The sequence below is a fragment of the Pseudorca crassidens genome, chromosome 19, assembly GCF_039906515.1.
Source record: "Pseudorca crassidens isolate mPseCra1 chromosome 19, mPseCra1.hap1, whole genome shotgun sequence".
NCBI classification, from domain to species: domain Eukaryota; kingdom Metazoa; phylum Chordata; class Mammalia; order Artiodactyla; family Delphinidae; genus Pseudorca; species Pseudorca crassidens.
In genome coordinates, this window is record NC_090314.1 from 57,366,181 (window position 1) to 57,488,076 (window position 121,896).

General features: G+C 43.9%; 1 protein-coding gene and 1 pseudogene across 2 annotated transcripts; both read left to right on the top strand.

Moving 5' to 3' along the window:
* The first annotated feature begins 40,056 nt into the window (after positions 1-40,056).
* Positions 40,057-110,469, top strand: GRB2 (growth factor receptor bound protein 2). 2 transcript variants are annotated; one of them, XM_067717144.1, is made up of 6 exons: positions 40,057-40,256; positions 47,494-47,709; positions 97,952-98,049; positions 104,329-104,451; positions 107,437-107,605; positions 108,360-110,469. In XM_067717144.1, exons 2-6 carry the CDS (start codon positions 47,632-47,634, stop codon positions 108,543-108,545), a joined length of 654 nt encoding a protein of 217 aa, XP_067573245.1. In that variant the 5' UTR covers positions 40,057-40,256; positions 47,494-47,631; the 3' UTR covers positions 108,546-110,469. The 2 variants fall into 2 exon arrangements, with proteins under 2 accessions (XP_067573245.1, XP_067573246.1); XM_067717145.1 differs by having other exon boundaries at positions 47,521-47,709.
* A 590-nt stretch (positions 110,470-111,059) lies between these two features.
* On the top strand, positions 111,060-116,844 carry LOC137212009 (ATP synthase subunit g, mitochondrial pseudogene; annotated as a pseudogene).
* Positions 116,845-121,896: the final 5,052 nt, after the last annotated feature.

Genomic DNA, 121,896 nt, shown 5'->3' on the forward strand with positions numbered 1-121,896 from the left:
TTTCTGCCTCTGCACTATTCTTAAACACAATCACACTCTCATTCATAACACCTCTAATGACACTACAGTGGTTCCCCCAAACGGAGGAAGGGCTACCTTGTCCTGACTCTGCCCCTCCCTGCCTTTCCTGAGAACCACTAATTTACACCCACAAACAGAGACTACAATAAATATTAATACAAGAAATCAGCCAGTGAACTACCTGCTGGTTACTTAAAATTTAAAAATGCAAAAATATATTGAGAACCTAGTAAGTCCTAGACCCCATCCAAGGGATCCTTATATATAGACCACCTCATTTAATGTCCACAACCGCCCTGCAAAGGCTGAGAGAAGTTAGGGTACTTGGTTTTCTCAGATCACACCTAGGAAACAACTGGCTCTAGTGGATAAAGGACTCAAGAATCTGGACTTCAGAGTTCCAGTCCTGGGACCTTGATGACCCTGGCCCTTTGCCTCTCCCAACAGTTAGTCTCCACATCTGTAAAATAAAACGTTAAAATTCCCTCCTGACTTCCATCTTCTAAGAGTACCCAGGCTTAACTGAACTGTGTCACTACAGCTGAGGTGAGGGTCTTGGATAAAGCATGAGAAAACTATCATCGTCCCCAGTACACAAAATCACACACAAGAAGGAAAAGGGATTCGATACAGAGCTCCCTCCTTTTCTTCCCCAAGAGCCACACACACAAAAAAAGAGGGTGGGATGTAGCAGCACGTGACCAAATCAACGAACACGCCAAAGTGCAGCCCGTGGTCACACACCAATGAAAGAGCAGGGTTTCCCTCGTAACTGGCACCGGGCAGGGGCTCACACAGCAGCACACGAGGGACTTTAAGAACTGGCTTCAGCGGTGAGCAGCAGAGGAACGAGAGCACAGCAGAGAGATCAGTTTATAGGGTAGGAAGTAATGTTCCTCTGGTTGCTTCTAAGGACTCTTTAAACAACTTTTTGGAAAGGCGGAAGGGGGCGGGGGCTGGTGGGGGGGTGGCAGGCAGGGCATGCTCCAAACTGCAACGTCGCTGCTCAGGGTTGAAAAGCCCCTCCGGCTCCATCCACCTGGACACAGGGGACGTAGTCAGCACGAGGGCCCGGACGGCAGCTGAGAGCGCGCGCAGGGGAGGCAACCGTATGAACTGGGGGCGGGATGGGGACTCCCAGAGACCTATAAATAAACTGAACATCAGCGCTGGAAGCCTTCTGGGCCGGGGCCCAGGCACCGCAATCCTGGGGCAGGGAGTCTTTGTTGGCGGGAGGCTTCGATTTCCGACGCCGGACCCCCAGAGGGCCAAGCCAGGGCCGAGGGCAAGTGTGAGCACCTGGGGGAAGGAAATGGCCAAGAGCTGGAGGCAAGAGCCAGTCCCTTAACTCCTCCACCGAAGGGATTCCCCCGAGACCGTTACCTGGGTGCAGACCCCAGACTCCCTCCCCTCACCCAAGAATCACGAGGACGCGGAAGGCCGAGCCCCACGCCCCTTTGCTCCCCTTGCTTCGGGCCACGGGCCTTCTAGTACTTACCGGGGCCCGGGGACCAGTCTTCCTCGCCCGCGTCCTCTCCCCTCCCTGCCCCCTCCTCACTTCGCGTCCCCTCCTCCAGGGGCCGCAGCCATGTCCGTTACTGGCAACTCCAAGGGGGTTCGCCTCCTTTCTCGGACAACGGAGTCGCGGGCTCGCTAGCTAAAGTCCTGGGTGTCGATTGGTCGCAATCGAGACGGGCGGGGATTCTTGGCTTCTTATTGGCTGAGCGGAGCACTGGGCTGTAGCCACAACCTCCCCTCCGGGAGCCTGGCGGAAGTAAGTGCCAAGTGATGCCAGTGGGAGAGCGCGCAACCACTGTCCATCCTTTTTTTTTTTTTCTTTTCCGACTGTCCATCCTTGAACGTCATGCCGTAGCGTTTTCTGATCCAGAGTTCCTGACCAGAGGCGAGGGCACGGCTTTCACCTAGGTTAGTTTTCCTATGGAATTATCCTAAAAAGATCAACGGGCCGTCCCGCCCCCCCGCCTTTCTTTTTAAAATAAGCCCTTTGCAGAGCGCCTGTGTCTCCAAAGCTCCCTCCTTGTTGCTGGGAACAAATACCTCGAGACACCTCGCTCAGAGACCTTGGAGGGAGTCCCTCTGGGACCAATACTGCTTCCAAACCGAAGCTGGAGAATCTAAGGCAATACTGCAGTTTTTCTCCTCAGCTCGGCTGAACTCTAAAGGGAAAAACAAGTTTAAAAAAAAATTTTTTTCTAAATAATTAGAGAAGTCGCCTGGGAGACCTCTCTTGGGAAAACAAAGCAAGCCTGTGTCAGTATTTACTTCTGTTTTCCCAGAGATCTAAGTCTGGAGAGTTGTTTTTTTGCTTTTTAGGCTGTTTATAAAACTAGAAGAAGGTCATGGCTGGTCCTGGGAAGTAAGAGCCCCTTCTCCCTGTTAATGAATTTGATTGTGTAATTAAATCTCTCTTGCTTTTCAGCTGGACAAGAAGGTGCCTAATCTTGTATGCCTAATCAGTGCCTAATCTTGTATGTTTGAACTGTTTTAGCTGTTGTCTAAAACTGGTAGAATCATGTCCCTTTCCTGAATACAAAAATCTTCTGCCGTTTATCTTCGCCAATAGAAAAAGTCCGAATCTCTCTGCCTGACATCCAAAGCCCCTCATAAATCGACTTAGGCATACATTTCCAGGCTTAACTCCCCACAAACCAAACTACTCCTGCAGCCACATAGATTCACCACCATCCCCTAAATGCCTCTGGGACCCTCCCACCTCTGCTTCTTTGCCCAAGAGTTTCCCTGTGCTTTGTAGGCTCCTTCCTACCAATAAAATCAATGTTCAAATCCACACCCATCCTAAAAGTCTACCCCAAACACTACCTGCCCAAAAGCCTTCCCTGACTTTTAGTCATTGAAACTCTGTAGCACTGAGCTTTTCTTTGTGTCTCCACTGCTGCCTTTACAAAAGTATGCTTTGCACAGAATTATTTTTGTAAGACTTCAAGCAACCTGAAGGCAGCTGGCTTATTCTGGCAGTCCACACAGCACCTTATTTGGGGGCTGGTACCCAGTAAATGTTTGCTGAACTGAACTAGTCAATTGCCTGTATCTAATGTCTTTTCACTTCATCCCAGAAGGTTTATATGGCTGCATTTGGAAGGTTAGCAGGTGTAACATAGTCATTCTGCCCTGCTCCACTTTGTACCCCAGTCGCCTCTGGCCATCCTTTTTCTCTGTTCCGTTGGGTTTTATGAATATCACTCAACAAATTTGAACTGAGTGCCTACCAGTTTCAGGGGCTGTGCCACAGTCCTTCACTGTGCACTGACCATCCCCTCTGTCAATCCCCCCAGCTATAAAACTGCCTAAGATGGGACTTCCCTGGCATTCCAGTGGTTAAGACTCCTTGCTTCTACTGCAGGGGGCACAGATTCCATCCCTTGTTAGGGAACTAGGATCCAGCATGCTGCACAGCATGGCCTAAAAAATTAAAATTAAAAAAAAAAAAACTTTGCCTAAGAAGTAAATCAAATCACTCGATCCAGGGCTTCCCTGGTGGTGCAGTGGTTGAGAGTCTGCCTGCCAATGCAGGGGACGCCGGTTCATGCCCTGGTCTGGGAAGATCCCACATGCCGCAGAGCGGCTGGGCCTGTGAGCCATGGCCGCTGAGCCTGCGCATCTGGAGCCTGGGCTCTGCAACGGGAGAGGCCACAACAGTGAGAGGCCTGCGTACTGCCAAAAAAAAAAAAAAATCACTCGATCCAAAACATACTGATACACCCACTCTAAATTCACCCTGGCTAGACTTTTTGTGGCTTTGAGGTCTCTATGGCCATGTCTTCTTGGTTGTGTAGTAACCCCAGGCAGCTGTACCAATCCTTCTTCACTTTTCTGGAGCTTTCCCTATCTCTCCCTACCAAAATGACCTTGATGGGAAGACCAAGGGCTTCCAGTGGAGATGTCTCATCTACTTCATCTACTCCTATTCCCCTTTCAACATACTTCCAGGGAAGAGATACTCCTCTTCCTTTCCCCATCTGTATCCTCAATCCCTTGCCTCACCCCAGCCTATTTCCCATCTCTAGGCTTAGCTTATGCTGTTTGCGGTGCCTGAAATGCCCTTCTCCTTTCTTTCGAACTCCCGATCATCCTTTAAGATCAGATTGGCTTGTCCCTACTCTGTAGATAACTGTATCATTTCACTTACCACGTTGTTTTATATCTTCGACAGCAAAATAATATTAATAATACATTAGTATCCAAGGTCTCTTTCTCTCCTCCTGGATTCTGTCTGTGCCTGTTAGGTTGCCAGATCATTGCACAGTATCAGAAGGGTAGAGGAAAGGTAGGACTGAGAAAGGCAAGCCTTGAGTGATTGGGTTTACTTTGGATAGGATGCAGAGTTACTGGCAAGTGAGAGCAGTTGGTTTGAAAAGGGAGCAGGAGAAAGTGAAGAGAGAAGAGCCAGGATGGTACGGGGTTAGGGAAGAGCCGGAGGAAGTTTGGAGAGAGGAAAAAGAGAAGCTTTAGAGCAGAGTGAGAAATGCCTTAGGGGAGTAGGTGGAATACCTTTCCCCTGTTAGTCTGATACTGTACAGTGAATGACCTGGGAACCTAACAGGTAAAGACAGAATCCCCCTTAGCAGAGAGGAGGAGGGAAAGAGAAACGAAGAATAGGATTTTAGGAAGGTTTCTCGTAAATCATTTATGTAATTCCCCCTTTGACGTTTTTCCCAAGAGACTACAATGAGTTCTGAAGGGCTTCCCTGGTGGCGCAGTGGTTGAGAGTCTGCCTGCCGATGCGGGGGACACGGGTTCGTGCCCCGGTCCGGGAGGATCCCGCAGGCCGCGGAGTGGCTGGGCCCGTGAGCCATGACCGCTGGGCCTGCGAGTCCGGAGCCTGTGCTCCGCAGCGGGGGAGGCCACAGCAGTGAGAGACCTGCGTAACGCAAAAAAAAAAAAAAAAAAGATCTGAAGTTGCTTTGCAATTACTTTTGAATGCCAATTATCATTTCTTTGTATGATTCTGTATAGATACTGGATGTATCCATCCCTAGGCTTTATGTAGTTAATAACATTGTCTAATTATATGTCATTTCTCTTCCTGTGAGCCCCTTGTGTCCAAGGACAATGTCTTCTTCATCTTTGTGTCACTGTCGATTAACAGAGTGCCTGGCACACAGTAGGTGTCTGATAAATGTTTGTTGAATAAGTGAGCTGGTGCTCAATTATCCTCTCTAGCATCTTTAGTTGCTTCCTGTCCATTGGATCCTTTCCCCTAGCTATATAAACTTTCATAGTTCTCATCTCTCCTTAGAACAAAAGAGAGAGGGGGAACAGTAGAGGGAAAAGAGAAGGAGAAGGGGAGAAGAAAGAAAGAGAGAATGAAGGAGGAGGAGAAAGAGGCCTTCAATACTAAATGGTCTGGGCTGTGTGACGCTCCTCTGCCATATAGCTAGTGAATCAACGAGCAAGAAATTCCCTCTCTGTGAACCTAAAACTGCTGTAAAAATATGAAATCTTAATAAAAAATTAATTAGAAAAAAAGGGGACTTCCCTGCCAGTCCAGTGGTTAAGACTCCATGCTTCCACGGCAGGGGGCGCGGGTTCACAGCACAGCCAAAAGAAAAAAAAAAAAGCTCCCTCTCTGTCTGTGATGTTATGTCTCTGTTAGACTAGCCAGTGTAGTAACACCTGATGACTTCACCTTAGCTACTACAGTCAACAGAGAATCACTGCTTCCTTTATTATATTTTGTGGCCCTGGGGAATATTTAAGAGACGTAGCTGAAAAACTCAATGTCGTGTGACTCTAAGAACCATGTTTCAAATATTGTTAAATCAGCCTGGAATAAACTCCTTCAAGACTGACCAACGTGGGCTTCCCTATTGGCGCAGTGGTTAAGAATCCACCTGCCAATGCAGGGGACACGGGCTGGAGCCCTGGGCCGGGAAGATCCCACATGCCATGGAGCAACTAAGCCCATGCGCCACAACTACTGAGCCTGTGCTCTAGGGCCCATGTGCCACAGCTACTGAGCCCATGTGCCACAGCTACTGAAGCCCATGTGCCTAGAGCCCGTGCTCCGCAACAAGAGAAGCCACCGCAATGAGAAGCCCACAGACCGCAACGAAGAGTAATCCCTGCTCACCACAACTAGAGAAAGCCTGCACGCAGCAACGAAGACCCAATGCAGCCAAACAAAAAATACTGACCAACGACGTCATGCTGTGTTAGTCTACTTGCTAATCCGTCAGCAGCATTTACTGAGTTCCCTGCATGTGCCAGGCCTGGGGCTGGATGCTGGGCATAGGTGGAAAAAAAACCTGTCAGGATCACTGCCCTCAAGTGGTTATATTCTACTAGAGGAGACAAGACCTTAAGCAAGTAAATAGTTATGTCATCTCAAGTGTGCAAAGTGAAGCAAATGAGCATCTCTAATGGGATCCTGGTGACCACATCTTGGGTGGCTGGGGAAGGTGAGGGAGGAGGTGGCATGTGCAAAGGCCCTGAGGAAGGAGGGTATGAGACTGAGGAACTAAAGGGGATTCCTGCAGGAAAGGGGAAGAGTGGAGTGATGAGAGATGAAGCTGGAGAAGGAGGTGGCAACTCATTCGGGGTCTTCTGCACTACGTTAAGGGTTTTGACCTTTATTCTGAGAGCACCAAAAAGCCATTGGAGGGACTTCCCTGGTGGCGCAAGAATCTGCCTGCCAATGCAGGGAACATGGATTCGAGCCCTGGTCCAGGAAGATCCCACACACTGTGGAGCAACTAAGCCCGTGCACCACAACTACTGAGCCTGCACTCTAGAGCCCCCGAGCCACAACTACTGAAGCCCGCGTGCCACAACCACTGAAGCCCGCGTGCCTAGAGCCTGTGCTCCACCACAAGAGAAGCCACCACAATGAGAAGCCCACGCACAGCAACGAAGACCCAACGCAGCCATTAATTAATTAATTAATTAAAAAAGGAAAAGCCATTGGAGCGTTTTAAGCGAAAGAGTACCTGCGATCCGATTGGTGTTTATAAAATACTCAGGTTGGCTACTGAGTAGAGAATGGATCATAAGGAAGCAAGAACAGCTTTGAGAGGCCCAGAGAGGAAGCCTGGCAGTAGTGTGAGCAACACTGTCCCTGTGCTAAACTGGTGGCTGCCTGGGTGGTGAGTAGATGTCTTAAGAGATCTTTAGCAGGTGAACTACGCAAAACTTAGTGATTGATTGGACTTAAGGTCTGGGGAGAAAGAGGGAAGGGTGACTCCTAGGTTTCTACGCCCTTGACCTCATATAGTGTCAGTTATAACGACAAAGCACCTGTTCAGCTCCAGGTGCTTCAGAAAGGCTAACTTAGAGCAAAGGACTGAACACAACATCAGCCAGAAAACATCACTGTTTGTTTGTGACTTCACTTCACCTCGATGGAAACATGGGAGGTGAGTAAGAAAATGTGAGCAACTCAGCAGGGCTGATTCAGGTTCTTGAACAAGGAGTGACACGCTGAATCCCATCCATGCAGAAACACGCTCCTCTCCCCTCGCACTGGAGCATCCTTCATCTTGCACCATCCTTTCAGCCTAATCAGGTGTTTAAAAGTGACAGGGTGAAATGGTGATTGTTTAGATTCCTGGGCTGAAATTCTTTTAACTTGTCTGAGCTAAACGCCCCAATCAATTAGAGTCCCTTGCCAGAAATCATACTTTCGGGGTCGACATTCTGCAAATGGCTAAGTGTTGATTGTTGCTGCAGCCGAAGCTTCAGACCCACCTATGGACACTTCCAGGCTCTTTGAAAGGAGGGACCAAATGATCAAAGGACGTGAGCAGACAATTTACATAAGAAGAAACCAAATATTAGGAATTGTTATTTTGGAAGAAAGATTCAATCTCACTAATAAGCAAAGAACGTTAAATTAAAACAAATCCAAGGAACTCCCTGGTGGTCCAGTGGTTAGGATTCGGCACTTTCACTGCTGAGGGCCCAGGTTCGTTCCCTGATCAGGGAACTAAGATCCCGCAAGCTGCGCGGTGTGGGACAGCCCCACAAAAGAAGAAAAATGAAAACAAATCCAGAGGAGCCATTTCCCATTTGTTCAATTAAATAAAATAATAAAATTTAATAATGCTGAAACTGTAGTGAAACTGGTAGGTTTAAACATTACTTTTTGATTGCAATCTACATTCTTATAATATCTGTACTGGGCAATCTGACAGCAGGTGGTAAAGAACCATAAAATGATCAACTCTTGATTATCTCTTTTTATGGCAGTACAGCTTTAGGAAATAATTCCAAAGCTTTGTTTGGGTGGGTGGCAGATACAGCAACGAACAAGTAGATAAAAATCCCTCCCCTCACGGAGCTCCCATTGTAGTTGGAGACATGGGGGAGAGTTGCTGACAGGTGAGTGTGTCAGATGATGGTAAATGGTATACAGAAAAATAGTTGGGGAGGTGAATGGAGAACACCAAGGGTTGGGATAGTTGGAGATGCGGTGACAAGAGAAGGCTTCACTGAGGACATATATTTGAGCAAACACCTGATTTAATGCATTTTGCACTTACTCTCATCTATAAGTATCGTTGTGTATACAGCAGGGCTCTGAATGATGTTGGTCTGGACTTTGGGAATATAATTCAGCCCCTACCTGAATTCTCTGGATAACTTTTACAACCTTCTGGACTTTATTAGAAGTTATTTTGAACAGTGTGTATGTGTGTGTGTGTTTTAACATAGTCGTTTCTCTTGCAGGATCTGATGGCCAACACCTTGAATCTGTTAGCAGAGTGGGGTGGATATAAGGGGGGGGGGCTTGTGGTATAAGTGGGGGCTTGATATGTCTCAACTCCTAAATATATTTGGTTTTTTGTTTCTTTGTTTATTCAAATGATGACAAAGTCTGGGGTGCGGCATGGGAGTCAAGGGCTGAAATAACATGGATGTTAGGGATTCTTATCTAAGAGGGCAGGAAACTTAGTAGCTAACCTGCAACTACAAGATAGTTGAGTTCTAGATATCAAAAGCACAACACCATGATCATAGTCAGCAATACTGTGTCATATAATTCCAATTGCTAAGAGACGAGATTTTTTTTCTTTTGGCTGAGCTGCACAGCTTGCAGGATCCTAGTTCCCCAACCAGAGGTTGAACCCAGGCCCTGAGCAGTGAAAGCGAAGAGTCCTAACCACTGGACCGCCAGGGAATTCTCTAAGAGGCTAGATCTTAAATGTTCTCAACACAAAAAAAGAAATGATAATTATGTGAGTTGATAGAGGTATTCAGTAACGCTACTATGGTGATCATCATCGCAATATATAAATGTATTAAGTCAACATGTTGTACCCTTTAAACTTACACAATGTCATCTGTCAAGTATATCTCAATTAACAACAAAAAAAAACTTGACATCTAAGCTCTTGGATGGGTTGTCCATACAGGGTCATGGTAGAACTTGGAGCAGAGTATGAAATGTGGGGTCACAGATGATTGCCAGATGGCATGCACCTCGAGAGAGGGAGTTTTCATGAGGAAGGAACCAGAATGGCCTGGAAGGAGTCAGGAAAAAAAAGCAAGGAAAACCATGCATCTGCTTCCCTTCCCAACTTGAGTTTGGGAGAATTCCGCCTCCCCTCAAGAGCTGCAGGAAAAGTGCCCTCTTCATGGGAAAGCCACTCCGTGGGTGAAGGAGGGATTAGCACGAGCATCCTTTGAAGATGCTGAGGCTGTTAAAGATTTCCTCCTCAAAGAAACAAGGGCTTCAGATCACACAGGAGGAAGGTTTGGAGGGAGGTAGCAGTGGAGGAAATGGCTCAGACTGGTATTTGGGGTCGTGCCTGAGGATAACTGGTATGTGAGGCCAGGTAAAATTATCTGGGATGTTGATTTTTGAGTGGGCAGCTCCTGTGTTCCTTCCTCAGCTGCCAAGAGCCTTTTGCCTCTAAGTTGTGAGTGATATTTTTAGGAGAAGCTGCTCCTCTAATATCTGCAGAAAGCTGTGGTGACGTCTCACTGACGAGGACCTTCTCTCGAGCCCTTTGACTCACTCGAGAGATCCTCTGGGGAAACTTTGTTGTAAATACTGAGAATGAGGCAATTCTGACACTTGTTTGTCCTCCTGAAGAGCAATCCTGAAAGAGGGACACAACTTTACAACACAATATGAACATCTGGCTGCATTCCCTTCCCGAGACTTAAATCTCCGGATGACGGTGAATATCCACACAAAGACTTGGTTCATAATACAGCAAATCCCCTACATACGAACAAGTTCCGTTCCGAGAGTGCGTTCATAAATCCAATTTCTTCATAAGTCCAACAAAGCTAGCTTAGGTATCCAACTGACATAACCGGCTATATAGTACCGTACTGTAATAGGTTTATAATACTTTTCACACACATAATACATAAAAAACAAACAAAAAATAAAACATTTTTAATCTTACAGTACAGTACCTTGAAAAGTACAGTAGTACAGTACAACAGCTGGCATACAGGGGCACGTTCACATCTTTGAAAGTTGCATACAACTTGAAGGTTCGTAGGCAGGGGACTTACTGTAGCTCCAAATGGGAGACTACTCAAATGTCCATCAGCAGGAGAATGGATAAACAATGGTGGCATGTTCACAAAAGGGAACACCCTGCAGCAGTAAAATAAACAAACCACCGATACACAATATAAATGAATTTCACAGACATTATAGTGAAAGCAAGAAGTCAGACAGAGAAGATTACATACCATACAGTTCCATTTATGTGAACATCTAGGACAGGGATGGGGGTGTGGATGAGGACCGGCTTCAAAGGGGCATGAGGGAAATTTGGGGGGGATGAAGCAAATGTTCTATATCTAGATTAGAGTACAGAGTTACATAGGTTTATCTATCAAAACTCATCAAACTATACACTTAAAATCTGTATGTTTTAGTGTATCTAAATTACACCTCAGTAAGAAATACATATATATGTATATATTCTTATTGAGGTATAAGTTAATATATATAGATATATATGTATCTATAGATAAAGATACATTATAGATATATACATATATAGATATATATGTATCTATAGATAAAGACACATTACAGATATATACATATCTATATCTTTAAATACAAATATATCAATATAGCTAGAGGTATACGTATATATATATATATATATGCATATGTATAAGTATATATATATATATATATAAAACAATCTCCTCAGCTGGGTGCGATTGTTGCCCCCAGGGTCATTTAGCAATGTCTGGAGACATTTTTGGTTGTCACGATTGGGGACTGCTATTGGCATCTAACGTGTAGAGGCCAGAAATGTTGCTAAGCAAGCCACAAGGCACAGGACAGCCCCCAAAACAGAGGTATCTGGTCCAAAACGTCAGTGGTACGAAGGCTGAGAAATCCCGTGTAGGCTCAGGTGAAAAGCCATCACTGTATCATCTTACTGACCTCTGGGTTTCCACGTAGGAGAGGCCAGTACGTTGTTTGCTTTCCAGAAATAACAGCAGTTCACTGACGTCCAGGTCTTCTGTGTGCCGCAAAGCAGCCGTTTTAATCTTCCAGAGTGAAGGCCATATTTCACTGCTTAACGGTGGGAATTGAGACAGATCTACTCTGCCTGTTGTGGTCAGAGAGTCTGGTGCGTCTCGTGGAGGGGCTGCAGCAGAAAATCCTGTTAGAGGAGGTTGGGTCCGTTTTCTGAGGATCCATGAAAGTTATTATTACCTGAAGAAAAAGGAGAGTGCTCCCTCCCCTCAAGCTTTTAAACAGAGAAATGAGACGGTCAGGTTTGGGAGGAAGAAAGATGAATTTGTAGAAGATGAACTCGAAAGAGGAGCCAGTGGAGACAGGAAGCCATCGGAGGTGGTCCAGATGTCAGGTGACAGGGCAGCCACCATCCTTACCCCCCACCCCAACCCCAGGCACCATCACCAGCACTTTACTTCCCAAACACCAACTCCAGGCTTCTCTGTCTGGCATTCTAGACTCCTTTTTGCACTGCTTCTTAGCACTTTAGGTGTAAATATCATGTCATTAACTAACTTTTAAGCTCTCTGAGAGCATGGATAGCACCTTACTGCTTTATAATTCCTCACAGATTATCACAATGACTGTTTACATGTACATTCATGTCCTTACAGTGACACCAAAAGTCCTGAAAAGGAAGGAAACTGTCTTCGTTTAGGAAAATACTTGATAAATATTTTAAGGAAAGATGAGACCCATAAGGCCTAGGTCAGCAAGGCCAAACAATAAGAGAATGAACCTAAATGCTCTGCATGAAAAAAATGAACATCAAAATTGGAGCTGGATGAGAAAGAAAGAAAAGAGCAGAGAGGAAGGCTGAACGATGTGAAGGGAGGTTGGAGCCTGAGAGGGCTTTTAGGAAAAAAACATACCCTGGTATGGATTTAAAGTTGCTCGTGTTTCGGGACTTTCCTGGCGGTCCAGTGGTTAGGACTCCGCGCTCTCACTGCCGAGGGCCCAGTTCAATTCCTGGTCAGGGAACTAAGATCCTGCAAGCCTCATGGCGAGGCCAATAAATAAATAAATTAACTTAAATAAAGTTGCTTGTGTTTCTACAGTGTAAACCCCTGCATCTCCCCAGTCCGTCAACAGAGAGATCTACTCATACAGATGCCTGTGTGAGTTGTTTGGTTTAGTGAAAATGAAGGCGCAAGTGTATGGATAACAGGAAGTACACCAGTGGGATTGTGGGAGAATCCCTGAAGTAAACCAGTTCAGCTGGGAACAAGAAAAGCTCATGAGAACATAAGACCCTGCAGAGAATTCTTTCGAATGGGGTTCAGGTTAAAGTTGTCTAGATCTAAAAGGACCAAGGAAGCCCCCTGCTGATATCTGAACTACATTTCCATCGCTGTCACAGGGGTCCTCTACCCTGGTAGGTATGCTCACAGGAGAAGGCAGCCAGCTTCCACCCAGTCCAAGAGAACATTGGCTTACCAACAGAGGGGGCCATATTAGAGTGGAGCCCGTTAAAGAAACAGTAAAACATCTTGCAGAGGAGTGCTCTCTGTTAGTGAGCAGTCAGGACTGCAGAGGATAACAGACATGCTTCCTGGAACATAAACAGCTACTCCTGGCCCTCTCCTCTCTCTCGGAAGAATACATTTTTCTGCTGGCTTCTGGGTCACTCTGGTTTACCTCCTGCCTCACTTGTTACTCCTTCTGAATCCCCCTTACCAGCTCCTCCTCTGATCAGCCTCCAGATATTGGAGGGGAGGGCCTCCTCTCTTCTCTGCTAGAGTATCTCTCTAGGTGGCCAAATTCAGTCTTATGGTCCTAAATACCATGTACATGCTGATGAGTCCCACACTTATATCAGTCTTAATCTCTACTCTTAATCCCAGCTTCACTTACTTGACGCCTTCACTTGGATGTCTAACAGACATCTCAAATTTAAAGCATCCAGGGACTTCCCTGGTGGTGCAGTGGTTAAGAACCCGCCTGCCAATGCAGGGGACACGGGTTCAAGCCCTGGTTCGGGAAGATCCCACCTGCTGCGGAGCAACTAAGCCCGTGCGCTACAACTACTGAGCCTGCGCTCTAGAGCCTGCGAGCCACAACTACTGAAGCCCACACGCCTAGAGCCTGTGCTCTGCAACAAGAGAAGCCCGCGCACCCCAACAAAGAGTAGCACCCGCTCGCCGCAACTAGAGAAGCCTGCGCAGGAACGCAGGCCCAACGCAGCCAGAAATAAACAAATAAATAAATAAATTTATGGAAAAAGATAATAAAGCCTCCAAAGTCAAGTTCATAGCCTCTTCCCTATACCAGCTTCCTTCTTCCAGTCCCCCCCACCACCACCACGTGCAGTAAGTGGTACTAGCAAATAGCCAGCTGCTCCAGCCACAACCTATCATCTTTGATTCCTTCCCTTTCTTTGCTTCCTGTATTTGATTATCAGCAAGGTTTATGGGCTCTAACTCCAAACTACAACCCTAATCTGTCTACTTCTCACTTCCAACTTTACCACCCTGGTTCAGGCCGCTATCAACACCTGCTCTACTCCTGCAACAACTCCTAATTATTGATAGCACCCTGCTTCTTCTCCGGCTACCCCCACCAATCCAGTCTCTGCACAGTGGCTAGGGGGATCTTTTTTTTTCTTTTAATATTTATTTATTTAGGCTGCGCCGGGTCTTAGTTGTGGCACGCGGGATTTTCGTTGTGGCGTGAGGACTCTTTAGTTGTGGCATGCAGAATTCTTAGTTGCAGCATGCATGTGGGATCTAGTTCCCCGACCAGGGATCGAACCCAGACTCCCTGCATTGGGAGCGCAGAGTCTCATCCACTGGACCAAGAGGGAAGTCCCTAGAGGGATCTTTTTACAACATAAGTCACAACATGTTGCTCCCTTGCTTGAACTCCTTGAATGGCTTTCCATCATACTTAGACTAAAATCTCATGTCCTTACTATGATGTATTAGTTATCTATTGCTGTGTAACAAATTGCCCCCAAATTTGGTATTTTAAAAACAATAACCATCTATTATCTCAGACAGTTTCTATGAGTTGGGGATATGGGAGAATCTTGGCTGCATGATTCTGACTCTGGGGTCTCTCATGATGTTGCAGTCAAGATGCTGGCCGGTCATCTGAAGGCTTGATCGGGGCTACAAGACCCAAGGTGCCTGACTCATGTGTCTGGTAAGTTAATGCTGGTTGTTGGCAGGAGACCTCAGTTCCTCATCACATGGACCCTCCATAGGGCTGTATGAGTGGCCTCAGGACATGGCTGCTGGCTTCTCCCCAGAGCAAATGATCCAAGGCAGAACAAGGCAGAAGCTCCAATGTCTTTTGTGACCTCTCCTTGGAAGTCATGCTCCATCATTTCTACAATAGCCTACAGGTTACACAAGATAGCCCCACTCAATGTGGGGGGGACCACACAGGAAGTTAATACCAAGATGCAGGGATCACCGGGGACCACCTTGGAGGCTGCTGTCACACATGTCCTACAAGACCTTACATACTCTGATCCCTACTTCTATTTCCAATCTTATTTCCCACCACTGCCACCTTGCTGTTCAGCATGCTCCAGCTACACTGGCCTTCTTTCTTTTTCTCCGACACGCCTGGTATGTTCCTGCTTCAGGACCTTTGCACTTGCTGTTCCCAGAATGCCCTTCCCCAATAGGTTTTCTTTTATACATTTATTTATTTATATTTACTTTTGGCTACATTGTGTCTTCATTGCTGCACGCAGGCTTTTCTCTAGTTGCAGCGAGTGGGGGCCACTCTTTGTTGTGGTGTGCGGGCTTCTCATTGCGGTGGCCTCTCTTGTTGTGGAGCACAGGCTCTAGGCGCACAGACTTCAGTAGTCGGGGCACGTGGGCTCAGTAGTTGTGGCTCATGGGCTCCAGAGCACAGGCTCAGTAGTTGTGGCACACTGGCTTAGTTGCTCTGCAGCATGTGGGATCTTCCTGGACCAGGACTCGAACCTGTGTACCCTGCATTGGCAGGCGGATTCTTAACCACTGTGCCACCAGGGAAGTCCCCCAAGACGTTGTCATAACCAGAATGTCCCTTTCTCTGAGGGGACTCCCCTGACCCCCTATTTAACATGCCCCCAGTCACTATCCCACTAGCTTTTTATTTTTATTTTTTAGAGTACTGATCTCTATCTGCTATATTTTCTTGTTTATTTGTTCATTGTCAGTCTCCTCCACTAGGATACATGCCTCATCTGAACAGGAAATTGAATCTATTTTGGTCATCACTGCCTTCCCAGCACTTAGAACAGTGCCTGGCACATAGTCATGACTTTGACAAATGAGTGAATGAAGGGCTTTCCAAGGTCTGATGAAATATCCACAAGAATATCCACCTGCTTCTGACTTCATGCTTTCTAAGCATCCTTCTGACAGCTTCTTGAGTCTCAGAACCAGCTAGGGGATGTCCAGGGAGACACATGTGACTAATAATAATATTAGCAATAGTTAACCCTTGTGTAGGGTTTACTATGTACTATGCACTGTCTGAAGTTCTCTACATAACTCATAATAACCCTATGAGGATAGAAATACTATCATTCCCATTTCAGAGGTGAGAAAAGTGAGGCCCAGAGGGTCCAAGTAGCTTACCATCAGATCACCTAGCTAATAAGTGATAGAGCAGGATTCAAGCCAGGCAGTCTGTCTCCAGAGGCCAAGTTTTTTTTTTTTTTTCAAACAGCTTTATTGAGATATAATTCATATGTCATGCAATTCAACCATTTAAAGGGTATCATTCAGTGGCTTTTAGTATATTCACAGAGCTGTGCAACCATCACCACACCAATTAGAGAACATTTTCAGCACCTCAGAAAGAAACCCTGGGGCTTCCCTGGTGGCTCAGTGGTTAAGAATCTGCCTGCCAATGCAGGGGACACGTGTTCGAGCCCTGGTTTGGGAAGATCCCACATGCTGCAGAGCAGCTAAGCCCATGTGCCACAACTGCTGAGCCTGTGCTCTAGAGCCTGCGAACCACAACTACTGAGCCCGCATGGCACAACTACTGAAGCCTGTGTGCCTAGAGCCTGTGCTCCCAACAAGAGAGTCCACTGCAGTGGGAAGCCCATGCACCGCAACAAGGAGAGAGCAACTGGAGAGAGCCTGCACGCAGCAACGAAGACCCAACGCAGTCAAAAATAAATAAATAATTTTTTTTTTTTTTTTTTTTTTTTTTTTTTTTTGCGGTACGCGGGCCTCTCATTGTTGTGGCCTTTCCCGTTGCGGAGCACAGGCTCCGGATGCGCAGGCTCAGCAGCCATGGCTCACGGGCCCAGCCGCTCCGCGGCATGTGGGATCCTCCCCGACCGGGGCACGAACCCGTGTCCCCCACATCGGCAGGCGGACTCTCAACCACTGCGCCACCAGGGAAGCCCTAAATAATTTTTTTAAAAACTGATAAATAAAGAAACCCTGTTACCCCCTAGCACTCAATTCCACTTGTCCCCATCCTCCTCCCCCAGTCGTAGGCAGCCCCTAATCTACTTCCTATCTTTATGGGTATGTCTATTCTGGACATTTCACATAAATGGAATCACATAACCTGTGATATTTTGTGACTGACTTATTTCACTCAGCACAATGTTTTCAAGGTTCATCTGTGTTGTGATGTGTATCGGCACTCCATTCCTTTCTTTTCCTTTTTAAATATTTATTTATTTACTTGTTTGCGCCGGGTCTTAGTTGCGGTACGCGGGCTCCTTAGTTGTGGCATGCGAACTCTTAGTTGCGGCATGCATGTGGGATCTAGTTTCCTGGCCAGGGATCAAACCCAGGCCCCCTGCGCTGGGAGCATGGAGTCTTAATCACTGCGCCACCATTCCACCATTAAAAGTTCCTCCATTCATTTTAATTACTGAGTAATGTTCTAGTATGGATAGACCCCATTTTGTTTATCCATTCATCTGTTGGTGGCATTTGAGTTATTTCCACTCTTTGACTATTATGAATAATGTTGCTGTGAACATGTGTGTTCATTTTTGTGTGGATGTGTGTTTTCATTTCTTGAGTAGATAGACACCTAGGAGTGAAATTGCTGGGTCATGTGGATACGGAGACCAGGCTCTTAACTGCTTTGCTGTACAGCCTCCTGCAGCAAATGAATACCTCGAACCAGATGGTCAGTTTGGCTTAAACTCTATCAGTCTTGAGGGTCTTAGCACAACTGACACCTGCCAGACCCTAGGGCCTGATCGCTTCTGTGTAACCTAAAACCCAAGTGGTGAGGGGTTGGCCTGAGAATGACAGAAAATTCCCCCAGAGGAAAAACCATTGCCAGTCGCAGATTCCTATGTAAGGTCCTTCCCCCACTTCCTTTTCTAAGGGGAGAAATGGGTTTGTATCCATTCACCTGCCATCTTCTCATCCATGGCTCTTTATGATCAAAGGCAGAAGCTTGGGAGGTGTCGGGTTAGTGTCTGGAGGTGCTGTCAATACCTGGAAATAGAATATTCCTGTTCCAAAAAAATTGGTCATTTTAGGGATCAAGTTCAGCTGAGGTCTTTCCCAGCCCTTCAGCTCAGGCTCACACCACCTTTCAGCCCCTTAGGAGCGAGGCTGCGTCCACTCACAGTGATGGGTCTTTCTCCCCAGGGAGCTTGTTCCAGCTTCCAGCATCAGGATGTACAGATGAAAGGAAGCTAGCTATGCAATCCGCAGGACCCACCAGCCTTAAAGAAGGGGCAGGATGGATTTGCCTGAGGGCAACACCTGGGACTTCCCCTTCAGGTGTCCCTGCTGAGCTCTGCATAATCCCTTGCCAGGTTGGCGGTGTCACATGCTTCAGCTGTGACTGCCACCTTGCCCACCTGAGGGGGCCAGCCTCAGGGGCTTACTGGCACAGTGAGGACTGAGTGATCAATGTCAGCTCATAAACACAGGTGCCCTTCCTGGGGAGGCACTCCGGGGCTCAGGAAAAGACAGCCCCATGACTGAGCAGTTCATCTGGGGTGTAAAGGTCAACAAACACAGGCTGTTGCCTTGGTTTTGTTTTGATTTTATCGTGGGTGTGGTGAGCGTGCTGTTCAGAACCAAACGAACTTTAGTATTCCCTGAATGTCTTTATTGGACTGAAGTTCAGGTCTGTTTGCAGTTCTCATAATAAACCCTTGAACTCACTCGTCACCTTTCCTTTGGGTCCTCACAGAGCTTTTTACTGATGACCTAGGACATCCCTGTGAAATGGCCTGCAGAGTCAGTAACATCTTATCGTATACATAGACTAGAAGGCAGAAATGCAGGACAACCGCGCCAAGTGGTTTTGCTCAGGATCGCATAATAAATGCGCTGTGGGATGAAGCTGAAAACAAGCCCTAAGCTTGTCATTCATCACACCCTTCCCACAGCCGGAGAGCTTAAGCCGAGTTTGCAAGGGGAAGGGGCACGAGGTGTAGGAGCAGATGCCTGCTGCGTGCACCCGCACATGCCCCGGATCCCAGCTGATTCGAACGTGCCCTTCCAGCTTCTAGACCATAAGGGAAAATCCCAGCTTAACTTGAAGGTACAGTATGTAGCTGGGTTTTTTTGTCTTTATCCTCGATAAACAGCCAGGTGATTCCAGGCTATTCCAGGATCGCAGAGGAACAATTCGGTTCAAGCTATCGATGTGTAGTCCACAGATTTAAAAACTGAAAAGTGATGAAGACCAAATTTACCTGATGGGAAAAAAAGGGAAAAAGCTTTAAATAAGAAAAGATACCCATTTTTATATTTTTATATTCAGCATTGTAATATTAGTTGCTTGATATAACTCATAATTCCCAAGTTAAGAATGATGTTTAAGAGGCCATCTGGGGAGAAAAATTATGTTCCTAAATGGTAAACATGTGAATTTCCTCTATGAAATGCATTCTCAGTGGAGGCGGTATTGCCCCTAGAGGGGAAAAAAAAAATCGGTTCTTTTTTTCTTTTTTAGATTCCATATATATGTGTTAGCATATGGTATTTGTTTTTCTCTTTCTGACTTACTTTACTCTGTATGACAGACTCTATGTCCATCCACCTCACTACAATAACTCAATTTCGTTTCTTTTTATGACTGAGTAATATTCCATTGTGTATATGTACCACATCTTCTTTACCCATTCATCTGTCGATGGACACTTAGGTTGCTTCCATGTCCTGGCTATTACAAGGTTCTAAGGAACCTAGGGGCAGGACAGGAATAAAGATGCAGATGTAGAGAATGGACTTGAGGACACGGGGAGAGGGAAGGGTAAGCTGGGACGAAGTGAGAGAGTAGCATTGACATATATACACTACCAAATGTAAAACAGATGGCTAGTGGGAAGCAGCTGCATAGCACAGGGAGATCAGCTCGGTGCTCTGTGACCACCTAGAGGGGTGGGATAGAGAGGGTGGGAGGGAGACGCAAGAGGGAGGGGATATGGGGATATATGTATATGTACAGCTGATTCACTCTGTTATACAGCAGAAACTAACACACCATTGTAAAGCAATTATACTCCAATAAAGATGTTAAAAAAAAATTGGTTCTTGGAAGATGAAATAAATGAGATTTTGTAAGAGTTTGTGGTCTTCCAAAACTTAACTCTGCCCAACACAATCTTATTTCTTAGTATTTAATTTCCGTCATGAAGGAGAATTTCATTTACTTTTTCCCTTTTGGGGGAAATAGTGAAAATTTAAAAACATTTTCAAACACTGCTCCAAGAGAAGGTCCCCTTTCTCATGGAAAGATTCCGCCAGCCACAGCACATCTTTACCTCTGATTTTTTTCTACAAGTCAATTATTAATTGGGAGTCAGATTCCCAGGGTCAATCATTGGAATGAAGGCAGTCAGTCCTGCATAATCTGGAGGATGGCATCGTGCTGGGATTTGCCGGACAGAGATGGTGAACACTGGGAAAGAAGAGGGTCTCGGGGCTCAGGCTGTCTCCATCCCCTGTGCTTCCTGGCCACATGGTTCACTCCGGTGGTCACTCTCACTTGCAAGTGGTTAAATTCAAGAGTGTCATGGATGCAAACTTTGAGAAGGAAGGTAGGAGAATTTCTTTTTCTGCTGGTGCTAAAACTGAATCACTGTGACCCTCATTATTTAAAATCAAGTGTATGTCCCAAAATACTCGACCTTGGACAGAACCTGACCAGGACTAGAGGAAGACAAGGACCCTCGCTTGATCAAATGAGATAATATATGTGAAGATCATGATTAGATGACATAATGCATGTGAAGATGCTTTTTTGTGTAGGATCTTAGTTCCCCAACCAGGGATGGAACCCGTGCCCCCTGCAGTGGAAGCTCGGAGTCCTAACCACCAGACTGCAAAGTATATAAAGTATTTTGTAAATCCTCCCCGTAAAGATGTGAATAAGCTACATAAATAAAGGCAGGTTTATTTAAGGGCGATGAACAGATCCCTGCCTTGATTTCAACACAAAAACTTGGAATAATTGATGGATGTTTATGAAACTTCTCTATCTTTGGGTGACAGGGGCTCCGTGAGAGTGTGTGACATGTTATCAGCTGTTACTCCACCTGGTATCTGCGGCCTCGTCTCGAATTGCTGGATGCTTAGTTATTTTTCATTACAATCCTGTCCTTTCTTCTTGTGTCCATAGAAACTACCAGTAATGCGGGGACTTGTCCTTTCACGGGGCCTCTAAGATTCTCACAGCTTTGCTCTGAGCTCGAGAGCTTTGCCCCTTTAGCCAGAAATAGGGCTGGTGCATGTACTGGTGGTGCCTTCTAAGTCAAACCCAAAGTGTCCCTTTTTCCATTTGAATGCTGCCTAAGATGTGTCCCACGGAGAGCGTCCTGGCTCAGGATTTGGTCCTGGGGGATTAGAGGCTTCATACTTTGATAAGCCGGAGAGTCAGTCATTCTGCAGAATAATCAGTGCCTCCAACATAAAAAGGCACATGTACTCAGAACCCAGCTTTGCTCCCGTGCAAAGAATGTGCATTAAATATGTTGCATCACTTTTGTGCCTTTTAAGTGTTTGGTTGACAAAGGAATTTGTGAGGAAGTTCCTAATATGTTTGATACAGTTGACACATCAGTGTTCTTACAGTTACTGAGGCAGCAGGCTGTGAGGGTTACAAGTGGGGCCCAGTCAGATAAACTCAAGTTTGAATTGCAGATCTGATACTTACTGGCTCTCTCAAAGTGGGACCTCCTTGAAGCCTCACTTTCCTTACCTGTAGAATTTGGGTAATAAGAGAACCTTCTCACTGGCTTGTGGGATTTTGGGGGGTTTTGCTGTTGTTGTTGATTTTGGCAGCACTACACAGCTTGTGGGATCTTAGTTCCCCGACCAAGGATTGAACCCGGGCCCCCAGCAGTGAGAGTGCAGAGTCCTAACCACTGGACCGCCAAGGAGTTCCCTAGCTTGTTAAGTGAGATAATGAGATCATGAACAGAAGATGCTGAGCCCAGTGCCTAGGACATAATGAGTGTTCAGTCAGAGGTAGATGTGGTCCTTGTGATTGTTAGTGAAATGGGGAGGTGAGTAAGACAGGGGGGAAAACGTGATTTGGAAGAAAAGGAGCTAAGTGAAATTCCACACAGATTTTTACAAATCTTATGTTTAAAAAAAAATTACTGTATTTATTTTGGAATAGGTAATCCGTGCACATAAATAATGCAAAAGAAACAAAGAGAGATGAAAAATAGGTCTCCCTCCTACCCCTTACCTCCCAGTTCCCCTCCCCTAGGCAACTAATATACCAATTTCCTGAGAATCCTCCCAGAAATTTTCAGTATTGAAAAAATTACTTTGAAATAGACTCACAGACATAGAAAACAACCTTATGGTTACCAAAGGGGGGAAGGGGGTGTGTGTGGATAAATTAGGAGTTTGGAATTAACAGACACACACTACTGTATCTAAAATAGATAACCAACAAGGACCTACCGTGTAGCACAGGGAACTATATTCAAGATCTTGTAATAACGTACAATGGAAAAGAGGCTGAAAAAGAATATGTGTGTGTGTGTGTGTGTGTGTGTGTGTGTGTGTGTCTATCTATCTATCTATATCTGAATCACTTTGCTCTATACCTGAAACTAACACAACATTGTAAATCAACTATACCTCAATTAAAAAAAATTACTTTGGAGGGAAATGAGTTTTGGAGGGCAGAAGACTTTGATATAATAAAGACAGCTGCCTGTGTGTCGTGTTGGACCCCAAGTGGAGGGAGTATTTTGAAAGCATGTTTAGTTCTCTGCAGCCTGAGCCAGACTGGGTGAAGTCTTTCTAGCTATAATAAGACACATGGGCTCAGAAAAGCAATATGATTCAGAAGCGGGATTCACAGCTCCCGAAGCAGAGCCCCTCATGTTTGGTGAAGGATGTCAGGGCAGAGCAAAGCCATACTGTGAGATCTGAACTCTGGACTGTGGATTCATTCCCGACATTCCCCATGTGCCAAGCCCGCATTGTCGACATTCCCCTTGGGCTTAGGTCCTCTGCTCTCCTCTCGGACAGGGATCCTCGGGGTCACATAGTTTTGCCTTCAGCTGCTGGAGGGGCCAGAGGACAGGTTAGAGGAGACAATGATCAGAAACCAAGGATCCTTTCTTGCATTCTCCCCCTGGCCTGCTGGAGTCCAGTTTCCATTCTGTAAAATGCACAGATCTTATATTTATCCAGGATCCACTGGGGAAATTTAAACATGCGCAAGTCCCCAAATGCACCTGTTTAGTGGATAAACGGGGCTATTTGTTAACGGGGTATCTGTGCGTATATATGGAATCGAGGTATATATATGTCTCCAATCTTCTGTCAAGCAAATGGGTATTGAATCACCCAACTGAACGAGATTCTGTGACCTCGGTAACACATTCCGGTACGTAAGTCTACGTCAAAAAGTTCCCACTTGGATCTAACCTGAATTCACTAAGCTGAAATTTGTCTGGTATCCAGTCATTAAGGAAAATGGCAGTGATCATCTTCCATGTACTGGAAGACATTCATTAGCCTTTGTCCCTTTAATACTAAAGGAAAGTCCATCCAGGTTCTTTCATCTTCCATTTACATTCAATTTCTAACCTCTCAGTTACTGCTGTGACTGTCTGTATGCTCTCCTTTCTTGGCCTCCAAACCAGGCCAGAACTTTCCCTGTTCAGAATATCAGGAAAGACCCCTGACATAGCATCTTTGACTCCATTTTTTGCTTCCCCTGCAACCTCCAAGCCTTTGGAGCTGCTTGTCTGGTTCATCTTCAGTCTGCGTGTGTATAAGCTCAGCTATATAAAGCCGATTTTCCCCATCTGACATTCCTAAATATCAGAGTGAGTGAATAAATGACACTCCCTTCTGGTCTGTAGGCAGTTCTGGTATTTATATTGATCTGAACCCATGATGATGCTTGTAGAGTGTTAATTTTCCTAAAGCCCAAACACTCAGGTTAATTTGGGAGAGGGTGGAGGTTTGAGTTCTTGAGTTGAGCCGAAGACTGAGGGACGGAGTTGATTCCTAGACCCAGAAAGCCTGCTGCAACACTGTGAAACAAGTTGCTTTATGATTTTGGAGCTCAGAGCAGAAGAACAGAGATTGCCTTAGTAAACTTCCAGGGATTTTGTGACCAAGTAAAGTCTCATAAAACACTCAGCTGGACAAAAAAGAAGTACAACAAGCGGGGCAAGGTGGGGGGATGAGGCAGAATTGGGAAAGCAAAAAGCATTAGAATTGATTTACAAGCAATCCTATCATGTTTTCGAATAAAGTGAGCCTTAAGGAAGCAGGTAAATGTACATTACTATTTCTCACAGCACCCTACTGTTATTATGGCTGAGGACCCTGAAGCTTAGTTAGATGAGATCAATTGTACCAAGTGCCCCATACAGCGCCCTGAAACATAGTTGGAAGTCAGGACAAGTTCGTTCTCTTCCTAATTGTATTGCTATTAACAAGAAGGGTTAAAGGAGTAATGGAGTTGACGTTCTGTTAGTTGCCAATTAAACCCTCAGCTATATTGCCGTATAAAACACAGGCAGTAAATTGCGTCTGTAGCCAAACTGCCCAGGGAGGGTTGTTCCCGGTGACAATCTGGTTTAAGTTGTCTGGCCACCTTGGGAGGGGCCTTGGGATGCCATTGAATCCCTGAAACCAGTCTTGTTTCTCTCAGTCCTGACAGTTTTCTTAGTGTCATAGTCCAGACGCCATAATAACAGTAATAATAACAGTGAACATTTCTTAAGAGTTTACTGAGGGCCAGGCTCTGACTTAAACACACTCCGTGCATTATTTCATTGAGGCGCCTAAGACAAAATGTTCAGACACGGAGGATCCTTGCCAGAAGGGAGGACACCAGAAACCTGGCCGCTAAGCTATCAAAATCTGAAAAAGTTTGAGAAAGAGAGAATAAATTCCATAACGCTCTGCCCTTGGGTCATAAAACCAAGAGAATAGACTAGCAGAGACGAAAGATATTTCACACGAGAAGGCAGGGAAAATGCAGCTTTGTGGTTTATTCAATAAATGGGGAAATATGACTTCTGTTCGCTGGTAACCACAAAGAATTGAAACGAGCGGTTAAAGATTGAGGGGTTAAGGAGGGCGAGAGGGGAGGGTAGTCTTGTTTCTTCCTGATTTGTGTCTGATTCCAGGGAACTGGGGTTTCCATTGCGTAGGGTGCAACTGGATATTTCCTCCATGTTTCGTTGCTGGGACCTGGCAAACGGCATTTCCTGGCACTCGGAAGCAGCGAGTCCCGACAGCAGCGAGGTCGAATCCATTTTTGGAGCCAAACACCAGCATTCTTTTGCAGTGAGTTCTGCAACCTCAAGGTAGCGCTTCCCTAGAGTGACCTCTAGTGATGACCACAGGAGTTGCCCGATTTTCCAGCCTATGGAAGAATCCCCCTAAAAATATTGGACTCCTTGCGACAACAGAAGCCTCTGCCTTCTTTCCCTCACTAATTGCCCCGTGGAGGTGATGACAAGCAGGGCTGGCAACATGAGCAAGTTGAAGTCATTCCACTTGCTAATCAAAACCATGAAGTATGCTTTCATGTGAAACACAAAAGCCCTGAATGTTTGAACGTTCCCAGCCTTCCGACCGCAGCAGTGATCACCCTGCATTGGAATGAAACACTTGTCCACCTGCCAGGGGTGCAGCCTGCCTGGTCACAGGGTGGCAGTGAGCGTTTTCTCTCTAGAGAGGCCTTAAGACTTTGTAGGAAAAATAATGGTGATAATCTACAAACTGTTTTGAGATCGTTGGATGGTTGGTAGTATAGGTGTGTCTACTCAGGAGCCAACAGCTAAAAGATACGGCCTGATGCATTTTTGTTTTAATCAATTATTTACTTATTTTGAAAATTTATTTATTTTTGGCTGCGTTGGGTCTTCGTTGCTGATGCACTTTTTTTTGTTTGTTTGTTTGTTTTTTGTTTTTGCGGTACGCGGGCCTCTCACTGTTGTGGCCTCTCCCGCTGCGGAGCACAGACTCCGGACGCGCAGGCTCAGCGGCCATGGCTCACGGGCCCAGCCGCTCCGCGGCATGCGGGATCTTCGCGGACCGGGGCACGAACCCATGTCCCCTGCATCGGCAGGCGGACTCTCAACCACTGCGCCACCAGGGAAGCCCGCTGATGCACTTTTAATAACTATGGGAAATGGATCCATGTGGGATAGGTCAAATGAACACGGGGAAAACTGAGAGGTGTGTCTAAAAGGTTATGGCTCGAATATTTTGCAACACTTTTACAATGCGTTATCTTATTTTGCTTATTTGCTATTTTCACAACCACTCTGTTTGGAGATGTATTATTTTCCCCATTTTTTCCCTGGTAAGGAAATTAAGTCACAAACAGATGATACCACATAACAGAGATTACAGTGACAGAAAGGCTAGCACTGGAACTGCCTCTCTCGCCTTCAATCCTATGTTTATTTATACGCTGTGTCTCCTGGGTCAGTCCTCCCAACCTCAAACTGGAAACTGGGGTGTCATCCTTCGTTCCTCGCTCTCACTCACCTCTCACTTTCAACCCAACAGCAAGATGCAACCACGTGTCTCCACAATCCGCTGCTGCAACCTGAGGTTTCTCCCTGCAGTGAAGGTCTCAGGTCTGTCCATCCCCACAGCCCTTCTGTCCATCTCCAACACATCGTCCTAGTCCAAGCTCACTTAGATGGTTGAAACACGCTTCTGAAATTGTTGTTACATATTTATTTGTTGGCTGATTTGTTGTCCACCTTTCCCCACGGATTATAAGCTCCATGAGAGCAGGAACCTTGTCCTTTTAAATTCACCAAAGCACCCCTAGGGCCAACCTCATAACGTGGATTCAATGTGTTTGTGGCATGAATGAGTGAAAGAAAACATGCTAATTCAGCAATTCCACAGCCTATTAAAATACTCATGTCTAGAGCCCAAACCCCAGAGAATTTTTTTTCTTTTCTTTTTTTAAGATTTAATGTAATTAATTAAGTTTTTGGCTGCGTTGGGTCTTTGTTGCTGCCTGCAGGCTTTCTCTAGTTGTGGCGAGCAGGGGGCTACTCTTTGTTGCGGTGCACGGGCTTCTCCTTGCAATGGCTTCTCTTGTTGCGGAGCACGGGCTCTAGGCGCGTGGGCTTCAGTAATTGCGGCACGCAGGCTCAGTAGTTGTGGTGTGCAGGCTCAGTAGTTGTGGCTCACGGGCTCTAGAGCGCAGGCTCAGTAGTTGTGGTGCATGGGCTTGGTTGCTCCGCGGCATGTGAGATCTTCCCGGACCAGGGCTCGAACCCGTGTCCGCTGCACTGGCAGGCAGATTCTTAACCACTGCACCACCAGGGAAGTCCCAACCCCAGAGATTTTAATTTATCTGGGTTGGGGACAGGAATCAAGATAGTATTTTTTAGGACTTCCCTGGTAGTCCAGTGGGTAAGACTCCTCGCTCCCTGTGCAGGGGGCCTGGGTTCCATCCCTGGTCGGGGAACTAGATCCCGAATACCGCGACTAAAGATCCCGCATGCAGCAATGAAGATCCCTTGTGCTGCAACGAAGACCCGGCGCAGCCAAATAAATAAATAATTTTTAAAAAGTGTACAGTTCAGTAGCATTAAGTACATTCACGTCACGGTGCAACCGTCACCACCATCCATCTCCAGAACATTTTTCATCTTCCCAAACGGAAACTCTCCCCTCCCCCTCCCCTCAGTCTCTGGTAACCACTAGTCAATATTTTTAAATATTCATATTTGTAAATGTTTATAACTATTCGTTATATTTTTTCACAGCTCCCTAGCAGAGTCTTTTTTTTTTTTTTTCTTTTGGCGGCTCTGTGTGAGGCTGGCAGGATCTTAGGGACCAGGGATTGAGCCTGGGCCACGGAAGGGAAGGTGCTGAGTTAACCACTGGACCATCAGGGAACTCCCCGCTAGCAGATTCTAACGTAAGGTCACAACTGAGAAACGTGCACAGACAGTCCATCCAGTCCCATCTTTCAGGCCCTTGGCTTCCCTCCTGATTTCCAGCCATCTTTCCCTCCGCCCCACCTCAGCCACCCATTGCCGTGGTCAGACCCTACAGCCTGTCATCACTACCAGCCAGGGCTGACCATCCCCATTTCGAGGGTCCCATTGTCTAAGCCCCATCTTCTATCTTCCCAGCTCCTTTTTACTCTCGTTTCCCCACCCCAACAATCCTTTGGCCCCAGGGAAGCTTTAATCTATTCACCCTACTGCTTTCACACACACGCACACACACACAAACACACTCTCACACTTATTTCTCCCTTCTCTTTTTTTTTTCTTTTTTCATTATGGTTAAATATACATACATAACATAAATTTACTGTTTTAACCATTTTTTTTTTTTTTTTTTTTTTTTTTTTTTTGCTGTGTTGGGTCTTCGTTTCTGTGCAAGGGCTTTCTCTAGTTGTGGCAAGTGTTTTAACCATTTTTAAGTGTACAACGCAGTGTGCAACCATCATCGCCACCCATAAGGTAAGATAAGAACTTTCTTCTCTCTCCAAACTGAAACTCAGTCCCCAACAAATACTCACTTCCCTTCCCCCTTTCTTTCTTGCCTGGCTTAGACACCAAGACCCATCCCTGTATCTGGTGCCTTGCATGCACCCTCCACACCCCGACCCCTCCCCTCTTTGGTGGTATTGGCCTGGCAAATCCCAAACAGGCAAAACCAAGCTCTTCACCTGCCCTGTGTCTGCAACCAGGCAGCTGAATGTAACTTGTTAAAAACAGGCAATCAGGCTGAGTGGCCTCATTTAAATTTACACTCACAAATCTGAGTGGGACCCTAGCACCACCTGCAGTGTTACCTAAATCGACTTGATCCCCCCAGTCCAAAAGTTCAGTTTCATACCTTCTGATCAAAACAAACCTCCTGGGCTTCCCTGGTGGCACAGTGGTTAAGAATCTGCCTGCCAAGGCAGGGGACACGGGTTCAAGCCCTGGTCCGGGAAGATCCCACATGCTGTGGAGCAACTAAGCCCGTGCACCACAACTACTGAAGCCCACGCGCCTAGAGCCCGTGCTCTGCAACAAGAGGAGCCACCGCAATGAGAAGCCCGCACACCTCAACGAAGAGTAGCCCCTGCTCACAGCAACTAGAGAAAGCCCACGGGCAGCAACGAAGACCCAACGTAGCCAAAAAAACCTCCTGCACTCTTTTCCCCCTCCCCCACCTCAGGTGTCAACCCCTTGCATTTAACTGAGAGAACAGAAGCCGTCAGTATAGAAAGACTGCATCTGCCCACCACCACTGCCATCCACCCACCTACATCTGTTTTCACTTATGCCACTACTTGTCCATGAAAATGGACGAATTGCAAGGACTTTGCTTCTCAATTCCCGTCTCTCTCCTGTATCCTAAAGTCTCCCTCTCTACTAGATAATTCCCTTCAGCACACAAAGCATGCCCTAATAGGTCCTATATCTAAAATCTCTTTCTTGGCCATCCAAATCCCACTCTTTTTTTAAAATTGTATTTTATCGAAGTATACTTGATTTACAATGTTGTGTTAATTTCTGCTGTACAGCAAAGTGATTCAGTTATACATATATATACATTCTTTTTCATATTCTTTTCTTTTCCTTTTTTTTTTTTTTGTCTGCGTTGGGTCTTCGTTGCTGTGCGCGGGCTTTCTCTAGCTGCAGCGAGCAGGGGCTACTCTACGTTGCAGTGTGCAGGCTTCTCATTGCAGTGGCTTCTCTTGTTGCGGAACATGGGCTCTAGGCGAGTGGGCTTCAGTAGTTGTGGCAAGCAGGCTCAGTAGTTGTAGCGCACGGGCTTAGTTGCTCCAGGGCATGTGGGGTCTTCGTGGACCAAGGATTGAACCCATGTGCCCTGCATTGGCAGGTGGATTCTTAACCACTGCACCACCAGGGAAGTCCCCATATTCTTTTCCATAATGGTTTATCACAGGATATTGAATATAGTTCCCTGTGCTAGACAGTAGGACCTTGTTGTTTATCCACCCTATATATAATAGTTTGCATCTGCTAACCCCAAGCTCCCAATCCTTCCCTCCCCCTTGGCAACCACAAATCTGTTCTTTATGTCTGTGAGTCTGTTTCTGTTTCATAGATAAGTTCACTTATGTCCTATTTTAGATTCCACATATAAGTGATATGGTATTTGTCTTTCTCTGACTTACTTCACTTAGTATAATAATCTCTAGGTCCATTTTTTTTGGACTAATATCTACTATTTATTGGACAATTTGCAAAGCACTGTGCTACACATCACATACATTATTTCAACTGTTTCTCATGGAAGCCCTATGAGGTAGGTATTGTATCCACATCTTACAAAGAACTCAACACAAATGCAAATGGCATTATTTCATTCCTTTCTATGGCTAAGTAGTATTCCATTGTATATATGTACCACATCTTCTTTATCTGTTCATCTGTCAATGGACATTTATGTTGTTTCCATGTCCTGGCTATTGTGAATAGTGCTGCTGTGAACATAGGGGTGCGTGTGTCTTTTTGAATTATATTGTTTTGTCTGGATATGTAATCCCATAAGTGGAATTGCTGGATCATATGGCAACTCTATTTTTAGGGTTTTTTTTTTTTTCTGGCCGTGCCCTGCAGCATGTGGGATCTTAGTTCCCTGACCAGGAATCGAACCCGGGCCCCCTGCATTGGAAGTGGGGAGTCTTAACTACTGGGCCTCCAGCGAAGTTCCTATTTTTAGTCTTTTGAGGAACCTCCATACTGTTCTCATAGTGGCTGCACCAATTTACATTCCCACCAACAGTGCAGGAGGGCTCCCCAAATCCTACTCTTTGCTCTGTTTTATAGCAAAACTCTTACAAAGAATTATCTGTACTTACTGCCTGCACTTGCTTACATTCCTTATTCTCTTTTCCCCCAATTCTTTCTCTAATCTCTTCCATCAGACTCTCACCCCACCAGCTATTGAGACTGTCCTTGTCAATATCACCCACAACCTCCATCTCTCTAAATTCAGTGGTTGACTCAGTTTTCACCTTGCCCATCCTCTAGCAACATTGGACACAGCTGCCTATCCCCTCCTTATGGAAACACTGAATTTCGCCATCCAGACATAGTCATAATATCTACCACGTATTGTTATTGTAGGGACTAAATGAAATAATGTACATAAAGCCCGTAGACTTTTCCTGGCCCCAAATTAGTGCTCAATCCCTGCCAGCTAGTCTTAAATATAATATTTTCATCTTTCATGGGAGGATGGGTTCATTTAATACTTGTCTAATTAAGACTTAGTTTGTAAAAAAAAGAAAAAAAAATTAGGGAGTTCACTGGTGGTCCAGTGGTTAAGAATCAGCCTTCCAATGCAGGGGAGGTGGCTTCGATCCCTGGTCAGGGAATTAAGATCCCACATGCCACAGGGTAACTAAGCCTGCACGTCACAACAAAGAGCCCACGTGCCACAATGAAAAATCCCACGTGTCACAACTAAGACTCGACACAACCAAAAATAAATAAATAAAATTTTTTAAAAAAGCCAAAGGACATCAGAGACTCAAATAAATTTTTTTTTAATGGGAAATTTTAAGGGAGAAGGAGAGGGAGAGTCTCATATGCAGAATATCTAATTTTAATAAAATGTATAATAGAACCAATACTGGAGAAACTTCCTAGTATTAAAATCGCTAATGCTTCTTTCTCGCAGGCATAGGAACAGTGGGGACATTTCCACCCTTTGGATACATCACTTGCAATTTAGCTCAGGCCGAAATGGAATTGACTTCATCTCCTTAATGAACAGAACATATTCTAATGAAAGAGCCACATGGAAACTGAAACAGAAGGAATAGAGAAGGGCCACCCTCCTTGAACTTGACTCTGACATTGCTCCAGAGAGCTGTCAGGATCAGAGTCCATTTGCTTATCTGGACTTTTATTTTTTAATTTATTTACAATGTGGTGCTAAGAAGTACCACCCGCCCAGACCTCGACCACGCCAATGGGCTTTACTGGCATTTCTCAGCCACAGGCAGCTTAAGACCCAGGGGAGTGCACTGGGGAAAGAGTCCCAAGTTCTCTCCTGCCCATAGCAACTCACATCCTGATTCCTGTAATCAAGGATACATTGGGAAGATCCCAGAATCCCCACGACTCAATTATTCAGTAAGTATTGTCTCTCAAAGCCTGGTCCAAAGATGACCAGGCTAAGAATTACCTGCAGCTGCTTATTTAAAATGCATATTTCTGAGCCCTTCCCAGACCTAATGAGTTGAATATCTCTGGGTCACTGGAGCTCGCATTTTAAACAGGTCTCCAGGCAATTCTCTTGTGCATTAAAATGTGAGCACTGCTACATTAGGGAAGAATTGTTGGCCCTTTTCTCCATTTTAAAAACTTGCTATTTGGTCTAGAGGGGCCTCAACTTGGTTCTACCTATTAGAATGCCAGCTACTCTTCAAGACAACTCAGATACCACATCCTCTGTGAAGCCTTCCTGGACTCCCTATCCCCAGGTTCTCTCTCCTGGACTCCTTTCACCCTGAGTCCAGTGCTCCAAAAGCACTTGTTATGCGGTATTGCATTATTTGGAGTCAGGCTTTATCACCACGGGAGTTTATAAAGTTCTTAGCGACACTGACTTGTAAAAATTCATTTTTCTACCCATCCACCCTTGTCCCTAGTTCCCAATCTTGCACACAGTGTTCAATAAAAATTAGTCACATAAATGAATATCGTTTGGTAAAACTGATTTGGCGAATGACCTAAGAGAAAAGAGGAGTGACGGCCGAGAATGTGGAAGGAAGGAGACAGATAAGAAAGAAATTACAGAATTATAGCTGGTTACTATACTATGACTGTCAATGCCTAAGAAAAGTGGCGAGTGAGCAATATTTTAAGAAAAGATAGGATGTTTTGGCATAAATGTCTCTTAGCGATAACCGAGGAAGTAAGTGCTCCCCAACAGGCATGCCTCTTCGTTTATCTTTTCTCTTTCCTTCCTCTTTCCTTCTTTCCCTTCCCCTGTTCCTTTCCAGCATTTCTCATCTACTTCCTCTCCCTTGTTTCCATTTACCTTCTTTTAAAAAAAACTTTTTTATGAGAACGTAATTGATTTTCAATGTTATGTTAGTTTCAGGTGTCTCCATTTACCTTCCTTAAAACTCCTTCTATCCTCCTACCATACCTTAAGCCAGCCTGTCATTTGGTTGTTAAACATTAATTACAAGGTGTCGACTGAAAAAAATGCACAACCTAAAGTGAAAAATTATGTTTTATTCAGCGGACATTCTGAGGACTTCAAGCCCAGGAGATAGGACTCTCAGATCACTCTGAGGGAAGGGGGGGTGGGCCAGAATATATAGGAGTTTTTGCAACAAAGACCAGGTTGTCAGAACATCAAAAGATTACTGTTAATTAAAGAAAACCAGATATCTGCAAGTTAAGGAATTTAGCACTTTTCTGTGTATGGGAAGAGGCAAGAGTCTGGGCTCACTGAAATCATTCCTTTGAAATGCACCTCGGCTATCTGGGGCCAGTCTCCAGCTTTTCTCCATCCTGAACCCCCTCAGGGTGCACAGTTGGGGATGACGGCAGTACCTGAGGGCTTGGCAGTGGGCAGCCTGTTTGGCTCCAACGTGAGTTCCCTCAGGGCTCACCACGGGGGCAGCTGTAATGTGATGGCTTGATGGCTGCAACATCCTTTGTTTACTGATATGGCAGGCAATCTATTTCATCCACACAGGCATTAGATTAGGTGTGAGGAGCCAGGAAAACAAAACATGGTCCCTGTCCTTGAGGAACTTGCGGTCTAAAGGGGAGAAGGACAAGCAAGCAGATGGCTCACATATGGTCTTACGAAAACAGGAATGATGGAGTTGCCAAGGGTGCTATGAGAACACATTGGAGGGACCAGAGCATCATGGGAGGCTTCCTGGTGGAGGTGGCACTGCGTTGACATTTGGAGGACAGACAGGAGCCAGGCGATGGCAGGGAAGGCAGGGAGAGGAGGCATTCTAGCCCGAAGGGGCAGTATGCACAAAAACTTGGAGGTAAGAGAATTGTACAGTCATTCAGGAAGCTGCAACTCATCCAGAAGACTAGCTGAGGGCTTGGCAGTAGAAGAGTTGAAAGGGCTGAGGCTGGAGTTGCTGGCAGCGGCCAGCCACGAGGGCCATATGGGGCATGCTAAGGGCCTCCTCTGTGACCCCCTGATTTGACTTGTATTTCAGAGAGCCCTGCAACTCTGGCTGCATTGTAGTGACTTAGAAGGGGGCAGGATGATCGGTGAGCCCCCCAGGAAGGATGGTGGTGTGTGGACCAGGTGATGGAAACGGAGTCAGGAGGTAGAGGAAGGGAAGTCACAGGACTTGGTGTCCCAGTGGTAGGCTCAGCATCAGAGGCCACCCTCAAAGCTTGAGAGGTATGCTAGAGCAGAGGAGATTCTAAGATAAGAACTTCCAAGATCAATTAAACAGGTGGGAGTAGAATTTCAATGACCAATTTTGGTTGTCACTGGCTGCCTGGTTCCTTCCCACTAAAGAAAAACTCAGAACAGTGGTCTCAGAGGAGGTGCCTGAGATGGGCTTTCAAGGTTCAGTCAATGTCAGGGCAGTGTCCAGTTCTGACCGGCAGGTGGCACCACCACAGCTCACAGAAAGCAAAGTGAGAAACCCTTTCCGGCGACTCAAAAAAACCGCAAACCCCAACCGAAAGGAGAGCCGTTTGGTGATTAATTTCTGCATTCCAAAGCGACTGATGTGGCCAATTTGTAATTAGCAAGTTTTGCTACAGTTGCAACAGCGTTTCATACCAGGGAGTGGCTTGTACCTCACAATTTGCCTCTTGCTCCCATTTCTTTTTGCTATTTAACACACATTCTAAATATTACTGCTTCTAGTGTGGATTTTTTCTCTGCATGCAATGATCTTGGGCAGCATTCTCTCAAGTTTCTGAGTCTGTGTCTGCATAGAGGAGTTTTTAATCGAAGAGGCAATGTAACAGATGTTGAAGGGTTTTTTTTTTTTTTAAGTCATCCCCAATTGCTTCATTTCAACACGATTATTTTTACTTTTAAATGTTCCCTTCCAAATCTGGTCCATAGGCATATATTTTCACATAGACATACTCAGAGTCTGTTTTATCAATTTTAAAAGGAAGCGCATCATTTTTTTTCTTTTCCCTTAGGTATCTAGTCTCTTCTGAGATCTCACCCACTTCCTTAGCTTCAAATAACACATTCGCACAGAAAGGCAGCCACATCTTTATCTCTAGTCAACTTCCGGTATTTATTCATCCATCCCTCCCTCCATCCATTAATTCAGTCCAGGCACTGTGCTGGGGGCTGGGAATACACATGTGAGAAGGTGTGGTCCTGTTTGGGAGCTTGTAGAGCATTTGGTGGTGGATGGGGGAGGGGGGAGAGTGAAGAAACCATTATGCAGCAGTGAGATTGGAGGTCCAGTGGGAATTTTGAGGAAGAAACCTTAAAACTGACTTGGGGGCCTAAAGAAGGGGGAGAAGACCAACTGAGCAGAGGAAACTGAACGTGCAAAGATACAGACCCTCAAAAGATCATGACACCTTCCGGAAACCACAGTGGTTTAGAATTGGTAGAGTGTGTGTTGGCCAGAGACCGAGAGAGTGGGGCTGGCAGGCAGCGGCCAGATCCATGAGGGTCTTGCCCAGATCTTAGGACATTATCTTGTAGATGATAAAAGCTTAGTTCCAATTGATTTTTCACTCTGCAGCTAGAGTGTGAATGTATTTTGTAGATGAAAAGCTGACCACAGCCCACCCCGGCTTCAGTATCTCATAGAATCAAGTAGCAAGCGGGATCTTAGTTCCCCGACCAGGGATCAAGCCTGTGGAAGCGCGGAGTCCTAACCACTGGACGCCAGGGAAGTACTTCACGTCCCTAGTTTTTAGCAGCACTGGAAAGGCCCAGCATGCCCCTCTCCAAATGCTTCACCCGTGTGCCACATTCTTCATCCCAGCTGTAAATGGCTTCCTGGAGTACTCTCTTACTGTCTGGCCTTTGCACATGCTGTACACTCTCCTGGAATACTCTTTTCCTCTCAGGCTAACAGAGTCTCAGTTGGTCTTCCCTGATCCTGGACTAGGTCAGGTCCCCTGCTGTGTGCTCCCAAAGCTGCCAGTCCTGAGAGTGTTATATTCTCAGCGGTATGTCTTCCCCTTCAGACTGCGAGCTCTGTGACAGGTTATCCTGCTGTTTCCAGAGTAGATGCTCAGCTAATATTGTGGAGAGGAAGAATGAATGCACTGAGCTTTTGGACAGTGTACTGGATATTTCTACCTGCATGTCTCCCAGAATGATGAACCCTACATTTCCCAGACTGCGGCATCATCATCTTCTTGCCTGTCCCTTCCCTGTACATGCCCTGCCCCACCACTTCCTGCCCAGTCAGCTCCTCCTCCCTTTTAAAAAAATATTTATTTATTTATTTGGCTGCACTGGGTCTTAGTTGCGATATGCAGGATCTTTAGCTGCGGCATGCGAACTCTTAGTTGCAGCATGTGGGATCTAATTCCCTGTTGAGGGATTGAACTGGGCCCCCTGCGCTGGGAGCATGGAGTCTTAGCCACTGGACCACCAGGGAAGTCCCAGCTCCTCCTCTTTATTTTTTATAACAACTTTATTGGAGTATAATTGCTTTACAATGGTGTGTTAGTTTCTGCTGTATAACAAAGTGAATCAGCTGTACATAAAGATACATCCCCATATCTCCTCCCTCTTGCGTCTCCTTCCCACCCTCCCTATCCCACCCCTCTGGGTGGACACAAAGCACCGATCTGTCCTGTTTTAGAAGTAAGGAAGCTGAGATCCAGACTAACTGGCGACATGGCTGGTGAGTGGCAGTCAGGATTGGAACCCAGTTTTCTAGGCTTTAATCCATCCTTCCTCTATGGGGTGGATTAATCTGGGCCCCTGTGCCGTGGAACCTGGCACAGTGCCTCTGTCTGCTTTTCCCCATGCTGCCATCTGCCTGCCTATGGGGTTGCCTCTGACAGCCCAGCATTGTTGGGCAGTATTCTGGAAAGCCCCCCCCTCACTCATCCTTTACAAACATTTTGACCACATCTGCAAAGTTCCAGCTGTCTGGCTCCGCCCTGAATTCTGGCGTTTATGCTGATTTGGAAATTGGAATCAGTAGGCTAACTGTGGCTCTGCTGGTGGACTTTCACTTGGCAGGAACTGGCTCTTCATCCTGGGTGGTTTCCAGCAGGAATCCCCCTCTGCACTTCCTACCTGTGGAACCTAATCTCCATTTTTAACACGAGGCCTCTCGGATGCTGTGCAAACCGACTTTGACACTAGTGTGCAGTTAACCAGTGTTTACTGGAGGAGAGGCTCAGCAATGGAAAGGATCAGAGCTCCCCAGTCCTCACTCAGTGTTTTTCAGTTGATTAATGAAATGTGACTTGTGTTCTTCCTATTATCCAGCTCTAAAATGATATAATAATGTGTTAACGTTTGTGAGGTACCATATATACGTGTTGCTACAGTATCGACATTCCTTACAGGAAAGCTGTAGTAAAAGTCCAGCGTCCAAAAGTAGAGAAGACGTTGCCTGGATGTTAGCAAATTTCAAGAACTTAACTTCTAGGCAGCACACTTTAAAAGGGATTTTTCTCTTCTGTCTCAGGAAATATGGCCACAACGTTTTCTTAAGAGAATCTGGCATTCGGGGAGTTTTTAATCTCAGAGAGACCAGTGTAGTTGGGGAAGGTTGCTGGGCTGTGAATGGGGACGAAGCACAGGGAAATGGGCAGTTTTCCAGCCTTGGTTTCATATCAACAAGCAGGAGTCCTTACTGCCCTACAGGGTGGGAGTCCTGGCAGAAATCCTCTGCAACTGCAAAAAGACAAAATCCACTTGGAAGGTAAAGCAGCAACAAAAGGGCTTCGGTTCTAATTACAGTGTTGTCAGGTTGAAGAAAAATGGTTGTGGGATAACAGGGAGATGAAAAACTTGGTTCTTAGTACAGTGGGTTTTCCTTGGGAAGCTTTAGTTCTTGATTCAACTTCTTACGCAGGTGTGGATCAACCGTGTCTTCCGTTGTGCTCTTTCTCCAGCTGTTTTGTAGATCAGCTGATGAACCATTTCCTGGTTTTTCAGAGGTTGGTAGAGGTCCTTGCTGTTCTTGTGCTTACTTGCTCGTTTGTTCCTTTATACATTTATTTATTCACTACATATTTTTAAAGTGTTTTTGCATTGACAGAAAATACAGGGACAAGCCCTGTTTTGTCACTCAGACCTGTTGGTTTGGATTCCTTTCACCTCTCTTCTCTGCTGATAGTGAGGGGAAGGGTCCTGCTAGTGTTGGAGGGTCTCCTGCAGAGGCGGGGTGTGGCTGTGTGTCACCGTGAGGGCAAGGACACTGGCCCCAGCTCCTCCTCTTGACTGGCAAATTTGTCTGCTGTTCTTCCCACTCAAAACGAAGAACTGCAACTTTTCCCTCACTTCCTTCTCCTCTGTGCTCAGCAGCTAAGTCCTTCCCTTTCATTTCTTTTTTTTTTTTTTTTCTGGCCACCATTCTAAAACAAAGTATCAAAGTGGGGGAAAAATATGGGTTTCAGAATAAGACAGGCCTAGGCTCAAATCTCAGATCTACTATATTTGGGTTTCCTTGGGTAAGTTTCTAACCTCTTTAAGTCTCAGTTTCCCAGTCTGTAAAATGGGGATATTATCCACCGTAGAAACTCTATGACTTTAGTATACATCGGGTGGTGAATAGATGGTCCTCTTGTTATTTTCACCTCATGTCAGGCATCTCTTGCTCAAAAACCTTCAGAGGTTGTTACTTGTCAATGAAGCCTAAACTGTACATCTTGGCCTTGCCTTTCATTATTCCTCCCCCTAAATCCTAAACTCTGGCCAATCTGAAATATTGGCTGACTCCATCCCTCTTTCCTCTCTGCTTTCATGTTGCAATTCAAACACCAAGTCCTCCCTGATTACCTGAGCACCAAGTAACTGGCTCCCTCCTCTGCAGTCCTGTATGTAGTTCAATGGCACTTAGGGCCAACTCTTTTCCCTGCAGACTAGGCAACTCTCCTCCAGATGACAAATTGCTGAAAGCAGAGACTTGGTTGGGTTCATCTATCACCCTGCATAGTGCCTTACATGCCGCTGATGTGAAAGAACAATTCATTCTCCTTATTTCAATGGGCTTGTTTTCTCTATAGAATCAGATGTTTGGTTATTCTCACCTCTAACTATTTTGTTGGCTTCCAGGAAGCACCTTACCATTAGATGCTCTGTTCTCTCTTTTAACTGGAAAGAGCTTTTGGAACTGAAAAATAAAGAGTTACTCCTACAAGCCTCATCTTCTGCCACTCCCCGGTTACGAATCGAACTACTTAGCATTGCACAGAACACGACTCTCACACCTCCGTTCCTTTGTACGTGCGTGACGTTCTCTTCACCTGGAATGCTATTGCCCGTGCTTCTCTGGCGAACTCCTACACATCCTCCAAGACTCGGCTCAGACGTCACCACAATCACCTTCTCTGGGTAGGCTTTTCTGAGATGGGCAGAGTAGCCCCCCCCCCCCCCGCAACTTTTTAGCTTCCTCAGCACTCTCCAAATAATTCTAACAGGACTTAGGTATAATTTGTTTACTTTTCTTCCACTCTTCTAGAGTATAGAATCTAGACCCTGAATTCCTTGAGGGCCAGGATTTCTGTTCGTCGTTGTACCTTCTACGCTTAGCATGTATTAGGCGCTTGATTCAATCTATGAGCGACTGTGTTAATTCATCTAATACTGCAGAGTTTGTTCGGACCAGATTCTCAAATATTTCAAGACCTGGTCCTCTATTTGGAGTGCTTCACGCTGGAGGGAGATTCTCCCTCCAACCCCCCAGCCAAATTGCCTTGGTTTGGTGGAAGGGGAAAGGGCGTGGATAAGAGTTACTCCTTCAAGGGTGAGCTCTATTTACCCGCTCTGGCACCGAGAGGGTTACAGCAACCCCGGGGGTGGAGCCCTGCCGGTGCCACCTGCTGAGGGGCGGCCCGGCGCCTGCGCCCTGGCCTATAGCTGGTCTACCTGCGGGGGCCTGGCCGAGGAGGAGCGCTTGCGCTCTGGGCCTTTTCCGCTGGGGGAAGTCTCGCGGGGGCGGGGCGGGGCGGGGCGGGGCGGGGCCGCGCCGGGAAGTTCTCGCGGGACCGCGACGAGGAGCGGAAGCGAGGCGGCAGTACCGCTTCAGCGACCGGACGACGACGACGGCGGCGGCGGCGACGGAGACTGTGGCGGTGACGGCGGCGAGAACAGTCGCTGCCCTCGGGGAGCAGCAGCGGGGTCGGCGGCCGCTCGCACCGTTGCGGAGGGGCCGGCCGGGCGCGGAGCGGAGCAGCTGCGCCACGGTGAGTACGGCCGGCGGCGGCGGCGCTGCTCCCGTACCCCTTCCTCCCCTTTCCGCAGCGGGAGTCGGCCCGGGGGGCCCGGGCCTGGAGGTCGGGACAGTGAGGAACGGGGCGGGGAGCGGAATCCCTGGGCTCCCCGGGAGCCCAGTTTCCCCTTCTGGGGCGCTTCCTTCTTGGGGACCTTTCCTCCCCTGTCCCTTGGCTCGGGACAGAGCTTCGGACCCCGGGGCAAGAGGCTGGGGGGCTCCTAATTAAATTTCGTGCCGTTTTCGTGGGGGTTTGCCCAGAAGGGGCCCAGGAGAAGCCCGAGAGCACGGGGTACTCATTCTGTGAGTCAGTCTGACTTGGTTCGGGAGGCGGGGGATTCGCAGAGGGCTGCAAATGTGATTGATGCTCCTTCGACCTGCACGGTCACCAAGTCACCGTCTCCTGGTGTTTCGGGGCCGAATTTTGGGAGGAAACCCACCAACCTTATTAATACTGTGAGTGAGGACGTTTGCTACTGGAGCCAGTCAAGATGCCTTTGCTTCTGTAGCGCCTTTTTTTTTTTTTTCTTTTTTGACTAGTCTCTGAAAAACATTGGTCAAGAAAAATAAGCAGCAGTTGATTGGAATGCTGCGAGGAAAGATTTCAGTAAGAGACGGGAGGGAATCACTGGTATTTTTCATTTGCAGCGCTCTCCGTGTCTATGATTTACATGTGAGTTACAGCTTATTTAGGGAGTTAAACTAGGCTGGCTTCAGATGCAGTAAGAATATAATTTGCAGAGGAGCCAAGTGCCTCGCGGTCTGACTTTTGGTACTGTGGGTTATCAGAAAAAAGTGGGAAAGACACGAGAGTAATTAGCATTAGTTTCTTTGGCTTTCTAGTGCCTCTTTCGCTTTGTGCTGCCCAGTTGCCTTCCCTTTCTATTTCTCTCCATTCCACTGCGGACACTAAATGTTTACTCCTATAATGCAAGTCACTTGCCCCCTCCCCCCCCCTTTTTTCTAATCTACTTCCCCTTCCTCCTTTTTGTCCCCTCTCTGGCATAATTTTTCGAGGTTTCGGCTCTTTGGCACAATTCGTTTTTTCCCTCATATAAAGATCCCGTTTCTCTCCCGGGAAGATGCCCTCTTTCCTGCTTTATTCTTCATTTTTGAGCGTCCACTGTGTTCCTTCAGTCTGCCAGAAGGGTTGCTAGAGAGCCATGCGAGACTTAACGTTCTCCCCCTGGGAACTGGGAGGCGCAAAGGATTGAATTCAGCTCTAAGTAATCAATACTGCCACTCGGTCACAGGTGTAGCTTGTGTTTTTGCGTTTTAATTGTTTTCTTCACTTTTAGATCATGTTGTTGTGCCTGCTCATGCTTTTCTTCTTATGTCTCTTTTATGTTAGTAAGGGAGATTGGGTCATTTTGGGGCTTGTGTGACTTCTTTTTGGCTTTTAGTGGGGGTGGTGAATGTTAAAAGCGAAAACCAACCATAGTCCTATATTACAATAGAATTAAGATAGCTTGAAACATTTAAGGGAATAGAATTTATTTAGACCATTGATGAATTAATTAAAGCTTGCCCATTGTAATAGTACTAATTTATTCTTTACCAGCCTTCTAAGATAAGGTGTCTTTTCCTGCATCTGTTACAATCAGCCTTCTTTGTTGTTGGGTTTGGTTTTTGTTTTTTTTTGACAGAAAGAAAGAAATTTGTTCTCTTGCTCCTTCCTTTGTTCAGAATTTTCTGAATCCCAAAATTAAAAGTTAATTCTTGTAATCAGCTCTCTTTGATACTAAAAGAAAGCATTTAAATGTTTGAGGCAGTTTCCTTAGCCAGTGTATTCAGATTGGAGGGACTACTATTAGATTTTAAATACTAAGTTGGTGGTACTTAGAGATTTTTCTCAATAATTCCTGTTATGTTGCACGTTATGCCGCAACAATTCTAATTGTTACTTAGAACAGAAGAGTAATAGATTTTGGAGAAATGAAGTAATACAGAGTAGAGACCCGCCATGGTCTCCTGAGAGAAACTAGTATTGATAGTTACTTGATTAATTCAGAAGAACTTTCCAGCACTCCTGAACGGCCATTGAGAGCCTTTCATTTTATTTGTCAAAGTTGGGTTTTTCCCAGTTATGCCAAGTGAATATGAATTATTGTCATTTTATGCAAAGACTTTGTAGTGCATTGTCTGAGATGCAAAGTTTAAAATCTAGTCAAGGCACCCTTACAGCACAGCAGTGATTTTTTAAATTTAGCATGCATAAGAATTACCTGTGAATCTTACTTAAAATTAGGTTCCGGGCTAAGGCCACTACCTTGCCGAACTCCAGAAAGCACCTCACAGTGAAATCAGTCCCTGAATGGGGTGAGTTTGATGTAGCTGATCCAAGAACCAAAACTGTTGGTACAGGATGCACCCGTAAATTAATGAGACTGAAATGTGGCTTTAAATTACTCGAAGGTACACTTTCTGTATATACACAGTAAATGTTTAAAAGCCCAGTAGAATAAGTGACTATAGATGTGATTAGTTTTATATATGTGAATATTTGAGCATTGTTAGGACTTGATTTGGAGGTATTTAATTTTAGTTCATACTTAATAGACTGTTAATTTGCCTATCAGAGCGTTCCTCTGAGTCCATATGTAAATGGAAGTTCTAGATTTACTGAGAACATGTGGACCGATATTTGAAGAGGTATACTGGTGATGCTGGTTTAATACCTCTTAGCACTTTATGCCAGGGACTCAGCATTTACAGGTGCTGTCTCTTTTAATTAGCAAAATGACCTTATAAGCTGTAGATGCTATTATTTTCCCCATTTTCTAGCTGAGGGACACTAGGGATTAGAAAATGTAAGTTATTTCTCCAGTGTTGCCCACCTAGTTAGTAAGTGGTACAGTGACAGTTGAATCCAGGTCTAACTCCAGAGCGCCAGTAAGATTTGTTTTTGTTTTTTCTGACTTACAAAAGCAATACATGCTTATAGTAAAGACAATGAAAATACAATTGAGGTGTATGGTACAGAAAGTAAAAATATTCTGTGAACTCGCTTCCAGAGGTAATCATTGTTAACCTTTTGAATTTTTTTTTTTTTAGCACACACTGATGTATTATTTTATGGAAGTATGATAAACTAATTTTTCTGCAGTTTTAAAAAAAACTTGATAATAATGTATCTTGATATATAGAAAGATATTTCTTGTTATGCTCAGGGATACATGTATTTTGCACATGGTATTTGTGTCACTATTTTAGTGAGATAAATCTGGGACATGGCATTGCTTGTCCAAGGGTATGTATTTTATTTTATTTTTTATTTTTATTTTTTTGTGTGGTACGCGGGCCTCTCACTGTTGTGGCCTCGCCTGTTGCGGAGCACAGGCTCCAGACGCGCAGGCTCAGCGGCCGTGGCTCACAGGCCCAGCCGCTCCGCGGCTTGTGGGCTCTTCCCGGACCGGGGCATGAACCCGTGTCCCCTGCATCGGCAGGCAGACTCTCAACCACTGCGCCACCAGGGAAGCCCAAGGGTATATATTTTAAATTTGTCAATAGATGCTGTAAAATTACTCTCCAAAAAGATGGAACTAATTAATTCCCTGACAGAGTGTGAGCTCTGTGGTGATTTTATTTTTATAATCCAGTACTAAGCCTATTGTTAGGCATATAGTAGCTGTTCAAAATGTTAATTTAGTCTGAGAATCTCTTTATCCATAGTATCGCAGAGACTGGATGTTATAAATCTTTAAAAAATTTGACAATTAGTAGGTGAAAGAAATCTCATTGTTTTAATTTGCCGATTTTTGTTTGTTTCGGTTTTTTTGGCTGCGCCATGAAGCTTGGGGGATTTCAGTTCCCCAACCAGGGACTGAACCCGGGCCATGGCAGTGTAAGCCTTAATTTTCCATTTTTAATAATGAAGACAAACATCTAATATGTTTTAAGTAGAGTCACGTTTTAACTTAGAGTGACTTAATGTCAGGCTCTGTCTGTAGCGCTTCATGTATGTCTATTATCTGTATTACCTAATTCAATGCTCAGTGAATTTTATAAAGTTGGTGATATTATACCCATTTTACAGATGAGAAAACTGAGGCTTGTTTAAAAGCCTTGCCCAAAATTATAGCTGGTAAGCATCAAGGTCATTACTTGAACTTGGGGTCAGCCTGCCTTTACAAATGATGCAGGGTTAACACTAAGCTATACTGGCCCAGTGAAGTGTCGTGTATTTTATTTTCTGTGAATTTTGGGAAGAAGAGAGTTGAACGGAAGACAGAAAATAAAATCCTACAAATACCTTTAGGAGACTGCAGTTTACGATACAGTGCGTATTGCTTTAAATGAACAGTTCAAGCTGCTCTTGCCTTGTTAAAATTCTCTGCTTGTGATGGGCTGCAGGATGTGTGCTGGTAACAGTTCAGACATACTCTGTCATCAGGCTTCAGGGTTAAATGTACTCCCAGCCCATTTTCTTGAGAAATTTACAGCAACATATACTCTGTTAAAAACATTATACATTGTGTCCACTTTCAGATTTCTTTCTTCCTTTTAAAGTAATTAATGTGGTGTATGTGATAGAATTTTTTTGTCTTTAATGAAACACACCCTTTTGAATTTCTTGAGCCTGCATGTTTTTCAGTGGATAGCTTAAAACCTGGCCTTCTCAAGTTTTCTCTGTGAAACGCTAATTTTTACTTGGCATCACCGCAAAAGTATTGATTGGTTGGTTTTCATTCCTATTAAACTGTATCTTACAAAGCAATTGTTACTTGAAACACGATTTTCAAGAGTGTTGTCTGTTTAAGTTTTCTCTAGGAAACCTGTGGTAGATAAGTTGAGTAACAGCAGGAGAGCAAATGTTGAAAACTCTTGGTTTTTATGGTCTGGCTGTTCAGTCACACTGCAGCTGTCTGGAATCATGAATGACATAGAAGTTTATGCCCTGTACTGCATAGTACCTTGACAGTGACAGTGCTTTAGGTTTCTGTCTGATTTCTGTTTTTCAAAAATGAAACTTCTGAAGTTTTTTGGATCTGCGCAATTATTCTTCAACTTCCCATCATTGATACATAGTCCCAACAATCAGACCTGAAGACCAGTGAAAATAAATGGTCAGGTCAGGGTTTGGAAAATAGCGGAGATTCTGGAGCAGCTGTAAAAAGTTTCAATAGGTGCACACTGGAAAGTAGGCAAAAAAGGAGAAGCAGTTATTATTTCCGGGAAAAATTGAAGGAGTGTACTAGAAAGGAGGGTTGGTTACCATACATTATTTAAATCACCAGTGAACGATGTTTCGTAATGTAATAACTACTGCTTGAACCGGAATATGTGGCATTACTGGGATGGGGCAAGGCAGAATTGGCAGGGGCGGAACAGCTTAGTCCTCATCTTTCAGGTGATAGGTGATGGCTGGAATAAATTAAGAAACAGCAGTAGAAGGGTGTTATTTAGAAATACTGGGAGTAAACATAAAGAGAAAGCTAAAATCAAAATTGAGGGTGATTGCTTGTGAGTGTTGGGATAGGGAATTGCTCTTTTTCATAAGCCTTTTAATGCTCTGACTTTTAAAATTATATGGATTCATTTGATAAATAAGTAACTGTGGTGAGTATAAGTAAAGGGTGTTTAAGGTCACACGAAAGTACTGAGACTAATCTTTTTTTTTTAAATTTGCTGGGACTCTTTTTGCTTTCCTGTTTTAGAGCCAGCACAACATAGGATATCCTAGGTATGGCCTGATAGAATGAATAAACGTTGGTTTAGTTTATTAGTTTACCTGCAGTGGAATGTTTGGCCTTCAGAATTCGGCTGAAGGACTTTTTATTACGGGGTGATTCTTTCCTCCTTGGTAATACTCATTTCCCTCTAACCTTAGTATTCCCAACTGGTTTACTCCTTAGTCCTTTTGTAGCTATGCTTGATTAATGCCCCAGTTGTTAACTTTAGAACAAAAGAATAATAATCACTCGTGCCCCTCAAATGAGGTCTCTGCTAGGTGGTAATTATCCACCAAAGGGTGTCACTATAAATAATCTGTCCCCGTTCTGCCAGTGTCAGTGTTGTTTTCTGCTTTTATTTAGCCTGTATGAAAACAGTGACTGACAAAAGAAGAATGGGGCTTCGTTTTCCTTTAGTTACGGGAAGGTCTAGGTTGTGTCCCATATTCAGGGCTCGAGACTCCTCACTTCCTCAGTGATTGTACTGCCCAGCTTCACCATCACCTGGTACACTACCTAAGGGTTATTACAGAATCTTTGCCTGCGAAATGCAGTTTGGATCAGTCTAGTGCTCCCCTGGCTCTGAGAAAAGCACCTGTTCTCAGGGGTAACTGTGAGAGGCTTCTGTTTGGCTTTTGGGCGGTAGCTAAGATTCTGAAAAAGGGATTGCTTTCAAGTGTAGATTAGGACTTCAACCTTGCTCCGTAGGCTAGTTAGGAATAATGCAGAGGCTGCTTTTGGAATGCTGAACCTTGGACGTCTATTTTCAAGGGCTGTTGGGGCCCCCAAAGTGTTGGGGGTCTTCGAGGGATAGGGAGCCTTGTGCACGAGCGGGTCTCCACCCACCAAAGGCTCTGAGCTGGATTTCCTTTCTCTGGTCACCTGAGCTTGCCGATCACAGTTGGCAAGTGGAGAGGGAGAGTTGCCTATGCTGAGAGTAGCAAACTGAATAAGAAAGTAGTTCCTAGGGTCAGTTTCTTCCACTTTCCTAGGGGCAGACCAAGGTTTAGTTTCTGAGAACAGTTAAAGCAGCTCAGGACCACAGCCCACATTGCTGGCTTTTGACTGTGGATAGGGGACCCAACATTTTCAAAGCACCAGAAAGGTTGGCAGGGAGAAAGGAGGGAGAGAGGCCTCTATAACTGAGAAAAGTAGGGTGCCATCCCGAGGGCGAGGCCTTTCTTTGCGTGGATTGCATTTCGTGCCTGGAGAAGAGCGTGAGGGGCGAGGGAGGAAAGGCGGAGACCGTTCGGACTCCAGCCGGTTCCTGCACACCGAACACACCCAGCGGGAGGGAAGAGGAAGTGTGTTCTGGAATAGCTTGAGCAGCTGCCGCCATTGGCCGGCAGGCCTGTCAGTTGCCTGGGGACCGAGGCTGGAAAGAGGAAGGAGGAGCTCAGGGCTCCTGCCTGGAAGGGAGGGAGGAGGGCTGAGCCAGGCCGAGCCGGGGGGCGTGGGGGCTGGGACGGCAGGCCGACTGGCAGGGCGGGGCTGCCTTCGATCCGGCCACTTCTCTCAATCATTGCTCTTCTGATTCAGGGTGGCATTGTGTGTCCCGCCGTGCAGGAGCGAGTCCCAGCTGAGAGGCGAGGCTGAGCCCAGAGCACTGGGTTGCTTCAGCAGGGAAGACTCCCTTCCCCCCTGCTTCAGGCTGCTGAGCCCTGAGCCCCGCTCAGAATGGAAGCCATCGCCAAATATGACTTCAAAGCCACCGCAGACGACGAGCTGAGCTTCAAAAGGGGGGACATCCTCAAGGTAAGTGTTGATGCCCAGCAAACGCTCAGATGGCTTCTCCTTGTACTCACCTGCCTTCTTGTGCCCTGATAACACACAAAGAAGCTGTGCTTGTTCTTTTTTCATTGCCCACTTTTAACATTTACCATCCTGTGTGATTTGGAGAGCTAGATGCTGAGTAGAATATCAAACATGACTTCAGAGGGTTGGTGTGATGTGTGGTCTTTAACTGCCTTTGTGTGAATGCCTTGAGCATTTCTGTGCTTCTTGATATTGGTAATTCAAGTAAAGTCAGAGCAATATGGTTATAGTAAGGAAGCGTATGAGTAGATTGGGTTACCTGATCTACTAGAGTTATATAAAAAAAAGTGAGAGGATTTTTTTAAAAGACCCAAATTTGAAGTATTTTTGTAAAAGCACTCAATTAGTCTTATCTTACATAGTCAAAAGATTTTTGCTTCTGGAATGTGATCCTAGTAGGTTAGAAATTAATTTCCCCTAGTTTAGAGAGGTGGTTAGAAGTACATGCCAAAACTCGTTAAAGAACCTCAGTGTATTCTTATTCTTTGTGAAGCAACTAATGGAGTTCTAAATGACAAGGTTCAGCTTGCTGTTGTACCAGTCAGATTTCGATTTTCTTGAACTTGAGGGGCAGTTACCCCATATTAAACTCTGATTGCACCAATGAAACCTGCTGACAGTTTAAAAATAAGCTTCCTTACAGTTTGCAGCTCATTTTGAGCCCCACTATTTACATGAGGTTCGCCTTCCACCTGGCACGTGTTAATTATGTTGTTTACCCAGTTGACTCGAGCAGCTTGCTCTTTTGGATATGTAATTTATTTTTACGTGGGTGGGTGTTATCAAATAGTGTATCAACTCTGAGAAAAACCTAACATTTAATGTTTGAGTCTTCACTGTGTCTCAAGTTTTGACTTTTTTCCTCTAAACCTGATTATTGGAATTTGCCATCCATTTGTTTACTACTGTTGAATGAAATTATTAGGATTTTATAAAGAAGAAAGTGGAAATACAGAAATATGATTCTTTATAAAAGGACTAGTGACTTTTGTTTTTAAGTTTTGCAGACCTATGGAGAGTTGTTATTTTGTTCACTGCCCAAGGTGTAGAGTTCTGCTCTGAAGTTAGTTTTTGTAAACTACTACTGTACAGTAGTTTTTGTAATGTTAGAAATGTAGGTTGCACTTCATAGAAGGTGATAAAGAGCCCTTTAAGGAGAAGGAAACTGTGAGCTTTTTTTTTTAACATCTTTATTGGAGTATAATTGCTTTACAATGGTGTGTTAGTTTCTGCTTTGTAACCAAGTGAATCAGTTATACATATACATATGTTCCCATATCTCTTCCCTCTTGCGTCTCCCTCCCTCCCACCCTCCCTATCCCACCCCTCTAGGTGGTCACAAAGCACTGAGCTGATCTCCCTGTGCTATGTGGCTGCTTCCCACTAGCTATCTATTTTACATTTGGTAGTGTATATATGTCCATGCCACTCTCTCACCTTGTCACAGCTTACCCTTCCCCCTCCCCATATCCTCAAGTCCATTCTCTAGTAGGTCTGTGTCTTTATTCCTGTCTTGCCCCTAGGTTCTTCATGACCTTTTTTTTTTTCCTTAGATTCCATATATATGTGTTAGCATATGGTATTTGTTTTTCTCTTTCTGACTTGCTTCACTCTGTATGACAGTATCTGGGTCCATCCACCTCACTACAAATAACTCAATTTCGTTTCTTTTTATGGCAGAGTAATATTCTATTGTATATATGTACCACATCTTCTTTATCCATTCATCTGTTGATGGACACTTAGGTTGCTTTCATGTCCTGGCTATTGTTAATAGCTGCAGTGAACATTTTGGTACATGACTCTTTTTGAATTATGGTTTTCTCAGGGTATATGCCCAGTAGTGGGATTGCTGGGTCGTATGGTAGTTCTATTTTAGTTTTTTAAGGAACCTCCATACTGTTCTCCATAGTGGCTGTGTCAATTTACATTCCCACCAACAGTGCAAGAGTGTTCCCTTTTCTCCACCCTCTCCAGCATTTATTGTTTCTAGATTTTTTGATGATGGCCGTTCTGACCGGTGTAAGATGATACCTCATTGTAGTTTTGATTTGCATTTCTCTAATGATTAATGATGTTGAGCATTCTTTCATGTGTTTGTTGGCAATCTGTATATCTTCTTTGGAGAAATGTCTATTTAGATCTTCTGCCCATTTTTGGATTGGGTTGTTTGTTTTCTTTGATATTGAGCTGCATGAGCTGCTTGTAAATTTTGGAGATTAATCCTTTGTCAGTTGCTTCATTTGCAAATATTTTCTCGCATTCTGAGGTGTGTGTGAGCTTTTTGACTGTATTCTCAAAGTCAGCACTAAATTAATCAGAAAGCAGACAGAACCAGCTATAGGTTTTAGAGAGAAATACATCATCTGTTTCTATTTCTTTAGCTAGAAATCGGCAATCATAACTTAGACTACTAAATTACTCTGTATCATTGATGTACTGAGGAGATAATTTGGTGTTTTCTTAGGTGATTACTATTTTCAGCAGATAACCTGCTCCTGATATCATAATAAGATTGGCTACTCAGATAAAGGGAAAAAAGATTGGCTCCTCAAGTAGCCACGTTTGTCACTTGTACAAAAATGCTTTGGGGCCAAGCTTGGGGGTTTTTTTGGTTTGTTTGTTTACTGAAATACAAATTAGATTTCTCCATTAAGTAGAAACTTGAAACTTGAGCCTGGAAGTTCATATTTTTTCTCTTAGTCTATCCAGTTGCACATTTAGCACTAAAGCAACAAATCAAAACAAAACTGTGAACTTTGAGGTCTGTTTTAAAGAATTTTTAGACAAGAACTTTCCCTGTTTACTGCCACTAAATTTAGTCTTGGACCATGAACATTTTATAAGTTCTCCACCTTAAATTGGTAAACTTCGTGAACAAGTGTAATGTCCTTCTTTCCCATCCTACAATTAGGATGGTGCTGTTTAATATTCCCCCAGAAATTTTTATGATGGGAGAGAAAGTGAATCAGAGTGCTCACATTTACTTTCAGATTTTCTTTGGGGAGAGAGAAACATACATATATTTGGTTCTTTCCAGTTTGGCAGATAACTGGCATATGAAGTCATAATGCCATTATTGCTTTTGAATGGTGGCCGTTAGCTGTTTGTTAGTAATCTTGTGGCTTTACTCCAAAAAATAAGTGACGATACAGTAGTTGCCCTTTGTCTCATAATTCTGTGAAACAGCTGAGTGAAGAGGAGGGACATTGCTTTGTCTTAAGCACTATTCGTTTTTTTTAAAAAAAAAAAGGCAGCGTTTTCTTCTTTGATTATTCAGGGAGTAACTGGCTTCATTTGAGTGGCTCTGATTTGATTTGTTCACTCTTTAGGATGCTAGTTGTGAGCCAGATCATGTTTTGAAGTGTCTGGAAAGCATTGACCAGTTTCCCTCGATTGAAATATGGATCTATTTACCCTCTGTTGATAAAAGGGACATGTGCACGTGGGTACTGAGTACATTTTACTTGAAGATAATGAAATAGAAAGGGGCTCAGCCCTCTTCCTATGACCAGGTTCAGGATTACACCCTCTCACTGTCTTGGAGTTCCTGGTTAACTTTTGCTGAATGTTGACTCGTGTCTCCCAGCAGACCACTTCCTTACTCTCTGTCCACATGTTGACTTGTACTGCCCTGAGAAGAGAGAGCAAATTAAAAACATCTTACTGGAAGCCGTAAATAGAACTTAATGCTTGGATATATCTGCCTTTGTTAATTTCCCTCTTATAAAAGCTTGTGTTTTTCTTGGGGAGGGGTGGGGAGGGCACTGGGGCTATGTATGGAAGAAATTGCTCTTCGTTCCTGGATGAAGTGAACCTAAATTTCCCCACCGTTGTAGGGCAGCCTTGAGATAGCCCCAGGGGTTCTCCACTGAAAATGAGGCCCCTGAATACTCTGCCCTAGGCACACAAAATGCCTGAGCTTACCTAAAAGTTGCGTTTGCCATCTAGAGGCTTCTGTACATGTATTGATACTTCAGACAGTGCTGCATAGGAATGAAGAGACTGTTCTGAGCTCTCAAACCTGTGCTCATTGCATTCTGTAGCTGGGTGGTTATTTTCTATCAAGACAGACCTTAGACTCTAGAAGAGAACCAACAGTAGATCATCTCAATATCTTCTTCTCTGCCTGGCACGAACTTCCTTTACCAGTTTCCTAAGCCGCTTTAGAATTAGGTCTTGGGTTCAGGGCTGATGACACTATTTTACTGTTACATTTACAGAGCGTCTCCTTGAGCCACATCCTGGGGCAAGTTGCTTTGAGAGTTGGGGGAGAAATAGAAGATGTACTTTCTCCCTTCAGGAACTCTAAAATCAAATAAGAGAAGTGAGGTTAGTATGTGAAACAGTATGTGACAGTGTGTAAAATTAGAGGATCTGTATTTTTTAAAGATAAATTTATTTATTTATTTTTGGCTGCATTGTGTCTTCGTTGCTGCACATGGGCTTTCTCTAGTTGCAGCAAGGGGGGGGCTACTCTTCGTTGCACTTCGCAGGCTTCTCATTGCGGTGGCTTCTCTTGTTGCAGAGCACGGGCTCTAGACGCGCGGGCTTCAGTAGTTGTAGCACATGGGCTCAGTGGTTGTGGCTTGCGGGCTCTAGAGCACAGGCTCAGTAGTTGTGCCACATAGGCTTAGTTGCTCTGCGGCATGTGGGATCTTCCCGGACCAGGGCTTGAACCCGTGACCCCTGCAGTGGCAGGCGGATTCTTAACCACTGCGCCACCAGGGAAGCCCTAGAGGATCTTTAGAACAGGAAAAGACTTTCTTATTTTAAGGTGAGGAAATGGTGGCCCATGGAGGTGAATGATCTATCCAAGATCACAGCTATTAGTACTTAGTGCTGAACTGGTATTTAGCAGAATGCTGAAGTTGTGTTACACACTGTAACTGCCAGTGTAATTTTGAAGAGAAGAGATTGGTGAGAGCCGAAGTCCAAGAAAGCTGTGTGGAAGAGGCATGACTTGGACTGGACCTTGTGAAGACCAGGACAGGGCTAGGTGAGGACAAGGGAGGGGCGGGGGCTGTGCTTGTTGTGTTTAAGACAGGAATGCTAGAATAAGGTTATAGGCTGTGACGGAGTGGAAAATAAGGTAGAACTGGAGCCAGATAAGAAAAACCCAATGAGAGTTTGATCTTGTCCTTAAGGCTCTGAAGGTTATCAGCTGATGACGAAAGTGTCCTGTGTGTATAGTGGAAGTGTCCTGTGTGTATAGTGGATTGCAAGGAGGGAAGCCTGGAGTCCCAGCCTGGCAGGTTCCAGTAATCAGGTTGTGAGATAAGTGCCTGTACAGGTATAGGAGACTAGGAATGAAGGACAGGGGGTGCTTTGAGGAAAAGAAAAAATAACGGGATTTCTGCCTGTCAGCTGGGAGTATTTGAATAAGTCTCCTGTGTAACTGAGAAAAGAACGTCCATTGAGTATGCTCCTGAGAGCCAGGAATGTGAACTAGAGTGTGATTGGTTCCAGTTTTCACAACAGCTCTAAGTCCTGAATTTCAGTACATGAGTCTCATTTCAGGTGTTTGAACTATCAAACCTAAAAAATAAGAGGTTGGGATGGGGTTTTTTCTTCACTATTTCAAAGTACTGGTATCAGTATACTTTTTGAAGTATTTCTTTGCCTATTGATAAGAATTGTTATCAATCTTGTTAACTAAACTCAGAATATTGCATTTAATCTTTAAGAATGAGGACAGTTTGAGTTCTCTTACAACATAATTTGTTTGCCTTTCATCATATTCGTTTCCCCCCTGTCATCTGAATGGACTGTTTCCAAACAGGTGCTAAGAATGAACTTTCAGTTCCTGTACAAGACTCCTTTGGGGGTGGAGGGGGTTGCTGGCTGAAGACCAGTCGTCCCTGTTTGGAGAAAGAAATGGCTAAGGAAATGCACCGTTCCTTTGGGGTCTTCAGTTTTCACCTCTGTGAGCCATTATAGTTAAGTCATCATTGAATAGCTACTACTTATGAAGCATTTAATATGTGCCACAAAGTTATACGTGATTTCTAATTTTGGACATCAGAAGGTTGGCATTATTAGCCCCATCTTATGGGTGCAGAAGTTAAGTAACAGGCTCAGGTTCACACATCTAGTAAGAGGCAAAGCTGGGATTTGATCTTAGGCCTGGCTGCAGTGCTCCCCCTACAGTACATTAATTCCCCTGTTAACTGTCAGGTATGAGTAAACCAGAAATATAAGCTTATCTGCAGTCCTGAGTTACTCACCTGCCAGGCATGGACAGCTGTCTTACGGCACTGCTTCTACATAGTGACGTATTGGATATCCTATCTAAGTAAGCTGAGGTTAATAATAAAAGAAATGAAGGGGGAAAAAAAGGGTCATTTCACCTTTCGGATTAGCAAAGATGATAAAGACTGACCCCACCCTCTTTTGGCCAGGGTGTGGGGAAATGGGTACTGTCACCTCCTGCCAGTGGAGGTTTGTACGAATACAGTTGGTCTTTTTGAACATGGCTTGGTGATACATATTAGACCATAAAATGACCCAGCAGTTGCACTTTCAAGAATTCAATCTAAGGAAATTCACAAACAAGTCTTTTTTAAATGTAGACATGGGGGGGGATGTTTATTTCAGTGAATCTGTGTGCCACCTGGAAATTTCTGCAATTAAATTATGAAATATCATTTCCAAGATATTAAAAGGTGTAAAAATAGGCATCTTCGAATACATGGAATTACCATATTATAAAAAAAAACCTTAAGTAGCCCATCAGTGGGAGGCTACATAAACAGATTATGGTGCTTGTAAAGTGGGATACTGTGAAGATGTTAATGTTGATGTAAAACTATATGAATACAGTATATGTGTTGCTCAGACAAGTGTTTATGGATCCTCTTTTAAAAAGTGAAAATATATCTAATTTATTGAGTTCTTAGTATATGTCTGTGCACTAAGCTAAGTATTTTACTTGTATTTTCTTTTAATCCTCACAATAATCCTATTAAGACAGATGCTATTATCCCCAATTTACTGATCAGGAACCTGAGGCTTATGTTAAGTAACTTGCCCAAGTTCACATTCAAATCCAGGCCGGTTAAGTCCAGATTCCATGTTCTTAACCACTACCCCGTGGGGCTTTTTTGTACCCAAATGAGGTCAGATGAGGGAGGGAGGGAGGGGGCGCGAGCCCATTTAGGGAAAATTGCTATCTATTTCTATTTGCTTATTAAATACATAGACTTCTTTCTGAATGATCCCCTAAAAGGTAACAGTTATCTCCAAGGAGCTGGATTTCAGGTGATTCTTACTTCTTTCTTGTGCTTTTTTTTTTACATTACTTTAATTAATTTATCAGTTTTATTAAGTCAATACAGCTTTATTCAAATGGTAAGTAGTTAACATTTTGCATGTTTTACCTTGATGGTTATTCTAGGAAGTTAAAGTGCTCCGGTCAGGGCTTGGTTGGTTGTGTATTTTTAATGACTGAGATTTAACCTGCTGTTAGGCTAAAGTTCACTGTGCCTATCTATGTTCAGAGTCATAAAACTTAGACACCTTTTAAAAAGTGACTCACAACACCTTTTGGAGGAAAATCTTGGTCTTTTTGGCAGATACTTCCTCTGTTTTACCTCCTAGTGTACGTGGAATGAGAGACACCTGTGGTATTGTGCTAAAGAACTGCTCCAGGGCTAGACCCACCTTCTTCTTCTGGCAGATCTGGCCTTTTGGTCTTGGGAAGCTGACTCTCCTTTGGTTCTCCCATCCTCAAAATGGGAACAATAGCGTCTACTTTCCTAGAGTCACAGTGAGGATTAAAAGAATTAATATGTTAGTGTGCTTAAAGCAGTGACGCGTAAAGTAGATAGTAATGCTACCTGCTATTAGTTTTATTAATGTTATTCAGACGCACAACTTTGATTAAGAGGATGTCAGTCCTACTGCTGGCTCAGGTAACTGTTAAGTCACATGACTCGACACATAAAACTGGCTGGGTGCTTGTCCTGATACTACCTCAAACTCAGAATTGTGCAAACTTTGTCCCAGAACTTAGCAGAAAGCATGGTATTGATGGAGGATTTTGTGAAAGACAAGTAGTTTCTCCATTCTTAAAAGTCTTTGGCCCTCTCTCAGGGTTAAACCTGAAAGCAAAGAGGTGGGTAACTGCACAGTGTCCTGTTGGGGACCTCACTTTTGTATATTTCTTGGGCTGAATAGAGCTTTGGGATTATGCTGTTGGCAAATATTAAGAAGTGATAGAAGAAACAGTCTTGGGAAAAATTCGTTGCTGTATTTACTCTAAGGATACTAAGGAATCTTTCATTATTATATGTCCTCAGGGAGGACATGTGGGAGAACATTCTCTCTGGTCTCCATACCTAGAATAGGCGTATTTCCCCCTCAAACAACTTTTTTAAATCTTAAGGATGCTATAAATAATGCTTTGATATGTTTCCTTCTTTATCTTCTAGGAAAGCTTAGAGCCTACTATGGTCCCATTTCTAGCAGTCGCTCTTATACTTTCTGTCCTAATATTTTTGTTGAAACAGGTAGTAATTATTAGTGGTAAATATTTAAAGTTTTTCTCACCCTAACAATGGCTTTGATTTTTAACTAATTTATTTATTCTTCAGTTTAACAGCAGACTTTTAAAATCTAGATTTAGCAAAATGGCAAAGCCTTTTGTAGTACTTTGCTTTTGAAAAAATACAAAAAGCATCAGTTTAGTTTTAAAGTGAGAGGAAATGCATTTTGGACCTTAAAACTGTAGACTTCACAGAGAACAAGAAATCAGTGTGTAGGCTTCCCTGGTGGCGCAGTGGTTGAGAGTCCGCCTGCCGATGGGGGGGACGTGGGTTCGTGCCCCCGGTCCGGGAGGATCCCACATGCCGCGGAGCGGCTGCGCCCGTGAGCCATGGCCGCTGAGCCTGCGCGTCTGGAGCCTGTGCTCTGCAACGACGGGAGAGGCCACAACAGTGAGAGGCCCACGTACTGCAAAAAAAAAAAAAAAAAAAAAAAGAAAGAAAGAAAGCAGTGTGTGTTTTCAGTCAGAATATTGATCATGCAATGTCTTTGTGTCATTTTGTAGATCTTTTATTTTCCTAGATAAATATGTATGGTTTGAAATGGATTGCTAGAGGAAAGAGAATAAATTTACAGCATTTTATTTTTTTGGTTTCATTGGGTCTTTGTTGCTGTGTGCGGGCTTTCTCTAGTTGCGGCGAGCGGGGGCTACTCTTCTTTGTGGTGCGTGGGCTTCTCATTGCGGTGGCTTCTCTGTGGCGGAGCACGGTCTCTAGGCGCACGGGCTTCAGTAGTTGTGACTCGCGGGCTCTAGAGTGCAGGCTCAGTAGCTGTGGCATGTAGGCTTAGTTGCTCCGCGACACGTGGGATCTTCCCAGACCAGGGCTCGAACCTGTGTCCCCTGCATTGGCAGGTGGATTCTTAACCATTGTGCCACCAGGGAAGTCCCTACAACATTTTATTGTCAATATTTCCATTTTTCCTTAACATTTAAAATTACTTTAATATACATTAATAGAAAAAAAGAGGAAATTCAAAATTCTGCATGAACTCCCCACTCCAGTATTTTTACTGTTGCAGATCTCTTCTAGGCTTTGTTATTGTATAAACATTTTTATACTGCTGTAATTATAGTGGCCTTAAAATACAACATATGTTACCATTTTCCTGTGTTTGTTTTACTAATTATTTTTAATGGTTTAATGTTTTAAAATATTTTTAAAGTTAATGTTCTATAATTGACTTAGCTATTTCCCCATTGCTGGATACTTAGCTTGTTTCTATTAAAAGTTTAGTTTATCATCTCAAAGGAGGCTTTTGATTATGTATGATGTTCTATTGTCCAAAAGGATTGAACAGATTACCTACTTGAGGTCAAGTTGAATGAGAATGGCCCATAATCTTAGTCAGAATACATAATAGTAGTGCAGCTAATGTTGGCTTCATTTTCTGACCTCCTTTAACAATAGAATATTATTTCACAGTTTGACAGTGTTTTATAGGACTGTGAAATGATTTGTGAAATGATTAAACCTCTTCACTCAGCATCTAAGATACTTGACAACAGCATGTAGTTTTTCTGAAGCACGTTTTATTTTGTGCTGTTCCTTCAGGTGATTAATTTGCTTTTTTATAGCTGTGTCAAGTTAAGTTAATAAGTAATTTTGATAGCTGAGAAATTTGATGTGTACTCATAGATGTAGTTTTAATTCAGTTTTACTTCTCTGGTTGAATTAATCCCTTCTGGAGGGAGATAATCCATCCTCACTCATGTTTGGAAAAAGATGGAAAGACAGACAAACCAGCTTTGTTTAGTTGATGCTGCAAATGTTTAGCTTTAGAGCCAGAAGGCTCTGCTGAGAGCTTTTGAGAAAAAAGTGGAGTGATTTATTGAAACATCCTCATGCTCTTAACATGTACTGAGATATAAAGAAAAAACAAAACTATCTTGTTGGTTCTCTCTGGATGTTGGGATTATGGAGAACTGTCACTTTCTACAGCATGCATTTCTATAATGGATGTTTTTACAGGCATATATTAGTTTCATAATCAGAAAAGCAGTAAAAACCAAAAACACCACAGTAGTTTTCTAGATGTAAATTTACAAGTCAACAAACATTTTAGGGTCTATTTTGATTTCTTAAAAGGAAAAAAAAAAATCAGCGTACAGCTTCATGGAGTAAATTTGTTCATTTCTTCTTGGTGAAGACAGCACAAGCATCTCCAAGTTATCTAGGACTGTTACATAGACTTTATGTAAAATAGAGAATACACAACAATAAACTAGAAGCGGGCTCGGCTCTTTTGCTTATGAACAAGTAAGATTGGCCCTAAAACTGGTCTTGCTGCCCAGATTTCTAGTTATATCTAGCTTATCTTTTCCCTGCACCTTATATGAAACTAACGTTATGTGCTTTCTTACTTACGTAATTTTGACTTAGGTCAGTCTCCAAACTGGATTATGGCTAGTAATGCAGCCAAATTGCAGTTCTTCCTAGGTTTAATGATCCATGTTGCCTTCCTTGTCTCCTGTCCATATTTAGTCATTTACATTTTATTTATCAACTCTATAAAAATGTTTGGCTCTGAAAGGTAAAATTAAGAGACAAAATAAAGATTTGCAGTTATTTGTGGGTTTTAGTTATCTGTTGTGCATTGAAAAATATCAGGTGTCTTCATTTCATGCTTTTAAAATGTTTATTAGAGTTATTGAAAAGTGTAAAAGAAAGGCCATAATCCCTCCTGTCACCCAGATAACTTTTTTTTTTTTTTTTTTTTTTTTTTTTTTTTTTTTTTTTTTTTTGCGGTACGCAGGCCTCTCACTGCTGTGGCCTCTCCCGTTGTGGAGCACAGGCTCCGGATGCGCAGGCTCGGTGGCCATGGCTCACGGGCCCAGCCGCTCCGCGGCACGTGGGATCTTCCCGGGCCGGGGCACGAACCCGTGTCCCCTGCATCAGCAGGCAGATTCTCAACCACTGCGCCACCAGGAAAGCCCAAGATAACTTTTTGAAATAAAATAAAACAAATGTCGAACTCATTAGAAAATGTAAAAGGCAAATACTCTTACCAAAGAAAATAACTATTCTGTTTTTCTGTAACCTTTCAGGGAGAAAGACATTTAATGAGTATAGCTATAGTTACTTTTACTGTACTTTCTGGGTACGATGAGAAGCACACAGAAACCATATTCAAAATTGTAATAATGAAAATAAGCAGGTACTTCATCTTTGGAAGGAAGGATGGGGTTTCTGTTTAAATGTACTGTACCTCTTTAGAAAAAAAGCAGTAGCTAGAAAGGTCACTTTGCCAGGCTATTAGAGAAGATCATAATGATTAAGACTTTAAAAGTCACATGTTAAAGCTGAGTCAGAGTAGATTTCGAACCTGAAATTGGTGTGAATTTTCCCAAAAGTTGTGCTGATATTGTCTACATCAGATATTCAGATGAATTTGTGACTAATGGCCTCACTTAGTGCTAGAAGTGGAAACTTGTAGCCCTGCAGGTCTTTCCTTGAGATTAATTACTTCATTGGTCTCCTAAATTTAGGTTACTGGTTGAGAAAGAACCAGTACTTTACTTGGAAAGTCATTCTCTTTGTGTTCAGATGCCCTTTATTTGCCTTCTTGGAGCACCTAATATAACTACATACATCTGAACAGCTGTTGTCCTTAAAGACTGTAGAAGTAATTTTCAAATTCAGTTATTAGTTTGTTGGTATTGTGTATCAAAGTGTAAGCTTTCTGCATGTTCTTTCCCTCCTCTTCTTTCTTATTAGATATTAAGGGCCTCGCAAAAGGGGCATGCTTCTCATTTGCATATTCTCAGATAACCTGATGAAAAATTATTGATCACCTGCTTTTGGGGGTGTTGGGTTTTATAAATAAAAGAATAGCAGCCTCAATTTGAAGTGAACTATGGCATGTTTTTCCTTTTAATATAAATGTTTATCTTGTACTGTTGGTAGGAATGTAAATTGATAGAGCCACTATGGAGAACAGTACGGAGGTTCCTTAAAAAACTAAAAATAGAACTACCATATGACCCAGCAATCCCACTACTGGGCATATACCCTGAGAAAACCGTAATTCAAAAAGAGTCATGTTCCACAATGTTCATTGCAGCCCTATTTACAGTAGCCAGGACATGGAAGCAACCTAAGTGTCCATCGACAGATGAATGGATAAAGAAGATGTGGCACATATATATAATGGAATATTACTCAGCCATAAAAAGAAACAAAATTGAGTTATTTGTAGTGAGGTGGATGGACCTAGATACTGTCATACAGAGTTAAGTAAGTCAGAAAGAGAAAAATAAATACCATATGCTAACACATATCTCCATATATATATGGAATGTAAAAAAAAAAATTGTTTCTGAAGAACCTAGAGGCAGCACAGGAATAGAGACACAGAAGTAGAGAATGGACTTGAGGACACGGGAAGGGGGAAGGGTAAGCTGGGATGAAGTGAGAGAGTGGCATGGACTTATACATACTGCCGAATGTAAAATAGATAGCTAGTGGGAAGCAGCCGCATAGCACAGGGAGATCAGCTCGGTGCTTTGTGACCACCTAGAGGGGTGGGATAGGGAGGGTGGGAGAGAGACGCAAGAGGGAGGAGATATGGGGATATATGTATATGTATACCTGATTCAGTGTTATACAGCAGAAACTAACACACTGTTGTAAAGCAATTATACTCCAATAAAGATGTTAAAGATAAAGTGATAGGAACTGAAAAAAAAATATATATATAAATCTTTATAAATACCTAGGCTGTAGCCTTAAATTTCCCTCTAAATGCTGCTTTAGTTGCTTCCCATAAATCTGGGTATGCAGTTGTTTTTGTTTTCATTAATTTCAAAATATTTTCTAATTTGTTGTTTTTTTCTTTGACCCATTGGTTATTTAGGAGTGTGTTGTTTAATTTCCACATATTTGTGAATTTCCCAGAATTTCTTCTGTTGTTGATTTCTATTTTAATTCCATTGTGCTTATAGAACATACTCTGATTTCAATCCTTTTAAATTTTTGAGGCTTGTTTTATGGCCTGGCATTTGGTCTATCCTGGAGAATGTTCTGCTGTGTGCTTGAGATGAATGTGTATTCTGCTTTTGTTGGTTGGAGTGTTCTCTAGATATCTGTTAGGTCTAGTCAGTTAATTATTTTTTCCTAGAGTATGTCATGATAGTTGTAGAATTTTGATGAATTCTTAAGAATACTTACCTAGTATCTTGGTGAATCATAGCAACAAATTGAGTATCTCCTAGGTTAAGGGTATTATGCTTAGTGCAAAGGGTTGGAGGTATAGATAATATTTAGTAATACACTGTTTTAAGAGCTATGCTAGAGGTATGCACTGGGTGTTCTGAATGAAAACAGACTTGGTAAGACATGAGTATTGAAAAGTTTTCTGAGCTAACTTAGAAACACTCATGACTGCTTTGTCCATCCAGATATGCCTGACTTACTGAGGCCTTCTGTTTCTAACATTAGCGAAGCTTACTGTCAAACTCTCAAGAGTTGTTGGAGTTGTCCTAGAACACTTAAACTTGGAAGGTTAATTGCCTTTCATTGTATTTGGCAGTTAAAAAGTAGATATGAGCCATATTGATACCAACGTGGCAGACGCAGATAGCATCAAAGTAATTATGACACTTCCTTCACGTTTTGTGAAAAACTTTAGATGAGTGCCATCAATCTCAAATTTTATGCCCATGACGCTACCACCCCACTTTTTAAGAAAATATTTTTATGGAAATAGGTTTCTATTACACATTTGCATGTAGAACATACTGAATAGTGTTTTTAAGTGGGGTTACTTTAAACTAGAACTTTCCAGGTATTGAAAATAGCATGAACTTTACACTAGTATTATGGTAACATCAGAAATGGAAAGGATTAAACATTTTATTTTCTCCAACACCATATGAATATGAATTATATTTAACAAGTTTGTGTATAGTCCAGAGTAATAGACACCTGAAATCTGCTATCTAGATGTTAGTTTCTAAAGTTTAAAAAGTCTGTGGTCAAAGAAGTGGAAAATGGAATACATTTTCATGAAGCTTTTGAAAGAAAATTGCTCAAGTAAATAAAGAAGTTCAAGATGCCTCCTCGTAGACCTGAAAACATTTACTCAGTCGTTTATCAAATGTAGGTATGGAAGCCCCCAAATTCAGCATTCTGTTTACAGGGAGGATAGAATAAGATGTCAGTGCTACTTGTGCTCTCAGCCAGGGTCCCTCAACAGGATCTTCTCATTAAGATAAAAGTAAAACTGCTACAGCATCTTTACTGAACATATATATTTTTTAAACTTTTTTATATTGGAGTATAGTTGACTAACAATGTTGTGTTAGTTTCAGGTGCACAGCAAAGTGGTCCAGTTATACATATATCTGTATCTATCATTTTTCAAATTCTTTTCCTATTTAGGTTGTTACATAATATTGAGCAGAGTTCCCTTTGTGAACATAGTTTTTCTTAACATAGATTTTTAAATTTTAGAACATTTTTAGATTTACCAAAAAAAAATTGCAAAAGTAGCACAAAAAGATCCCATATATCTCACACCCAATTTCTCATTATTAACATTTTATATTAGTATAGTACATTTGTTACAATTAATGAGCCATTATTGATACATTATTATTAACTAAGGTCCTTATATTATTCAGATTTCGTTCATTTTTCCTAATGTCCTTTTTTCTGTTCCATGATCCCATCCAGGATGCCGCATTGTTTAGCTGTGTCTTCCTAAGCTCATCTTGGCTGTGTTGGCTGAACATAGATTTAAAAAAATATATATATATATATATATACACACACACACACACACACACACACGCTTAAAGTTTAATATTCTTTTGATTCTTTGATAGTCCCTACTTAATGAAGAATTATTTTCTAAAAGCTTATAAATTGGTGTTTCTGTGGAAGATGTTATTTCTCATGTAACGCTTATTGACATTTTAAGGTTGGACCACATAAGTATTTGGCTTCCATATGCCGAATATTTACCACACTCTTCTGTACTATAGCCACTGGCCTTATATGACTTATTTAAATTTAAATTAGCTAAAACATTCAGTTCTTCACTTGCGTTGGCCATGTTTCAAGATCTTAATAGCTACACGTGGCTAGTGGCTGCTGTATTGGACAGTGCGGATACAGGATATTTACGTCATTGTAGAAAGTTTTCTTGGACAGTGCTGCTGTAGAACGTCACCACCCAAATAACAGTGTTTTTGTGTTCAAAGTATTTTGGGTTTCACTTGGAAATGCTAGGAATCATATCCTCCCTCTTGTTGCAGACCATTAGTGGTTACTCTGGTCTTTGGAGGTGAGGCCCTTGGGTAGTACTGGGACGGGGGTGGGAAAGTAGGATGCTGCTGTGGACTAGCAGTAGAACTGGGGTAAGATTTTCTCTTTCTCGTGAGTTCTTCCCTGTCTGCACTACTCCCTCTCTTGGGAACCTTTGACTTCCCAAACCCTTTTCTCCACAGCCCTGCACCTTGTCTCCCCCAGCCCGTGCAGACAGAGGCAGATACTGGGAACCTGTTGTCATCTAGTGAAACCAGAGGAGTGCTCATAGAATGGCTCCACTGGGGTGACATGTAACGTGTTGTTGAGTCCAGTGCTGGCTCTTCTAATTTGGGTTCCTTGTGTCATTGGATGTGTAATGTGGTCTTGAGCTGAATGTGCAGACAGCAGCATCTGAGGCACATCGAGAGAGCGGAGGCAGCATTTCTTTGAATTCAGCAAAACCATAATTATTGTGTTTTCAGAACTGTGTTTTACATAAATATCTTAGGCAAAGTCTTACTCTTGTTGTAGAGTCATTTTGTTTCTTTGGTTTAAACTGCACCAAAATTTTGCACAATTAAATATCCTCACCCCAAAAGCTCTACAGTGTTTCATTAGTGAACATATTTGCCAGTAATGTCAAAAAATGGGTTGATTAATCTTTGACTATATTTAAACAATACTAGGTCAATTTTCAATTAGTTCCATCATTTCTCTGAACACTGAGCTATTTCACACCTTGTGGTCTTCAGACTTGGCGTTCCTTTTGTCTAGTGTAACCTTGGCCACCTTCCATTCTTTGTGACTTAGAGCAAGCCCACCCGAGCTCCAGAAGTCTTTCTCAACACTCTTCTCTCCCTCCGGTGCCCCAGCACTGCCCCTTAGTTGTGTACCTCTGGCCGTTGGCATATTTGTTTTCCCAGGCCTCAGATTCCTGTATGTCAGCATCTTGCACAGTGCCCAGCAACATGGTCATTTAGTTTGTTGGAACAGAAGAAACGTTGAAACCCACACCAGGTTCATTCCACTCAGTATGAATTGAGTCCAAGTTGGTATTGTCTTTGTTACCCGGTATTGCCCTGTCAGAGGTCAGACTTGGTTCTTATGTTGCCTCAGCTGTTTTTGCATTTATTTAGGTGACATAAACCAGAGATAGAAACTCTGGAATTTCTGCTGTAATTTTTTATTCTCTTATTTTTTCACCACCTTAGGCTTCTTAGCTACTTTTCCTTTAAATCTCTGTAAGGTATAATTACACTTTACTCTGCATGTGATCTAAAGAATATTCAATCAGCTTTATTTTTGTTACTGTCCAAAAAACATTCCCGGTTTCCACGAATTTTTGTTTTTGGACACTTATTTCATCTATAGTCGTGGCATTTTATTTCAGCAGATGGTTCATACACATGTAAGAAATATTGCTGTAGAAGGAGATTCTAAACATTTTGGCTTTCTCTCCTGAATTTGTTCTTTATTCTTTAAGTGTATAAGAAAAATGAGAAAAAAATTTACAGGAATAGTTTGAAGTAAGCCTGTTGATTTGTTCTAATTTACATAGTTTACACAACTCCCAGCCTTAGAGAGGAAGAACACTCTCAGGGGCTGGATCTCGGGAAGAAGAATCTTATCGGATGTTCTCCTGAGTTTACTTCACTGCTAACAATGAGGTGGGTTGGGGGAAGAATTTCTTCTTGTTTTTCAAGCTTTGCCAGAACACTTTGCTTACAAGCAACTGTGCGAACTCTTACTGGTGTCCCTGTATTTCCAGGGACGCTTTCTGACCTCCTGTTAGCGACACAGCTAGGACTAGCCATGTGCTTTGTGGTGCCAAACATAGCTGAAGCAAACCTGGAAGGCGTCCAACCTGAACAAGATCCTGAAGTCAGAACGAGCAAGTGGTGCAAATGCTCTTAGTCAGAGTCTGGAAAGTCTTCAGAAGAAATGAATGCAGGCGGATCTGACAGGCTGATGAAAATTTGTTCATAGACTGACATTTCAGTTCTTCTAGGTCCTGAGTAGTTGGCTTCAGTCAGCAAGGCACCAGTATCTCCTTTTAAATTTGCTCATAGAAACCAGCTCTTGGAATGTATGCATCCTGGTGATAAACCTGGAGCTTGAATGTTGTTAAGATATTCAGAAAATAATGAATTTGCAGCTCTAGTAGGACCTGGCTTTAACTTTGACTCTGTAAGTCAATCTAAGCCTCAGCTTTAAGCATTCATTAATTTTAAGTGTTTGTGCCTTTTCGTTGGTAATATGATGGTTCATGTTTTGAGTAAATACTGCTATCCTTAAAGGAAAGGAGTACATATGTTTTGAGTTGTTTTTCTAATTGTGGTAAGTATACTAGAGGGTCAGTAAGTTCTTTTTTTCGGGGGGGGGGCTGCGTTGGGTCTTCATTGCTGCACGCAGGCTTTCTCTGGTTGTGGCGAGTGGGGGCTACTCTTTGTTGCGGTGCGCGGGCTTCTCGTTGCAGTGGCTTCTCTTGTTGCAGAGCACAGGCTCTAGGCGCGCAGGCTTCAGTAATTGTGGCTCACAGACTAGAGCGCAGGCTCAGTAGTTGTGGCTCATGGGCTTAGTTGCTCCGTGGCACGTGGGATCTTCCTGGACCAGGGATCAAACCTGCGTCCCCTGCATTGGCAGGCAGATTCTTAACCACTGCGCCACCACAGAAGTCCCAGGGTCAGTAAGTTCCTAAACACCATCGCTGTCTTGAGTGGTGCCATCTTAAATAGGCTGGTTGGCTAGAGTGAGAAAGTGAGCCTTTGACCAGCCCAGCCCATACCAGCCCACAGTCCTTGTCTCAAGAGTCTTACATTGTGACTCTCTGGATGAGCGCAGAAGAAGCAAAGGAATAAACTGGCATTTTTCTCAATACCAGGGTAGATCAGCATCTTTCAGCTGAGTAAAGCAACATATGGTTGTTTATGCCTTCTTAAAGTTTTATATCTTTTGGTTGTGGCCTTATAGTGTAAAGAAACCTTCAGTTTTGCTAGAACTTTAAGCTGCTACTCCTTGTTCCAGCTTAAAATCATTTAAATAAGATAGTTTTGATATATCCCATTTTGAACTCTGAGGAATATCTAGTGGCACATTGACACAAAATGTAGAAAATCATAACATATTATATTGCTTTTTTTTTTCAGGTTCAACTAATATTTATTGCATACTTAACCCACACCAAGAACTGTGCCAGCACTCCCTTTATAATATCTCATCCAATCCTCTAAATAACCCTACAAAGAATATATTAGTATCCTCCATTTCTACAGCTGAGAAAACTTGACTAAAAAAAGTTAACTAATCTATGCAAGGTCACACAGCCAGTAACTAGAGACCCAGAAATGAAGTACAGGTAGCCTGACTTAAATTCTAGCATGCTTTCCACTGTTGATTAGACTGTCTCCTAAATTTCATCAATTCTTTAAAGTCAGATAATCTGTTACCATGTCCAAGGTACGTTTAAAAAAATCTCTAACACAGTTCAGGGAGATGGTGCTCTGACTGGGTGAGCTGAATATCTGGATTCATGTGGTAGTTCTGTATTTCATTATAAATTAATATATAGGTATTGTAGCTAACTGGCAAGTCTCTTGTGAGTTCCTGCTACACCTCTGGGGAAACTGACAAAATGGAGTTCCTGAAAAAGCAGAGAACCAGTGTTATCCAGATATGGTTTATTTTAAGGACTTTCCTTTACAGCAATATGGCTTCTTCTGCTTTGCTCTTTAGGCAGAGAAGGCTTTTAATTCAATGTCTGACTGATTTAAACTATGACACATTTCCTCCCTGACATATTACATTTCTCTCTTTTTATATACTACATTTAGGTTGGTCTGGAAGCTTTTGAGTGTGTGCCAAGTAGACAGTCTCAGTCTAGCGGGGACTTAGAGTTGAGCTGGTGAGGCTCTGTATACATATTTGTGAAACAGTTTGTAAAGAAGACAGTTATAGGAAGTATGTCTTCTGATTAAACGATGATTTAGAGGATTTATAGCAAGATAGAATCAGATGTAGTGATTGTGTACTATAACTAAATAATTTTGGACTCAAGGTACTAGAAAATGGTAGCTTCCATCCGAGTAATCAGAGCCTTCTAGGTGGGAGGAACATGAGAACAGAGATGGACTTGAACATAGAGGTACCTTACTGAAGGTAAAGTTTTCATATGGGCCCAGAAAATTAGCTCTTATTGAGCTCAGACAGACTTGGGAGCCAGGCAGGCTCTGTACCAGGTACTTTGCTCTTTAATCCTCTCAACAGTTCAGTGAAAGAATTTTTTCCAGTGTGTTGACAGACGGGTTGAGTAACTTGTGTAAAATTGCACAGCTAATCGGTGGGAGAGTAGACTTTTGAGCAAAATCTGATCTCGTTCACATTTTGAACGGTGGACTGATCAGAAGGCAGGCATTTATGTTGATGAAACAGCAGCGTTTTCTAACAGGTCCTGGAACAGTGAGTTTACCCAAATGGTGTTTTAGAAAGACTGTTTTGAGTAGTACAGGATTAAAGAGGAGAAAGATTAGAAGCAAGATGGAGCGTAGGGATGAAGAGCCCAGGCGGGAGCCAGACCATTTGGATTCAGACTTCAGCTTTGCTGTTTGCCATGGTTGTCATGATGTGCAAGTTTTTAAACTTCTTTGTGCCAAAATTTCCTCATTGGGAAAATGGGGATAATAATAGTACTTACCTCATCAGATTGTTGTGAGGATTAAATTAATTGAAACATGTAAGCAGTTAAAATGGCAAATATACAGTTAGTTATTATCAAATAGAAAGCAGTGGGGTGTTTTTGTTTTTTTGGGGGGCCGCACCTCAAGGCTTGTGGGATCTTAGTTCCCCGACCAGGGATCGAACCCAGGCCCTAGGCAGTGAGAACACAGAATCCTAACCACTGGACTGCCAGGGAATTCTCAGAATGCAGTTTTGTTTCAGGCAAGCTGCTGAAATAAGTTAGTGGGAAGTCCAAATCTAGAGGGTGTTATAAGGGAAGAAATCACAGGACTGGGCAGGAGATGCAGTCGAGCCAGAGGATTCTGCAGCTTTGAGACTGGGGAGAGTATTGGTATCATCAACAGGATGGGAACTTGAGGAATTACCTAATTGGGGAAGATAAAGGATTGAATGCTAAACCATAGGAAGAGGTTGGACTAAAAATCTTGTGGACAGTGTAGGCCCTCCCCACTGCAGAATAGAGTGAGCAAGCAAGAAGCAGCCTTTATGTTGAGGAATAGGAGTCACCCCCGAGACCGACTGCTCCGGGCAATTCCTGTTTCACTAGCTGTCTTGAAACAGAGTAATAGATGGGAGTATGACCCTTTGTGGCAAATGCTGCATTCCATTGCTGTAGATTTTCTAAATTGGTTACAGTACAACTTTTTATTTGTGGCTAATAGTAAGAATAGTGTGGCCCTATTCATTTAGAAAAATTCAAGTGAGAATTCTCAGTTATAAGACCCTGAAGTACTGAAACCTTGGTTAATTTTATGCTCATTGTTAGCCCCATTATGCTGCTGTGCTTATTATGGCAGGCTTAGGAAAAGCGCCCTGCCGGGGTAAAAAGATCACAGGTTCAACAGCTCATTCATATAAACACAGGCACTCCTCCCCAGGTCCGGCAGAGAGGGACCTTTAACAGTGCTGTCCGTTGTCAAGGGAAAGTTCTGTGTTTGCCTCCATTTCATCAGAGTACTATCCATGTGCGATTCCCAAAACCTTGTTATACACTCAAAATGTGACTAGAAATAAGTTTCTCCACTTGTGCCGACTGACATGTATCAGGAGCTGTTTTACCTGGGAATCTTTGGCTTATTGGTGGTCTGTTTAGTTATGATTTAAGAACTATTGGTTGAATCTCTAGTGCAATAGTTCTTAACCTGTTTGGGGGCCATACCCCTTGGGACTCTATTAAAAGCTATTTCCCCTCTTCCAAATGTATATAAATAATCTGTATTTAGAACCTCTGCTTTATTTTATAATAGAATATGCTAGGCGTTGAGACAATTCAACATAAATGTAAAACAGTTCCTGCCCTCCAGTAATTTCGTATTTGGTTGAGTAGAAATGACTAATACAGAAGCAGTTATGTTTAAATGTAATAACATAAAGTGCCCAGGATTGTAGCATTATAGTAGGTTTTCAGTAAATGAGGTGGTTATTGTAATGGTTGCTAACTGTTGAAGGCATCAAGCATTCAGAGAAAGAAGTTGTTGGGGATTATAGGTAGGAAAGAAGAGAAGCACTGATCCTAAATGGCTAAGATTTGGACAGGAGATTTGGAAAAAGGAGAGTGGCATTTCAGGTGTCAGGATTCACAGAGAGTTGGCATGTCAATGGAATGAGTTTCAAAGACAGTGATCAATCTGACAGTCTCTTTTTTAATAATTAATATATATATGATAGTTAATGGTCAGTACCCAAGTCTAGCCCAATCCATTGCCCAGAAATAATCAGTTTATTATCTTTCCTAATAATCATTTTTTTCTGGACGTTTTTAAAATTAAAGGTCATACTGTATATGAAATTGCCTTTTTAAAAGATAAATATTTTCCCATTGTGTTAAGCCACTCTTGTTTGCAAATAACAGGATACATTACTCATACTAGTCTAAACAATAAAAAGTATGTATTAGTTTATATAATCAAAAAGTTCAAAAGTAGAATAGAGATCAGATATAGTTTGATCAGGGTTCAGCTCTGTATTTCCATGAGTTTTTGTAGCTATACCCTGTTCCACGTTAGCTTTGTTCTGAGGCTGGTTCCCCTTGTGACCAGTATGTCTATCGCCAGGGACCTTGACTAGAAGACATGTTGTTAACATCAGAGGGAGGGAGAAGTTTGCCCTTCCCACCTCCAGCAGGTGTTTTGAGATTTGGGTTGATTGGTATAGGTAACCAAGGACTGAGCTGGTCATTGTGGGTTAGGGGAGATAGACTTGCCCTGGGAGATTTGGTTGGGGGGTCAGTCCCACCCAAGCTTCATGGCTGCTTCATAGAGGCAGAATAGAGGTTGAGGAGACCACCCATTGTCTACCCGACCCGTCCTATTATAAACTCCTAGTAAATAACATTTGTGGGACTTCCCTGGTGGCACAGGGGTTAAGAATCCACCTGCCAATGCAGCAGACACGGGTTTGAGCCCTGGTCTGAAAAGATCCCATATGCCGCGGAGCAACAGTCTGTGAGCCACAACTACTGAGCCCGTGTGCCTAGAGCCCATTCTCTTGCTCTGCAACAGGAGAAGTCACCGCAGTGAGAAGCCCATGCGTCGCACCGAAGAGTAGCCCCCACTCGCTGTAACTAGAGAAAGCCTGGGCGCAGCAACAAAAGACCCAAAGCAGCCAAAAATAAATAAATAAATAAATTTGTTTTTTAAAAAAGTAACAGTTGTAACAGCTGCAGAGTATCTCATCGTATGTACCGTAATTTAACCATTTCACTACTGCTGTTGGACATTTTAGAGTGTTTCCTCCCCCATCGCCCCACTATTTTATTTTCTTATTTTTAAAAAGTTCTTTATTTATTTATTTATTTTGGCCACGTTGGGTGTTTGTTGTCGCACGCAGGCTTTCTCTAGTTGCGGCAAGCAGGGGCTACTCTTTGTTGCGGTGCGCGGGCTTCTCATTGCAGTGGCTTCTCTTATGGAGCATGGGCTCTAGGCGTGCGGGCTTCAGTAGTTGTGGCCAGTGGGCTCAGTAGTCGTGGCTCGCGGGCTCTAGAGCGTAGGCTCAGTAGTTATGGCGCACGGGCTTAGTTGCTCTGCGGCATGTGAGATCTTCCCGGACCACGGCTTGAACCCGTGTCCCCTGCATTGGCAGGCAGATTCTCAACCACTGTGCCACCAGGGAAGTCCCCCCCGCCACTATTTTAAAAAATGCTTAGGTGAACATCCTTATTATATTTAGAGGTATTTTAAAGAAGAGTAAAATTTAATACTTGATTAGACTTGGATATGAAAGAAAAGGAGAAATAATTGTGCAAATGGTAGTTTCATAGACAGACCTGATGAGTTGGATAGTAGGGAGACTTGGGAGGACGATTGGTTTTGGTTTTGGCATGTTGAGTGAGATCCATTCCTTGGGTGGTTCTGTTCATGCTCTTGGGCAACCCCTGGGTACCCACTGGTTATTAATTATTCCCTCTTACGTTCTTGTTTTACCTTTTAAAAACTCTAAATGTACTGATGGTGCTTTTTTTTTTCTTTTGCTCATCATTTTCTATCCCCCACTGTCTTGTTTCACTTTGATTTCAGCTTTTCACCGTGGTATAGATGGTACCAGGTGTTCATTTCACCTGAAGCCAGTCACTCCTAGCACAGTTGCAAAGGCAATATCTTGCCAGAATAGCCTGTACCTGCTACTCTCTTCCAGTTTTACTGTGTTTAGCTTCTATTAAAAACGCATAACTGATTTACTCTGAGTAAAAGGACAGCTTAATTTAATTCATTAAAGTAGGAGTTAGAATTTCTTTGATATAAGATTCTGTCCAGGAAGGTTTAAATGATTCTAATTTAGAGGGTTTTTGGTTTTGTTTTTTTTTGAGACAGCTGAAAGTAGGAGATCTGGTGTAAGATGAGCCATTAGCTTCTGCCCCCTTCCTGGACTTTTTCCCAGTTTAAATGTAAGCATCTGGGTGGGCAGCAGATGGAGCTACTGTAGGATTGGTATCTGACACCTGCCAGCTTGTGAAGCTCACATATTCTCAGTATCACAATCATTTGATACTAGAACTGCTAGAGAATGTCCTAAAAATAAAGATAGCCAAGAGCAGAGGAGAGACTTAACAAGATTAGTTTGATCTTACTTTTTCTTCATGGTCTGCCATTAGATGTTTGGGTATATGGCTCAAAACTACCAAATAAAAAGAATTTTCATATTTGCAGACTGCACTGCCTTCCCAAAAAATGGGAGGAGTTATTCCGTTTGAAGATTGACCTGAGTAAATAAGTAGTTGGTAGATATCTTTTTCCTGTGTGGACCTCAAAAAACTTTTTGGGTTGGCTGAATTTCTCTGTCTGGATATTATGGGAAGATTAGATTGGGTACCAGATGCTTGTATGTGAGACAGTTTAGAGTCATCGTACTATTCTGAGCTCATTGTCCATAGCATTCTTAATCCGAAATAACTCTGTTCCCTCAGCTGCAGAAAGTATAAAACCCTAATAGAAACCTAGCTAGATAATTGATTCTGTGACGTTTTAGACAGAAATAGTGCAGACAACACTCTTCGGGAGGCCTGTTAAGGACGGTGTAAAATAACGCGTAGTGAGAAGTATGCACAGAGGTTACAAGCATGACTTCAGAATTGGTCAGACCTCAGTTCCAGTCCTACCTCTTCCATTAACAAGCTATCACTCCTTGGGCAAGTTCTCTGGCCTCTTTGAATGGGCCTTAGATTCCTCATCTGTAAAGCAGAATAATACCTACCGACCTTATGGAGTTGTGAGGATGAAATGGCCTAATATGTCATGAATTCTGGCACATGATAAATGCTTAATAGATGTAAGCTGTGTTATTTTAGTAATTTATTAAAGGAGATAAACTCATTCACCAAACAGGCATCGAGTGTTTATATAGGTATGTGATAAAACTAGATACTACTTTGTGGTTGTACAGTTAGTTTCAGTTCACTAGTGGAGATGTGTACAAGGAGAGTGGTGGTGATAGATTTCACAAAGGATGGACATTACAGCTAAGATTTGGAGAGTAAGATAAGACTAGGTGAACAAATATGGAGGGAAGGGCATTCCAGGCAAAGGGGGCAGAGGCATGAAAACACAGAAGGTGAGGGGGAACAGCAGATGTTTGGCTATAGACAGGACGTGGGGTCTTCATGGGGGAAATGGCAGAGGTCGTTGGAGAGTTGGGCAGAAACTGGAGTTTGTATGCTGAACTAAGTACTGGACTTGATTCTCTGAGGGTAGGAAGTAATTGAAGGATGTTAAGCATGGAAGTAACATCAGTTGCATTTTAAGAGAGAAATTGTTATACCAGAGTGCTAAAGAAAGGGAAGTTAGGATATTGCACTGTGTAGAAGTGATAGACATTTTAATTGAAGATGACATCTATTTACATGATAGAAGGAACCAGACTTGGGGATGGATAAGGAAGAAGTCTGACTAAAGCAACTTGGTGGCTCTGGGTGCTATTAACTGGGAAAGGTAATATGGGAGATGGAATACTTTTTGGAACATCCTGAGTTCTATCTGGTTGTGGTTAAGTTTGAGGTGCTTGTGAGACATCCAAGGAAAGAGATTAGGTTGTTGAAGAGGTTGATTTGGGCTAGAGAAATTTGCGTATATCCAAGTAGAATATAGGCAGTAATGGAAGTTTGTGTGGAGGTGAGTTTTTTCTGAAGTGAAAATGTAGGCTTAGAACAATACCAAAAAGAGAACCTTGAGAAATGTCAAACATTTGAAGAGGAACTAGCAGTGATCAGTGCCATCCATGGAGGCATTCCTGCTGTCCCTGAAACAGAAAGAGGCCATTGTAAAACTTTACTAGGAATATCTTAGGTTGACTTTTTGGAATGCAGTCATTATATTGACTTTCTGGTACATAGGTCAGCTGTGTCTTTGTGTTCTTTGGCTGATTTGCTCTTAGGACAAAAATTCAGAGTTGTGATTTCATAAGAATGAGACTCAGTAAAACATTTTGCAGGTATAATATTCTTTGCATTTGTACTTTTGGGTTCCTGAAATAATGATCAAACAGTATATCTATCACTGCCCTCTAGATAATCCACATAGTTTTCCAAGGTGGGAAAGGTTTTCCAGAGAGAAAGCTTAAAAGCAGAAGGTGCTTTTGTGAGTGGAAATGATAGGATCCCCCTTAGCTGATTTTAGAGGTCAGGAGTATAAGACCTGACAGTCACTTCTTAGTGGGTGGGGATTGGCGCATAAAGAAGATAAGTTAGGTGTTCAAAACCTTTGAAGAAGGGTCTCTTGATTGTTAATTTTAGAATCCAGGGGATCTGTGTGATGGAAAATAATCTCCCTTTCCCCCCAAAACAGACACATACCCTTTGTGACAGGAATGGATTATGAAGTATGGCATGCAGAACAAACTCTCCACTCCTCACCTTTATTTTTGCTTCTGTTTCCTTCAAATACCCAACTCAAACAAACAGTTCTAAATTTTTTTTTTTTATCCTCTAGACTTACTTTTCTTCCTTCCTCTACTCCCCAAATGAGAAAGCCTTTAGCTTTTAACTGTAGTACTTCATTTGGCTGTCAGTGTTTATCACATTAGTAATTGGGTGATCTTGGCTGGAGGTGGGGGGCTGTAATGCCCTTTTGAAGATTGGCCCACACATCATTGTACTTAGGTGCCCACACAGAAGCAGAGGCAAAATGGCTGGATTTTGAATGCAAAAGCATGATACTGTGGGTGGGAGCATATATAGTTTTAGAATTTTTAAAGGCAAGACAAAGCCATGCACCTAATGGGCCGGTGGAATAACCTTTACAAAAGAGAATTTTTGTTTCTGTTTTTCTTGTCCTGCATCTGGCAATTTAAAATATTGAGAACAGGAATAAAGTGACAGTTGTTCAGCACCTGTATCTATCTCTTATTATTTTTAATATAATATTTTAAAAATAAATTTATTTATTTATTTTTGGCTGCCCTGGGTCTTCGTTGCTGCACATGGGCTTTCTCTAGTTGCAGCAAGCGGGGGCTACTCTTCGTTGCGGTGCATGGGCTTCTCATTGCAGTGGTTTCTCTTGTGGAGCACGGGCTCTAGGCATATGGGCTTAAGTAGTTGTGGCATGTGGGCTCGGTAGTTGTGGTGCACGGGCTTAGTTGGTCCGTGGCATGTGGGATCTTCCTGGACCAGGGCTCGAACCCCTGTCCCCTGCATTGGCAGGCGGACTCCCAACCACGGTGCCACCAGGGAAGTCTTCTATCTCTTATTGATAAAGATCAACACATTAAAAAAAAATCCGCTGGCTCCCAGATTGTTAATACTTCCTGACTTTTGTGTGTTCTGAGTAGTTTGGTGGAGGAGATGAGCTGGATCTTACCTTCTCAGCGGGAGTGATTTCTCCTCTCCCCCAAGGGGGAGAAATTTGGTGGTTGGAGGGTGAAAAAAACCTTACTCTTTTTATGCATACAGTACATAAATAGATATTCATGTATCTGTGAATCAAAATTTCATGGTGGGGGTGGTGGTGATGTTGGGTTTTTTTGTTTGTTTGTTTCGTTTTTTTAAAGGCTGAGAAATGTTGGGCCTTTTCATTCTGGTACCTGCAGTGCCTTGAGCCCCTGTGTCTCAGGATGTTAGTGTACCTTCTTTATTGTTCTCATCTCTAAACTGGCCTGAGGGTGACTAGCTCTGTCACTAATCTGAAGCGCTTCAGGAATGCTTATGGGTATTTTTAGGATTATGGCAAAACGTGATTCTAACACTTACCAAGAGTATGTATATAATGCTTCCAAAAATATATTTATACAGTTCATTGGGGAACTTTGAGATGGTTTAAACATCTGAAAATAAGCTGAGAAAAATACTAGGAGTGAGAAGACATGAATCCTAGGATATTTGCAACATTATAATTTACAATATTAATTTAATAGTCTGTATGAATGGAGTTGCTCAGTTAGTAACAGGCATGTAATGAGTGTAATATATTTTGCTCATGGAATCATGTTGTTTTCAGAGATGTTAAAACCTACTAAATTGGGAAGGTTTTTCCCCCTAATTTGGTGAAGAGTTTATTGTCCCGCGTGCCTGCTCCCCACCCCACCCCAAACCATGGTTTTTAGGATGGTTCCTCAAACTGCCTCAACATACCTTAGGATGGTTCCTCAAACTGCCTCAAACATACCTTCATTCAAGATGTTTGGTATTTTGCAAGTAGATATATGAGAAGTAGTATGACGGTATGTCCTGGTAGATTAAGCAGTTGGTAAAGAAGTGATAACATTTATGATGACAATATTAAAGAGCCAAGTGTTTGGGCCCATTTGTCTTAGGATTTCTGTATCCCTACTCATGGCATAGTGGATTGTCTTGACCTATTTTTCTGTTCTTTTGCTGCCTGCAGGAAAAATACTTATCTTTGCCAGTCTGTAGTTTCCTCCCTCCCTTCCTTCCTTTTTTCCTTTTTCCCTTTTCCTTTTCCAGGAGGCAGATTAGCACGTTTTTAAGAACAAGCAGACCTGAATTTGAATTGAATTACAGTTTGTTTTTATTAACTGTGCAATCATCTATAAAATAAAAATACTCTCTCTGTGAAGGGTTGGCCTTAATATACATATAAAGGTCACATAACAGGTGCACAATACATTGTGCCTTTTTAAGTTCTAAGTTTAAAAAAGAACCTAGCATTCCAGCCCAGCACTCTTATTTCACAGGGGGTTTATATGAGGCCCAGACAAGCCAAGGGACCAGAGCAAGGTTAAAGGGAGGGGCAGCACTGATGCTACTAGATCTCAGTGTTCTTTTCACTCCAGTCCACTTTCCTTTTGTGTCACATCATTCCTTATTGTGCAGACACACGTGCTAATGGTGGTATTTTGTTTCCTGTGTGAACTAATGCTGAGTTTGACCTAAATTGCATGGGTAGAGATTACATTTGTGTAAATTCTTAAGGATAGTTCTGTGGAAGCCTTCTAAAATAGGATAGTTATCTTGCCTGTATTTGTGACTTCATTTACTAGGTTTTATAATAGGAAAATGAATTGGAAAATCTCCTAAAATCCCATCTGGTCCCTTGATTTTTATGTGAAGGACTGACAATTACCAGGAATTGTTCCAAACACATAAAACTGGTCCCTGTTGTCCAGAATAGTCTTTCTAAGATGTGTGTGTATAAGTGTGTGGGTGGGTGAGAGAGAAAACGAGAGAGAGAGAGACACACACACACTAAGTGCTTGAAATCTGTTGGAACCATACTTTTGAGATTTAAGCTACTGAAACATTTGCTTATTATGAATAAAAAGAAAACCAGGCATAAAAATTCATTATGTAATAATCACATTTCCTGATTTACATTTGGGAGATAGTTTATCATTTTTTCCCTGGTGGCGCAGTGGTTAAGAATCTGCCTGCCAGTTCAGGGGACACAGGTTCGATCCCTGGTCCAGGAAGATCCCACATGCCGAGGAGCAACTAAGCCCGTGCACCACAACTACTGAAGCCTCCATGCCTAGAGCCCGTGCTCCGCAACAAGAGAAGCCACCGCAATGAGAAGCCTGCGCACCGCAATGAAGAGTAGCCCCCGCTCAACACAACTAGAGAAAGCCTGGATGCAGCAAGGAAGACCCAACGCAGCCAAAAATAAATAAATAAATTGATTTAAAAAAAAAAAAGAAGAGAGAAAGATCTAGAATATTTTTGTGACATACTATTTTGCCAACAAAGGTTTTTCTTGCAAGACATGCCCTTGAGGATACCAAGGTTAATAGATTGAGGCACCTGCCCTCAGCTCAATCTAGTAGAAAAGACAAGTAATTACAGTGCATTGAGACTAGTATGATGGTAGAACTGTGATAATAATACAAAGATCCGTGATTGCAGAGAGGAAGTGATCCTTAAATCTTGAGCTTGCCATCTTAGCCAGAGGAAACACATATACGAAGTCTGAAAATCATAAAACATCTTGGCAGTTGGGAAGCAGCTTGCAGTAGCTTTAGTATTGTTGGAATTTGGAGTTCAAGGAAAGAAATAGCAGGAAGACTGGAGAGTTAGGTGAGGGCCAGGTAATTGAAAGCTTCGTGTTCGGTGCTGTGCTACCTCACACCAGTCAGGAAATGCTGTGGACTTGGAGCAAACGATTGATGAGTTTTGCCATATTAGTCAAAGGTGAGCTCTCTGGAATTGATCATCTCTGTCCTTTCACTTAAGTTAGTTATTAGAATCACTGTCCACACAGATGAGTATAGAGTAAGAAAAATAGCTCTTGTTGGTAAGTAAATATTTAAACTAAAAATGTAGCCATTAGGCCTGTTAAGATGAATTGATTCCAAATTGCATTTTACCTAAATTGTTTTTTAAAATGCTTATATTTAACATTTGATTAGAGTTTTAAAGACCTAATTCATTTTACTAAGTATCTTCTACATTGTGGGTGGTTTGCTGCTGTTGGTGGTGGTGATGGTTGTTTTAGTCCCAATTCAAGTTGCATTATAGGCTCTCTCTACAGACATACTCATTCCCCACTCCCTTCCAGTGTTGGTGAGTGTTCAGTGTGTTACACAATACAAAGAACAGTAAACAAAGGTCACAATATGATCGGAGAATTTGTTGTCAACAAAGGTAGAACCGTCATTGAGAATAACAGACAATGAACACTTCCGCATTGTCCCAAAAAAGCTTGTGGCATTGGAAATGGTGTTCAGCTACTCTTCCTAAAGATACCTGCATCTAGAGCTCTGTTCACTCACTCTAAAGCAGAGTCTCTGTTGTCAAGCCTCACCCACTTCCAGTAGAGTTCCTAGGCTGCTTTCGTTTTGCCTCAATTTTAAATATGAATGCACAACCAAGGAGCACCAGATGTTAGAGGAATGGGAAACCATTGAAGCATTTTAAGCACACTGACAGTCCAGCTTTTTTTTTTTTTTAACATAAGCTTTACTTTTAAGAACAGTTTTAGATTTACAGAAAAGTTGTACAAAGTGTTCAAGTATACCCCACACAAAATTTCCCCTATTCTTAGTGTCTTATGTTAGTACGGTGTATTTTTTTTTTCTTACAATTAGTGAACCGATACTGATACATTATTATTAACTAAAGTCCATACTTTATCCAGATTTCCTTAGCTTTTCCCTAATGTCCTTTTTCTGTTACAGAATCCCAACTAGGATACCGCATTACACTTAGTTGTCGTGTTTGCTTAGATGACTCCTGGCTGTGACAGATCTGGTTTATATTTTTTTCTTTTTATTTATAAATTTATTTACTTTATATATTTTTGGCTGCATTGGGTCTTCATTGCTGCGCATGGACTTTCTCTAGTTGAGGCGAGTGGGGGCTACTCTTGGTTGCGGTGCGCGGGCTTCTCATTGCAGTGGCTTCTCTTGTTGCGGAGCACAGGCTCTAGGCGTGTGCGCTTCAGTAGTTGCAGCACGCAGGCTCAGTACTTGTGGCATGCAGGCTCAGTAGTTGTGGCCCTCGGGCTCTAGAACACAGGCTCAGTAGTTGTGGTACACAGGCTTAATTGCTCTGTGGCATGTAGGATCTTCCCAGACCAGGAATTAAACCTGTGTCCCCTGCATTGGCAGGCAGATTCTCAACCACTGCACCACCAGGGAAGCCCCTGGTTTACATTTTATTTGTTTGTTTATTATTTTTAAAACTTTTATTTATTATTTATGGCTGTGTTGGGTCTTCGTTGCTGCTCACGGGCTTCCTCTAGTTGCGGAGAGCTGGGGCTACTCTTTGATGCAGTGTGCAGGCTTCTCATTGCGGTGGCTTCTCTTGTTGTGGAGCACGGGCTCTAGGTGCTCAGGCTCAGTAGTTGCGGCATGTGGGCTCAGTAGTTGTGGCTCGCGGGCTCTAGAGCGCAGGCTCGGTAGTTGTGGAGCACGGGCTTAGTTACTCCGTGGCATGTGGGATCTTCCCAGACCAGGGCTCGAAGCCGTGTCCCCTGCATTGGCAGGCGGATTCTTAACCACTGCACCACCAGGGAAGTCCTGGTTTACATTTTAATGATGTTATTCGGGTTTGCAGAATTGAGTACATTCTGAAGGGGACAAAGTGAAAGCAGTGAGACCAGTTAGGAAGCCACTATGTAATAATTCAAGCAAGAGATAATAGCAGCTTGGACTAGAGTTGTAGCAGTAGAAGTGGAGAGAAGGGTTTTTTTTGCTTTTTAAAAAACTTTTATTTTATTCATTCATTATTTATTTAGGCTGAGCCAAGTCTTAGTTGCCACACTTGGGATCTTCGTTGCAGCACGTGGGCTTCTTAGTTGCAGCATGCATGTGGGATCTAGTTTTCCCACGGGTTCAAACCCAGGCCCCATGCAGCGAGAGTGCAGAGTCTTACCCACTAGACCACCAGGGAAGTCCCTGGAGAGAAGGGTTTTGATTTAGGGTATGTAAAAGCCATTAGACTATATGAGAAAATTAAGGGGAATGAGAGTAGATAGAGAAGAAAATAGGTTCTGGGTTGGAGCCCTTGGGATCCTTTAAAAGTTAATGAGATAAGAAAGGCACTAAAGGGATTTCCCTGGTGGCACAGTGGTTAAGAATCCGCCTGCCAATGCAAGGGACACGGGTTTGATCCCTAGTCTGGGAAGATCCCACTTGCTGCGGAGCTACTAAGCCCCTGTGCCACTAGTGAAGCCCGCGTGCCACAGCTACTGAAGCCCGTGTGCCTACAGCCCGTGCTCCACAACGAGAGAAGCCACTGCAATGAGAAGCACGTGCACCTCAACGAAGAGTAGCCCCCACTCACCACAACTAGAGAAAGAAAGCCCGCATGCAACGAAGACCCAACGCAGCAAAAATAAATTAAAAAAAAAGACACTAGCAAAGGAGACCAAACAAGAGCGGCCAGTTAGATAGGAAGAAAACCTAGGATGTGTTGTGTCATAGAAGCCAAGAAAGTGTTTCAAGGCAGAGTAAATGATCACTGTATTATGTGCTTCTGATAGGCCAAGTCAAGTAAGGGTAGGGAATTGACCTTTGGATTCAGCAACAGGCCATCACTAGTGACCTCTGTGAGGAGTTTCCATGGAGTGGTGAGAGCAGAAGCATGCTTGGAGTGGGTTCAGCGAGAATGGGTTGGGACAGGGAAGGGGACATGGGGAAACTTGCCAGGGGGGTGGCGGTGGTTATGTAAATTTTACAGCAAAAGAAAACACTGCAAAGTAATATTTAACTGTTGTTAATAATATGTATGCAGAAGTATGTAGGAGAAAGCACTGATGTCTGCAACTTTGAGATACATTAAAAAATAAAATGGATTAATGGAAGGTTGCATAGATAGATATGTGATAAAACACATAATGGCATAATTTAGGTTGTGGGTAAATACGTGTTCATTGGAAAATTCTTTTAACTTTGCTCTACGTTTGAAAACTTTCATAATAAAATGTTGGGGATGGGGGAGAGAACAGGAGGAAAGAAATTGGAGACAGAATGTGAACAGCTATTCCGAGGAGTTTTTATGTAAAGGCAGTAGAAGCAAAAGAAATCTGCTTTCATCCCGATCTCAAGAGTTGGGAGAAATAACAGCATGTTTATTTACTGATAGGAAAGATCCAGTAGAGACAAAAAATTGATGATGCAAAAAAAAAGAAAGGAAAAGTACTTCAGTGAAATGTCCTTGAGCAGGCAAAAAGGTGGGGTCTAGCACAGAAGTAGAATTTTCTTTTGTTAGGAGCATGGACAAAAGTAACAGAAGGCAGAGGGTAAGGATATAGGTATAAGCAGTTGTATACACGTGGTGGGAGCTTTTAAGGATCTCTTCTGTTTTTTCCGTGAAGTAGAAAGTAAGATCATCTGCTGGGAAGGATGGTGGAGGAGCTGTTGAAGCTCAAGGAGATAGGAAAATGAGATAGTCATCTAGGAGCGAGTGAATGGACTCAGGAGATACAGTGCGAGCCCACTTGAGGTCTTTCGTGAGGTCTAATAATTAATATTTAAAGTTTCAGAAGGAGAACAGTGCAAATGAAAGACACTATCAGTTTTTTTAAAAAGAAAGAAAAGATAACTTCTCATAGCTGATGGATGTGGATTTTTGGATGGGAAAGGACCACCAAGTCTACCCAGCAATATGTACAAAAATAGATCCATGCTCAGATAGGTTATGGTTAAGTTTCAAAATGACAAGAAGAAAGAAAAGGTTCTAAGAGCATCTAGAAAAAAGAAGCAAGTCTCTATAAAGAAATGATAATCAGATTGCCAGTGAACTTTGTACAAACAACTTCAAATACCAGAAAGCAGTGTCTTCCAAATGCTGAGGGAAAATGCTGTTCGGCCTAGAATTCCGTTGAATTCTACACCTCATTGAACTGGCGTTCAAGTATAAGCAAAGAATCAAGGCAATTTCAGACATGCCAGGACTGAAAACATTTGCTTCCTAAGCACCCTTTCTTGGGAAAGTATTAATATTAATGGTGCACTACCATAAAAACCAAGAATGAGGAAGACATGAATTCTAGGAATCAACACATCCAACCAAGGAAAGTATTGGAGGAAAATCCCAGAATGGTAGATCGATTGAAGAGTTAAATGGGTATTCCAGGCATTTTTATACACATACCATCCTTGAAAAGTTGTAATAATTTAAAAATATAATAAAGCCAGAAAAATTGTTTTAAGGCCATTAGAGCTCTAGGGAAAGCAGAAGGCCATCCAATAAAGGGAGTACAATTTTTAAAACCAGCTTAATTTTTATCTGCCAGAGCTGCAAACTGTAACTTCAACAATGAGAATTCACCTGTAGAAAGCAGGGCATTTTGGGGACTTCCCTGGTGGTCTAGTGGGTAAGACTCCGCGCTCCCATTGCAGGGGGCCCGGGTTCGATCCCTGGTCAGAGAACTAGATCCCACATGCCGCAACTAAAGATCCCGCATGCAGCAACGAAGACCCAGCGCAGCACCCCCCCCCCAAAAAAAGCAGGGCATTTTGGTTCTAGTCAGTTCAGATTTGATAACTTAATCATTATAGATCTATTATGCATAGCCATTCATAGCCTTTGACTTCGCTGGGTGGGGGGTTATAAAGGCCTAATAATACTATTCCGTAGTGGCAAACAGTAGTCATACCTGAGTTGATCATAATATGGCTGATGATTTTTGTAATTTGGGGAAGCTAGTTGTTATTGTGGGCAAGAGAGCGAACCTCATATGCCTGGTTTCCCCTTGCATTTACCAGGCAGCACGGACGTTGTTCTGTTGGCTGACCCAGAATTGTGGAATGGGACACAAGTCTCCCAGTTTAAATACTACGTGAAATCAGGAAGTTGTCCTTGTAGTCTGGAATTGAGGGTCTGACAAGCCCATTGTTTGCATTAATACACCTATTATTTAGTCCTCTTAGTCCCTCTGTTCTCTGCAGGTTGTGACGTTTTGTGGGACGACAGTGCTGATTTTGTACATGGAACAGTCTGTAGGTGCTCAGATAAAACTACTAGGCGGAGCAAGGCTGGGCTTGTCTGCTTTTGATGGTACAGGCCGGGAACACAGCAGCCTGGTTGTTCTCCGGCTGCCCCCACCCCCCCCCCGCCCTCCCCCCAGGCCTCCCTGCGAACCTGCCCTCTGAGCCCAGCAGCTGCCTGAAGGAGGCCATGAAAGCTGGTTAATTACTAGACAGGCCTCCCTTGCAGCGGTAAAAGGAGGGGTAGTTAGTTTAGCCTGTCTGTTAACAACAGCTATGTTTGTCTCCAGTTCCGTTAGAGAGGTGCCTAGAAAAAGTTGTCACATCCTGAATTCTGATGTCTGTTTTCCTGATGAAAATGTCCATATTTGGGGTCACGTTTGGAAGTAGATAAAGTTTAATATGGGAGTAAGCATATGTCAGGGTATACTAGTTCAAATTGAGTATTTTCATAGATTCTAAACATTGCAAATTATAGTTATTTGAATTGGTTGTTTGAAAAAGTAATGTCAGTTTTGTGTAGATTTTTAATTATATAGCAATTAAAACATAACCTCAGCACAACTGAGGGATTATCACTTTTATAAATTTATTTTTTAGTTTTATTTATTTTTGGCTGCATTGGGTCTTCATTGCTGCACACCAGCTTTCTCTAGCTGTAGCAAGTGGGGACTACTCTTCGTTGCGGTGCGCAGGCTTCTCATTACGGTGGCTTCTCTTGTTGCGGAGCATGGGCTCTAGGCGCGCGGGCTCAGTAGTTGTGGCTCATGGGCTCTAGAGCGCAGGCTCAGTAGTTGTGGCACACGGGCTTAGTTGCTCTGCGGTATGTGGGATCTTCCTGGACCAGGGCTCGAACCCATGTCCCCCGCATTGGCAGGCGGATTCTTAACCCCTGCGCCACCAGGGAAGCTTCGGGATTATCTCTTTTATACACTTTCTTTTTATTTATGGTGGAGAGTAAACTTTAAGTTTTAAATTATGTGACCTTGAGAAGCTAGTGATATGGCTTGAAATTTGATATCTGTTCCCTGTTCCTGGCAGAGGATGGAGGGGTAAATTTAGAGTCTTTAATGTGTATGGGTTTTTTAATGTTCATTTTAGGGTCTTTTCAAAACAGTCAGAATCCCCCCACCCTAGTCCAAATGTCCATCTGCTCTGGCCTGGCTTACTGCAGTAGCCCCGTAATTAAGTGGTCTTCCTGCTGCCACTTTCATCCCTCTCAGATCTTTGTATCACACAGAAACCAGAATCGTCATATTAAAGAGCAAATTCAGTCCATGGTTTCCCAGAATCCTTATTCTACCCTTCAGGGCCAGAGCCCTGCACAGTCTGGCCCAGTTCCCTTTCTCTCTAGCCTCCAAGGCTCTGCTTTTCACAAAACTCCCTTGGATTTGTCATTTCAGTTCTACACTGTGCTAAACTCCTTCTCACCCAAGAGCCTCTACTTACGCTCTTCTCTCTGCTTGGAATATTTCTCCTTGCTCTCATTTGTGTCCTCCATTCCCACCCCCAAACCTGGCTAAGACCTACTCATACTCAGGGTTTCTGGTTGAAATGTTACTGCCCAGGTGAGCTTTCCTTGACACACCTCTGCATAGTTCGATTAGGTCTCCCCAAGGTGTGCCCTCATACAGAGCACTCTGAACTTTTCATCGTAACTTATTATACCTGAAGTTATAATTACAATCCCTTCCCTACTATCTGCTCCTTGTAAGTAAGGATCATTTCCTTATTGTGGTATCCCCAGGACCTAGCACAGACGTTGACCCAAAATGGACACTCATACTTGTCTACTCCCTGAGTCTTAATATAGTACATCTTTGATTACTTTATTAGGATAGAGTCCTAAGAATGGCTGGGTTTTACTGGGTTAATAGGTATGAAAATTCATATCTTTGATACGTATGGCCAAATTGCTTTCAGTAAAACCATACACCTTTTTATACTCCCACCAGTACCATCCAGCCACCATCACTGAATATTAACTTATTTTTATCTTTGCCACTGTGATCATCCAAAAAGAAGAGGAAGGGGGGAGGTCTGTGAGATCTCTGAGTGATAGAAACAGAAGACTCGAGTAGGCCACTTGATCTAGTTATTCCAGTCATGACCACGTGATATCCCGTCCTTGAAGATTTCTGGGCTGTAAGACTTTAGCCTTCCTGGTGGCACTTGAGCACAGTGGAGGAGACAGCGAGGAGGGTGACTCGTCTTACGTGTTAGGCAGTAGTTTTCGTGCAGTGGAGTAGCATTGCCATGGTGATTACCTGTAGGAAGTGACTCTGCTTGACTGAGCCACATCCAGCCATCCACAGTGTCTGTAATTAGTTTGTCACTTAAACATGTGACAGCTCCATATCGCAGAAGGGCAGTGTGTAGCCTGGAGGAGGACAGCAAGTAAAGTGTGACTTAACAGCAACTCTCTTTTTTTGAACCCCATTTTAAAATATAAAAGGGAAGATGGCCTTGTTTACCACATACTCTTACACACTCTGTGTTGCTCTGCCTTTAGGTTCTTGCTCTACTCCTGCACTCTTGGAAGTTGCCCCTTTTCTCGTTTCTCCAGACATGAATTGAGTTTTCTGTATTAACTAAGCAGCTCACTTGGAAACATGTAGCTGTGAATTCCATATTCAACTCAAAATCAGCAGTTTCCCTTATCCCACTTCTTACTTCTTCCCTCATTATTTACATACATAACTCCCTTATCTGTAGGGCAGGGATTGTGTCTTTCTGCCCCCACCCCCCCTTTAAATCCCGTTGCGGCTTCCTAGCAGAAAGCTTTCAGTGGAGTAGACACTCGAACATTAACTGAAGTGCAATTCGAAGAGGACAGCGACGGTAACTCATCAGGACAGCCTAGTAATGACCAGATTACAGATCCTAGATTTTCATACTTCCACCACCTTTCTCAATTCCCTGTAACTGTTTTAATAGTAAACAGAATTATTTAGCTGCGTAAGATGGTGGACCTCAAGGCTGTTTTACAGTTTTCTTCTCCCAAGTTGTTGGTAGAATTTGGATACTTCCTGTGATCTGTTTGCCTCATAACAAATGTCACTTTGTATAATGAAATATCTCCTCAGTGAGTTCCAAAGGATGGATAGAACTGATTTGAGAGGAATTTCAGTCAGGGTCCTGGTAGGAAACACATGACACATTTAAACTGGCTAATTTGAGGAGATTTTATTAATGAGACTATTTACAAGGTGTGGGCAGGGTTTCTCTAGAAACCACAGGGAACGGTACAGTGCCCAGAGCTAGTAACCGGGTTCCCATTTTGAGGCCTGCAGAAGACAGTGGGGCAAAGGAAGGGGGGAGGGGTGTTACCAGAACCTGGAGGAGGAAAGGACTGAGTCAAGAAGGCTGAGACTTTCAGTTGCGGGTCTAAGACTGTCCACAGAAGCCCCAGACAGGAAGCTGCCTTCTGCGGCCTCTCCACTGGGGAGCTGGGAAGCCTGTAGAAGAGCCTGCTGTTGTGGTCCATACAGGTGGAGGGCACAGAAGGGCAGAGGAGAATGTCAGCTGGATCTGGAGAGGCACGGGGGTACCATCTACCTTTTACAATTATGCTTTTTACTCACGGTGGCTTTAAAAGAGGGAAATTTGCCAGCAGCTCTATATAGCTGTTTTTCTAAAGTGCTTTTCAGAAAAAAAATTGGTGGCCAAGAGGGAGGCCACCGAGTCACATATGCCCACGAAGCTCTTTTGATTCCACCTCAGAAAAGTATCTTGAATCTGTCTCCTTCCCTCCACCACACTTTCCCACTGCAGTCCAAGCGCTGGCGGCTGTAGTTGTTCCCGCCTGGTCTTCCCTGCACTTCATTCTCACAGTGTAAACGTTGGAATGTTTGAAAAATGCAAACCTGAATGTCACTCTTCTGTGACTTACAGTTATCATCCTTAGCATACCCATTTGAACTTCCTAATTTGCACACTAGAGCCTTCTGCCTAGACCATTTATAGGAGATACTCTGGGTGTCCCCTCAGGTGTTACTCACTGACCACATTCCCCGTCTCTCCCAGACTAGGGTAGGTCCCTCTCTTTTCCGCTTCCTAACCCTGTGCTTAACCTAACGTGAATCCACATTTTCAGTTTAGTGTTGTACTTATTAACCTGTTTAATTGCCTGCATTCACCTCCGCCCTGGGAATGGGGTGGGGAATTACCACTGCACCCAAGTCCCTCTGTCTGTCATGTGGTTACAGACTCTCCTGCCATGGAGCTAGATTAGCTGCTTCAGAAAATTTTGGAACTAGGTTTTTTTTTAGTTCAGAATGGTAGCATTCTAGGTGTAAAGACCCCCCTAGCCTCGAGTGTTTCAGAACCATAGATCTTTTTTTTTTTTAATACAGCAGTTTCTTATCAGTCATCTATTTTATACATATTAGTATATACATGTCAATGCCAATCTCCCAAGTCATCCCACCCACCTACCCCCAACACTTTCCCCCCTTGGTGTCCATACGTTTGTTCTCTACGTCTGTGTCTCTATTTCTGCCTTGCAAACCAGTTCATCTGTACCATTTTTCTAGATTCCACATATATGCATTAATATACAATATTTGTTTTTGTCTTTCTGACTTACTTCACTCTGTATGACAGTCTCTAGGTCCATCCACGTCTCTACAAATGACCCAGTTTCGTTCCTTTTTAAGAGCCATAGATCTTTATGCAGTTGCCAGTGATTAGCTGAGTGACTGATGCCTTTTTTTCTGTTACATTCTGTGAGGTGACTTTGGGGCACGGAATGACTAAATCAGTAGACCCTATTTAGTTCACATCTTGAATCAATAAGGCCTAAGTTAAACTTAATGACCTCTGTTGTCATTAATTTTGGGGCGGAGGAGGGCTTTTTGGGAGCTCCTGTTTTTGGTTTATTTGCTGAAGCAACAGGAAGTGAGTTAGATCTTAGAAGGGGGAGCTGATGAATGTAAGCAGGTTTGCCTGTCATCAGAGAACAGGCAACTGCTGCTCCCCTGGCTTAGGAGGCTTTGTTTGCTTTTTATTTAGTTTGGTGTTTTTGAGGAGAGGGTTGTAGAATTTAACCTAAAATTGAAAGCCTTCTGTTAATGAACAAGGAGAGTAGCTAAATACATATATATTGCTAAAGTAAAGAATTAGCCGTAGTTTCTGATTATTTTGGTCATTTCCAGTTAGGAGTTCTTATACCATTAGTAAAGGTTTTACTTTTCAACTTAAGGAAACTTAACCAATCTTTTAGTTAATGACTGCCAAGTGTGGCCAAGGAAACCATCCGTCCCTACGTTTGCTTGATAGCAAGTTGGGAAGTCGGCCATGTTCCTTCTACTCAAAGTTCTATACAAGCTGAGCAGAACTAAAGATGCAAACAAAGAATATATCCAGGGGGCAGGGGGGATAGGAAGAATATAACCTAGCTCACACTTCCCACAGGAAGTTTTCCTGTATCCCCTAAGCTGGACTTAGGTCTTTCCCTTCGGTGTTTGGAACGCAGATATTTTCTGTTGAATGGACATTTGCCACAGTACCTGTAATTCCCCGACTCCTGGAGTCCATCACACTGTGTTGCAACTAGCAGTTTACTAGATAGACTCTAAGCTCCCTGGGGAGAGAAGGGTGGCCATTGCATCCTAAGCTTACCTAGCTCAGGGCTTTGCACTCTTGTTGCAGAGTGCTTGCCTGGTACAGGCTGTCACATGATTGCTGAGTTTTTCAAATGTACAGAATTTTCTCTCTTGAAACTCCCTCATATTTATCTTTGTCTCTGCCCATCCCCTGCGCCCAACTGCCCCAAATCCCTGCAGTTGAAATTCTGACACTCTTGAGAGCATTTCGCTCTTCTGTTGAGCAGTCAGCTACACTAAAGTAGGGTGTCTTCCACAAGACACAAAGCACAGAAGACAGTTATTTTGAATGGAAACTCTTGGTACCCCTTTGGTATAAAGAGTTTATTTTGGGGTACTGCCTGTGCGTTTAGGTTTCACTGCCTCCAGATTCATCTGGGTGGAGTAATAGCTACATAAGTGTGAACAACCTTCCTGTTTTGTTAAAATGTCATGAGCAGCTTTTCTTAATGACAGCTGAACCTGGAAAGGTTGATAAGTGTCTGATTCGTTGTTTTGTTGTTGTTGTTTTTGAGATTTTTTTTGACGTGGACCATTTTTAAAGTCTATTGAATTTGTTACAATATTGCTTCTGTTTTGTTTTGATTTTTTGGCTGCGAGGCATGTGGGATCTTCGCTCCCTGACCAGGGATCAAGCCCGCACCCCCTGCATTGGAAGGCGAAGTCTTAACCACTGGACCGCCAGGGAAGTCCCTCTAATTCGTTTTTTGAACACTAAAATATTTCTCAGAGAAAGAAAAATATCCTGATTTGGTTATTCTTCTTACAATTATTCTTATAATAATAATTTGGTTAGTCATCTTAATTGTTCATCTTGCTACATATGTGAACATTATAAAGGAAGTCTTCCGTTTTAAAAAATGTGTGAATGGCCCTGAACTCTTAATATAATCAGTGTGTGTGTGTGTGTGTGTGTGTGTGTGTGTGAGTGTGAGTGTGAGAGAGAGAGAGAGAGATCATTTTTCTTTCTACATCAACTTGGCTGCCATTCAAAAGAATAAAAAAGGTGAAGGTCTTCATGGTGTCCTTTGTAAAGCTTTTGGTGGAGGAGTTGTAGCTATAAAATTAACACTCTGCAAAAGTAAGTCACTAGTCAGACATGCAGGCTGAACCAGGCATCTTAACATTCCAGGAAGTGCCCCCATGCTGAGAGCTGTGAGTCGGGACACGTGTATAGATACAGAGCTACAGCTCTTCCCTCCCTAGTCCACCCAAGGCATATTTTCTCAGTTTCATACTGAAATTTCCCTTCCCTGCCTACCCACCCCACCCTTACACTTTTTTATCTTGGAGAAAGTAGAAGCAGGTAGTGTTGTGGAAAAGATGTGGGGTACCCCGTTTTGAGGTGCTCGCCATAGAAGTTTTTTGGCAGTGATGCTTAAGGTACAGGAAGACTGATTGCCTCATTCTATTACTTCCTTTATTTTGCATCTCCTTGCGGGGAACAAATTCATGACAGTCAGTCTTCTTTCCAGGGTCTATTTAAGATGTTATTATTTTCACCAAGGAATTTCATGGTAATGTATAATGTGTGGTGCTCTTTCTGTTGTCCCTAGACCCAGCTAGCTCTGTGATCCTGTATGCATTACTTAGAACAAAGCCCCCACATACCAGTCAGTTCCTCAAAATATGCTAGATGCTATTCTGAGAACCATGGAGAATACCGATGAGAAGTGGCATGGAGCCAGCTTTAGGGTGCTTGCAGTCAAGTTTAGGAGAGGACCAAAGCATTCCAGTACACAGTACAAAGCAGTGGTAGACGAGATGTGAATAGATGAGGAAGAGAGGAAGCATGAGAGATGCAGTACAGTGTGTTTAGAGGTCGCTGAGTTGACTAGCCTGACTGAACTGAAAGGTTCATTTAGAGAAGTAGTGGGTGGGAAGAACTGAACGTAGGTGATGGCCAAATTATGAAAAGTGGAATGCCAAACTAAGAATAATTTGGATCCATAGAAGGCTACTTAAGACTTTTTAACAGAAAAACAGTGGTGTTTGAAGTGATTCAGAGCACTAAATAGATTGAGGTCAAACCAGGACAACCTTAAACTATGAAACCTGGACCTTTTGGGAGGTGGCGGGGCAGGGTGGGGGGTAGGCTTGGCCTCTTGATCCAGCAGTGTTTCCCTTTCAAACTGATGCCCATTGATAGCAGCTGTTTAGAGAGGGTAGAGAGAGCCTCTCAGGCAATGGGAAAAAAGGCACTGTTCCTGGGGTGTAACTGGTTTGTATTCAAATGGCAGTATATAAGTGATGAGTGATTTTTACCAATAGAAAATTTGGGAGTTTGGAGGTTTTCTTTCCTCTCCCTTCCTCCCTCTTTTTCTTTCTTTTCCTTTTAAAATTGTTAAGAGGGCAAAACCTAGCATGTGTCATTAGTGGTCAGAAGGTAAACTTGACCAACAAATGCCCTTTGGATTTCTTTAGTTTGGTAAATAGAATCCTTTCTTAAAAGGAAAATGATGTAAAAAATTGATTTAGGGCTCCTTGATCCCCAAAGAAATGAATCTTCTGGAAATACCCATTTCAAAGGGAACTAAAAAACGCATTTCGTGGCACAGATATTATACTTTTGTTGAAAGAGTTCATCACCATAAGGTAAAAATACCCCCTTGATTTGATATCATTACATAAATTTGGAGTAACTCATCTACAGTGTGGGTGTTTTTCATGCTTTGGCACACAGTAGAGCAAGCAGCGTAGCCAAGATGTTTTTCATGTTGAGCAAAAACTTTAACAGATGGAGGTGGTGATTGTAGAGCACTTATTTAAAGTGTTAGGAATGAATCAGTGTAGTTTGAGGCTGAGGCAGTAATCCATACTAAGGGAGTCTGAGAAGTTGAAGAGCATCCTAATAATATATGTAACAGGCAGCTGAAGAGAACTGATTTTAAATGGCTCTCCCAGTACTGTTACCCTAGCCAGGGCCCTATAGAATTTTTCTTAGGGGTTAAAGTCTTTAAAAAGCCACTCTGTGTGCATGCGTGCGTGCGTGTGTGTGTGTTTTCCTTCCCTATTCTAAGAACTTGAAATTATGTGGTAGGGTCACCATAATTCTTTAAATTTGTCTTCAAGTCCTGGCAGTATTTCAGTGTTGCTTGTGTGGGATTGATTGATCTTTAAAGAGCTGGGGAAACTCACTGGCTTATGTAGAATTTCTGTAAAGCAGGGACCAGCTGTAAGTGGTATTTTTGTTTTTTAAGTGGTGGAAGAGCTTAAATATGTAATTGTTCCTATCTTTTATGCACAAATGCTCTTTCTTATAAATTGCTTCACAAATGCTATAAAACTTTGAATAATTTTTCCCTGAAGAAATGTTGAACCCTGTGCAAGCTGTTAGAATTAGAATGTATGTTGAAAGCTTTGATGGGACTACTGTTCTGGAACTGCACAGCTTTTTTTTTTTTTTAAATCATGATTCCTTCTTCTTTTTGTTTTGTTTATTTACAGATGACTGCATATGTTCAGGCAAGAAAATACCCCCATATTTCAAAATACAGCAGTCTATAAACAAAATTCTTATCTACCGTTTTCCTAAACGACACATTTTTTTTCCTGTAATTTGTATAGAAAATTAAGTGCAGTTCTTGTCTCCCAGGATTTAAGGGAGACAAGAACTCCCTTATGGGAGTTTAGGGAAGGGACAGGGAAGGGCATTACCTACTGTAATCCTCGAACTCAGCATTTAAAATTTTTTTTGAAGTAAACACAGAAGTTTTGTACTCTGTGTTTCCAGAGTATAACAAGAATCCCAATTCTCTGTTAATACGTGTGCTCTGGGTACCCATGGGCAGCATTACATCAAAGATACCTAATTTGGTAAAACTCAGCCCCAAGGATAGCCATGTTTTGTTAGATCTAATACTGCTAAATGTGTAAGGCAGAGTAACTACTGTGAAATAAATGTGTCCACTGCAACAGCTGGACGGTAGCTCTGTAGTGAGCCATGCTGCTCATTTTCTCATTTAACCCCCTCAGTAACACTGAGAGGTAGGTATTATCACCACTTTATAGATGGGAAACCAAAACTTAGAAAATGGCCGTATGCCCAAGGTCACATAGTTCATTGCTGGTGAAATTGGAATTTGAACCCATGTGTTTATTCGCCTCTTGAATCCTACCAGATCAGGTGCATCCGAAGGGGTCTGAGCCCTAAATCTTTGAGCTCTGGCTTTTTTTTCTTTCTTCTTTTTTAAACTATTTGGAAACCTTTAAATTGGTATTAGTAAAGATGGAAATTTGCATTGCCTTTAGAATGGTCTCAGATTGGGGGTGGGGTGGTGGCAGCAGTGAATAAAGTTACCAGATTATATAATATAGAAAAGTAGAACATGTGGAATGCTCTGAGTTGTCCGTAGTGAAGAAAGTTTTATTTCTGGGAATTTTTTTCATAGGTTAGTGATGGCAAACTATCATGGTGGGGGTTTCTGAAGCCTCGTTTTGTTATTTTCTGCTCCGCTGTGTATTTTCGGTGTGAAAAGTTTGTACCGGAGGCGTATGAGGCCCTGGTGTGTGTTTCTTACATCTAAATTGGACCATAGTATTACTGTGTTCTCTTGACTGAAATACTTTTTTCAGTTGAAGTATGATATATGTGTAGAAAAGTTACATATCGTAAGTGCACAGTTCAGTGAATTTTCACAGACTGAATACACCCAACTTGCAGGTCAAGAAGTTTAACATTAGCAACAGCTCAAAAGCACCTATTGTGTCCCTTCCATCAACTGGAATATTTTAATTCTCCTGTGTGAACCTCACATCATTCCTTATCTTTTAGGTTTCTTCCTGATTGTGGCTCTAACATTGTCTTTCTGCAACCAGAAAAAGAACAAATAAAAACTTCACTGAAACTTGTCTCTTCCTCCTTTCATAATCTTATCTCTTGATCAGTCTGCTTCCGTTAAACCAAAGTGTTTTGATGGCTACAAAGTCATAACTTGAGGGAATATGGGGGTTGGCATAGAACATGCGGCTGTGGGGTAAGAGCTAAAAACATTCCTTGGAATTTTCAAAACGGAATGAAAATTTGGTGGTCGAACTCAACCATCTATTTGTTAAGAGGTAATGAATGAGCGAATGGTAAGTTGCCTGTGTTTTGGGGAAGTGGTGATAGGAGCAGTTCCTCCTTCTCAGAACTCTGATGGGGCCTTAACAGCTTACTTGTGAAGGATGTGAACTTTCATCTAAAGCCATAGCAAATTCAGTACAGTCTCTGTAGGTGCAAACTCATCCTCCACATGTGGTTCTGGTGCCCTTCCCTGCTCTACTTGAGATTCACTTATGTCAGTTTGTGCCCTTGGCTGTTTTTTTTTTGTGGTACGCGGGCCTCTCACTGTTGTTGCCTCTCTCATTGGGGAGCACAGGCTCCGGACGTGCAGGCTCAGTGGCCATGGCTTACGGGCCCAGCCGCTCCGCGGCATGTGGGATCCTCCCGGACCGGGGCACGAACCCATGTCCCCTGCATCAGCAGGCGGACTCTCAACCACTGCGCCTCCAGGGAAGCCCCCCTTTGTTGTTTTAAGCATTTGAATAAAACTTAATTTTTAACTCTGAAATTATGCCATCCTGGGCTTTCAGGGCTTGCGTGTGAAAGCTGATGTACCAGCTGGGTAGAAAAACCTGATCCCAGGTGGCCCCAGGCTTGTCCTGTGCTTTGTCTCCCACAGAACCAATCTTTTCTTAAATTATCGAGTAAAGAGATTTACAGGCATGCACAGCCACACCTTGGCTTTCTGGCAAAGTGATATTCTAGATACTAGAATATTCTAGAGAACCAAAATTTTAGCCTCCCATGTATTCTGACATTACATTAAAAATAAAGCGGGCTTCCCTGGTGGTGCAGTGGTTGAGAGTCCGCCTGCTGATGCAGGGGACACGGGTTCGTGCCCCGATCTGGGAAGATCCCACATGCCGCGGAGCAGCTGGGCCCGTGAGCCATGGCCGCTGAGCCTGCGCGTCCGGAGCCTGTGCTCCGCAACAGAAGAGGCCACAACAGTGAGGGGCCCACATACCGCAAAAAAAAAAAAAAAAAAAAAATCTAAGCATTGGTGAGTTCCCTGGTGTCCTAGTGGTTAGGATTCTGGGCTTTCACTGCCGTGGCGGGGGTTCAGTCCCTGGTTGGGGAACTGAGATCCCACAAGCCACCCGGCCAGTATTCTTCTTCTTCTTCTTCCTCCTCCTCCTCCTCCTCATCATCATCATCTAAACGTATTAGTTCCATTTTTCCCTACCTTCTTGGGGAGAAAAGCATACAAACACCAAGTATTAATTTTGTTCTGCAGAAAACCATAGTTCTAAAATGGTGCCAAATCTGGGAGTTGCCCTGGAGTTTCTTTTATTGTCGTGGGGCATTTTTTTAGGGGGAGGTTTGCCTCTGTCCTAACAAAGGTGACAAGAAGAACGTGCAGTGCTTCCCTAGTGGTGCAGTGGTTAAGAACCCGCCTGCCAATGCTGGGGACACGGGTTTGAGCCCTGGTCCGGGAAGATCCCACATGCCACGAAGCAACGAAGCCTGTTCGCCACAACTACTGGAGCCTGTGCGCCTAGAGCCCGTGCTCCGCAACGAGAAGCCACCGCAATGAGAAGCCTGCGCACTGCAACAAAGGGTTAGCCCCCGCTTACCACAACTAGAGAAAGCCTGCGTGCAGCAACGAAGACCCAATGCAGCCAAAAATAAATTAATTTTAAAAAAAAAGAAGAACATGTGGTTGGTTCTAAGAACTCCTGGCGTGTAGAACCTTTTCTGCAAGGTTATTGGTCACAAATTAAAACTGGCCTTTTCCAAGTGATTACCTTATTCTGTTTTCATGTCCAAATGGGCCATAATGCTTTATAAGATAATTACTAGACCACATTTTTCTTCCAGCCCTTCTTTTTGGTAGACAACAAAATCCTGGCCTAAAGCTCCTTTGGCTCTTGTGCTGTTGAATCTTCTGTGATGCTGGTGGGTTAACCTTGGTGCTTAGGGATGGACGTTGATGTCATTGTGGCAGGGAGTGCCTTAAGAGCCCTGTCCCTCTCAGACCTTCGTCCTTGGTGTGCGGGTGTGCTTTATAATTGTCTAGCAACAGAATAACTTTTCTGGCCACAGTACGGTTTTTGAAATGCATATTTTAAAATTATAAGTGTATTTTACATATATTAGTTTATTTCATCACAGTATTTAATAAATAAATAAAAATTTTTAAGGGAAAATTGATGAAAAGAAAAAGGTTTTCATCACTGAGGCTGATGGGATTTAGCAATAGCTTGTTACCTTATATTGTGCACATGTAAACTCAGTGACTGACACTGAGGGTCCGAGGTTAGCCAGCATCACAGATAGGCACCAGCTTTGTAAAACTCTGCAGGGCATAGCCTTTTTTCAGAAGTGAATTCACTGGTCGGCATCATTAGTGCAACTTAGCTATTTGTTGGTATCTATCAGTCTTATCTACCCTTTCCAAAGTTGTATCTCACTTGGAAATATCAATACATATACATCAAGCCGTCCAGGTTCTAATTTGGCAGTGAGTACAGCATTGTTCAGCATCATGAGTAAATAATTTGGTAAAGAATTTTACCAACTTCCTTTTAGAATTTTGCTCTGTAGTATAGATTTACTACCACTGTACTAGTCCATCAGCATTTTCCTGTGTTCGCCATTTTTGAGTTAGGCTCACATGTCTATTTTCTCTTTTAAGTTACTTTTTAAAATGTCCTATACCCTTTGCCTTTTGTTAGAAATCTGGAATTCAAAGGGTGGCTTTTATACTATGCCTAGATCTATTCTGCCCACCCCCCCTTTTTTTTTGGCTGCACCATGTGGCATGCGGGATCTTAGCTCCCTGACCAGGAATCGAACCCATGCCCCCTGCAGTGGAAGCGTGGAGTCCTAACCACTGGACCACCAGGGAAGTCCGTATTTTGCTCCCTTTAATACTCTGCAGATGATAGGCTATCCATATAAGTCAGTATTGGAGAGCACACTCGTTTCAGTTTTGAAAATCTGCATGGGATTCATTACCCCGTAACCTTGGGTAGGCTGTTTTCACTTTGCAGAATGCAGGGGCTCAGTTGTGTGGTCTCTGGGCCTCCCCTGGAATGGGGCCCATTGGTGTGCTTCCAGCATTCTCTAACTCGGACACATCGTGGCCCTTGAGGGTAAGAGAAGTAAGTAGGACTTACCGTGCTTTTTCATTAAAATACGGTTTTCCCACACAAGGGCACATGGCTGTGCATGCAGGTAGCAGCAGGACGGTGGCTGGCCCATACTTGGGATAACCTAGAGACAGTATGAGGAAATCCCAAGATTGGATCTCTGTGATTCTGGAAATTGGCTTGAAGATCCCTGGAGAGGTTTTCAGGCTCTTTCTGTTGCTGCCCAGTTGTTGTGCGGTTATACCTACTCTCTTCCTTTATTCTCCAGTGTCAGTGTTTGCTGTTTTCCAGAAATCTCCTCACAGAAACTCATCTTTTATTTTTCCCTCCCTCTGCTTTTCTACTGAGGTTTTAATGCTAGATGTTTGGGAACCTGAATTCTCATTTCCAGACACAATTCCTTTTTCTTTTTAAGTATCAGAGTTGACATAATGCTGGTTGTTTTAAAAATTACAAGTTTTGCATCCATGTAACTGATAATACTCCAAATAACACCTTTTACAAACAAACCTAAAAGGCAACATAGTCGTCTTCATGGCTACCCACTTAAGAGTGAAAAGGAAATGATTGCTTTTTTTTCCTTGTCTTAATTCTTTTCAGGTTTTGAATGAAGAATGTGATCAGAACTGGTACAAGGCAGAGCTCAATGGGAAAGACGGCTTCATCCCCAAGAATTACATAGAAATGAAACCACATCCGTAAGTTGGGCTCTGCTGACCCTCCAGGGTCAGACCCATCTGCTTGTTCAAATGATGTTTTTAAAATTGAGATCATTGGGATGGATGTCATACTTTTTATTCTGTCTTCTCAGGGAATTAAGAAAGCATGTTGATTTTTCCATGTTAGTAAGAGTATATAATGAGAGCATAATAGTCAATAATAGTGTATGTTTTAGGTAACTGTCAGTGATCTTCAAATGATAAAACAGCAGTTACGCAGGTCCATAATTCTTTCTCTGTGAAACCCTTTGTGCCAGATGTGTTTCATAATTCTGCATTTTTTGAGTTTTAGAAAGGGTATTTATCACGTGGTTTTGTATTGACATGTTTGATATTCCTATGGGACCATATCTTAATAATCTTGGTATCACCAGAGCACAATACTTGGCATATAATTGGTTCTCAGTAAATGTACACTATAATCACTGCCCTACCCCTCCATTTTAGTGTTCCCACTTCAGAGAAAACAAAGTGCTCTCCTACTCCAGGCTGCTGAGAGCAGTGAGAAAAAAAAATTTTTTTTTTAAATTCCAGAACCGTTTATTGTTGATATATGACATGGTGGGATCCTGGGAGCCCTTACAGACCACTTTCCTCCCACCCTTACCCACCACCTCTTTTATTGTCTCTGCTCATCCCTCAAAAGCAGTCATTTTCTTGTGAGTATGTCAGGGAGAACTGAAGCATTTAATGCTCAGACTAGAATGCCACTGAAACACGAAGAAACGGTAGATCCTCTGTATCTACTTGTTTTAACACAAAATGGTAAATAAGACTTTCAGATGACTGCCCCACCTCGAGTAGCAGCCCATTTGTCCCTCTCCCCCATTGTCACTGTTCTGATGTGTCCCTGTCATTTCTCTTCCCCCAAGTACTGGAGCAAAGATCTTAACCACATCTTATCTTACACAGCTTTTACGTCATCTTACAAAGAACTGAATGCTGTAGAGCTCAAAAGCGCCTTGACAACGGTCTAGTTCATTCCTCTTTATGCTGCAAATTAGGAAAGCGTCCAGTATTTTTATTTCAAAACTACTAATTTATGAATTAATAAACTAATATACTTCTCTTTTTTTAATATTTTAATTTTATTGGTGTGTAGTTGATTTACAATATTGTGTTAAATTCTTTTCTCATATAGGTTATCACAGAATATTGAGTAGAGTTCCCCTGTTGGTTATCTTATATATGGCAGTGTGTGTATGTTTATCCCAAGCTCCTGATTTATGAATAGAGTTCTCATTTTAAAAGACTCACAGTGTAGAAAACTATAGAGCAGTGTGAGTTTCTCCCCATACATGTACCCCTTTTAGAGGTAACCACCACTAGCAACTAAACATGAGCCAAATGCTACCTTTTGAACTGAATCTGTTCTAAAATGATTTGCCTCTATGAAACAAAACAGATGATTCAGGAGCTTCACCCTAAAACTGTCTGTTGGATTCATGTTTTGGTCGCTGAACTCTTGCACAGTTCTCACTATGTGCAGAGACCGTGCTAGGTGCTGGGAAGTTAGGTTCTGTAGTTAAGTTATGGTATAATAAAACGTCCATGTAGTTAATGGGAAGTTCTTTGAGAGAGCACATCCAGGAAGCCTGGAGAGAGATTGGGTTACCCTGCAGTTTGGTAATAGGAAGATACCTATGCAGAAGTTTCTATAATGAAGAATCTGTGAGGTCCTCAAGGAAACTTCTTATATTTCAAGAAGAACCAGGCACCTTATAATAGCTCACTAAATGTTTCATTGAATGATTTAAAAGGAGAAAACCAGTCTAACTGTGAAGTATATTTTTCTAGTTTTTGTTTGAAACTTGTACTATCGTGTATCTTTGTAACTATGTGAGTTTGATCTCTCCCCTTCTCCCCTAAAAAAGATATTAGATTCCTTGAAGAATTTATGTCTTCTGCTTTCATACTCCCTTGTAACTTGTGCCTTGCCTCTGCACATAGTAGCTCAGTAAGTAGTTTTGAATTGATACTCAGATGCAAATTCTTGTACAAAGGCTGGGACCAATTTGTTCATGATAATAAAAGCCAGAAGTATTAAGTCTTCAGAGGCGTACGTGGAAAAGATTTGTGGCCCCTGGTCAGTGGATTGATAATGTCCCTTATTTGAGGTCCCTGTGATGTTAGATTGGCTGTTATTAACACACAGCCATGCCCAGGTTACTAAAATGTAGGCACAAGCAGTGATATCCAAGAAACTACAAAAGATGAGCATGAGATTATTATAGATTCCCGGGAATTGTACTAAGCACAGTTTTGCATTCTTGTGGCCACTTAGTGTCCATATTTGCTTTGGGGGCTGTGTGGGCTTTTCGTGGACAGCATCACGGAATACACCCCATGGGGAGAAGCAGTTGGATAGTGGTTACTGGGAGTCACATAGTGCATCCTACCTCGGTCCACACAAGCCAAAAATTGGTGCACATCTATTCCTACAATCCGCCCTCAAAATAGATCAAGGATTGGCTAAACCTTTTCTGTAAAGGGCCAGATAATAAATATTTTAAGCCTTGTGGGCCATGTGCAGTCTCTGTCATGTCACATATACTTCTTCGGTTGAATTTTTTAAAACAATCCTTTAAAATTTTTTTAAATAGTCTTAGATTGTGGGTCACAGCAAAACTGGAAAGATTTAGGCTGAGGGCCATAGTTCGCTGACTTCAGCATTAGATCCAGTGATAACAAAATCAACTTAAGTTCCTTTTCATTTTTCCTTTTTTTTTGGCGGGGGAGGCTACATTGTGTCTTTGTTGCTGCGGGCGGGCTTCTCATTGCAGTGGCTTCTCTTGTTGTGGAGCATGGGCTCTAGGCAAGTGGGCTTCAGTAGCATTTGGGCTCAGTAGATGCAGTGCATGGGCTCGGTAGTTGCGGTGCATGGGCTCAGTAGTTGGGCGCTTGGGCTCAGTAGTTGTGGCACACGGGCTTAGTTGCTCTGCAGCATGTGGGATCTTCCCAGACAAGGGATCGAACCTGTGTCCCTTGCATTGGCAGGCGGATTCTTAACCTCTGTGCCACCAGGGAAGTCTGCTTTTCATTTTCATATTTCCAGGCTGAAGGGGAATTCAGCAGAACATCAGACTGTAATTTTTATATTAAATAAAATGCCTGTGGCTCTAAATCCTTGTTTTTCTTCAGATTGTTTCAGGTGACGTCGGCACTTCAAATCTGACTGTTGGGAACATAGGAAAGGCCACCTTCCTTGGATAGTTATAGTTACTGACCTGATGGATGGATTAGCTTTTTAGGAAGAGTCACTCTCATGCCTGCTCCTCTCTCCCCACTGTAAAGAACTTTGGAATAATAATTGATCAGGAAGCGTCCAGGCCCCATGGTGGTGTTCTTCACAGACTCTAGCTGGAACGCAGGCAGTGTTCATCCATCCAAGCTCTGCAAAAGGAAACCATATTGCCAGAAAAGACCATCACCCTGTACCTGTGCAGTGGTGGGCCTCACAGGCCTGTTTCACATTAACAGGGCTGCTGTGTGACTGGATGTCCATAAGTACAGGGTCAGTGTTGGTTTCATAGCTATGGGAGGGTACAGAGTACCAGGCCCCTCCTTCCATCTCCCCAGCCTCCCTTACTTCCCTTTTTTAGTTTTTGTTAGGGAGCAAGAGGGAAGTTTAAAATGGGGTATGGGGCTTCCCTGGTGGCGCAGTGGTTGAGAGTCCGCCTGCCGATGCAGGGGACACGGGTTCGTGCCCCGGTCCGGGAAGATCCCACATGCCGCGGAGCGGCTGGGCCCGTGAGCCATGGCCGCTGAGCCTGCGCGTCCAGAGCCTGTGCTCCGCAAGGGGAGAGGCCACAACAGTGAGAGGCCCGAGTACCGCAAAAAAAAAAAAAAATAATGGAGTATGACCTAATATAGCATTTGAGCTAACAAATTAAACACAGACTACGAAATGATTGTTGGCATTAGTGTTGCAACATGAGTTGTATATACTGGGGGTGGATCCAAATATGTGCTTTTCACATTAAATGCATATGGATGGGTGCCTATGGGATGTAATAAAGGCTTGAATTGGAAATAAGCTGCCTCCTCCCATTAGCTTTCTCCCTTGCTAATTGTATTGTAGTATAAACCCATCTTTTAAAAAATTTTAAGAAGTTTGACCATAGCCATGTAGTCACACGTAAATATCACCATTAAAAGAAGTTAAAGTTATAACAGTATAAAATGCTAAGGAAGTGTAGGATGGTGGTATTAAATGTTATAACTGAGAGTGATAGCTGTTCCTCATAGTGTCATATCCCTTATGTTGTGGGACATCCTCTTTTTCTAGAGGGAGGAAGCGGGGGAGGGAGTGTGTGTGTGTTTAGTGAAAATGGGAGCAGGTACAAAAGAAGTATTTAATAAAATGGTCTCCAACTAATTTTCCATTTTTCAATCTGGGTGCTTATAACGGGTGTTTTTTATGAAGTAAATCTTTGTAAAAATTCCAGTTAGAGTACTTTGCTTCACCACAGGTTTTGTTTTTTTTTTCCAAGTTGAAAATAAAAATGAGTTAATTTTAAGCTGAGAGGAAGAAAATACTGCCACCATATCTATATATTTGTGCACCATAAGGGAAGGTCCACAAACATACACATCTAACTGCCAACAGTTGCTGCCTCTGGGGAGTTTGAGGGAAGAGTCTTGCTTATTTTTACTTCACGTACATCTAAGCTATTTTAATTTATGTTCATTACTTATACCTTAAAAAAGGAAAGCAGAAAGGAAAATGCCTGCCTGCTGGAAGATTTGGGGGGGTCTAGGAGGAAAGAATGTGACTGTTGGGGAACTTCTCGCCACCTCTCGGCCAAATGGCTACTGAGTGCACGGGCACTGCAATGTAAACCAGAGAGCACAGATGAAAACAGAAAGTACTTACGTGATCTCAACACTATGAGCTGTCCTTTCCTAGTGGGAGATAGTTCTGTTGTGTTACTACATGATTTCTCCTGTGTGGCCTTACTTCCAGGCCCTGGAAGACTTACCCTCAAGTTCTTTGTAGGTGCAGGAAGATAGGTTGTACCAGCTCCTCAGCGGCTTGGCATTACTTCACTTCAAATGAGAAAGATACAAGGCTGCGGATTTTAGGAATGTTTAAAGGTTACTAATGGCAACTTCTGAATGTATCCTTCCTAGCAGCTCCCATCCTTCTGTTTGAATTTTAGTATAGTGTATTGTTTCAGAGACATCTTGCAGTTGCTTATAAGTAAGATAGATATATGTTAGATTTATAACTTTAACAGACTCCTTGTATCTTTGTTATTCTAGTTTGCATATTTAATGCATATTAGTTACCATGTATGGAGTCTGATGAAGCAGGTAGGTCTTTATTAGTTACAAGTGGCATCGTTGCTTTTTTTAAAATAATAACACAGTAACGACAAGTTGCAAAGAGAACCTTGTTTTCACAGTCATCTATCCTAATTAGTTGTGGCTTTCCTGTAAGAAGTGAGGCGCCTGTGACTTGAAGCTGTTTCAGAGATTTCTCCTCCTCTTCCTCATGGTCAGCCCCAGCCCCTGCTGCTCCTACCCTTTTCCATGAATTCACCCACTTTTTCTTGTGACCCAGGTCAGTTAGCATTGGGAGCAGAAGAATCTGTAAGTTACTCCAAATGAAAAAGTGAATTTTGCAACTAGCTGCCTCTGCACAGAGTAACGCATGGCATTCCTAATGGTTCCTGAAAACCAGACTCTGAGCGGTGACAGCAGAGAGTGGCCTTGAGAGGAGTGCCAACTACAGCTACGAGCAGAGGCTGCTCCCTCACAGCCTGAACCTCTTCCCTTTGTGCTGTTACAAGAAGTGGCCCTGTCCAGCTTCTGGGCCTTCCAGCTTTCCTACCCCTGTTTCTCTTCATCCCACTGTAGCAAGGCTGCTGCCTTATCAAGTGGCTGCAGGAAGGGCCTGTCTCACCTTAGATGGTTCATCATGTGCTCAAATCGATAGGCCTGGGCTTTCCCTGCTGCCTTGCTGATGAGTCAGTGGGGGGCCCAGTGAGCTTTGGCCCAGGAGGCCCATTTTTAAGTGTCTTCCTGTATAGAAAGTGGCCCACGATTGTGTCTTTTGAGTCACTGGGGAATGGAGGAGATGGTTGCAGGGAGATGGTCCCCCTCTCAAGGCGTGATAGGGCATGTGGAGACAGGAGGGTAGAGAGGGAGGCCCTTCCTTCAGCGAGGAGTGTTCTGTTACTCATATTTCAGAGGCTGGATATCCCGTTTCTTTGTGGGGAAGCAGATGTTGACTGGCTTGCCTTCCTTCCTTAGGTGGTTTTTTGGCAAAATCCCCAGAGCCAAGGCAGAAGAAATGCTTAGCAAACAGCGGCACGATGGGGCCTTTCTTATCCGAGAGAGCGAGAGTGCTCCTGGGGATTTCTCCCTCTCTGTCAAGTAAGTATTTACTACTTGGATTGCCTGGAATCCTGTCTTCAGATGATGGAAATTGTGAAGCCAGAGGCCAGGTGTCTGGGTACACACACCAAAGGTGGCAAACTGGGAGAGGTTGAGCCTAAACAGTATTTTATAAATCAGAAAAATTTACATTAAAATCCTAATTTCTGGCTTCTCTTAAAAATGACCTCTAGCAGCACTGGATTTAGATTCCCATGTGAAAACTGTCTTTAGTTGCTGAGCAGCAGCTGAGCTTCAGAGAGCAAATACTTGCCAGTTTTCCCCAATCCCCACCACTCTGCAGTGCTCTCCACACACACGGCTCTTCCCTTATCCGGGCACCCCTGCCCTCTGTGGGATTCCTGCAGCTCTGTAACAGCAACTGATCACTAGGTCAGCTGCCTTGTGCACCTTGACTAGGTGTCTCTCTGAAATCTACCAGTGTCATACTAGGCCTCACACTGACTTAAAAGGTGACCACAGGGGTTTGGGGGTTTTTGCTTTCCCCAGTGGTAAATTTAAATGTGGAAGGGAGCTGGTAGGCAGGGAGTGGGGAAGGCAGGGAGTTATACCACCTTGGTATAACTCCTTGGTATAGAGAATATAAATTGGAACTTTGAAGATCCTAAGCTAATCACTTCCCATCTGTGACGTAAGGATTTTGAATCAAATTGTCATTTTTCCATATGTGTTTTGACTCTGTCCATTTCTAGTTAATATATTATCACAGGAAACCCTCCCCTAGGAATCTTAGAAATCACATCATCGTTTATGTGACAAAGAGGTGACTAGATTAAAAACTCAGATCACTTTAGTATACATTTAAAATGAAGGCTGTAAAACAATTTATTTGCCATTTACAAATGATATAAAGATTTTTCAGTTTCAAAAATCAGCTCAGTATCTTGTTTCATTTTAGGACCAAATGTGCAGTTAAAGTGTGGGTTTCTTTAATATAGATTTAAATATAAAATTTTTGTGTTTCTTTTCTCAGTGAAGATGTGGGAGGTGGTTTCAGGTGACATTTGCAGTATCTTTCGTATACGTTTCCAGTATAGTTAGGTTTTAGTCCCAACATGAAAAAAATCAAACTGGATCTAATAGTTATTTTCCTCTTTTAACAATGGCTTTTTTTTTTTGAAACTTTCTTTTTTAGAGCAGGTTTAGGTTCACAGCAAAATTGAGTGGAAGGTACAGAGTTCCCGTGCACCCCTTACTCCCATATGCTTAGAAACAGTGGCTTTTTGATGTGCTTGATTAAACACCTGCATATGAGGACCTGGTGGGCTGAGAGCACCTTGAGGTGGAAGAGTCCTTATGCTTCTCATTAACTTGTGTTTCCGCCTCTGTTTTCCTTAACGTTTTATACTGACCTGAGTATAAATCGAACAGTGGAGGACAAGGAGTACAAGCAGTTAATCCTTGAATGATGGCCAAAAACCCCATGGCAGTTCGGGTTCGGTTGTCTGATGACCATGCGCTGGCTGCCTGCCCGCCCATGCTCGTGCGCTGGCTGTCGGGAACCTCCCAGACCCTTCCGTTTTATCAAATAAAACCTTTAAAGTGTTCATGTATTTATTGCTTTAGAAATAAAATTTGAAACAGGTGTCATAACCACCTCTAACAACACAAGCACCTGCACCAAGGAGGTTCAAGAGTGTGCAGTCTTGAGTTTCAAGGCGTTGAGTCTAATGGAAAAACTGCAGTAGTTAACAGCTCACCGTTAGGGACCCTGTACCCCTTTCAGAGGCCACCTGCATTGCACTGTGGGAGTGGGCTCCCACGGGCCCAGAAGTGCCATTTCAGTATGTCCTTCTTCCTCATAAAGCTTTCTTCCTCGTCCACCGTTTTTCCCATGAAATAGTGCTGTTTCTAAGCACTTCGCACTTGTACTCAGTGGCTTCCTTAAAGCTCAGTGCTGCCACCTGCTGGGTTGGTTTTAAGAAGTATTTACGCTTTAATACCAGCGATGGGAGGAGAGACTCTTAGTCGTTCATTTAACAGATCTTCATAGAGCGTCTTCTGAGGGCTGGGCGCTGGTGTGGACCTCAAGGACTCGGCAGAGAGTGGGACAGGCAGGGCCTTGTTTGAGCTGATGTTCTAGGCAGACAGCACGACGGTGGTGGGCCATTCCCACTCAGCCAGGCTCATGCTGTTTTTCTGGGCCATTGTAAAGAGAGCATTTGCCTTTTTACCAGGTGGTAGAGAAGCCTTTTATGGGGGGTGGCCTTTTATTTATTGTCCCAGCATGTTCTTTGCTTTTGAGATCTTTTCCCCTTAAGTAGAGCTAAAATCCCTGAGTAGAAAACATGACTTTAAACTCTTCCCAGTTATAGGAAAATTGTTGGAAGTTGTCCAGTCCCTCCTTTCCTCACCTTATTTCCTATCGTATCTTTTGTAGTCTTCAAATGTCACACAAGATTTCAGTTCTGTTTTTCATTTGGCACAGTGCAGGGCACATAGAGGCATTATATAGGTTAGGACTTTTTTTTTTTTTTTTTGTGGTACGCGGGCCTCTCACTGCTGTGGCCTCTCCCGTTGCGGAGCACAGGCTCCGGACGCGCAGGCTCAGCGGCCGTGGCTCACGGGCCCAGCCGCTCCACGGCATGTGGGATCCTCCCGGACTAGGGCACGAACCCGCGTCCCCTGCATCGACAGGCGGACTCCCAACCACTGCGCCACCAGGGAAGCCCAGGACATTTCTTTTTATTTACAAATGTTTTCAGAATTAGACAGACTGACAGGGTTTCCCTGTCTGGCGAGGATTCTTCCTGTTGTCACTGGTAATTGTCATCCTAATGGAGGGTCTCAGGGTGCTCTCCAGCCAGGAAGTCAAGTTGTGCTACAGTCCTGGGCACCCAGCCTGTAAGGGGCATGGCCAGCAACAAGTTCTCCAGGACACCTCCTTGGTGGGCAGGTGGCCCCTGGGTAGCTGGGACAGAGCCCTCTGGCCTGTTCTCACGTGTATCCTCTACCCCTCCCCAGGTTTGGAAATGATGTACAGCACTTCAAGGTGCTCCGAGATGGGGCTGGAAAGTATTTCCTCTGGGTGGTCAAGTTCAATTCTTTGAATGAGCTGGTAGATTATCACAGATCTACATCCGTCTCCAGAAACCAGCAGATATTTCTCCGGGACATAGAGCAGGTGCCACAGGTAAGCCTCGTAAGAGACATTGGGATCATTCTTAGCAATTAAGAATAGCTCTTTAGGCAAGCAGGTGTTTTTTTAAAAGGTTCCTTTTGGACCTTCTGTGTTCATTATTAAGTCATGTTAAAGATTTGACGTTTGAAACAAAAAATAGTTTTGTCTTTTCCAGAGGCTGCTTCTCTGAAGCATTGTGTTGCTAGTTATCTTGTGTCTCTTGGAAGAAGGTCTTTAACACACCCTCAAATACTCTGCCTGGAAGTAAACTTTGGGGAAAATCGTACTGTAAGGGAGTGAAGTCCACACTCATTCTTAAAATCCTTCTCACATGTAATGGTTATTACCACCTTATTTTATTCAAGCTTTTACCCTTCTCACTGTATAAAACCTTAAGGATTTTCTAAGTGATAAAGCGATAGGAACTAAACCATTTTCACATCTGGGATTGTAAACAAAACCCCACTGGCTGTTTCCGAAGTTCTTTCCTCTTGAAGCAGTACCTGCTGCTCTTTGCTTGATGCTGGGGTGCAACCCGCCTCCACGGTGGGGACACCCAAGTGGTTTTGAGCACTGGTGAAGACTGCACGACACCCACCTCGGGTAAACTGTAAGAATTGGTGGGGAGGGGAGGAGAAGTGAGGGGTTATTTCAGGAAATGTGAAAAGGCTGGCACACATCAGTTTCCCCATCACCGGTCCGCTTACGAGGGGCTGGCCACGATCAGGGATGCAATGTGTGTTTTCTCCCTGCCCCTCTTCTGCAGCAGCCGACGTACGTCCAAGCCCTCTTTGACTTTGATCCCCAAGAGGATGGAGAGCTGGGATTCCGTCGGGGAGACTTTATCCACGTCATGGATAACTCAGACCCCAACTGGTGGAAAGGGGCTTGCCATGGGCAGACCGGCATGTTTCCACGCAATTACGTCACCCCCGTGAACCGGAACGTCTAAGAGTCAAGAGATTATTTAAAGAAAGCGAAAAATTTTAAACACGTACAAAAGAATTAAACCCATCAGCTGCCTCTATCAGCAGCCTGTGAGGGAGCTCAGAATACCCAGCTGGGTCACCTGGTGACCCTCTCACTTTGGTTGGAACTCTGGGGGGTGGGAGGGGGAGTTGGATATAACAATGCCAAAACTTACCTATAAATTAAGAAAAGAGTTTTTATTACAAATTTTCACCACTGCTCCTATTCCTCCTCCTTTGTCCTTTTTTTCATCCTGTTTCCTCTTCTGTCTATCAGTGCATGACATTTAATGCCACATATAGTCCTAGCTGATGCCAATAATAAAAGAAAAGAAACCACGTGGGCTGATATTTTCTCTATGCAAAATGTCTGTTTTAGTCGGGACGACAGAAAGAACAGCCGCTTCTGTGTCCTGCGTTTACATGCACACACACAGGAGCGGGCCGGGAGCGGGCGGCCCTTGCCCTTTAGCTTCTGCCGGAGGAGGGAGGGCAAGTGGGAACCTGCCTGCCAGCCCCCAGTCCCCACCAGAATGTTGTGTCAGAGTTGGATGGGCGTGGGGGTGAGTGTGCCCCTCAGGGCTTCCTGCGAGCCAGGCCCCAAACCTGTGTCTCTCTTCCACGTTGGTTTCCCTTTCCGATGGTGTTCCTGAGCATGTTGTTTTTCTTAGTGCCTTCTGCCTTATTTCAAGGGTTGCTTATGAGTGGTGGTTTTTATTTGTTTTGTTTTAAAAATAAGTTAAAGACAGCCAATTTGTTTCCTACTCTGTAAATATTTTTTTCCCTCGGGGGAGGGGAGGACAGGGTAGGGAAGAGGAGACAAGTGAGATGAGGGTGTGGGCGTCCTGCCTGTGCACAGCCAGAGTCTTTAAGGTTCAACTTTAATATTTATAGCCCCTGGAGGTTAAGGGAGCTGGAGCCCCAGGGCACAGTGGGACCGGGTTACAGCCCTCCCTGCATCTGACTGGAGCTGGCTGAAAGGGGGGCCAGGGTCCTTGACCTTGCGGTCTCAGGTGTTGTCTGTGCCCTCTGTAGCCCCAGACACCCCCAGACACCAGTCTCTGGAGCCAGCAAGTTTCAAATGCAGGAAGGTTTAAATTGTATCAGGTTCTACCGTGTTCCTACACTGGGGTGGGGTGTACGGGCAGGATGAGCGTTTTCCCTTCATTTTTCTTACTCTGAAATCTAGGGGTATCTGTTCAGGGCTTTCACCTTTTGTGTCCCCTACCTGAGCTGCCCAGGTGAGCTTCAGGCCGCATTCAGGAAGCAGCCGGGTGGTTTTTCATGTCTCCATTCACAGCGGGCTGTGTTCATAGCTGCTCCACCCGACCCCCTGAAAAGGAAGTGTATCTGTGACGCAGTGACTGTTGGAAGGAAGATTGGAACGATAGGAAGGCTGAGTCCATTGCAAAGCTCTTTCTGTCCGTCTCCTGTTAGCTTCTTCTCCCTTGTGGTAACACGCCTGTGATCATCTTCTCCCCACCCTTCCCACAACAAAAACGGGGCCACTGGGAGTTGGTGGTGGCCTTTGGCTTCTGAAGTGGTCGGTCGGCGTCTCCCCTGGACTCTGGTTATGGAGCCGGACTCGGCCTGGAGTGGCCTGAGACCCAGGAGGCGCTGCCCTCCCAGACACAGCGTCCGCCTCTCATCACCCCTGTCCACTAGCTTCTCCTCTCCTTGCTGATGATATGAGGAATCTCTGGCATTCTGCACCTGGACCATTTGATTGTTTTATTTTGGAATTGGTGTATATCATGAAGCCTTGCAGAACTAAGTTTTGTGTGTATATATTTAAAAGAAAATCAGTGTTTAAATAAAAAGACCTGTGTACTTAATCCTTTAACTCTGCGGGTAGCATTTGGTAGGTAGTGATTAACTGTGAATAATAAACATACAATGAATTCTTCACTCTGTATCTTTTCTTTTTTTCCCCTCGCCTTAAGGTAAAAACCTAAAGATTCTGTCAGGGAATCAGGACACTTGTGTCCTTATTTCCAACTCACCTCACTCCTTGGGGACCATGGGGGTCTCACTGGGCCTCTGGAAGAGTGATGCCCACATCACTGTTGATCAGAATCCCTGCAAGCATGTTCCCAGTGCAGAGTCCCACACGCCAGACCCCACCCTCAGATTGCGTGGAGGGCACCAGCAGCGCCCGGTGTTCCCGACAGAAGCCACAGGCCGCAGTTTGAAAACTGGTGTAGTCTCAGTGCCTCGTAAGGACTAAGCACGGCTGGCTTGGTTCTCGTCCCCTCCTCCCACCTAAATAAATAAAGGACAGAAGGACAGAATAAGCCATGTTGAAGGAGTCTCAGTGTCCCAACTCGTTACAGCAAACTCATTGGCCCAGCGGGCTGCCTCGGGGTGACACTGGGCCTGTCACCACCCATAGAGCTGGCTACAGGAGGTCAAATAAGACTCGTTTAGAGAGAGAACAGGAAAGAAACCAAACCCAAGGAATTTCCACTTACGTTCTTGATCCTGTTCTTACACAGAGCCCCAGCACGCTTCCTCGCTTGTGGCTGCCCCGCTTGGATGAGAGAATCTCCACTTCTCCCCTTCTCTGCAGTGACCGCGAGACAGAGCTTGACCCAGCGCTGCCCTGCTGGAGGCCACTGGGCTCAGGGTCCACCCAGGCTGACCGAGCAGAAGCCAGCAGAAGTTTCCAGAAGGGGCCATTGAAGTGAAAACTTCAGGCAGTGACTGTCAGCCTCCTTAAGGCTTTTTGCCCTGTTTTGACTCATGGCCTCAGAATAGCTTCAGAATTAATGGGAAAATGGCTGCTTTTGCACTACCAGTTTGGTCACAAGTTTCTTGGTGTCTGTGTCCCCCTCCAGCCCTGGGTCTGTCATTTCTGGCGGGGGAAGGCGTCTGGGTGGGAGCGCCTTTGGGGAGACTGCACCGTGGGATGTAGTGGGCCGGCTCGGCTGCCTGTGACGACTGAAAGCTCTGGTGGGTGAGTGGCCTGCGGCCTGCTCCCTGAGCTCCTCCCAGAGCAGCCCTCCGACCTTCTTCACACCTGGCGACCTGGGAGATGGCAACAGAAGCTCGTCTTCAAGGATGATTGTGGAGGGGCGGTGGTGACAGCTCCTCCCCAGCGCTCTGAGTCAGTGCCGCGCTGGAGCTGCTGAGGTGACACATGGAAGGAGAAAGGGGATGGGCACAGTGGTCTGCCTTTCCTCAACACTTGTCCCCTTGACCTGCTTACAGTAGGTGACCTTCAAGTCAGAACGTCTGGCTTTTCCAAAGTGCCTGGATAACTAGGAACGGTGAGCGAGGAATTGTATTTACGCGTGCGGGATGTAACTCCTAAGACACTGGATTTACATGTTATGCAAATTCTCCAGGTTGGATCTGAGAGACATAGAAAAATAGATGTGATCTGTTTTTCACAGGAGAGCAAGGAGAGGTTGTGTACTCACAGAATGTGTGTTCCTTTGGACACTTCTTACTCTGGGGCTCAGGGGTTATAGGCACCTCCCTCCAACCAAGTCCCGAGGCAGCGGCCAGATGAAGCAGGGCCATGTAGCCACAGAAGGAGCTGGAAGTGGGCAACCCTGGGAGGGTTGGGATTTTTTGTTTTTGTTTTCAAGGATAGCTTTACTGAGATACAATTTACTATCCTAAAGCCACCCATTATTTATTTGGCCACAGCATGCAGCGTGTGGGATCTTAGTTCCCAGACCAGGAATCGAACCTGTGCCCCCTGAGGTGGAAGCTCGGAGTCCTAACCACAGGACCGCCAGGGAAGTCCCACAAGTCACCCACTTAAAGCAGACCATTCAGCGGTGTTTAATATTCACAGGTTATGCGGTCAATTTTAGAACTTTTTCATGGAAAAAGTGGAAACCATGTATCCATTATCAGTTACTTGCCATCTTCCTCCAGCCCCTCCCAGCGCTTGGCCGCCACCAGTCTACTTTCTGTCTCTACGGATTTGCCTATCAGAATAGGCAGTCCAGAATAGGCAGTCCAGAACTGTTTGCATAAACGAGATCATAAATACGTGGCCTTTTGTGGCGGCTTCTTTCACTCAGCATCGTGTTTCCAAGGCTCATCCATGGGGTGACACGTACCAGAACGTCATTCCTTCTTACAGCCGAATAGCACTCCCTGGTATGGAGACACCCTGTCTTTTTTATCCGTTCGTACAGTGATGAGCATTGGGGTTGTTTCCACGCTTTGGCTGCCGTAAACGATGCTGCTGCAGACATTCACGTGCAAGGTTTTATGAGACACACCCTGGAGGGTTTGAAGCAGAGGAGCAGACACAGTGCTGTTTGGCTAGAAGAGTGGAGAAAGGGGGCCACGGAAGAGACCCCCTGGTGAGCAGTTGTCCTGCCGAGCCAGGTGGGTGGCAGGGGGAGTGAAGAGAAGCTGGTTGATCTGAGTCATATGTAGGAGGACCGGTTGGCAAGACATGGGTGGGGGTCAAGGAAAAGGAGGGGTAGAGATGACCCTCGGATCCTTCTTGAGCAGCAGGGGCCCTGAGGTTGCTGTCGACTGAGACAGGGAGCCCTGGAGGAGGGCGAGCTGGCGTGCAGTGGGGAGGGAGGGTGGACCAGTTGCCTTTGGTGTCTGTGGCAAACGTCTGGAGCAGCAGAACGTGGTCACCTGGAGCTCAGGAGACAAGACTGAGCAAGGGATCAGGGTTGTGGGTGTGGAAGTGGTCCTGAAGCCCTCGCCCTGGGTGAGCCCTCACCCGCTCTCCTCAAAAGAGGGAAGAGGGCAGAATTCGGGGCCGGGCCCTGGGGACTGGACGAGGAAGCAGCAAAGGAGACGAGGAAGAGGCCAGAGAGGCAGGGGGCAAACCAGGGCTGCACAGCGCGGGGGCAGCTGGGCGTCCAGGAAACGGCCCCTGTGGCCATACTCCCCCAGGCCCCTCGACCTCCACCCTGCTCTTTTCCTGCAGGTCCCGGTTGTACCCAGACTGCCTAGCACGCCTTCCCTCTTCTTCTGAGAGACCTTCCTCCGCTGCCAGGTTGTTGAGAGGACAAAGTGCATACTCCTGGCCCGTAGGTATGCTGCAAGGTCAGAGACAGTGAGCTTGGAGTCACGAGACCCAGGGCTTTATTCCAGGCTGCGTGGCCTTGGGCAGGGCCCTTAACCTCTGCTCCCTTCATTCATCTGTTTTCAAACAAGCCCATGTTGGGACTTACCTGGTGGCGCAGTGGTTAAGAATGCTCCCGCCAATGCAGGGGACACGGGTTCGAGCCCTGGTCCGGGAAGATCCCACATGCCGCGGAGCAACTAAGCCCGTGTGCCACAACCACTGAGCCTGCGCTCTAGAGCCCATGAGCCACAACTACTGAAGCCCGCATGCCTAGAGCCCGTGCTCTGCAACAAGAGAAGCCACCGCAATGAGAAGCCTGCACACCGCAGCGAAGAGTAGCCCCCACTCTCCGTAACTAGAGAAAAGCCCGCGTGCAGCAATGAAGATCCAACGCAGCCAAAAATTAATTAATTAATTTAAAAAAAAAAACAAGCCCATGTCACCAGGTTGGCCTGAGGATCCAGCGGGATTGCATCTGTAGATGTCTTACAAACTTTCATGTGACGGGACCGGTACTGATTATGATTTTGGCGTTCAAGGCCTTTCACAGTCTGAGCCTGGTCCAGTCCTCCAACTCTTTGGCCTCCAACCCTTCTGAGGGTCCCTGGCTTTCACCAGCATCCACCGTTCTCTCTGATCTGAGGCCAATCTGCTCAATTTCCTGACCTGCTCCCCGTGAACGCTGGTTCCACCACAGTCTCCAAACTCCGAACACAGGACCACTCCTTGACCCGTCCTGTGAGCCCACCCTCCTGCCTCCATCAAGCCCGATGCCCTGCTTCCATGACCCGCTTGCCGGTGGTGGTCAATCTTATCTGCAGCCGGGAGCAGTGGAGCCACGGTGAGGACTCCAGACTCGGGGGTGGCCTTGGACGGGTCGCTTTGAGAGTTAGTAACCAGGTCAGTAACCTTAAACAAGTTACCTTTCTAAGCCTCCGGTCAAGAAACTGAGGTCAATAAACCATCTGAGGATTGCACAGGATAATGTGGGTTAATCAGTGCTAGCTCCCACACCTGGTAATTTATTCGGAGTCCAGCCTACTCCTGGGCAGCCCTGTGCCCACCCACGACTCTTGTTGAGGGCAAGGGAATTCATCCAATATTTTCATTTTTTTTTAATTTAAATCTTTGATCCGTTTGAAGGCTGTCCTGGTGATCAGTGAGAGCTTGGATCCATCTCTCTTTGTTTCCAGATGGCTGCCCAGTTGCTCAGATAGTATTTCTTAAAAGATCCATTGTCAGGGACTTCCCTGGAGGTCCAATGGTTAAGACTCAGCGCCTCCACTGCAGTGGGCGTGGGTTCTATCCCTGTTCGGGAAATCCCGCATGCCACGCATGTGGTACAGCCAAACAAAAACAAATTATCCATTGTCAGCTCTTAGATCTGAGAGGATGCATTTTGTACACTGAGTTTCAGTATGGTGGGGTCCTATTTCTCCACTTTACGTCCATGGGCCCGTGCTAGGCACGCGGGGGTGGTTCCTGAGACTTCACAGCAGCTTAGGACATCTGATGGGGCTGTACCTCCCCCATCGCTCTCCCTTCTCGACGCGTCCTGGCTCTTCTTGCTTGTTTATGTTTTCAACGTAAACTTTAGAATCAGCTTGTCTAGTTCGAGAAAAAAAAAATGCCTCTGAGTGTTTTTATTTGGATCATGTTAGATTTATAAACTACCTTCGGAAGAATTGGCATTTTTTAAAATTTATTTATTTATAAATTTCGGTTGCATTGGGTCTTTGTTGCTGCACGCAGGCTTTCTCTAGTTGCAGCGAGCGGGGGCTACTCTTCATTGTGGTGCGCGGGCTTCTCACTGCAGTGGCTTCTCTTGTTGTGGAGCACGGGCTCTAGGCACGCGGCCTTCAGTAGTTGTGGCACGTGGGCTCAGTTGTTGTGGCTCGCAGGCTCAGTAGTTGTGGACTTTGTGCATGTCGGTGGGAATATAAATTGGTGCAGCTGCTGTGGGAAACAGTACGTAGGTTCCTCAAGAAATTAAAAATAGCCTTCCTGGCAGTGACATTCAGCCGGCCAGTCAGGACGATGGACTTTCCGTCCTAGAACCATGGCCCAGTTTGTCCGTAACCACGCAGAGAAGGTCCCGGCACTGGTCAATGCTGCTGTGACTTTCTCAAAGCCTTGATTGGCCACATTTTGCCACTATGCCAAGGTTGAGCTGCTTCCTCCAACCTTGCTGGGTTCCCTACAGCTATTCAGAGCTTGAAAAAAATTTGTCAATAGTGCTCAAACTGGTAGCTTCCAACAGCTCACAGTTAAGCAAGCTCTGCTCAATGGTTTGGTGGCCCCTGAGGTGTGTGGTGGTGGTTTTATGTTGTCAAGATCATAGACAAGCGTGGCATCATTGGCTATGATGTTTGAAGACCAATCTTTAACATGTGATTATATCTGTTTTATTATTTGGGTGTTCTTGGACCATGTGTGAGCAGACTGGTATTTGAATAAAATGAGACAGTGTGTCAAAAAAAAACATTAAAAGTAGAACCCTGTGATCCAGCCGTCCCACTCGGGGTATTTATTCAAAATAACTGAAATCAGAATCTCGGAGAGATATTAACATTCCTATGTTGACTGCAGCACTATTCACAATAGCCAAGATGTACAAACAACCCACATGTCCATCAACAGATGAATGGATAAAGAAGACAGGATACACAAACACACACAAGAAGACTGTTCAGCCTTAAAAAGAAGGAAATTCTGCAACATGCAGCAACATGGATTAACACTGAAGACATTATGCTTTAGTGAAATAAGCCAGTTCCGGAAGGATGATTCCACTTATATGAGTTATCTAAAGTAGTCAAATGCATAGAATCAAAGAGTGGAATCGTGGTCACCAGGGGCTGGGGGAGGGGGAAATGAGTTATTGATCAACAGGCAGAAGATTTCAGTTCAGCAAGATGAGTAAGTCCTAAAGGTCTGCTTAGTACATTTTATGTGTATAATGTATACATAAAAACTTCAGAGGGTAGCTCTCATGCTGTGTTCTTCTTTTTAATTTATTTTATTATTTTTTAAATTAATTAATTAGTTAATTTTTGGCTGTGTTGGGTCTTCGTTGCTGCGTGCGGGCTTTCTCTAGTTGCAGAGAGCAGGGGCTACTCTTCATTATGGTGTGCGGGCTTCTCATTGCGGTGGCTTCTCTTGTTGCGGGCGCAGGCTCTAGGCTGGCGGGCTTCAGTAGTTGTGGCACGTGTGCTCAGTAGTTGTGGCTCGCAGGCTCAGTAGTTGTGGCACATGGGCTTAGTTGCTCCGCGGCATGTGGAGGATCTTCCCGGACCAGGGCTCGAACCTGTGTCCCCTGCATTGGCAGGCAGATTCCCAACCACTGTGCCACCAGGGAAGTCCCCTCGTGCTGTGTTCTTACCACAATAAAATTTTAAAAATTAAAAAGATATAAAGAAAGCTCATTGTCTATAATAGCTGGTTCTGGAACCTCATGGAAGAGAGAAAGTGGGAAATACCCATGTGAAGGAAAAAAAATATTCTTTGCAAAGCACCACAAGGATTCTAATGCATGAGGAGCCCTGCTCTGGCCCATCCTCCTCCTTTGGTGGGATGGGTGGGAGAACGGGTGCCTAGAAGCAGTAATGAGGGTCTTGCCCAAGCCCTTAGAGCCTCACCTATCCTGTGAACAGTCACCCTGTTTTCAGCTCTGGTGAGGGCAGACCAGCAAGGACCAGATCAGGGGTGCCTTCTTGCGCTCCATCTACACCCCTCACCCTAAGACTTAAAAATGAGGAGGAAAATGCATATTTTAAGTTACTAATTGTTTTCCCTCCCAACCCTTGTTTCCTTTCCTGGCCTGATGAGCTGGTCTGAACAGAAGAAAAAGGTGGTTGAACATTCCCCCCGCCCTTCCACCTTCTGCTCTTAGACTCCCAAGGGATCTGGAAGCAGTGGGAAACGCTCTGAAGTCTGTCTCAGTCAGCTCAGGCTGCGGTAACAAAACACCACATCTTGGGGAGTCCAAGATCATGGTACCAGTGGATTTGGTTCTTGGTGAAGACTCCCTTCCTGGCTTGAGATGGCTGCCCCCTCCTTGTGTACTCACAAGGGGAGAGAGAAAGTGAGACAGAGACAGAGAGTGCTCTAGTAATAGAGGGGCTAATCCACCATGAGGACCCCACCCTCATGACCTCATCTAAACCTGCTTACCGCCCAAAGGCCCCACCTCCTAATACTCTCACCTTGGGGGTTAGGGCTTCAACATATGAATTTGGGGGGACTCCAACATATGAATTTGGGGGGAGTCCAACATATGAACTTGGTGGGACTCCAACATATGAATTTGGGGGGATGCCAACATACGAATTTGGGGGAACACCAACATTCAGTCCAGGACAAAGTTTGTAGTCCTAGCTCCACACCCTACTAGTTGTGTAACTTGGGGCAAATTACCCAACGCCTCTGAGCTTGTTTCCGTATCCATATGATGTCACACATTGTCTGCCTCCTAGGGTTTTGGGGAGAAATGACTCATCTATAAAATATCAAGCACAATGCGAGAAGTTTGGTTCACGCTCAATACATGTTTCTCTTCATCTGTTCATACGTGGCGGAGAGGCCGTCTGCCATCTTCCTGTCTTCCTCTTTCTTCTTCTATACGAGTGGAATGCGCAGTGTTTAGTCTGTACCTTCCTATGCAGAGTAAATACCTTTTGTCTCAGCCACTCAAGCATTTAGGTGTGGCCACGTGACTAAGTTCTGACCAATAGCATTCAAGTAAAAGGCTCTAGTGGCAGTTCAGGCAAACTCCCCAGGACCCCTTTCACCTTCCATTCTTCCCTCATCCTCTGGCTGGATTCCACCTGCTGACTTGGGTCAAACAGTGAGGACCACACCATAGGAGGGTGTCATGGTGAACTGGGAAGAGTCCATGCCCCTGGGAGGTTTGTGGAGGCAGCTGCCAAACCACACCTGGACAGGACTTTGATGAATTTAAGCCACTGGACTTTGATGAATTTAAGGTACATTACTTTGGGGCTCTGTCACTTTCCCGGAAGCTAAATCTTACCCTGATACCCCGTTGTTCATGCCTGTCTACCAAGTGGCCAGTCCCCACATTTCCTGACATCTCTTTTTCTCCAGAATTCAAGGAACCTCAGAAGCAGGTGTATCCCACCCCAAAGGTGAGCAAAGAAAGGCATCCAAAGAAGATGCCCCCACCATCTTCTCTGTTCAACTCTCCCACATGTTTAATTCTCCTCCACATTTCCCTGTCTATAAATACCTTCAGGGGGTGAAGGCAGACGTGGGAGAGGGAGGTCATTGCACCCTGAGCCGGAGTAGGGTCCTGTTTCTTCCATCTCTGCTCTCCACATCATCTACTGAACATTTTGAACACGAACTTGTGCCAGGTGCTGAAGACAAAGAGATGAATAAGAAAGTTATCAAACACCAATCTCCGCTCAAGACCTGCAAAGGATACTGAGCAATGATCTATCCCAGGACAGGAATGGGGACAAGGTGAGGCAAGAGGGACCACAGACTTGGATGGGTCGGGAAAGGCTTCAGAGAGACGCCGGGGAAAAGAAGGGAAAATTGTATATGCCAAAGCACATGGCATCAAAAAAGCAGAAAATAACAAGTATTGACGAGGACGTAGAGACATTGGAACCCTAATGGCTTGCTGGTGCAAATGTAAAATTGCTGTGGAAACTGGTCTGTTTAGCTCAAAAAGCTAAACATAGAATTACCGTATAACCCAACAATTCCACTCCTAGTCATGTACCCAAAAGAACTGAAAATAGAGATTCAAGCTGATACTTGTATACTAGCGTTCATTGCAACACTATTCACAGTAGCCAAACGGTGGAAACAACCCCAAGTGTCCATCAAGAGATGAATGGATAAACAAAATGTGGTTTATACACACAAATGGAATATTAGTCAGCCATATAAAAGAAGTTCTGATCGATGCTACGATGTGAATGAACCTTGAAAACATTAAGCTGAGTGAAAGAAACTAGACCCAAAAGGATGAATATTGTATGGTTCCACTTATATGAAATATCTAGAATAGGTATATCCATAGCGACAGGAAGTAGATTAGAGGGGCCAGGAGGAGGGGGGAATGGGGAGTTATTCCTCAATGGGTACAGAGTTTCTGTTTTGGAGTGATGGAAAAGTTTTAGAAATAGATAGTGGTGATAGTGGTGATTGGACACCATTGTAAATGGAATTGATGCCACTAAATTGTACACTTAAAATGAATTGGGCGATTGGGATTGACATGTATACACTAATGTGGATAAAATTGATGACTAATAAGAACCTGCTGTAAAAATAAATAAATAAAATAAAATTTAAAAATTAAAAAAAAAAAAAAGGTTGAATTGGGGACTTCCCTGGCAGTCCAGTAGTTAGGACTCCGCGCTTCCACTGCAGGGGGCACGGGTTTGTTCCCTGGTTGGGGAACTAAGATCCCGCATGTCGCACAACACGGCCAAAAAAAAAAATCGTTGAATTGGCAAATTTTATATCATACACACACACATAGACACACACACGGACACAGCACAGCACACGGGTTCCTGCAGGTTGAATTCTAGAAGGAGCAAACATGACCACAGGACCAAGGGGCAATGGCATTTTAGGGGAATGGCTGCCGCTGAGGCCACAGGACCTGGGGTGCGGAGTGCAGGAGCACGTGGATTTTCTCTCATTAGGTCAGTGCTGTTCTGGTTTCCATCTTACCACCTTATCTTCTTCCGCTCCACGCACTGGGTGACTTGATGCTGCACTCAGAGGATTGGATGAACGGAGCAAGATGTAACACAGCAAAAGACATGGATGTTTCTGAGACATGTTGCGGTATGTTTCAGGAATTCTTTCCTTATTGTCATTGAATAGTAGTCCATTGTGTAGATAGCCTACATCATATAGTGCTCTGTTGATGAATATCTAAACCATCAATATTTCCAGTTTTGGCTGCAAAGAACATTTGTGTGTGTATGTGTGGTACGCGGGCCTCTCACTGTTGTGGCCTCTCCCCTTGCGGAGCACAGGCTCTGAACGCGCAGGTTCAGCGGCCATGGCTCACGGGCCCAGCCACTCCGCGGCACGTGGGATCTTCCTGGACCGGGGCACGAACCCGCGTCCCCTGCATTGGCAGGCGGACTCTCAACCAGTGCACCACCAGGGAAGCCCTGCAATGAACATTTTTATACAAATTTTTTTGTAAACATGTTTTCATCTCTCTTAAATAAACACCTAGAAGTGAAATTGTTGTGTCATAGGTGTATAGGTGTTTAAGTTAATAAGAAGCTGCCTGGCCTTTTTCCAGGTGTTTGTGCCATTTTACACTTCTACCGGCAATGTCTGAGATTTCCAGTTGCTCCACAGCTCTGCTAAAATTTGGTGTTGTCAGTCTTTTTAATTTTAACCATTCTGGTGGGTGGGTGGTGGTATCTCATCGTGGTTTTAATTTGCACTTCCTTTGACTAATGATGTTGAATGCTTTTTCAATTGCTTATTGCCCATTTGTATCTTTCTTTGTAAAATGTCTGTTCAAATCTCTTACCTAATTTGTTTACTGGGTTGTTAATCTTTTTTTAATTTTTAAATTAATTTATTTTGTTTATTTTTATTTTTGGCTGTGTTGGGTCTTCGTTGCTGCACGCAGGCTTTCTCTAGTTACAGCGAGCGGGGGCTACTCTTCGTTGCACTTTGCAGGCTTCTCATTGTGGTGGCTTCTCGTTGCGGAGCACGGGCTTTAGGCACGCGGACTTCAGTAGCTGTGGCACGCGGGCTCAGTAGTTGCAGCACACGGGCTTAGTTGCTCCGCGGCATGTGGGATCTTCCCCAACCAGGGCTCGAACACATGTCCCCTGCGTTGGCAGGAGGATTCTTAACCACTGTGCCACCAGGGAAGCCCCGGGTTGTTCATCTTTTTATTATCAACTTTACATTCAGATTTGAGGTTCCCAGAAGTAGTCACTCCTGAGTCTGGTGGGATGAGAAGTTGTGGAGGAAGAAGACGTGATCTGTGGTTGGCATGGGACCTTCATGTTAGAGCTGCATCCTTATGTGCATTTGGTGGTGAGTGAAGACCGGCTTCGTACAGACACAGCAGGAAATACCTTCTCAAGGAAGCTCAGAAATGCGTGATAGGTGAGGGATTGTGAACCACAAAGGTGGGTGATCTGGTCAGAGAGAATCAAATGCTGAAAATCAAGAAGCCGGAAGCCTGGAGAATCCTCCAGCAAACTTGGTGACTTTTCTCTTTGGGCTGACATTGACACTCCCTGTAGCTTCTTGACATT

Coding starts and splice junctions, on each gene's coding strand:
- GRB2 (XM_067717144.1), top strand. CDS start 47,632: ATGGAAGCCATCGCCAAATATGACTTCAAAGCCACCGCAGACGACGAG. Junction 47,710..97,951: donor AAAGGGGGGACATCCTCAAG/GTAAGTGTTGAT, acceptor AATTCTTTTCAG/GTTTTGAATGAAGAATGTGA. Junction 107,606..108,359: donor ACATAGAGCAGGTGCCACAG/GTAAGCCTCGTA, acceptor CCTCTTCTGCAG/CAGCCGACGTACGTCCAAGC.